At 40.8% G+C, this 144,179-nt stretch overlaps 5 protein-coding genes and 4 non-coding genes across 9 annotated transcripts in view; 8 read left to right on the forward strand and 1 right to left on the reverse strand.

Moving 5' to 3' along the window:
* The window catches only part of LOC140680170 (uncharacterized), a 28,890-nt gene extending 22,328 nt beyond the window's left edge, over positions 1–6,562 (forward strand). Inside the window, exons 5-6 of the mRNA XM_072916548.1 lie at positions 1,634–2,356; positions 6,375–6,562. Coding sequence (XP_072772649.1) covers positions 1,634–2,356; positions 6,375–6,562 — 911 coding nt within the window. The remainder of the gene's footprint in view (positions 1–1,633; positions 2,357–6,374) is intronic.
* Positions 1–31,006, forward strand: part of LOC133570603 (uncharacterized) — a 95,949-nt gene extending 64,943 nt beyond the window's left edge. The window contains exon 3 of the mRNA XM_061923286.2: positions 29,922–31,006. Coding sequence (XP_061779270.1) covers positions 29,922–30,319 — 398 coding nt within the window. The 3' untranslated portion in view covers positions 30,320–31,006. The remainder of the gene's footprint in view (positions 1–29,921) is intronic.
* Positions 31,007–36,658: 5,652 nt separating this feature from the next.
* Positions 36,659–36,777, reverse strand: LOC133571157 (5S ribosomal RNA). The gene has a single exon (XR_009810314.1). It is a non-coding gene; the product is annotated as a 5S ribosomal RNA (ribosomal RNA).
* Positions 36,778–40,488: 3,711 nt separating this feature from the next.
* On the forward strand, positions 40,489–63,775 carry LOC133570705 (uncharacterized). The gene is made up of 2 exons (XM_061923400.2): positions 40,489–40,711; positions 62,139–63,775. The coding sequence occupies exons 1-2, from the start codon at positions 40,489–40,491 to the stop codon at positions 63,566–63,568; spliced, it is 1,653 nt and encodes a 550-aa protein (XP_061779384.1). The 3' UTR covers positions 63,569–63,775.
* Positions 63,776–76,995: 13,220 nt separating this feature from the next.
* On the forward strand, positions 76,996–98,016 carry LOC140680188 (uncharacterized). Its single transcript, XM_072916576.1, has 4 exons — positions 76,996–77,460; positions 85,427–85,588; positions 89,313–90,184; positions 97,975–98,016. Exons 1-4 carry the CDS (start codon positions 77,274–77,276, stop codon positions 98,014–98,016), a joined length of 1,263 nt encoding a protein of 420 aa, XP_072772677.1. The 5' UTR covers positions 76,996–77,273.
* Positions 98,017–106,632: 8,616 nt separating this feature from the next.
* Positions 106,633–106,751, forward strand: LOC133571159 (5S ribosomal RNA). Its single transcript, XR_009810316.1, has one exon. It is a non-coding gene; the product is annotated as a 5S ribosomal RNA (ribosomal RNA).
* An 8,647-nt stretch (positions 106,752–115,398) lies between these two features.
* Positions 115,399–122,514, forward strand: LOC133570529 (uncharacterized). Its single transcript, XM_061923212.2, has 3 exons — positions 115,399–115,444; positions 117,356–117,616; positions 120,915–122,514. The coding sequence occupies exons 1-3, from the start codon at positions 115,399–115,401 to the stop codon at positions 122,132–122,134; spliced, it is 1,527 nt and encodes a 508-aa protein (XP_061779196.2). The 3' UTR covers positions 122,135–122,514.
* Positions 122,515–130,119: 7,605 nt separating this feature from the next.
* On the forward strand, positions 130,120–130,191 carry trnap-ugg (transfer RNA proline (anticodon UGG)). The gene has a single exon. It is a non-coding gene; the product is annotated as a tRNA-Pro (tRNA).
* A 3,155-nt stretch (positions 130,192–133,346) lies between these two features.
* On the forward strand, positions 133,347–133,418 carry trnap-ugg (transfer RNA proline (anticodon UGG)). The gene has a single exon. It is a non-coding gene; the product is annotated as a tRNA-Pro (tRNA).
* The last annotated feature ends 10,761 nt before the right edge of the window (positions 133,419–144,179 follow it).

A 144,179-nucleotide genomic window follows, 5' to 3' on the forward strand; every position in this document is an offset into this window, starting at 1 on the left:
TGAAAAAAACTGCGACTTATAGTCTGAAAAATGCGGTACTCTTTCAATTTCTATTCCGTCTATTTGTGTCTGACTTTCTCTTCTACTGTTACCAAATAGTCTTATTTTACTTTTACTGAGATTCAATGATAGTCTGTTTTTGTCAAAGCATCTTTTTAATGTGTTCATTTCTTCTGTTATTATTTGTATTATTTTCTGTGTGTTCTCTCCTGAACAGAAAGCAGTTGTGTCGTCCGCAAATAAAACTAACTTTAAGTCCTTTGTAACTTTACAAATGTAATTTATATAAAGATGAAACAATCTTGGTCCCAGTATTGATCCGTGAGGTACACCACAGGATATATTTAGTGTTGTAGAAGTGTGTTGGCCTAGCTTCACGTATTGCTTCCTGTTGGTTAAAAAGCTTCTTACCCAGTTCAAGACCAACCCTCTGATGCCATATCGTTCCAGTTTTGTTATTAAAATATCATGATTAATTGTGTCAAATGCTTTAGTTAAGTCCATGAATACTGCGGCCGCACATTCTTTACCATCTATTACAATGCTCATTTCCTCTGTTATTTGGATTAATGCTATCCATGTTGAGATATTAGCTGTGAATTCTGGTGTGTAGTTAGTAAACTTGTGTATGTCTCCATTCTAATAATTTGGTACGACTTTTGTAATTTTCATTTTGTCAGGGAATTTGCTGGTTAGAAATGATACGTTGCTGATATATGTCAGAGGTTCTGAAATGTCTTCTATAACCTTTTTTATGGTTACCATATCTATTCCATGACAGTCGGTTGAGGTCTTGGATTTACAATATTTTACAAATTTTGATTATTTCTTCTTTTGTCACGTTCTTAAGAAACATGGAATTGGGATTTCTGTCTATGAGCTCACTCAAGTCCTCAACTGATCCATCATCTGCATTTGGAAATCTTTGTTCCACATTGTTTCCAATATTTACAAAGTAATCATTAAAACGTTCAACTATTTGGTTTATATTGTCATTTTTTGTATTTCCATGTAGAAAGTACTGGGGGTAATCTTTCTTAGCAGCATTTTTAATGATGCTATTTAGGATGCCCCATGTTGCTCTCATGTTGTTTCTGTTCTTCTTTAATAATTGTCTGTAGTATTCCTTCTTACATGTTCCTAGTATACCAATTAGCTTGTTTTTATATTTCTTATACTTATTTATAGATGTCTGTGTTATTGATATTCCATGTAATGTATTTTTTTTGTGACAAGCATTTTTCAGTCCTTTTGTCATCCATGGTTGGTTGTTTTTCTTTTGCTTCTTACTAACTTCTTTCCATGGACAACATAAACATTGATATTATACATGTGGGCCAATATATATATATATATATATATATATATATATATATATATATATATATATATATATATAAATGCTGTTAAATGTAGCTTTGATGTGGCAAGCTACTTTTGCAGTGTAGCTTGTAGTGTAGCGTGCTACAATTGTCTGAGGATAGCTTAGCTACATTTAATTGAGAGTAACTTGTAGCTTAGCTTACTACATTGTCCAGGTAGCTTGCCCATCACTGTCTATTTGGCCTAGCTCACATGTCAATAGTTTGAATACTGCAAACTTCAATACAGTAACACCTCATTTGTTCTGCAGACGTCCAGCGGGTGTCAGCGGGGAGTCATGAAGAGGAGTGGCACACCAGTGTGGGACAGAAGGAGCTACAGGCCCCCTCCCACATTAAAGAGGAGCAGCTTCATGATGAAGATGAAGCTCAGTCCTTACAGCTTCATCACAGTCAAAGTGAGGAGAACAGAGGGGCGGAGCTTGTAAGTCAACACATCACAGAAGCTGATGGAGAGCATTGTGAAGATATCAAGTCAGAACCAGACAGCATCTTTGCTCCACTGTCAGACATGGACCACATGATGTCACACTCTTCTGATCACAGTGACCACATCCAAAAACCTTTGGAGAGTAAAAATGACTCTAAAGGTGATACGAGACATCACACTAACAACAAACACTTTGACTGCTCTGAATGTGGGAAATCATTTAGAAAGAAGAGTGATTTTACAAGACACATGAGAATACATACTGGAGAGAAACCTTTTATTTGTGCTGTTTGTAAGAAGAGTTTCTCCACAAAGCTTAACATGACCACACACATGAGAACACACACTGGAGAGAAACCTTTTGCTTGCTCAGTTTGTGCTAAAAGATTCAACACTAAGAAGGAAATGATATTACACATGAGAACACACACAGGTGAGAAACCTTTTACTTGCTCTGTTTGTAAGAAGAGTTTCCCCAGAAAGGAAAACTTGACCAGACACATGAGAACACACATTGGAGAGAAACCTTTTGCTTGCACAGCTTGTGCTAAAAGATTCAGAACTAAGAATGAAATGACCACACACATGAGAACACACACAGGTGAGAAACATTTTACTTGCTCTGTTTGTAAGAGGAGTTTCTCAAGAAAGGAAAACATGACCACACACATGAGAACACACACTGGAGAGAAACCGTTCAGTTGCACTGTGTGTGATAAGATGTTCAGGTTTAAGTATCAGGTCAGTAAACACAAGTGTGTAACAGTCATGGAAGCTGCAGGGATGTAAAAACACTTAAACAGTGATTGTGCTAAATGTAGTTTAAAAACACAGCATGTTTAATAAGAATGTATATTTGATGTTGTATGTAGTGCTTCTCATCTTCTAGTCTTATATGTTGGCCTGTACCGGTAATTACTTTTTAAGTTGTGTGCATGTATTGAATATTATATATGTAGCTACTATTTTATTCTATTTTCTCATTGTTAAACAGAGAACATCTTCTTATTTTTATTAGTTATTTTTTCATGCATATTTTCTATTTTATTTTATTGATGTTATTATCCAATTAAGAGTATGAATGAATAAAATGGTTAACAAAATGTGGACTCTGGTAGATTAGCAGCATTGTTACATCATGGATGTTAACTACTGCAAAACATCAACAAAGAAGAAAAATGCTGAAGTTAGCAACACATCACTGAACTTTAGAGCCATCGTGAGTGGAGTTGCTTGTTTTTATTGCTGCATTTGTACTTATTTCACCTCACATCTGGCACCGTGCAGTAAAAAATGGGATATTTATTTATTAAAGAACACAAACCGAGAGCAACAGGGAACTATGAAGAAAACAAAGCAAACTGCTGAAACCCAGCAAAACACTCACAGGAAATGTGGAGCAGATGGCGTCCACAAAGTACGTGCGTACTAGAGCTTGGCATCAAAAAGTATAGTCGATGGTCACCCGTGAACAAAGAATAATGTCCAGACAACGAAGGTAGCAAAAGGATCAATTTAAATAGTCTTGATTGCAAACAGAAAACAGGTGAGGGGAAATGCTCGGGGACAGAAGTGAAGCAGCCACAGGAAAACACCAACAAAACTAGAAGAGCCACCAAAATAAAAGCACAGGACAGGAAGTAAAATACTAACAAAAGGCAAACATAAGGCACGGCCTGGTGTAACCAGATGTGACAAATGGACTCTCAGAAATGAGCTGAGCCAAGATTGACACCCTGGATGATGAGGGATAAGCAATCTAGTGTCATGTCAGCACACTGTGACTGGAAGGCAGGATTGTTGTCTTTTATGTGGAGGCTACAGTCCGCATGAGAGAAGTGAGAACTACTTCTATCAATACAACTACTCTTACTTCATTTAGATACATTTTTTACTTACAAAATATATATTTTTTATTTTTTTATTGACATCCAGCATCAGACCTTCTTATCCATTACATCATGTTTGCATACATCATACATCTATTGTCTGCCCTAAAGGTCAAAATATTATTTTTGTTTATTTCCCAACGATGACACCCCTCGCCCCCATAAAAAGAGAAAAACAGCCAAAAAACAACACAAACTAAAGTAATAATAATATTATCAAATAAATAAATAAAAAACAATTATGATATTAATAAAAAATTTGAAGACTCGAAGACTTCTATGGAAATGCAAAAACCGAGACTCCGATATCCCTCGCCCGGACGCGGGTCACTGGGGCCCCCCTCTGGAGCCAGGCCCGGAGTTGGGGCACGATGCAAGCACCTGGTGGTCGGGCCTGTCCCCATGGGGCCCGGCCGGGCACAGCCCGAAGAGGCAACATGGGTCCCCCCTCCAATGGGCTCACCACCCATAGCAGGGGCCATAAAGGTCAGGTGTGTTGTGAGCTGGGCGGCAGCCAAAGGCAGGGCACTTGGCGGTCCGATCCTCGACTACATAAGCTGGCTCTTGGGAAGTGGAATGTCACTTCACTGTGGGGAAAAGAGCCTGAACTAGTACCCTAGGTGGAGAAGTTCCGGCTGGATATAGTCGGACTCACTTCGACGCACAGCAAGGGCTCTGGAACCAGTTCTCTCGAGAGGGGCTGGACTCTCTTCCACACTGGCGTTGCACGCAGTGAGAGGCAACGGGCTGGGGAAGCAATTCTTGTTGCCCCCCGGCTCAAAGCCTGCACGTTGGAGTTCAACCCAGTGGACGAGAGGGTAGCTTACCGCCGCTTTCGGGTGGGGGGACGGGTCCTGACTGTTTGTGCTTACGCACCAAACGGCAGTTCAAAGTATCCACCCTTTTTGGATACACTCGAGGGAGTACTGGAAAGTGCTCCCCCGGGTGATTCCCTTGTCCTACTGGGGGACTTCAATGCTCATGTTGGCAACGACAGTGAAACCTGGAAAGGCGTGATTGGGAAGAATGGCCGCCCGGATCTGAACTTGAGTGGTATTTTGTTATTGGACTTTTGTGCTCGTCACAGATTGTCCATAACAAACACCATGTTCAAACATAAGGGTGTCCATATGTGTACTTGGCACCAGGGCACCCTAGGCCGCAGTTCCATGATCGACTTTGTAGTTGTGTCATCGGATTTGCGGCCTCATGTTTTGGACACTCGGCTGAAGAGAGGGGCGGAGATTTCTACATATCACCACCTGGTGGGGAGCTGGCTGCGATGGTGGGGGAGGATGCCGCACAGACCTGGCAGGCCCAAACGCATTGTGAGGGTTTGCTGGGAACATCGAGCAGAGTCTCCTGTCAGAGAGAGTTTCAATTCCCACCTACGGAAGAACTTGGAAAATGTCACGAGGGAGGTGCTGGGCATTGAGTCCGAGTGGACCATGTTCCGCACCTCTATTGTCGAGGCGGCTGATTGGAGCTGTGGCCGTAAGGTAGTTGGTGCCTGTCGTGGCTGTAATCCTAGAACCTGTTGGTGGACACTGGCGGTAAGGGATACCGTCAAGCTGAAGAAAGAGTCCTATCGGGTTCTTTTGGCTCATAGGACTCCGGAGGCAGTGGACAGGTACCGACAGGCCAAGCGGTGTGCGGCTTCAGCGGTCGCGGAGGCAAAAACTCGGACATAGGAGGAGTTTGGGGAAGCGACTTCCGGACGGCTTCGAAGCGATTCTGGAACACCATCCGCCGCCTCAGGAAGGGGAAGCAGTGCACTGTCAACACCATGTATGGTGAGGATGGATGAGAACCGCCCGGAGTTCCTTAAAGGCCTACTGAAATGATTTTTTTTTTAATTTAAACGGGGATAGCAGATCCATTCTATGTGTCATACTTGATCATTTCGCGATATTTCCATATTTTTGCTGAAAGGATTTAGTAGAGAACATCGACGATAAAGTTCGCAACTTTTGGTCGCTGATAAAAAAGCCTTGCCTGTACCGGAAGTAGCGTGACGTCACAAGTTGAAAGTCTCCTCACATTTCCCCATTGTTTACAATGATGGCCGCCAGCAGCGAGAGCGATTCGGACCGAGAAAGCGACGATTTCCCCATTAATTTGAGCGAGGATGAAAGATTTGTGGATGAGGAAAGTGCGAGTGAAGGACGAGTGGGGAGTGGAAGCGATTCAGATAGGGAAGAAGCTGTGAGAGGGATAGAGCCATACCGCTTTGAACCCGACGCTGACGGTGACGGTCAGGAGGACGCTGCTGGTATTGATGCTGGAGTAGCACACGACATAGATCTTCTTCAGAATACAGAATAGTAAAATGTTATTTATTTATAGACTAGTTTTAGCTTGTGGCCTAGTCTTGCACTGTTACTGTTAGTGTTACAACTTACACCCCAGGCCTATCTATAGACTAAGTATCTATCTTTGACACAATGTCAAACCTAATTAATTACCCATTATCTCTATGGGCCACAGCTCCATATACCGGCAATACTAAAAATATGCATGTAGATTAATAAGATCCACAACAAGACAATGATAATATTAATTATTGCACATGTTTGCAGATTGCAGGTGTCAATAATATGAATTGATTTACAAATATTATGAATATTTCTATTTCCAGGTGTACATGTCACAACTGTGTGAACATGGAGACAGTGGCTGAGTGTGCCTGCTGTCATGAGCTCGAGGCAGTGGCCAGAACAATGGAGCAGGAAGGGGTGGAGACGTGCATCATAGACCACCCTGGCTTTCAATCTGTGTGTCTGGATGAATGGGTGCTGCAGACAGCGTATTACGCCTACAAACAGCAATATGGCGTGCTGCAGCAACAGCAAAATGAGTGAGGCACTAATAAGTTTAAATCATTCTTTATTCTATCAACCTTTGGAAGATAAGTCAGAATGAGCACTTTCTTATTCTTATTCTGTGAAATGTACTGTGCTACAATGTACATGACATTATATATCATAGAAGTATTACATACATGGACCGTAGATGTCAACAATATTTACAATTTACTGCAACAGTAAATGACAAATGAATAGAATGCATGACAATGTCTTTTGCATCTCAGAGAACAGTGAGTCACTGTGTATCCATGTCCGGATAATAACAGGTGCCATCATTTGCTATCAACTATTCTGTACTTGCAGGCGGAGACGACACATAGCATATCGACAGTTTGTACAAATGTACAATACTTTACATTAATGCCTATTGTAGTCTTTTGACAGTATTGACACTATTGACAGTAATGTCAGTAAATGTACGATACTTTATACTGCAGAATAACTTGACTAGAACTTGAAGCAATAATTATATGTAGACTATTTTATTGTTAATTTATTTCATTGTTCATGGAGTAGTCCAGTGGTTCTCAAATGGGGGTACGCGTACCCCTGGGGGTACTTGAAGGTATGCCAAGGGGTACGTGAGATTTTTTTTAAATATTCTAAAAATAGCAACAATTCAAAAATCCTTTATAAATATATTTATTGAATAATACTTCAACAAAATAAATGTTTAGAATTAAGTTCATGAATCCAGATGGATCTCTATTACAATCCCCAAAGAGGGCACTTTAAGTTGATGATTACTTCTATGTGTAGAAATCTTTATTTATAATTGAATCACTTGTTTTTTTTACAACAAGTTTTTAGGGTTTTTTTTGTTTTTTTTCCCAAATAGTTCAAGAAAGACCACTACAAATGAGCAATATTTTGCACTGTTATACAATTTAATGAATCAGAAACTGATGACATAGTGCTGTATTTTACTTCTTTATCTCTTCAACCAAAAATGCTTTGCTCAATTTAAGTGGACCCCGACTTAAACAAGTTGAAAAACTTATTGGGGTCAATTGTACGGCATATGTACTTCACTGTGCAACCTACTAATAAAAGTCTCAATCAATCAATCAAAAAAACATAGTAACAATGTTGTGTATTTACTGGCATTGTCCTCTAGAGGTCACTGATGTGTGCTCTTTTCCAGAGTCGTGTAGAGAGAGAGTTTGGCCAACCCGGGTTCAGAGTCGGTGTCTAACAAGGTGCCCTGTAGTCACCTGAGGGGATTTGACCAATTAGAGAGAGTATGGCCAGACAGTCTCCCAAATGATTGGTTAAAAACCCTTCACGTGACTACAGGGTGCCATGTTGGACACCAACTCCAAAACCCTGTTGGCTATACTCTCTCTATACTCTTTCTGCCCCTTTCTGGCCTCGGATGACACTCACTACGTCACATAAGGCAGTGTGAAAGTTACGTCCCTCGATAAAACATGTCTGTGTTGAAGTGAATGAATGAACTGGTATTGTGTTTTGCATATGGTGAATGTTTATATTCATGTTGGAGAAAGCAAAGCAGCAGGTTAACTAGTAGCTATTTCACTCTGGGCACATAACAACATAGGGCCCTTTAGTACTGACATTTGTGTGTGGATTGGATTAGTTCTGGCAGAAGAAGAGGCAACAAAGTTGGACCTTGGTCTGCAAATATGTCCACTAGATGTCACAATAGCAATTATTTGTATCTTTGTAGATGATGCTACATATGTAAAAGAAAAAGAAAAAATCAAAGAAAATGAGCAAAGTATATAAATAACATCATGTAAATTGATTTTGATGTTATTTTTTTAGATGTAGATTGAAAATGAACACCAATGAGTTGACTGATGAACATTATCACATCATTTATTCAGAAAGTATAAATAAGGACAAATAAAGGTAGAATATTATTAACAGCAACATTTAAGTGTAAAAAAACCAACAACATTATGATTTGTACATTTTCAGAATGTGCTTGTTCTATTTTTAAACAAAGAAAACAATCTGAAGTTGTCTTTATTTTGAAGTTATCGTGCCATGATTGTACCAGTCCGGCCCACTTGGGAGTAGATTTTTCTCCATGTGGCCCCCATCTAAAATGACTTTGACACCCCTGGACTAAATGTTTAGCTGGATGTAAACATCTAACATACATCTGTTGTTTTTCAGCCACTTACACACAAAGCCCACTTTTATGGTCAGGATGTACACTCCTGACCCAGCACACACACGCAGACAGGGGGTAGGAATATAAAACTGATGGTTTGGCTTCTCCAAGGGAGGAGTGCCTCATCTTTTGACCTGACCTCCTCCATGTCCTGCAACCCTGAATAATGACGCTCGCTTGTAATAACGCAACTTTTGGCTCAGTAAAGTTAAAGTTAAAGTACCAATGATTGTCACACACACACTCGGTGTAGTGAAATTTGTCCTTTGCATTTGACCCATCCCCTTGTTCACCCCCTGGGAGGTGAGGGGAGCAGTGAGCAGCAGCGGTGCTGCACCCGGGAATCATTTTTGGTGATTTAACCCCCAATTCCAACCCTTGATACTGACTGCCAAGCAGGGAGGAAATGGCTCCCATTTTTATAGTTTTTGGTATGACTCGGCCAGGGTTTGAAATCACGGCCTTCCAGTCTCAGGGCGGACACTCTAACCACTAGACCACATGACTTCTGTCACACTTCTGCTGTGTAAGAGTTATTAACTGGACTTAAATATGCTATATATGCTATATATTGTGTGTACCGTATATGTATGTGTATATATATATATATATATATATATATATATGTATGTGTGGGAAAAAAATCACAAGACTATTTCATCTCTACAGGCCTGTTTCATGAGGGGGGGTTCCCTCAATCATCAGGAGATTTTAATGGGAGCATTCACATACCATGGTTTGTATAGGGCACAGAGTGGGTGGGTACAGGCTGGCGTAGGGGCGTGGTGATTGGCTCATGTGTTACCTAGGAGGTGTTTCTGTCTGTGGCGGCATGCTGTTACAATTTCGCTGCGCTTGTTGAGGGATGACAGGTCTGGACGGTAAATAATAAACAGTTTCTCTTTCAAGCATAGGTTGCATCTTTTATTACCACTATTGTAAGGTGTGCTGGATGCAAGAATTTGCCATGTTATTGAATATTCAACATTATTGTCTTTGAGGTCCCAAATGTGTTTGCTGAGTTCTGTGGTATTCCGCAGGTTTTGGTTCCTGAAAGAAGCCTTGTGATTGTTCCATCTGGTTTTGAATTCTCCCTCGGTTAATCCTACATATGTGTCGGATGTGTTAATGTCCTTGCGTATTACCTTAGATTGGTAGACAACTGATGTTTGTAAGCACCCCCCGTTGAGAGGGCAATCAGGTTTCTTTCGACAGTTACAGCCTTTTTTGGTTTTGGAGTCGCTCTGTCCGGGGGCCGACGGCTCATTTGCAATTGTTTTGTTGTGGTTTGAGATGATTTGTCGTATATTGTTCATACAGCTGTAGCTCAATTTAATGTTGTTCTTGTTGAATACTTTTCTTAGGGTGTTGTCTTTGGGAAAGTGTTTGTCAATCAGATTGAGGAATTTGTGTCCAATGTTAGTTGAGACGTTTTTGCTGTATGGGGGGTTGTACCAGATGATGTCGTTTCGTTTTCTGTTCTTTTTTGGCTGGTTTCCTGGCGTGGGTTCATAGGTGAGGGTGAAATTGTATCCGCTTTCATCAAGGGCTTTTTGGTACGGGGGGGGGGGTTGCTTGGTCAAATTCAGCTTTACTAGATGACAGCATCGATAGCCTTTTATTAATTCCGGTAGGTATTCTTTTCGTGGTGGTGGGTGGGTGGTTGCTGTCATGGTGCACGTATTGGAGTGTTGTGTTGGGTTTCGTGAATGGTTGGTAGCTGTTATTTCTCAGGTTGAAAGTGACGTCAAGGAAGTTGACGGTTTGCTTGTTGGCTTCAATCGTGATCCGTAGGCCGATCTCTTTGAAAATTTGGCATATGCGCTTCTTGGTATTCTCGCTGCTCCTTGGCGAGGCGCGACACACTGCCAGTCCGTCATCACGGTAAATACCAAGGTTCAGATTGAGGCTAGCGAGCTGGGAGAGGAGGAAACTCCCAACGAGTTCACACGTTTCTGCTCCGTCAAAACTTCCCATAGTGACGTCAAATGTTGCATTGTTCTTTTTTTGCCATGGTGTACTGTTGTGGATGAGAATGGAGTTTTTTGCGTGGATGATGATGTTTCTTTCGTTGCCTGTGATTGAGTCGTAGTCTGAGGCGAAGTCTAGTGCTTGAGTCAGTAGGTCTTGCGTGATGGAAGGGTAAAATTCTTTGATATCAAAGGAGATGAAGTTGTGCTGTTGTTTGTCTTGGATGTTGTTGAACCATTTGATTACTGCTGCTGTATTTCTCCATTGGTTGAGTGGTGTTTTGTCCTTGATTTTTGTGTTGACTCTGTCCAGGATTATTTTGCTGATTTTTCCTATTTCAGATTTAGTTGGGTTTATTAGTCGGCATGTTGGGTTATTTGCGAAGTTGGGTTTGTGATCCTTCAATGTGATGAAGGCTTCCTTGTTGGCTGTGGCGTCCACCCTGTCCTCAACGTCCAGTTCAGCCGCGATCCTTTTATTTTCCAGGTGGATGTTCTGTAAGGTGTTGGGTTGCGCTTTTTTGTATGATTTGGTGATGCTTCTGTCCAGTAAGGTGTGATGTTCTGGTATGTCCATTCTGTAGAAGTTTGTGGTTTTATCGGCAGCTATGATGAGGTTGTTTAGAGGGAACCCCCCCTCATGAAACAGGCCTGTAGAGATGAAATAGTCTTGTGATTTTTTTCCCACACATACATATATTGCGCTCTACTACGGTATTGAGCACTATTTTTTGGATAACCTTATTAAGACATATATATATATATATATATATATATATATATATATATATATATATATATATATATATACATACAAAACCCAAAAGCAGTGAAATTGTCACGTTGTGTAAATGGTAAATAAAAAGAGAATACAAAGATTTGCAAATCTTTTTCAACTTATATTCAATTGAATAGACTGCAAAGACAAGACATTTAACGTTCGAACTGGAAAACATTATTTTTTGCAAATATTAGCTCATTTGGAATTTGATGCCTGCAACATGTTTCAAAAAAGCTGGCACAAGTGGCAAAAAAGAGTGAGAAAGTTGTGGAATGCTCATCAAAGACTTATTTGGAACATCCCACAGGTGAACAGGCTAATTGGGAACAGGTGGGTGCCATGATTGGGTATAAAAGCAGCTTCCATGAAATGCTCAGTCATTCACAAACAAGGACGGGGCGAGGGTCACCACTTTGTCAACAAATGCCTGAGCAAATTGTTTAAGAACAACATTTCTCAACCAGCTATTGCAAGGAATTTAGGGATTTCACCATCTACGCTCCGTAATATGGTAAATGGTAAATGGGTTGTACTTGTTTAGCGCTTTTCTACCTTTTTTTTAAGGAACTCAAAGCGCTTTGACACTATTTCCACATTTACCCATTCACACACACACACACTGATAGCGGGAGCTGCCATGCAAGGCGCTAACCAGGCCCATCAGGAGCAAGGGTGAAGTGTCTTGCTCAAGGACACAACGGACGTGACGAGGATGGTAGAAGGTGGGGATTGAACCAGTAACCCTCAGATTGCTGGCACGGCCACTCTCCCAACTTCGCCACGCCGTCCCCATATCATCAAAAGGTTCAGAGAATCTGGAGAAATCACTGCACGTAAGCCATGATATTACGCACCTTGGATCCCTCAGACGGTACTGCATCAAAAAGCCACATCAGTGTGTAAAGGATATCACCACATGGGCTCAGGAACACTTCAGAAACCCACTGTCAGTAACTACAGTTGGTCACTACATCTGTAAGTGCAAGTTAAAACCCTACTATGTAAAGCCAAAGCCATTTATCAACAACACCCAGAAACGCCACCGGCTTCACTGGGCCTGAGCTCATCTAAGATGGACTGATGCAAAGTGGAAAAGTCTTCTGTGGTCTGACGAGTCCACATTTCAAATTGTTTTTGGAAACTGTGGATGTCGTGTCCTCCGGACCAAAGAGGAAAAGAACCATCCGGATTGTTATAGGGTCAAAGTGTAAAAAGCAGCATGTGTGATGGTATGGGGGTGTATTAGTGCCCAAGACATGGGTAACTTACACATCTGTGAAGGCACCATTAATGCTGAAAGGTACATACAGGTTTTGGAGCAACATATGTTGCCACCCAAGCAACGTTATCATGGACGCCCCTGCTTATTTCAGCAAGACAATGCCAATCCAGGTGTTACAACAGTGTGGCTTCATAGTAAAAGAGTGCAGGTACTAGACTGGCCTGCCTGTAGTCCAGACATTGAAAATGTGTGGTGCAATATGAAGGCTAAAATATGAGAAGGGAGACTGTTGAACAACTTAAGCTGTACATCAAGCAAGAATGGGAAATCATTTCACTTCAAAAATGTGTCTCCTCAGTTCCCAAACCTTTACTGAGTGTTGTTTAAAGGAAAGGCCATGTAACACACTGGTAAAAACTTTTTTGCAATGTGTTGCTGCCATTAAGTTAATGATTACTTGCAAACAAATATATAAGTTTCTCAGTGTGATCATGAAATATCTTGTCTTTGCAGTCTATTCAATTGAATATAAGTTGAAAAGGATTTGTTGTATTCTCTTTTTATTTACCATTTACACAACGCGACAACTTCACTGCTTTTGGCTTTTGTATATATAAACATTTTTTTCAGTTTATTCTCATACATAACGTAATATTATTAAAATAGTTTGGTATTGATTTTTTCGTTATTATTATCTACCATTCTGTTTTAATATGCAAACAAACAGCAAGTTGTAATGATAGTGCACACTCTGCCACACTTTGTATTTATTTTGCTATGAAAAGCAGCATTTTAATGTTGAATCAAAATATGTTGCATGATAATTACGTGTCTGACATTTAAATTCAAGAAAACGGCCTGAAAATCAGTTGAACATTCAGTGAGTTATGCTGATTTTAATCACTGATAGACCTCTGTATCCATCCATCCATTTTATACCGCTTGTCCCTGTAGTGCAGTGGTCCCCAACCTTTTGTATTATTATTAATATTTATTTATTTAATTTTTGTCATAAAAAAACACAATCATGTGTGCTAACGGACTGTATCCCTGCAGACTGTATTGATATATATTGATATATAATGTAGGAACCACAATATTAATAACAGAAAGAAACAACCCTTTTACTCAGTGGCCAAGTGGTTAGAGTGTCCGCCCTGAGATGGGTAGGTTGTGAGTTCAAACCCCGGCCGAGTCATACCAAAGACTCTACAAATGGGAGCCATTACCTCCCTGCTTGGCACTCAGCATCAAGGGTTGGAATTGGGGGTTAAATAACCAAAAATTATTTCCGGGCGCAGCACCGCTGCTGCCCACTGCTCCCCTCACCTCCCAGGTGGTGAAGAAGAGGATGGGTCAAATGCAGAGGACACATTTCACCACACCTAGTGTGTGTGTGACAATCATTGCTACTTTAAATTAACTTGCGCGAATGAGTGTGAATGAGTGTGAATGGGGTAGGGAGGTTTTTTGGTTAAGTGTACTAATTGTAAGTGTATCTTGTGTTTTTTATGTTGATTTGATTTAAAAAAAAAAAAAAAAAATAAATAAATATATATATATATATATATATATATATATATATATATATATATATATATATATATATATATATATATATATATATATATATACACACAGGTAAAAGCCAGTAAATTAGAATATTTTGAAAAACTTGATTTATTTCAGTAATTGCATTCAAAAGGTGTAACTTGTACATTATATTTATTCATTGCACACAGACTGATGCATTCAAATGTTTATTTCATTTAATTTTGATGATTTGAAGTGGCAACAAATGAAAATCCAAAATTCCGTGTGTCACAAAATTAGAATATTACTTAAGGCTAATACAAAAAAGGGATTTTTAGAAATGTTGGCCAACTGAAAAGTATGAAAATGAAAAATATGAGCATGTACAATACTCAATACTTAGTTGGAGCTCCTTTTGCCTCAATTACTGCGTTAATGCGGCGTGGCATGGAGTCGATGAGTTTCTGGCACTGCTCAGGTGTTATGAGAGCCCAGGTTGCTCTGATAGTGGCCTTCAACTCTTCTGCGTTTTTGGGTCTGGCATTCTGCATCTTCCTTTTCACAATACCCCACAGATTTTCTATGGGGCTAAGGTCAGGGGAGTTGGCGGGCCAATTTAGAACAGAAATACCATGGTCGGTAAACCAGGCACGGGTAGATTTTGCGCTGTGTGCAGGCGCCAAGTCCTGTTGGAACTTGAAATCTCCATCTCCATAGAGCAGGTCAGCAGCAGGAAGCATGAAGTGCTCTAAAACTTGCTGGTAGACGGCTGCGTTGACCCTGGATCTCAGGAAACAGAGTGGACCGACACCAGCAGATGACATGGCACCCCAAACCATCACCCAACCATGCAAATTTTGCATTTCCTTTGGAAATCGAGGTCCCAGAGTCTGGAGGAAGACAGGAGAGGCACAGGATCCACGTTGCCTGAAGTCTAGTGTAAAGTTTCCACCATCAGTGATGGTTTGGGGTGCCATGTCATCTGCTGGTGTCGGTCCACTCTGTTTCCTGAGATCCAGGGTCAACGCAGCCGTCTACCAGCAAGTTTTAGAGCACTTCATGCTTCCTGCTGCTGACCTGCTCTATGGAGATGGAGATTTCAAGTTCCAACAGGACTTGGCGCCTGCACACAGCGCAAAATCTACCCGTGCCTGGTTTACGGACCATGGTATTTCTGTTCTAAATTGGCCCGCCAACTCCCCTGACCTTAGCCCCATAGAAAATCTGTGGGGTATTGTGAAAAGGAAGATGCAGAATGCCAGACCCAAAAACGCAGAAGAGTTGAAGGCCACTATCAGAGCAACCTGGGCTCTCATAACACCTGAGCAGTGCCAGAAACTCATCGACTCCATGCCACGCCGCATTAACGCAGTAATTGAGGCAAAAGGAGCTCCAACCAAGTATTGAGTATTGTACATGCTCATATTTTTCATTTTCATACTTTTCAGTTGGCCAACATTTCTAAAAATCCCTTTTTTGTATTAGCCTTAAGTAATATTCTAATTTTGTGACACACGGAATTTTGGATTTTCATTTGTTGCCACTTCAAATCATCAAAATTAAATGAAATAAACATTTGAATGCATCAGTCTGTGTGCAATGAATAAATATAATGTACAAGTTACACCTTTTGAATGCAATTACTGAAATAAATCAAGTTTTTCAAAATATTCTAATTTACTGGCTTTTACCTGTGTGTGTGTATATATATATATATATATATATATATATATATATATATATATATATATATATATATATATATATATACCGGGCCACACAAGAATTAAAAAAAAAAAAGTATATCTTTTTTTTAATTCTTGTGCGGCCCGGTACCAATCGATCCACGGACCGGTGGTTGGGGACCACTGCTGTAGTGCACTAAATACGCAGTCAATGATTCAAAAGGTGGCCGTGATGACGCATCGTTTCTTTGACTCTTCTGCGCATGACACATCTCGCGAGAGCAGAGTGGTACCGTCTTGTAACGTCAAGTGTGCGAACTGTCGTGAAAGCACATCGACGGAGAAAGACGTGAGAAGGACGCTAATAAGTCAGTCTTATTATTTGTTCTCCAGTTTGAAATATTTACGTCCTATAAAATACATCTTTGATTCTTTATTCAAGGATAAAATGATCTCGATGCGCTAGAAGCACTTTGCCGCTTCTCGTGCTCGTTTATTGTTAGTTAGCTTAGCTCGCTAGTTAGCTTAGCTTGTTAGCTGCTAACAGAAGTTATCAACACATCGCTAAGTAGAGATCAAGTGTGAGAGTAAAGTGTTGTGATTGTGTGAAAATGTCTACATTACACATGTTGAGAGCGTTGGTGGATCAGCGACTAACTGCTGCCGTTGAAGAAATATTTGTAGTGTTAGAAAGAACGATAGCAGAATACGAGGCGGAACTTTCTAGAACAAAAGAGGAGAACAATCGACCAATGGACGCTCTTTTCAAGAAACATCAAGTTGTGTTACACAGAACAGGTTTGTTGACTTCTTACTCTCACATCTTTACTAACTTTATATTGACTAATAACAAGAAAATGACATTTTAATGTATAATATAATCACAATGACCGCAAACATTTAAGTTTCTTGTTTGCAACTTGCTTAAACTAAAACTAAAAATCAATGACTAGCATGTTACTATTGGTATACACACATATACATGCCTCCAATTGTAACTTTTTAAGGTTAAGGCAAGTGTTGCCTTAAAGGAGGGCTCATATGTTAGGGCACCAAGGCAAACATTATGTTCTTTCAAGGCAGGGGCTCCACATATATATATATATATATATATATATATATGTATGTGTGGGAAAAAAATCACAAGACTACTTCATCTCTACAGGCCTGTTTCATGAGGGGGTTCCCTCAATCATCAGGAGAAATCTCCTGATGATTGAGAGAACCCCCTCATGAAACAGGCCTGTAGAGATGAAGTAGTCTTGTGATTTTTTTCCCACACATACATATATTGCGCTCTACTACGGTATCGAGCACTATTTTTTGGATAACCTTATTAAGACATATATATATATATATATATATATATATATATATATATGTATATATATATATATATATATATATATATATATATATATATATATATATATATACATCCATCCATCCATCCATTTTCTACCGCTTATTCCCATTGGGGTCGCGGGGGGCGCTAGAGCCTATCTCAGCTACAATCGGGCGGAAGGCGGGTCACACCCTGGACAAGTCGCCACCTCATCGCAGGGCCAACACAGATAGACAGACAACATTCACACACTAGGGCCAATTTAGTGTTGCCAATCAACCTATCCCCAGGAGGGGGTTCCCTCAATCATCAGGAGATTTCTCCTGATGATTGAGGGAACCCCCTCATGAAACAGGCCTGTAGAGATGAAGTAGTCTTGTGATTTTTTTCCCACACATACATATATTGCGCTCTACTACGGTATCGAGCACTATTTTTTGGATAACCTTATTAAGACATATATATATATATATATATATATATATATATATATATCCATCCATTTTCTACCGCTTATTCCCATTGGGGTCGCGGGGGGCGCTAGAGCCTATCTCAGCTACAATCGGGCGGAAGGCGGGTCACACCCTGGACAAGTCGCCACCTCATCGCAGGGCCAACACAGATAGACAGACAACATTCACACACTAGGGCCAATTTAGTGTTGCCAATCAACCTATCCCCAGGTGCATGTCTTTGGAGGTGGGAGGAAGCCGGAGTACCCGGAGGGAACACACGCAGTCACGGGGAGAACATGCAAACTCCACACAGAAAGATCACGAGCCCGGGATTGAACCCAAGACTACTCAGGACCTTCGTATTGTGAGGCAGATGCACTAACCCCTCTGCCACCGTGAAGCCCCATATATATATATATATATATATATATATATATATATATATATATATATATATATATATATATATATATATATATATATATAGTCGGTCTAGGGTGCATGTGCCTGACCTAAGTTCAGGGAACACCTGATGTCCTTCCAGACCCTGATGCAACTAGTGTATCTCTGGGAAAATCTTACAACAACTCGGCTGTTCTCGTTGTCGGTTAAACTTTGACACATGCTTCCAAAATGGCTGCGCCATGTTGTTTATACTGATTAATGTTAATTATGCAATGTCTTAAACAGTTGAAAATGTAAGAAAAAATTTGTTTTTATCAATTTATTTGAGGAAACAATTACGTTACAATTGTCCATTATAAGGATGTCACGGTATGAACATTGATCACGGTTATTGTGACCACAATTATCACGGTTATCATTATTATCGTGGTCATTTTAAATGTGCTCAACATTTTCAAAAACTACTTATACTGAAATCCTTTTACCAAGTTTTATTTTATTTTTTTTAAACACAAACTGGTCAAAATATATATATGTACCTCAAGTAGAAAGTTGAATGTGCATCTGAAAGCAACACAAGCATTATAAACAAAGTCATATGGCAGAAACAAAATAATAATATAAATATATACAAAGAAATGTGAACAATTTGTAAGATGGCACCTTGTGGATATAAGATGTAACTGCACTTTTTGTCCATATAAATACAAGTAGTGTTCATGTATAAGATCTAGTCTTACACCTAGGACTGCAGGTTTATGGGCAAAATAATAATTAAGATTATTTTCATCAATATTGATATCTTGATTATTAATCATGATTATTCATTGTTTGGTAAAACAGTGTTGGTGTGAACATCATGTCATTTGTAATATCTCATAAAAAGGCTGTAGTTTCTGGATCTATATATTTAAAGACAAATATTTGTGTTTTTGTTCATTAATAGTATCAGCACGTCAGAATTGTTAATACATGATGCCTTTATCTCTAGTTTTACATTTTCATAGAGAGAAGAATTGTATAAGTGATGTACATTTACATGTACTAATGTGTGTACATGTACATGCTGTATCAGGACAGATCCATTGAGAGTTTGAGCAGAAATATGTTGTATAGGAATTATTTATACACAATATAACATGAACAAAATGCTGTGTGACATGAATGGTTATTAAAGTAATTACTTTGTGAAATGAAAAAAAAACCCACAAGTAATGTAAAACAAACATGGTGTATAAAACATAAAGCAGTTTGAATAATGGAAATTAAGTCTAATAAACAAGCTTTGTTCTTCAACAACAACCATGTACTTCAGTACAACAGTTTGGCCAACAAAAATAAAGAGTGACACCTCTCACATCTAACACACAATCTTTGTGCCTCACGGACAACTCAGCCAGCGATCAATTGGATGAGATGACAAAACATTTGAGTTAGTATTGATGTTATTGGAACATTAACAAAGAAAGCAGTTAAATAAAGGAGGAGTGAGCATCCCAGTAAACAAACTACAGACTTTATAAAGAAGTTGTGACAAGGTTCCCCACACATCACCTGCTGCATGCTAACTCTCAGTCCCAGCAGCTGACGGAAGGACGCTAGCTTCAGGTTCAAAATGAAAGTGCAACATCAAATATTGTTCTCCTCCAACAGCATTGTGCTCTTAATCGCACACCGACACTCCATGGAAGTAGAAGCCATTGAAATGAAGTGAAATGAAGAGATCGGCTCCGTTAGCTCGGAGGGAACATTTTCAAAATAAAGTGCATGAAGTCACCGCCATGTCTCCCGAGCCGTACGACTCTAGTGAGCATGAGCAGACGCTGCGGCGCTTCAGTGTTCAGGAAGTAAGCAGTTGCGTAAAGTGCGTTGATAAATGACAGTTTTTCGGTCATTAAAAATGTAAACGTTTTACTAAACATCTGGAATTTCACCGCTGTGTATCATTATACCGTTTATTGTTACATCCATAGTCCATTAACAAGTAAAAAGTCAAGGGCGGTCACGGCATGTTCTTGCCTTAAATGCCGGTCAATTTTTTCGGGCATTACGGCAAGTCACAAGGGTGGTCACGGAAAATGCCGCGGTTGGAGTGGTTAAATTTGAGGCCTGCATATACAAACCCCGTTTCCATATGAGTTGGGAAATTGTGTTAAATGTAAATATAAACGAAATACAATGATTTGCAAATCAGTTTCAACCCATATTCAATTGAATATGCTACAAAGACAACATATTTGATGTTCAAACTCATAAAAAACATTTTTTTGAGAATAATCATTAACTTTAGAATTTGATGCCAGCAACACGTGACAAAGAAGTTGGGAAATGTGGCAATAAATACTGATAAAGTTGAGGAATGCTCATCAAACACTTATTTGGAACATCCCACAGGTGAGCAGGCAATTTGGGAACAGGTGGGTGCCATGATTGGGTATAAAAGTAGATTCCTTGAAATGTGCAGTCATTCACAAACAAGGATGGGGCGAGGGTCACCACTTTGTCAACAAATGCATGAGCAAATTGTTGAACAGTTTAAGAAAAACCTTTCTCAACCAGCTATTGCAAGGAATTTAGGGATTTCACCATCTACGGTCCGTAATATCATCAAAGGGTTCAGAGAATCTGGAGAAATCACTGCACGTAAGCAGCTAAGCCCGTGACCTTCCATCCCTCAGGCTGTATTGCATCAACAAGCGACATCAGTGTGTAAAGGATATCACCACATGGGCTCAAGAACACTTCAGAAACCCACTGTCAGTAACTACAGTTGGTCGCTACATCTGTAAGTTCAAGTTAAATCTCTCCTATGCAAGGCGAAAACCGTTGATCAACAACACCCAGCCGTTGGCTTCGCTGGGCCTGAGCTCATCTAAGATGGACTGATACAAAGTGGAAAAGTGATCTGTGGTCTGATGAGTCCACATTTCAAATTGTTTTTGGAAACTGTGGACGTCATGTCCTCAGGACCAAAGAGGAAAAGAACCATCCGGATTGTTATAGGCGCAAAGTGTAAAAGTCAGCATGTGTGATGGTATGGGGGTGTATTAGTGCCCAAGACATGGGTAACTTACACATCTGTGAAGGCACCATTAATACTGAAAGGTACATACAGGTTTTGGAGCAACATATGTTGCCATCCAAGCAACGTTACCATGGACGCCCCTGCTTATTTCAGCAAGACGTCCACGTGCTAAATCAACGTGGCTTCATAGTAAAAGAGTGTGGGTACTAGACTGGCCTGCCTGTAGTCCAGACCTGTCTCCCATTGAAAATGTGTGGCGCATTATGAAGCCTAAAATAGCACAACGGAGACCCCCGGACTGTTGAACAACTTAAGCTGTACATCAAGCAAGAATGGGAAAGAATTCCACCTGAGAAGCTTCAAAAATGTGTTTTCTCAGTTCCCAAACGTTTACTGAGTGTTGTTAAAAGGAAAGGCCATGTAACACAGTGGTGAACAAGCCCTTTCCCAACTAATTTGGCACGTGTTGCAGCCATGAAATTCTAAGTTAATTATTATTTGCAAAAAAAAAAAAGTTTATGAGTTTGAACATCAAATATGTTGTCTTTGTAGTGCATTCAATTGAATATGGGTTGAAAAGGATTTGCAAATCATTGTATTCCATTTATATTTACATCTAACACAATTTCCCAACTCATATGGAAACGGGGTTTGTATATATACATATATAAAGGGACAAGCTGTAGAAAATGGATGTGGCCGAGTGGTTAGAGTGTCCGCCCTGAGATCGGTAGGTTGTGAGTTCAAACCCCAGCCGAGTCATACCAAAGACTATAAAAAATGGGACCCATTACCTCCCTGCTTGGCACTCAGCATCAAGGGTTGGAATTGGGGGTTAAATCACCAAAAATGATTCCCGGGCGCGGCACCGCTGCTGACCACTGCTCCCCTCACCTTCCAGGGGGTGAACAAGGGGATGGGTCAAATGCAGAGGACAAATTTCACCACACCTAGTGTGTGTGTGACAATCATTGGTACTTTATATATATATATATATATATATATATATGTATATATATATATATATATATATATATATATATATATATATATATATATATATATATATATATTTATATATATATATATATATAATATATGTATATATATATAATGTTCTGCCATTGAACAGTCAGAGGCCAGGACTTCTTTAAAAGATTTGACAAAATTAATTTAGCCAAGGTCACAGGCAAAGTCATGCCCTGTCTACATTAAGCCGGGTAACTCCTTAAACGAACAATTATTCAGCTTAAGCCCAGTGTCAGCCACACTAACCCATCGTTTAAGGTTCCCCTCCTTGGATCATTTGTTACACGGTTAAGTGTGTCGTGTATTTCTTGAATATCCACAACCTCACCCCGTCATATTGTCATATCTTTGGAACTTTAAAAGTATTTGAAAACATGACGTCTTAGAAGGACATACTTTTTAATACTTTTTGGGGAGTTGCTGGTAGATGTGGAACATGTGCAAGTAAGACCTATGCTGACCCACAGCATGTAGCAAATAAAGTAGAAGAATTTAATACAGTTATTTCTGTCAGGAGCTGGAATGCAGCTTAGTGACGAGACCCCAAGGATGCAGAGACGGGAGGCAGACGCTGAGTAAAATAATATTATTTAATACAAACAAAAGGTGCACTCACATGAAGGGAAGAAAAGAACAAAAAACTCAACCACAAAAGGAGTGGGGGAAAACAAAAGAAGGAGAGTGCAGAATTAAATGCGCAAGAGACGGAACTCATTTTGTACCGCGAACTACACGCGTACGCGAAGCAATGATCCAACGCTGTCTAGTTGACAATCTGGACTGAAATATCATTCAATCAATCAATCAATGTTTGTTTATATAGCCCTAAATCACAAAAGTCTCAAAAGGCTGCACAAGCCACAACGACATCCTCGGTACAGAGCCCACATAAGGGACGTCGATGTGAATGACTATGAGAAACCTTGGAGAGGACCGCATACGTGGGTAACCCCCCTCTCTAGGGGAGACCGAAAGCAATTGATGTCGAGTGACATAATATTGTGAATGTACAGTCCTTATTGGATCTCACATAGTAGTGAGAGTCCAGTCCATAGTGGGGCCAGCAGGACACCATCCCGAGCGGAGACGGGTCAGCAGCGCAGAGATGTCGCCTACCGATGCACAGGCGAGCGGTCCAACCCGACTCCCAACTCTGGACAGCCAGCACTTCATCCATGGTCACTGGAACCGGAATAACCCGGCGAGGAGGCAGAGGAGAAAAGAAAAGAAACGGCAGATCAACTGGTCTAAAAAAGGGGGGCTACTTAAAGGCTAGATTATACAAATGAGTTTTAAGATGGGACTTAAATGCTTCTACTGAGGTAGCATCTCTAACTAATACCGGGAGGGCATTCCAGAGTACTGGAGCCCGAATGGAAAACGCTCTGTAGCCCGCAGACTTTTTTTGGGCTCTGGGAATCACTAATAAGCCGGAGTTCTTTGAACGCAGGTTTCTTGCCGGGACGTATGGTACAATACAGTCGGCAAGATAGGATGGAGCTAGACCGTGTAGTATTTTATACGTAAGTAGTAAAACCTTAAAGTTGCATCTTAAGTGCACAAGAAGCCAGTGCAGGTGAGCCAGTATATATATATATATATATATATATATATATATATATATATATATATATATATATATATATATATATATATATATATATATATATATATATATATATATGTATATATATATATATGTATATAAAGGTATATACAGTATAGGCGTAATATGATCAAACTTTCTTGTTCTTGTCAAGAGTCTGGCAGCCGCATTTTGTACCAACTGTAATCTTTTAATGCTAGACATAGGGAGACCCCAAAATAATACGTTACAGTAGTCGAGACGAGACGTAACGAACGCATGAATAATGATCTCAGCGTCGCTAGTGGACAAAATGGAACACATTTTAGCGATATTTCGGAGATAAAAGACGGCCGTTTTAGTAACACTCTTAATGTGTGACTCAAAGGAGAGAGTTGGGTGGAAGATAATACCCAGATTCTTTACCGAGTCGCCTTGTGTAATTGTTTGGTTGTCAAATGTTAAGGTATTTTGGTACCAAAATATTGGTATCGGGACAACACTAGTAAGAACAGAATTTGTCGGTTGATTCTTTGACTACCTTAGTAGTCATTTTTTTACTGGAGAGATTAGTCTCTGCAATGCAGCCAAGATAGGTAATCTCATTTTTGTTTGTTATAATATTGTCACCCACTTTGACTGTGAAGTTATCTACTTTTGTGAGGTTAGGAATTGAGCCAAAAACCTGTGTACTTGCAAGTACCAGGTTAGTCTTAATTTGCCAGTTTGTCATTGAAAGCCTTGCTAGTCTAGGTCTTAAGGATTGTAGCTTCGCTTGTTTTGTGGCCGTCAGCATTTGTTCTATGTTTTTTTACGGGTATAGAAAATAATGGAATGATCACTTAAGCCGCATACAGTAGTTCCACTTGTGGTGATCTTAGACTGGTCAGAAGTAACAACGAGGTCTATGAAGGTTTAAAAGGACTCACTCACCCTGGTAGTTTGCTTAATGAGCTAAATGAGACAATGTTGGTGGCACAGCTTAGTGAAGGTTTTAAGCAGTTTAAGCAGGGAAGCCCAGACTTCCCTCTCCCGAGGCGTTCCCAGGCCAGCCGGGAGACATAGTCTTCCCAACGTGTTCTTGTTTCTTCATCGTGGCCTCCTACCGGTCGGACGTGCCCTAAACACCTCCCTAGGGAGGCGCTCGGGTGGCATCCTGACCAGATGCCCGAACCACCTCATCTGGCTCCTCTCGATGTGGAGGAGCAGCGGCTTTACTTTGAGCTCCCCCCGGATGACAGAGCTTCTCACCCTATCTCTAAGGGAGAGCCCCGCCACCCGGCGGAGGAAACTCATTTCGGCCGCTTGTACCCGTGATCTTGTCCTTTCGGTCATAACCCAAAGCTCATGACCATAGGTGAGGATGGGAGCGTAGATCGACCGGTAAATTGAGAGCTTTGCCTTCCGGCTCAGCTCCTTCTTCACCACAACGGATCGATACAGCGTCCGCATTACTGAAGACGCCGCACCGATCCGCCTGTCGATCTCACAATCCACTCTTCCCTCACTCGTGAACAAGACTCCGAGGTACTTGAACTCCTCCACTTGGGGCAAGATCTCCTCCCCAACCCAGAGATGGCACTCCACCCTTTTCCGGGCGAGAACCATGGACTCGGACTTGGAGGTGCTGATTCTCATCCCAGTCGCTTCACACTCAGCTGCGAACCGATCCAGTGAGAGCTGAAGATTCTGGCTAGATGAAGCCATCAGGACCACATCATCTGCAAAAAGCAGAGACCTAATCCTGCAGCCACCAAACCGAATCCCCTCAACGCCTTGACTGCGCCTAGAAATTCTGTCCATAAAAGTTATGAACAGAATCGGTGACAAAGGGCAGCCTTGGCGGCGTTCAACCCTCACCGGAAACGTGTCTGACTTACTACCGGCAATGCGAACCAAGCTCTGACACTGATCATACAGGGAGCGGACCGCCACAATCAGACAGTCCGAAACCCCATACTCTCTGAGCACTCCCCACAGGACTTCCCGAGGTACACGGTCGAATGCCTTCTCCAAGTCCACAAAGCACATGTAGACTGGTTGGGCAAACTCCCATGCACCCTCAAGGACTCTGCCGAGAGTATAGCGCTGGTCCACAGTTCCACGACCAAGACGAAAACCACACTGTTCCTCCTGAATCCGAGGTTCGACTATCCGGCGTAGCCTCCTCTCCAGTACACCTGAATAGACCTTACCGGGAAAGCTAAGGAGTGTGATCCCACGATAGTTAGAACACACCCTCCGGTTCCCCTTTTTAAAGAGAGGAACCACCACCCCGGTCTGCCAATCCAAAGGTACTGCCCCCGATGTCCACGCGATGCTGCAGAGTCTTGTCAACCAAGACAGCCCCACAGCAACCAGAGCCTTAAGGAACTCCAGGCGGATCTCATCCACCCCTGGGGCCTTGCCACCGAGGAGCTTTTTAACTACCTCAGTAACCTCAGCCCCAGAAATAGGAGAGCCCACCACAGATTCCCCAGGCACTGCTTCCTCATAGGAAGACGTGTTGGTGGGATTGAGGAGGTCTTCGAAGTATTCCCTCCACCGATCCACAACTTCCGCAGTCGAGGTCAGCAGAACACCATCCGCACCATACACGGTGTTGGTAGTGCACTGCTTCCCCTTCCTGAGGCGGCGGATGGTGGTCCAGAATCTCTTCGAAGCCGTCCGGAAGTCGTTTTCCATGGCTTCCCCGAACTTCTCCCATGTCCGAGTTTTTGCCTCCGCGACCGCTGAAGTCGCACACCGCTTGGCCTGTCGATACCTGTCCGCTGCCTCAGGAGTCCCATGAGCCAAAAAAACCCGATAGGACTCCTTCTTCAGCTTGACGGCATCCCTCACCGCCGGTGTCCACCAACGGGTTCTAGGATTACCACCACGACAGGCACCAACTACCTTGCGGCCACAGCTCCAATCAGCCGCCTCGACAATAGAGGTGCGGAACATGGTCCACTCAGACTCAATGTCCAGCACCTCCCTCGTGACATGTTCAAAGTTCTTCCGGAGGTGGGAATTGAAACTCTCTCTGACAGAAGACTCTGCCAGACGTTCCCAGCAAACCCTCACAATGCGTTAGGGCCTGCCAGGTCTGTCCGGCATCCTCCCCCACCATCGCAGCCAACTCACCACCAAGTGGTGATCGGTAGAAAGCTCCGCCCCTCTCTTCACCCGAGTGTCCAAAACATGAGGCCGCAAATCCGATGACACAACTACAAAGTCGATCATAGAACTGCAGCCTAGGGTGTCCTGGTGCCAAGTGCACATATGGACACCCTTATGCTTGAACATGGTGTTCGTTATGGACAATCCGTGACGGGCACAAAAGTCCAATAACAAAACACCACTCGGGTTCAGATCCGGGCGGCCATTCTTCCCAATCACGCCTCTCCAGGTTTCACTGTTGTTGCCAATATGAGCGTTGAAGTCCCCCAGTAGAACGAGGGAATCACCCGGGGGAGCACCCTCAAGTACTCCCTCGAGTGAATCCAAAAAGGGTGGGTACTCTGAGCTGCTGTTTGGCGCGTAAGCGCAAACAACAGTCAGGACCCGTCCCCCCACCCGAAGGCGGAGGGAAGCTACCCTCTCGTCCACCGGGTTGAACTCCAACGTGCAGGCTCTGAGCCGGGGGGAAACAAGAATTGCCACCCCAGCCCGTCGCCTCTCACTGCTGGCAACGCTAGAGTGGAAGAGAGTCCAGCCCCTCTCGAGAGAACTGGTTCCGGAGCCCTTGCTGTGCGTCGAGGTGAGTCCGACTATATCCAACCGGAACTTCTCTACCTCGCGCACTAGCTCAGGCTCCTTCCCCCCCAGCGAGGTGACGTTCCACGTCCCAAGAGCTAGCTTCTGTAGCCGAGGATCGGACCGCCAAGTGCCCTGCCTTCGGCTTCCGCCCAGCTCACATTGCACCCGACCTCTATGGCCCCTGCTATGGGTGGTGAGCCCATTGGAGGGGGGACCCACGTTGCCTCTTCGGGCTGTGCCCGGCCGGGCCCCATGGGGACAGGCCCGGCCACCAGGCACTCGCCATCGTGCCCCAACTCCGGGCCTGGCTCCGGAGGGGGGCCCCGGTGACCCGCGTCCGGGCGAGGGAAATCTGAGTCTCGGTTCTTGCATTTCCATAGAAGTCCCAGTTCAGTTCTTACTTTGGGGACGACAAATTGCAGAACATTCATTGAACAAAGATTGTGACTTCCTTGTTTCTTTGTAAAAATACAAGACAGATAAGGTGGGGTGATACCCAGAATGGTTTTGTAGATGAACACATACCAGTTGATTGAGGCGTCTAGCACATAAAGATGTCCAGTTAACCATTGAGTATAACACACAATGGTGAGTAAGTTAACCATTGAGTATAACACACAATGGTGAGTAAGTTAACCATTGAGTATAACACACAATGGTGAGTAAGTTAACCATTGAGTATAACACACAATGGTGAGTAAGTTAACCATTGAGTATAACACACAATGGTGAGTAAGTTAACCATTGAGTATAACACACAATGGTGAATAAGTTGGTGATGAATGTCAGTGCCCCGTGGTACACACTATCCAGCTTGTGGAGACAACCAGCAGTAGCATTCATGTACAACACATCTCCATAGTCAATAACAGGTAAAAAGGTTGTTTCCACCAATTTCTGTTTCACAGTAAAATAAAAGCAAGACTTGTTTCTATAATAAAATCCCAGTAAAAGTTTCAGGGTTTTTTTTACAACATACTGAATGTGCTCTTTAAAACTCAAGTGATCATCAATTAAAAATCCTAAATATTTAAAAGAAGATACTTACATAATTTGTTGCCCATTTCTTGTTCAAATGTTCTCACACAGTGCTGCTCTTACAGTTTTTGATGTGGTAAAGAACATACACTTTGTTTTCTCTGCATTTAAAAGCAGTTGAAGATAGCAAAGTTGTTTTTGTACTCAAATGCATGTTGTAGATATTTAAAGGCCTCAGCAGGAGTGGGTGCTGTGCAGTATATGACAGTATCATCACCGTAGTAATGGAAAGTTGAGTTCGGAATATTCTGTCCAAAATTATTAATTATTAATTAATAATGGGCCCAACACAGAACCTTGAGGGACACCCTTTTTCACTTGCAGTACGCCAGAGAAGGAACCTTCTATCTGAACAGTTTGTTCTACTTGTGAGGTCATTTGCAAACCATCCAACTGCTTGCTGAGAAAAAACAATAGCTGAAAGACGTTTGATTAAAATGACATGATCAACAGTATCAAATGCCTTTGGAAAGTCAATAAAGAGGGACAGACAGCACTGCTTCTTGTCAAGAGCTTCAGTTACATCATTTTAAAAACTTCATAGCAGCAGTAACAGTACTGTGATTTCTGCCAAAACCTGACTGAAATGGTGACAGAATAAAGTTGGTGTCCAAAAAGTCTGTTATCTGTTCACTGATAAGGGATTCAAGCACTTTTGCCAGAACAGAGAGTTTAGAGATTGGTCTGTAATTATTTAGATTACTAGGGTCACCTCCTTTTAATAGGGGGATTACAAGGGCAGATTTCCAATCCAAGGGGATTTCATTTGAAATTAGAGTAAGGTTAAAAATGTGAGTCAGTGGTCCAGCTATAATTTCAGCTGCCAACTTTAGGAAGAGCGGCTCCAACTTATCTGAGCCAGCTGGCTTTCTAGGTTTAAGTTGTTTTAGAGCCCTCATGACCTCTGTTGTGGTAAAGGGCGTAAAGTTAAAAACCTGGGTATTTTCAACGGTTCTTTCCGGAGTTAGCGGAACTTCAGTACAGTTGTCAGAATTATAGAGAAAACCAGAGGAAATAAAATGATTATTATAATGACTACCCATTTCTCACGGATAAATCATGCAGGTAAGGTTGGATTTTATCATTCAACTTTGCGTCTTGCGAGGACGTCCATGTAAACAAACAAGGACTAGGACCCCACATCTGCCACCCGTGACTGCATATTCATTTAACTAACTATTATTCAATCATCACCATATTTCATGTTTGTCCTGTTGTTGATTAATAAAAGTCCACAACCATAAAAGACTTCCAGTAAGATGTGTAATAAGAGCTATAAATGATTTAGATATGATAGTTTTTATGCATATATTTGATTAGGCCAACCTCACATCATGTGGATGGTTGGCATAAGAGCTGCAAAGTAAAATACAGTAACACCTCATTTGTTCTGCAGACGTCCAGCGGGTGTCAGCGGGGAGTCATGGAGAGGAGTGGCACACCAGTGTGGGACAGAAGGAGCTACAGGCCCCCTCCCACATTAAAGAGGAGCAGCTTCATGATGAAGATGAAGCTCAGTCCTTACAGCTTCATCACAGTCAAAGTGAGGAGAACAGAGGGGCGGAGCTTGTAAGTCAACACATCACAGAAGCTGATGGAGAGCATTGTGAAGATATCAAGTCAGAACCAGACAGCATCTTTGCTCCACTGTCAGACATGGACCACATGATGTCACACTCTTCTGATCACAGTGACCACATCCAAAAACCTTTGGAGAGTAAAAATGACTCTAAAGGTGATACGAGACATCACACTAACGACAAACACTTTGACTGCTCTGAATGTGGGAAATAATTTAGAAAGAAGAGTCATTTTACAGTACACATGAGAACACATACTGGAGAGAAACCTTTTACTTGCTCTGTTTGTAAGAAGAGTTTCTCCACAAAACCTAACATGACCACACACATGAGAACACACACCCGAGAGAAACATTTTACTTGCACTGTTTGTGCTAAAAGATTAAACACTAACAAAGACATGACCACACACATGAGAATACATACTGGAGAGAAACCTTTTACTTGCTCTGTTTGTAAGAAGAGTTTCTCCAGAAAGCTTAACATGACCACACACATGAGAACACACACTGGAGAGAAACCTTTTGCTTGTTCAGCGTGTGCTAAAAGATTCAACACTAAGAAGGAGATTATATTACACATAAGAACACACACAGGTGAGAAACCTTTTGCTGGCTCTGTTTGTAAGAAGAGTTTCTTCTGTAAGCATAGCATGACCACACACATGAGAACACACACTGGAGAGAAACCTTTTGCTTGCTCAGCTTGTGCTAAAAGATGCAACACTAAGTATGACATGAAATCACACATGAGAACACACACTGGAGAGAAACCGTTTAGTTGCACTGTGTGTGATAAGATGTTCAGGTTTAAGAAGCAGGTCAGTAGACACAAGTGTGTAACAGTCATGGAAGCTGCAGGGATGTAAAAACACTTAAACAGTGATTGTGCTAAATGTAGTTTAAAAATACAGCATGTTTAATAAGAATGTATATTTGATGTTGTATGTAGTGCTTCTCATCTTCTAGTCTTATATGTTGTCCTATAGTTACTTTTTAAGTTGTGTGCATGCATTGAATATTATATATGTGGCTACTATTTTATTCTATTATCTCATCTTTGAAGAGAGGACATGTTATTAGTTTCATTTGGGGGTTTTTTCCACACATTTTTTCCATTGCATTTTATTGATGTTATTATCCAATTAAAAGTATGAATGAATAAAATGGTTAACAAAATGTGGACTCTGGTAGATTAGCAGCATTGTTACATCATGGATGTTAACTACTGCAAAACATCCACAAAGAAGAAAAATGCTGAAGTTAGCAACACATCACTGAACTTTAGAGCCATCGTGAGTGGAGTTGCTTGTTTTTATTGCTGCATTTGTACTTATTTCACCTCACATCTTCACTTTTAATCCTAAAGTCTTCTTCACATATATTGTTGTAGGGACGGCGTGGCGCAGTGGAAGAGTGGCCGTGCGCGACCCGAGGGTCCCTGGTTCAATCCCCACCTTGTACCAACCTCGTCATGTCCGTTGTGTCCTGAGCAAGACACTTCACCCTTGCTCCTGATGGGTGCTGGTTAGCGCCTTGCATGGCAGCTCCCTCCATCAGTGTGTGAATGTGTGTGTGAATGGGTAAATGTGGAAGTAGTGTCAAAGCGCTTTGAGTACCTTGAAGGTAGAAAAGCGCTATACAAGTACAACCCATTTATCATTGCTTATCATTCTAACATTTATGTTTCTGATGTGTGTGTGTAGTCTGTGGAAAGGGTTGTTGTCCCTTGTGGATCCAATTGTTCACTTGCACATATACATCTTCATCATCATCATCACCGGCCTAATACTGGACGAAACCTTAGCATTAATGTTTTAATATAAGTGTGACCTCATTATTCCTTGATAATAAGACTAAAATTACAGATTTAAGCACTGAGTGCTTTTTGTAGTACTCCAACTCGCCACACTGAGAAGTGGGGGCGATCATGAGCTAGCAGATGCATGTTGCTTGATTGAAACTTTTATTAGTAGATTGCACAGTGAAGTACATATTCCGTACAATTGACCACTAAATGGTAACACCCGAATACGTTTTTCAACTTGTTTAAGTCTAGGTCCACTTAAATCGATTTATGATACAGATATATACTATTTTCATAATACAGTCATCACACAAGATAATCATCACAGTATATAAATGTAATTTATGTGGGATATGGAGGGGGGGGGGGGGGGGGGGGTACGGGTTGGCATGTACTTCGGTATCAGGGAAGTGTAGTGGACACACGGTGCCGTTCAACTCAACCACCTGCTCCCTCCCCTCCAAGTAAGATTGCATCCAGCTCGATGAGGTTTTATCAAATCCGATTGCTCTGAGCTTATCCAACAGTATAGCGTGGTCAACAGTGTCAAAGGCCTTCTGAAGGTCCAGCATGACCATGCCGCAGTATTTGCCCGCGTCCACCTCATGTTTGATGTGGTCAGTCAGATAGAGAAGGCATGTGTCAGTGGTGTGGTTAGTTCTGAAGTCAGATAGAGAAGGCATGTGTCAGTGGAGTGGTTAGTTCTGAAGTCAGATAGAGAAGGTATGTGTCAGTGGTGTGGTTAGTTCTGAAGTCAGATAGAGAAGGCATGTGTCAGTGGAGTGGTTAGTTCTGAAGCCGGATTGGAATTTGTACATGAGTTTATTAGTGGCAAGGTAACTATCGACCTGTTCATGAATTATGTTTTCCATTACTTTGGAAATGGAACTGAGAATAGAAACAGGTCGGTAGTTGCCAGGTTTCAATTTGCTTCCTTTTTTAAAGAGGGGAGTTACTCTTGCTATCTTAAAATCTTTTGGTACTTGGCCTTGTGAAATTGAGAGGTTTATTATGTGTGTGATGACTGGGGCAATGATGGAGGCAGAGTCCCTGAGGAATCTGGAGGGGATTTTGTCAAGGCTGGTGGCCTTGTTTGGGTGGAGCGCGCTCAATTTTTTAAACACCATCAGCTGTGACCATTTCTAATTTGAAATCATTGTTGGATACTCCTAGCTTTCTGTAGAAGGCTTTAATGTGTTCTACACCAAAGCGACCAGAGTGGTGGGACAGCTTGTTGACAAGAGTTGCGGCTATGCTGGTGAAAAAGGTGTTAAGTCTGCTTACTACCTCCATTCTGTCTGTAATGAGGGAGTCCCCCTCTATGATGTTGATGTTGGTGAGTCTGGTTTTAAGTTTCTGGCTGCAACCAGGAAGCTGGTTGTTGAGAATTTTCCAGAGCTCACGTGGCTTATTTGTGTTTTCCTTTGTGTGATTGTCTTCCTTTGCTACGGCGGTCAAGTTGCTTTCACGGTGGATATTTGCCTCCGGAGCTCCAGCGGAAGCTCCCCCTCACTGTGCCCACACTGCTCTCTCATGCTGCGGGGAGATTGCAGGAGAGGTGCCGCTCTCAACACTACTTTATGCTTAGGGACCGTCAATAAATTACTATTGTCTTCGAAGATGTATATCTGCTACATCAAAACACTGATTCATCTAAAAGGAGGTCAAATAAATAGTCCTACCTCCTTAATAACGTGCTAACGTGCACGCCCATTATTTCCTACTTTTATCATTCATATCCAGTGAGTGTGAATGTTGTCTGTCTATCTGTGTTGGCCCTGTGATGAGGTGGCGACTTGTCCAGGGTGTACACCGCCTTCCACCCAATTGCAGCTGAGATAGGCTCCAGCGCCCCCGCGACCCCGAAGGGAATAAGCGGTAGAAAATGGATGGATGGATATCCAGTTTTATATAATATATAACCCTTTTTTTTTTTTTAAATAGGATTTTATTTAAAAAAAAACATTTGCATATTAAAAATCTTGGTTTCTTTTTAAAAGATTCCTAAGTCACTTAAAATACCAAATTCACTTAATATTTTAAGTGCTTTTCTCTAGTGTCATTCATGCCTTTTTGTTTTAAAATGTAAGTTTAATTGGAGGGACAAGCAGTAGAAAATGGATGAATGGATAGATTTTATAATACATTTGTGATATTGATAACCATGGTTACTTTTCAACCTCCCCCTACAACTACGAATGTCCAACATAAAACCGAATTAACTCTCAATTGGAGCTAATAAAAAATATATATACATTGATAATTATCTGTACAATATTTATCATGCACCCCAACTACTAACATAAAGCTGACATGCATGCTTTTTTTTTAAAGGAGCCATATGTATTAATGTGGCCAGAAATGGTACTGCAATCACAGTCAAAAATCTGTAGTCCCCTTCCTCTCTCCCTGACTGAGGTTGCCAGATACGCAGCCGAATCCAGCGCCATGGACTGGGCCACTCCAAGGAACTTCCGACTTCCACTGCCTCTTACTAAGGGTTGAAGTGCTGGGACCATAAATGCTGAATAGACAAGCATTTTGTCAATAACAAATCTCTAACCAACACAGAATTAGGCTATTTTCAGGAAGAAGTGCAATCATGCCTGCGTACAATATCACAACAAATAGCAACCATATGGTTGTTGTCAGTACTATCAGAAAACAAAGACTAGAACAAACTACAACCAACACTAGCAAAGGTTCTACTGGTGAAAATAAGCAGAGCATGCTTAGCAGCCTAATGTACGCCCAAAACTAAAGAGACATTTTACTAAGGTGTGTCTATAGAATACACCAATGAGGAATTATTTGATCATGTGATGTGTCTGTCTCCATACCTTTCACATTGCCATGATGACAGCCGTGCTAATGTTGGAACACATTTCCTCAGCCTATCAGCATGTTGAGAAGGAAATAGGCACAGACACTACCCATATCCACATTGGTTTTATTTATGGAAAATATATTTTACCTTGTCAGTTCAAATACACATGGACATACACGATAACAGGCATATATTTCCCCCGTTAGCTTATATGTGGATGTGTCATTGACCGGGCTAGCATGCTAAGCATTACACTAGGAGCTGAGCACCATCACACTAAGCATTGGTTGCAGGAACATACTAGCTTTGTTAGACAAGATCATAGACTGTATTGGACAATATAGTTTACATACCAAATGTCCATTTCCATTTATTACAAGTAATAAGAAAAGGTAAATGCCTGACTTACCTTTCAAGAAGGAAATTAGGAAGTTTGGCGTCAGATGAAAAAAATCTTCTCCGCCTTCAATTGTCTCCATCTTTCAAAGGCATCCCTGATACAAATCCTCATTTTGTTCCTGGCTTTGTCATGAATAAGTTGAAAATGGTAACAAGGCCTTTTAGATTGACTAAGGTCTGACATGTTTAGTAACTTTACCAGTGGCAGTAGCCAGACGAAGATGACGGTGTGTAACTGGCAACCTGGATGTGACACACTCACAGACTTTCTAATTGGTCAAACGGTAGAGGGCGGGACATGGAAATGAAAACAATAACAAGATTCCGGGGCTGTAAATCTAATTATGAAGTGAGCATATCCCAGCTGAACTACTGTTATCAGTTATAGAGGTATTGGAAAAGAACATGATTTATTAAAACCTTTTGACATATCGGGGCCATTTAATCATCACTTGACATGCAAATTCTACATATGACACCTTTAATATTGCTAAATTAACACAACACATCAGTTTAGGTAATCCCTGCATATTTACTGCTCCTGTTGTGTTCTAATTAAATTAAGTAATTCATTCATTCATTTATACAGCACACATTCTCATATTGTGTATTAATTATGATACATTGTTATATTGTTATATTGCTAGAACGTCTGTAGGGCCAAACTGTTACTGCATTCACTTCTTGTAGTTGTGTATCTTCACCTCACTAAACGTGAACAGGTGAATAATACTCTCCCCTCTTCTTATCAGCTGCAGAAAATTAAATATTGTTTGTACGTTCAAGTGTCAAAAAAGTATAAAATGTTGTTTTGAAAAGAAGTTCCTTTCTTGTGAGATAGCGGAATGTCATCATCATCCGTGATTGGTTAAATGTTGAAATATGCTAATGAGGCCGGAAGTAAACCAGCCGTCCTGTCATTGGCCAAATATTAAATGTGTTGAAGAAAGTTGGACAGAGGCGGATCTGATTGGCTTAGAAAGTTGGAGATGTTGGAATAAGGCACGCTGATTGGTTCATATCACCCCGGTGTTGAACATATTGACGGACTATCAGCGCTCAAAAGTCCGTGACTGGTCAATTTATAATATGACATGTGTTTTTGTAGCCGGGTAAGATGGCAAAAACAGCCCAAAGATGGATAAATATGAGTCATGTTAGGGTAAATTGAACTGAACGTGAAATAAAAACCATTAATTTTTTTGCGTGGCGCAGTGGTAGAGTGGCCGTGCGCAACCCGAGGGTCCCTGGTTCAATCCCCACCTAGTACCAACCTCGTCATGTCCGTTGTGTCCTGAGCAAGACACTTCACCCTTGCTCCTGATGGCTGCTGGTTAGCGCCTTGCATGGCAGCTCCCTCCATCAGTGTGTGAATGTGTGTGTGAATGGGTAAATGTGGAAGTAGTGTCAAAGCGCTTTGAGTACCTTGAAGGTAGAAAAGCGCTATACAAGTACAACCCATTTATCATTATCATTTTTTTGCAAGAAGTGAGAAACAGCGCCCTCTGGCGTGAGTGTAAAAGCTTACAGCACCTGGTATTCCCAGGCGGTCTCCCATCCAAGTACTAACCAGGCCCGACCCTGCTTAGCTTCCGAGATCGGACGAGATCGGGCGTGTTCAGGGTAGTATGGCCGTAAGCCGAAAGACGAGGTAAAAATAACCTTTTTAAATGAAACTCTTACAGACGGGGTGAGAGACAATTATTGTTTATCTTAGAGCCTGGCGCGCATGCGTACACTAATGTGCTTTTTCTGGCTGTGTGATTGTCTTCCTTTGCTACGGCGGTCAAGTTGCTTTCACGGTGGATATTTGCCTCCGGAGCTCCAGCGGAAGCTCCCCCTCACTGTGCCCACACTGCTCTCATGCACGTGTTTCACTGGGACAATAGTGAGTGGTGCACACTTCCTTCGCCCAGCCACAGAACAACAGAAAGTCCCATTTAAGAGTTGCTGGTGTAACAAGAAGAATATATTCCACTCCTCTCTTGTACATGCGGCTAATGAGGTAATATACATTATATATGTTTATAATATTCATCTGATATGTTGTTCGAAGCTAACGTGCTAGCGTTAGCCAGCTAGCAGGCCTTTGTAGCAAATGCGAGCGTCTGAGGAGTGTATTTTATATGTTCTCTATGACAATTATATTGACTTATTTAATACCTTAACTGTTTTTTTGCTGTATAGTACAGTCACGCTTAACATCATTAAATATTTGTTACTTGAAAGGAAAGAACGTCTCGTAATTTAAGTCTGGAATAAGTCACATGGTATAATAATAATAAAAAACATTTTATTCGGTATAGGGCAGGGCCGACATCCGGGCAACTGAGCTACATACGGGTTCTTCGAGCCATAGCAACCTGACTGGCGTTGAAAACAAACCGTCGCCATTACTCTTTAACCTGTCGACCTGCGCTGATTAAACCCGTCATTCTGCCTCCAAAATGCCAAAAAACTGTGTTGTTTTTGGTTGTGCAAACCCTAACTGGAAACAGGGAAAACAAAGGTCGTATTTTGTTCTGCCAAAGCGTGCTAAAAGCCCACAGGGACGAGACAAATGGCTCGCAGCTTTACACCGGGAAAACGAGGACGGTTCTCACTGGAGTCCCCCAAAATCCCGGGTCGTGTGTTCGGATCACTTCGTTTCTGGTAAATATAAGGAACAAAAATCCACCTTCTTAACCACAACTTGGCTATACCGTCCATGCTAATGTTGAACCCGTTGAATTTTTACTGAATAACGTTCGACAGCTGAAGTTGTTGTTGTTGCACAACAATAACATACGGTATAAAGGCTATTTCCAGTAATTCAGCAAATAATAAATCATAATACTGAACTGAATTTGAATGAGCTCTCTACAGATATAATAAATATACAGATACTGGTAGCCACCGTGTCATCCTTATTATCATTTATCAACATACCTTGGGTGATTTAACCATTTTTATGTGATTTATTCGTTATATAACAACCGAAGCTAACAACCAACCTGGTGCGCTTGTGAGGTAGACATAAAGATTTCCAAATTCCATGTCCGGCCATTGTGTAGGATTATCAGTCCACGCATCTGCTGGAAGGCGGTAAGGGCAGTCGTTTAATCCAACTACAGAACATTTTAACTCGTATCTTAACCTAGCCTCACTGGAAAGACTATTTACATAATCATATTCCATTTAGAACAGTTTAAAATGCCGTGAAACCTCGTTAAATGCCTTTTCTGTCAATGCTGTGTTCGCTGTGAGCTGGTTTGTTTTCAACGAATTCAATATGGCGACCGCGTTGCTAGGGGATTGGCAGGCGGAAGTGACGTAGGTCCGCCCTCGCCTATAGCACTTTTCAGTGCACTCAAAGACGCTTTACAGGATAACAATTTAAATTATTATTATTATGACAGTGTAATACAGTGTATTACACATACATTGCAGTAGTCTACTTTGTGTTGGTGCTAACTTTATTAGCAATAAATACAAATTATGTTGTTTGCACGCACTTCTATTACCTTGATGACATCCATCCATCCATTTTCCGACCGCTTGTCTTTTTTCGGGATTGGGGGGGGGGGTGCTGGAGCCTATCTCAGCTGCATTCGGGCGGACATATCATGAAAATTCAATCAACTGATGCTTGTTATTACGAATACACTATTTGCACGATTGTAAATGATTATATATTTAAGTAAATATTTAATGAAATAAATGTTAAATAATAAAAATGGCTTTAATATACTGTACACAAATTGAACATGCATCAATATTTTGTTTGTAATCGAATCATGTGGTACCCAAATATTCTCAAAAAAAAAAAAAAATATATATATATATATATATATATATATATATATATATATATATATATATATATATATATATATATATATATATATATATATACACTATCTTTCCAAAAGTATTTCGCCACCTGCCTTTACTCACATAAGAACTTTAAGTGCCATCCCATGGAATTGTCCAAAATGTTTTGGTATCCTGGAGCATTCAAAGTTCCTTTCACTGGAACTAAGGGGCCAAGCCCAACTCCTGAAAAACCAACCCCACACCATAATTCCTCCTCCACCAAATTCCACACTCGGCACAATGCAGTCCGAAATGTAGCGTTCTCCTGGCAACCTCCAAACCCAGACTGGTGGATCAGGTTGCCAGATGGAAAAGCGTGATTCATCAGTCCAGAGAAGGTGTCTCCACTGCTCTAGAGTCCAGTGGTGACATGCTTTACACCACTGCATCCCACGCTTTGCATTGGACTTTGTGATGTATGGCTTAGATGTAGCTGCTTGGCCATGGAAAGCCATTCCATGAAGCTCTCTGCGTTCTGTACGTGGGCTAATTGGAAGGTCACATGAAGTTTGGAGCTCTGTAGCAACTGACTGTGCAGAGAGTCTTTGCACTATGCTGACCTCTCTATCAGTTCACGTGGCCTACCACTTGGTGGCTGAGTTGCTGTTGTTCCCAAACTCTTCACTTTTCTTATAATAAAGCCGACAGTTGACTTTGGAATATTTAGGAGCGAGGACATTTCACGACTGGATTTGTTGCACAGGTGGCATCCTATGACAGTTCCACGCTGGAAATCACTGAGAGCGGCCCATTCTTTCACAAAATGTTTGTAGAAACAGTCTCCATGCCTAAGTGCTTGGTTTTATAAGTGATTAGCACACCTGATTGTCATCATTTGGATGAATGGCCAAATACTTTTGTCAATATAGTGTATACATATATATTCTCACGCCAGCACATTTCTTAAGGTGTGAGTGAGGTTCAACCAACATACTATCGCACGGCCACACTCGCTGGCACTTGTTACACGTGCTTCGCTACACTTCTGTTGTTTTTTTGTTGGGTTTAAGAATGTTGCTTTCGCAGAAGGAAGAACGAGGAGAGAATATTGTGCGTAAAAGTAAAGCCAACCGATCACAGCTCTGCAGTCCTGGTCACCGTTGACGTGAGTTCGGACTATTTTGGAGGTGCACGTGACACGTCAAGTTTGGCTGGTAAGTTGGTAGTGGGAGGAGCGAGTTGGCGTCACTCGATGCTGCAGCACAATGAAACTTGTATCTGTGCAGACTGACTTAATGCAATCATGACGGTATTAAAATCCCAGCAGGAGGTTTTCTATAAGTTGTTATTTTTTATCAATAATTTATGTAAATGCAAAAAACAAGATCAATTACACAATTCAAAATAATCAATAACTGATGATTATTCCATGTGTAGAAGAACATCACCAGAAAGTGGTGTCTGTCCACTTGGAAAATATTATATTTGATAGACTAAAAAATATTTGACACATCTGAGCTGAAGTTTGTTTGTGTTGTCTTGCGGGCGTCCAACAGATGAACACTCGTCAAGACGAACGTCCCCTTCAGCAGCAGGAGGATGCACATTCCCCCCACATTAAAGAAGAAGAGGAGGATCTCTGGGTTACTCAGGAGGAAGAGTTTCTTCCAGGGCAGGAGGAGACTGATCTCAGCAAGTTTCCACTGACTATTGTCTCTGTGAAGACTGAAGAGCATGAAGACAAAGCACCTGAGTCCTCACAGCTTCATCACAGTCCAAGTAAGCACATATTTTATTCTCAGGGCATTCAATCCATCACAACTGGACTGTTCACTTTGTCTTAGAAGACTAATCCAAGTAGGCTTCATCACTTCATGCTCATACACTTCAAGTCTTAAATCTAATCATTGGAATTTAGAGGGGAACTGGACATTTTTGGGGAATTTATTCTATCGTTCACAATCATTATAAAAGACATGAGGGTGGATATATAGAAATAAATAAATCACATTCTAACTAGGGCTGGGCGATATGGCCTTTTATTAATATGTGGATATGTTTAATCCATGTCACGATACACCATATATATGTGGATATGTTTAGGCAATGTCACGATACACCATATATATGTGGATATGTTTAGGCCATGTCACGATACACCATATATATGTGGATATGTTTAGGCCATGTCACGATACACCATATATATGTGGATATGTTTAGGCCATGTCACGATACACCATATATATGTGGATATGTTTAGGCCATGTCACCATACATCATATACTGTATATGTGGATATGTTTAGGCCATGTCACGATACACCATATACATGTGGATATGTTTAGTCCATGTCACGATACACCATATATATGTGGATATGTTTAGTCCATGTCACCATACACCATATATATGTGGATATGTTTAGTCCATGTCACGATACACCATATATATGTGGATATGTTTAGGCCATGTCACGATACACCATATATATGTGGATATGTTTAGTCCACGTCACGATACACCATATATATGTGGATATGTTTAGGCCACTTTACGATACACCATATATTTGGATATGTTTAGGCCACGTCACGATACACCATATATATGTGGATATGTTTAGGCCATGTCGCGATACACCATATATATGTGGATATGTTTAGTCCATGTCACGATACACCATATATATGTGGATATGTTTAGGCCATGTCACCATACACCATATATATGTGGATATGTTTAGTCCATGTCACGATACACCATATATATGTGGATATGTTTAGGCCATGTCACGATACACCATATATATGTGGATATGTTTAGGCCATGTCACCATACACCATATATATGTGGATATGTTTAGTCCATGTCACCATACACCATATATATGTGGATATGTTTAGGCCATGTCACGATACACCATATATATGTGGATATGTTTAGTCCATGTCACCACACACCATATATATGTGGATATGTTTAGTCCATGTCACGATACACCATATATATGTGGATATGTTTAGTTCATGTCACGATACACCATATATATGTGGATATGTTTAGGCCATGTCACGATACACCATATATATGTGGATATGTTTAGTCTACGTCACGATACACCATATATATGTGGATATGTTTAGGCCACTTTACGATACACCATATATTTGGATATGTTTAGGCCACGTCACGATACACCATATATATGTGGATATGTTTAGGCCATGTCGCGATACACCATATATATGTGGATATGTTTAGTCCATGTCACGATACACCATATATATGTGGATATGTTTAGTCCATGTCACGATACACCATATATATGTGGATATGTTTAGTCCATGTCACGATACACCATATATATGTGGATATGTTTAGGCCATGTCACGATACACCATATATATGTGGATATGTTTAGTCTACGTCACGATACACCATATATATGTGGATATGTTTAGGCCACGTCACGATACACCATATATATGTGGATATGTTTAGGCCATGTCGCGATACACCATATATATGTGGATATGTTTAGTCCATGTCACGATACACCATATATATGTGGATATGTTTAGTCCATGTCACGATACACCATATATATGTGGATATGTTTAGTCCATGTCACGATACACCATATATATGTGGATATGTTTAGTCCATGTCACGATACACCATATATATGTGGATATGTTTAGGCCATGTCACGATACACCATATATATGTGGATATGTTTAGGCCATGTCACCATACACCATATATATGTGGATATGTTTAGGCCATGTCACGATACACCATATACATGTGGATATGTTTAGGCCATGTCACGATACACCATATATATGTGGATATGTTTAGTCCATGTCACCACACACCATATATATGTGGATATGTTTAGTTCATGTCACGATACACCATATATATGTGGATATGTTTAGGCCATGTCACGATACACCATATATATGTGGATATGTTTAGTCTACGTCACAATGCACCATATATATGTGGATATGTTTAGGCCACTTTACGATACACCATATATTTGGATATGTTTAGGCCACGTCACGATACACCATATATATGTGGATATGTTTAGGCCATGTCACGATACACCATATATATGTGGATATGTTTAGTCCATGTCACGATACACCATATATATGTGGATATGTTTAGTCCATGTCACGATACACCATATATATGTGGATATGTTTAGTCCATGTCACGATACACCATATATATGTGGATATGTTTAGTCCATGTCACGATACACCATATATATGTGGATATGTTTAGGCCATGTCACGATATGTTTAGGCCATGTCACGATACACCATATATATGTGGATATGTTTAGTCCATGTCACGATACACCATATATATGTGGATATGTTTAGGCCATGTCACGATACACCATATATATGTGGATATGTTTAGGCCATGTCACCATATACTGTATATGTGGATATGTTTAGGCCATGTCACGATACACCATATACATGTGGATATGTTTAGGCCATGTCACGATACACCATATATATGTGGATATGTTTAGTCCATGTCACCATACACCATATATATGTGGATATGTTTAGTCCATGTCACGATACACCATATATATGTGGATATGTTTAGTTCATGTCACGATACACCATATATATGTGGATATGTTTAGTCCATGTCACGATACATCATATATATGTGGATATGTTTAGTCCATGTCACGATACACCATATATATGTGGATATGTTTAGTTCATGTCACGATACACCATATATATGTGGATATGTTTAGGCCATGTCACGATACACCATATATATGTGGATATGTTTAGTCCATGTCACGATACACCATATATATGTGGATATGTTTAGTTCATGTCACGATACACCATATATATGTGGATATGTTTAGTCCATGTCACGATACATCATATATATGTGGATATGTTTAGTTCATGTCACGATACACCATATATATGTGGATATGTTTAGGCCATGTCACGATACACCATATATATGTGGATATGTTTAGTCCACGTCACGATACACCATATATATGTGGATATGTTTAGGCCACTTTACGATACACCATATATTTGGATATGTTTAGGCCACGTCACGATACACCATATATATGTGGATATGTTTAGGCCATGTCGCGATACACCATATATATGTGGATATGTTTAGTCCATGTCACGATACACCATATATATGTGGATATGTTTAGGCCATGTCACCATACACCATATATATGTGGATATGTTAGGGCCATGTCATGATACACCATATATATGTGGATATGTTTAGGCCATGTCACGATACACCATATATATGTGGATATGTTTGGGCCATGTCACGATACACCATATATATGTGGATATGTTTGGGCCATGTCACGATACACCATATATATGTGGATATGTTTAGGCCATGTCACCATACACCATATATATGTGGATATGTTTAGGCCATGTCACCATACACCATATATATGTGGATATGTTTAGGCCATGTCACCATACACCATATATATGTGGATATGTTTGGGCCATGTCATGATACACCATATATATGTGGATATGTTTAGGCCATGTCACGATACACCATATATATGTGGATATGTTTGGGCCATGTCACGATACACCATATATATGTGGATATGTTTAGGCCATGTCACGATACACCATATATATGTGGATATGTTTAGTCCATGTCACGATACACCATATATATGTGGATATGTTTAGTCCACGTCACGATACACCATATATATGTGGATATGTTTAGGCCACTTTTGTCATGTCTGTGCGATCATGTCTTGTTTTAGTAATGTTCGATTTTATTTTTGGACTTTTTGTGCACTTTTGTTTTGTTTTGTCACCATAGTTACCCATTACTTTCACCTGTCATGTCACACACCTGTTTTGAGTCACGCACCTGTTGTTAATCATGTCTGTGTTATTTAAGCTTTTCATTTTCTGTTGTTCGTCCTGGTGTCATATCCTTTCTAACCCTGCTATCCTCTCGTTTCAAGCCCTGTTCACGGTCCCATGCCACAGTAAGTGTTTTGTTATTTCGTGTTCAGTTTCTGCCTTTGTGCAAGTTTTGTTTTCATTCGCCAAGTTTTTTTTACCTCCGCCATTGTGCGCGCTTTTCGTTTATTCCTTTTTTTGATAATAATAAATAAATCATGTACCCACCTTCAAGCCATGTCCGATCCAAATTCTCTTGCATCTTGGGAAAACAAAAATTCCACTGTCCAAGTCGTGACATTTTTACGATACGCCATATATTTGGATATGTTTAGGCCACGTCACCATACACCATATATATGTGGATATGTTTAGGCCACGTCACCATACACCATATATATGTGGATATGTTTAGTCCATGTCACCATACACCATATATATGTGGATATGTTTAGGCCATGTCACGATACACCATATATATGTGGATATGTTTAGGCCATGTCACGATACACCATATATATGTGGATATGTTTAGGCCATGTCACGATACACCATATATATGTGGATATGTTTGGGCCATGTCACGATACACCATATATATGTGGATATGTTTAGGCCATGTCACGATACACCATATATATGTGGATATGTTTAGTCCATGTCACGATACACCATATATATGTGGATATGTTTAGTCCACGTCACGATACACCATATATATGTGGATATGTTTAGGCCACTTTTGTCATGTCTGTGTGATCATGTTTTGTTTTAGTAATGTTCGATTTTATTTTTGGACTTTTTGTGCACTTTTGTTTTGTTTTGTCACCATAGTTACCCATTAGTTTCACCTGTCATGTCACACACCTGTTTTGAGTCACGCACCTGTTGTTAATCATGTCTGTGTTATTTAAGCTTTTCATTTTCTGTTGTTCGTCCTGGTGTCATATCCTTTCTAACCCTGCTATCCTCTCGTTTCAAGCCCTGTTCACGGTCCCATGCCACAGTAAGTGTTTTGTTATTTCGTGTTCAGTTTCTGCCTTTGTGCAAGTTTTGTTTTCATTCGCCAAGTTTTTTTTACCTCCGCCATTGTGCGCGCTTTTCGTTTATTCCTTTTTTTGATAATAATAAATAAATCATGTACCCACCTTCAAGCCATGTCCGATCCAAATTCTCTTGCATCTTGGGAAAACAAAAATTCCACTGTCCAAGTCGTGACATTTTTACGATACGCCATATATTTGGATATGTTTAGGCCACGTCACCATACACCATATATATGTGGATATGTTTAGGCCATGTCACCATACACCATATATATTTGGATATGTTTAGGCCACGTCACCATACACCATATATATGTGGATATGTTTAGGCTACGTCACGATACACCATATATATGTGGATATGTTTAGTCCATGTCACCATACACCATATATATGTGGATATGTTTAGTCCATGTCACCATACACCATATATATGTGGATATGTTTAGGCCATGTCACCATACACCATATATATGTGGATATGTTTAGTCCACGTCACGATACACCATATATATGTGGATATGTTTAGGCTACGTCACGATACACCATATATATGTGGATATGTTAAGGCCACGTCACGATACACCATATATATGTGGATATGTTTAGGCCATGTCACCATACACCATATATATGTGGGTATGTTTAGTCCATGTCACGATACACCATATATATGTGGATATGTTTAGGCCATGTCACGATACACCATATATATGTGGATATGTTTAGTTCATGTCACGATACATTATATATATGTGGATATGTTTAGTCCATGTCACGATACACCATATATATGTGGATATGTTTAGTCCATGTCACGATACACCATATATATGTGGATATGTTTAGTCCATGTCACGATACACCATATATATGTGGATATGTTTAGTCCATGTCACGATACACCATATATATGTGGATATGTTTAGGCCATGTCACGATACACCATATATATGTGGATATGTTTAGTTCATGTCACGATACATTATATATATGTGGATATGTTTAGTCCATGTCACGATACACCATATATATGTGGATATGTTTAGTCCATGTCACGATACACCATATATATGTGGATATGTTTAGGCCATGTCACCATACACCATATATATGTGGGTATGTTTAGTCCATGTCACGATGCACCATATATATGTGGATATGTTTAGTCCATGTCACCATACACCATATATATGTGGATATGTTTAGGCCATGTCACCATACACCATATATATGTGGATATGTTTAGTCCACGTCACGATACACCATATATATGTGGATATGTTTAGGCTACGTCACGATACACCATATATATGTGGATATGTTAAGGCCACGTCACGATACACCATATATATGTGGATATGTTTAGGCCATGTCACCATACACCATATATATGTGGGTATGTTTAGTCCATGTCACGATGCACCATATATATGTGGATATGTTTAGGCCATGTCACGATACACCATATATATGTGGATATGTTTAGTTCATGTCACGATACATTATATATACGTGGATATGTTTAGTCCATGTCACGATACACCATATATATGTGGATATGTTTAGTCCATGTCACGATACACCATATATATGTGGATATGTTTAGTCCATGTCACGATACACCATATATATGTGGATATGTTTAGTCCATGTCACGATACACCATATATATGTGGATATGTTTAGGCCATGTCACGATACACCATATATATGTGGATATGTTTAGTTCATGTCACGATACATTATATATATGTGGATATGTTTAGTCCATGTCACGATACACCATATATATGTGGATATGTTTAGTCCATGTCACGATACACCATATATATGTGGATATGTTTAGGCCATGTCACCATACACCATATATATGTGGGTATGTTTAGTCCATGTCACGATGCACCATATATATGTGGATATGTTTAGGCCATGTCACGATACACCATATATATGTGGATATGTTTAGTTCATGTCACGATACATTATATATATGTGGATATGTTTAGTCCATGTCACGATACACCATATATATGTGGATATGTTTAGTCCATGTCACGATACACCATATATATGTGGATATGTTTAGTCCATGTCATGATACACCATATATATGTGGATATGTTTAGTCCATGTCACGATACACCATATATATGTGGATATGTTTAGGCCATGTCATGATGCACCATATATATGTTGATATTTTTAGTCACGACACACTATATATATGTGGATATGTTTGGGGCGGCATGGCGTAGTGGGTAGAGCAACCGTGCCAGAAACCTGAGGGTTGCAGGTTCGCTCCCCGCCTCTTACCATCCAAAAAAAAAAAAATCGCTGCCGTTGTGTCCTTGGGCGGGACACTTCACCCTTTGCCCCCGGTGCCACTCACACCGGTGAACTGAATGATGAGTGATAGGTGGTGGTCGGAGGGGCCGTTGGCGCAAATTGCAGCCACGCTTCCGTCAGTCTACCCCAGGGCAGCTGTGGCTATGAAAGTAGCTTACCACCACCAGGTGTGAATGATTGATGGGTTCTACATGTAAAGCGACTTTGGTTACTTAGAAAAGCGCTATATAAATCCCAGTTATTATTATTATTATTATTATTATTATGTTTAGGCCATGTCACGATACACCATGTATACGTGGATATGTTTAGTTCAGGTCACGATACACCATATATATGTGGATATGTTTAGTCCATGTCACGATACACCATATATATGTGGATATGTTTAGTCCATGTCACGATACACCATATATATGTGGATATGTTTAGGCCATGTCACGATACACCATATATATGTGGATATGTTTAGTCCATGTCACCATACACCATATATATGTGGATATGTTTAGTCCATGTCACCATACACCATATATATGTGGATTTGTTTAGTCCATGTCACGATACACCATATATATGTGGATATGTTTAGTCCATGTCACGATACACCATATATATGTGGATATGTTTAGGCCATGTCACGATACACCATATATATGTGGATATGTTTAGTCCATGTCACCATACACCATATATATGTGGATATGTTTAGTCCATGTCACCATACACCATATATATGTGGATTTGTTTAGTCCATGTCACGATACACCATATATATGTGGATATGTTTAGTCCATGTCACCATACACCATATATATGTGGATATGTTTAGTCCATGTCACGATACACCATATATATGTGGATATGTTTAGGCCATGTCACGATACACCATATATATGTGGATATGTTTAGTCCATGTCACCATACACCATATATATGTGGATATGTTTAGTCCATGTCACCATACACCATATATATGTGGATTTGTTTAGTCCATGTCACGATACACCATATATATGTGGATATGTTTAGTCCATGTCACCATACACCATATATATGTGGATATGTTTAGTCCATGTCACGATACACCATATATATGTGGATTTGTTTAGTCCATGTCACGATACACCATATATATGTGGATATGTTTAGTCCATGTCACGATACACCATATATATGTGGATATGTTTAGGCCATGTCACGATGCACCATATATATGTGGATATGTTTAGTCCATGTCACGATACACCATATATATGTGGATATGTTTAGGCCATGTCACGATACACCATATATATGTGGATATGTTTAGTCCACGTCACGATACACCATATATATGTGGATATGTTTAGGCCATGTCACGATACACCATATATATGTGGATATGTTTAGGCCATGTCGCGATACACCATATATATGTGGATATGTTTAGTCCATGTCACGATACACCATATATATGTGGATATGTTTAGGCCACGTTACGATACACCATATATATGTGGATATGTTTAGGCCACGTCACGATACACCATATATATGTGGATATGTTTAGGCCATGTCACCATACACCATTTAATGTATATTTCGATATGTTTAGGCCATGTCACCATACACCATATACATGTGGATATGTTTAGTCCATGTCACGATACACCATATATATGTGGATATGTTTAGGCCATGTCACGATACACCATATATATGTGGATATGTTTAGTCCATGTCACGATACACCATATATATGTGGATATGTTTAGGCCACGTTACGATACACCATATATATGTGGATATGTTTAGGCCACGTCACGATACGCCATATATATGTGGATATGTTTAGGCCATGTCACCATACACCATTTAATGTATATGTGGATATGTTTAGGCCATGTCACCATACACCATATATATGTGGATATGTTTAGGCCATGTCACGATACACCATATATATGTGGATATGTTTAGGCCATGTCACGATACACCATATATATGTGGATATGTTTAGTCCACGTCACGATACACCATATATATGTGGATATGTTTAGGCCATGTCACGATACACCATATATATGTGGATATGTTTAGGCCATGTCGCGATACACCATATATATGTGGATATGTTTAGTCCATGTCACCATACACCATATATATGTGGATATGTTTAGTCCATGTCACCATACACCATATATATGTGGTTTTGTTTAGTCCATGTCACGATACACCATATATATGTGGATATGTTTAGTCCATGTCACGATACACCATATATATGTGGATATGTTTAGGCCATGTCACGATACACCATATATATGTGGATATGTTTAGTCCATGTCACCATACACCATATATATGTGGATATGTTTAGTCCATGTCACCATACACCATATATATGTGGATTTGTTTAGTCCATGTCACGATACACCATATATATGTGGATATGTTTAGTCCATGTCACCATACACCATATATATGTGGATATGTTTAGTCCATGTCACGATACACCATATATATGTGGATATGTTTAGGCCATGTCACGATACACCATATATATGTGGATATGTTTAGTCCATGTCACCATACACCATATATATGTGGATATGTTTAGTCCATGTCACCATACACCATATATATGTGGATTTGTTTAGTCCATGTCACGATACACCATATATGTGGATATGTTTAGTCCATGTCACCATACACCATATATATGTGGATATGTTTAGTCCATGTCACGATACACCATATATATGTGGATATGTTTAGGCCATGTCACGATACACCATATATATGTGGATATGTTTAGTCCATGTCACCATACACCATATATATGTGGATATGTTTAGTCCATGTCACCATACACCATATATATGTGGATTTGTTTAGTCCATGTCACGATACACCATATATATGTGGATATGTTTAGTCCATGTCACCATACACCATATATATGTGGATATGTTTAGTCCATGTCACGATACACCATATATATGTGGATTTGTTTAGTCCATGTCACGATACACCATATATATGTGGATATGTTTAGTCCATGTCACGATACACCATATATATGTGGATATGTTTAGGCCATGTCACGATGCACCATATATATGTGGATATGTTTAGTCCATGTCACGATACACCATATATATGTGGATATGTTTAGGCCATGTCACGATACACCATATATATGTGGATATGTTTAGTCCACGTCACGATACACCATATATATGTGGATATGTTTAGGCCATGTCACGATACACCATATATATGTGGATATGTTTAGGCCATGTCGCGATACACCATATATATGTGGATATGTTTAGTCCATGTCACGATACACCATATATATGTGGATATGTTTAGGCCACGTTACGATACACCATATATATGTGGATATGTTTAGGCCACGTCACGATACACCATATATATGTGGATATGTTTAGGCCATGTCACCATACACCATTTAATGTATATTTCGATATGTTTAGGCCATGTCACCATACACCATATACATGTGGATATGTTTAGTCCATGTCACGATACACCATATATATGTGGATATGTTTAGGCCATGTCACGATACACCATATATATGTGGATATGTTTAGTCCATGTCACGATACACCATATATATGTGGATATGTTTAGGCCACGTTACGATACACCATATATATGTGGATATGTTTAGGCCACGTCACGATACGCCATATATATGTGGATATGTTTAGGCCATGTCACCATACACCATTTAATGTATATGTGGATATGTTTAGGCCATGTCACCATACACCATATATATGTGGATATGTTTAGGCCATGTCACGATACACCATATATATGTGGATATGTTTAGGCCATGTCACGATACACCATATATATGTGGATATGTTTAGTCCACGTCACGATACACCATATATATGTGGATATGTTTAGGCCATGTCACGATACACCATATATATGTGGATATGTTTAGGCCATGTCGCGATACACCATATATATGTGGATATGTTTAGTCCATGTCACCATACACCATATATATGTGGATATGTTTAGTCCATGTCACCATACACCATATATATGTGGATTTGTTTAGTCCATGTCACGATACACCATATATATGTGGATATGTTTAGTCCATGTCACGATACACCATATATATGTGGATATGTTTAGGCCATGTCACGATACACCATATATATGTGGATATGTTTAGTCCATGTCACCATACACCATATATATGTGGATATGTTTAGTCCATGTCACCATACACCATATATATGTGGATTTGTTTAGTCCATGTCACGATACACCATATATATGTGGATATGTTTAGTCCATGTCACCATACACCATATATATGTGGATATGTTTAGTCCATGTCACGATACACCATATATATGTGGATATGTTTAGGCCATGTCACGATACACCATATATATGTGGATATGTTTAGTCCATGTCACCATACACCATATATATGTGGATATGTTTAGTCCATGTCACCATACACCATATATATGTGGATTTGTTTAGTCCATGTCACGATACACCATATATATGTGGATATGTTTAGTCCATGTCACCATACACCATATATATGTGGATATGTTTAGTCCATGTCACGATACACCATATATATGTGGATTTGTTTAGTCCATGTCACGATACACCATATATATGTGGATATGTTTAGTCCATGTCACGATACACCATATATATGTGGATATGTTTAGGCCATGTCACGATGCACCATATATATGTGGATATGTTTAGTCCATGTCACGATACACCATATATATGTGGATATGTTTAGGCCATGTCACGATACACCATATATATGTGGATATGTTTAGTCCACGTCACGATACACCATATATATGTGGATATGTTTAGGCCATGTCACGATACACCATATATATGTGGATATGTTTAGGCCACGTTACGATACACCATATATATGTGGATATGTTTAGGCCACGTCACGATACACCATATATATGTGGATATGTTTAGGCCATGTCACCATACACCATTTAATGTATATTTCGATATGTTTAGGCCATGTCACCATACACCATATACATGTGGATATGTTTAGTCCATGTCACGATACACCATATATATGTGGATATGTTTAGGCCATGTCACGATACACCATATATATGTGGATATGTTTAGTCCATGTCACGATACACCATATATATGTGGATATGTTTAGGCCACGTTACGATACACCATATATATGTGGATATGTTTAGGCCACGTCACGATACGCCATATATATGTGGATATGTTTAGGCCATGTCACCATACACCATTTAATGTATATGTGGATATGTTTAGGCCATGTCACCATACACCATATATATGTGGATATGTTTAGGCCATGTCACGATACACCATATATATGTGGATATGTTTAGGCCATGTCACGATACACCATATATATGTGGATATGTTTAGTCCACGTCACGATACACCATATATATGTGGATATGTTTAGGCCATGTCACGATACACCATATATATGTGGATATGTTTAGGCCATGTCGCGATACACCATATATATGTGGATATGTTTAGTCCATGTCACGATACACCATATATATGTGGATATGTTTAGGCCACGTTACGATACACCATATATATGTGGATATGTTTAGGCCACGTCACGATACACCATATATATGTGGATATGTTTAGGCCATGTCACCATACACCATTTAATGTATATTTCGATATGTTTAGGCCATGTCACCATACACCATATACATGTGGATATGTTTAGTCCATGTCACGATACACCATATATATGTGGATATGTTTAGGCCATGTCACGATACACCATATATATGTGGATATGTTTAGTCCATGTCACGATACACCATATATATGTGGATATGTTTAGGCCACGTTACGATACACCATATATATGTGGATATGTTTAGGCCACGTCACGATACGCCATATATATGTGGATATGTTTAGGCCATGTCACCATACACCATTTAATGTATATGTGGATATGTTTAGGCCATGTCACCATACACCATATATATGTGGATATGTTTAGGCCATGTCACGATACACCATATATATGTGGATATGTTTGGGCCATGTCACGATACACCATATATATGTGGATATGTTTGGGCCATGTCACGATACACCATATATATGTGGATATGTTTAGGCCACTTTACAATACGCCATATATTTGGATATGTTTAGGCCATGTCACGATACACCATATATATGTGGATATGTTTAGTCCACGTCACGATACACCATATATATGTGGATATGTTTAGGCCACTTTACGATACACTATATTTGGATATGTTTAGGCCACGTCACGATACACCATATATATGTGGATATGTTTAGGCCATGTCGCGATACACCATATATATGTGGATATGTTTAGTCCATGTCACGATACACCATATATATGTGGATATGTTCAGGCCACGTTACGATACACCATATATATGTGGATATGTTTAGGCCACGTCACGATACACCATATATATGTGGATATGTTTAGGCCATGTCACCATACACCATTTAATGTATATGTGGATATGTTTAGGCCATGTCACCATACACCATATATATGTGGATATGTTTAGGCCATGTCACGATACACCATATATATGTGGATATGTTTGGGCCATGTCATGATACACCATATACCGTATTTTCCGCACTATAAGGCGCACCGGATTATTAGCCGCACCTTCAATGAATTACATATTTCATAACTTTGTCCACCAATAAGCCGCCCCGGATTATAAGCCGCGCCTACGCTGCGCTAAAGGGAATGTCAAAAAAACAGTCAGATAGTTCAGTCAAACTTTAATAATATATTGAAAACCAGCGTTCTAACAACTCTGTCCCAAAATGTACGCAAATGTGCAATCACAAACATAGTAAAATTCAAAATGGTGTAGAGCAATAGCAACATAATGTTGCTCGAACGTTAATGTCACAACACACAAAATAAACATAGCGCTCACCTTCTGAAGTTATTCTTCATTCGTAAATCCTTCGAATTCTTCGTCTTCGGTGTCCGAATTGAAAAGTTGGGCGAATACGGGATCCAAAATGGCCGGTTCCGTCTCGTCGAAGTCACCGGAGTCAGTGTCACTGTTGTCCAGCAGTTCTGTGAATCCTGCCTTCCGGAAAGCTCGGACCACAGTTGTGACCGAAATATCTGCCCAGGCATTTACGATCCACTGGCAAATGTTGGCGTATGTCGTCCGGCGCTGTCTGCCCGTCTTAGTGAAGGTGTGTTCGCCTTCGGAGCTGTGTGAAAAAAGCCACCCGGCCTCTTCGCGTAAACTTCCCTTAACCACTCGCTCATCTTTTCTTCATCCATCCATCCCTTCGAGTTAGCTTTTATGATGACGCCGGCTGGAAAGGTCTCTTTTGGCAAGGTCTTCCTTTTGAATATCACCATGGGTGGAAGTTAGCATGGCAAGCTAGAACCACAGTGAAGGATGACTTCTCATTCCCTGTGGTGCGAATATTCACCGTACGTGCTCCCGTTCCACAGTGCGGTTCACAGGAATATCAGTTGCTGTGAAATACGGTAGTAATCCGTGTGCGGATGGAGAGATTGCGTCTTTTTATGAACCGGATCCTTGTCGCTTAGTAGGAGCCATTTTGTGGTCTTTACAGATGTAAACAGGAAATGAAACGTACGGTGATATCCGCGCGTTTTTTCTTCTTCTTCCGGGGGCGGGTGGTTGCTTACAGTAGAAGAAGAAGCGCTTCCTGTTCTATGGGGGCGGGTATATATATGTGGATATGTTTAGGCCATGTCACGATACACCATATATATGTGGATATGTTTAGTCCATGTCACGATACACCATGTATATGTGGATATGTTTAGTCCATGTCACGATACACCATATATATGTGGATATGTTTAGTCCACGTCACGATACACCATATATATGTGGATATGTTTAGGCCACTTTTGTCATGTCTGTGTGATCATGTTTTGTTTTAGTAATGTTCGATTTTATTTTTGGACTTTTTGTGCACTTTTGTTTTGTTTTGTCACCATAGTTACCCATTAGTTTCACCTGTCATGTCACACACCTGTTTTGAGTCACGCACCTGTTGTTAATCATGTCTGTGTTATTTAAGCTTTTCATTTTCTGTTGTTCGTCCTGGTGTCATATCCTTTCTAACCCTGCTATCCTCTCGTTTCAAGCCCTGTTCACGGTCCCATGCCACAGTAAGTGTTTTGTTATTTCGTGTTCAGTTTCTGCCTTTGTGCAAGTTTTGTTTTCATTCGGCAAGTTTTTTTTACCTCCGCCATTGTGCGCGCTTTTCGTTTATTCCTTTTTTTGATAATAATAAATAAATCATGTACCCACCTTCAAGCCATGTCCGATCCAAATTCTCTTGCATCTTGGGAAAACAAAAATTCCACTGTCCAAGTCGTGACATTTTTACGATACGCCATATATTTGGATATGTTTAGGCCACGTCACCATACACCATATATATGTGGATATGTTTAGGCCACGTCACCATACACCATATATATTTGGATATGTTTAGGCCACGTCACCATACACCATATATATGTGGATATGTTTAGGCTACGTCACGATACACCATATATATGTGGATATGTTAAGGCCACGTCACGATACACCATATATATGTGGATATGTTTAGTCCATGTCAGGATACACCATATATATGTGGATATGTTTAGGCCATGTCACGATGCACCATATATATGTTGATATGTTTAGTTACGATACACCATATATATATGGATATGTTTAGGCCATGTCACGACACACCATGTATATGTGGATATGTTTAGTTCAGGTCACGATACACCATATATATGTGGATATGTTTAGTCCATGTCACGATACACCATATATATGTGGATATGTTTAGGCCATGTCACGATACACCATATATATGTGGATATGTTTAGTCCATGTCACGATACACCATATATATGTGGATATGTTTAGTCCATGTCACGATACACCATATATATGTGGATATGTTTAGTCCATGTCACGATACACCATATATATGTGGATATGTTAAGGCCACGTCACCATACACCATATATATGTGGATATGTTTAGGCCATGTCACCATACACCATATATATTTGGATATGTTTAGGCCACGTCACCATACACCATATATATGTGGATATGTTTAGGCTACGTCACGATACACCATATATATGTGGATATGTTAAGGCCACGTCACGATACACCATATATATGTGGATATGTTTAGTCCATGTCACGATACACCATATATATGTGGATATGTTTAGGCCATGTCACGATGCACCATATATATGTTGATATGTTTAGTTATGATACACCATATATATGTGGATATGTTTAGGCCATGTCACGACACACCATGTATATGTGGATATGTTTAGTTCAGGTCACGATACACCATATATATGTGGATATGTTTAGTCCATGTCACGATACACCATATATATGTGGATATGTTTAGGCCATGTCACGATACACCATATATATGTGGATATGTTTAGTCCATGTCACCATACACCATATATATGTGGATATGTTTAGTCCATGTCACGATACACCATATATATGTGGATATGTTTAGTCCATGTCACGATACACCATATATATGTGGATATGTTTAGGCCATGTCACGATACACCATATATATGTGGATATGTTTAGGCCATGTCACGATACACCATATATATGTGGATATGTTTAGGCCATGTCACGATACACCATATATATGTGGATATGTTTAGGCCATGTCACGATACACCATATATATGTGGATATGTTTAGGCCATGTCACCATACACCATATACCGGTATATGTTTAGTCCATGTCACCATACACCATAGATATGTTTAGTCCATGTCACCATACACCATATATATGTGGATATGTTTAGTCCATGTCACCATACACCATATATATGTGGATATGTTTAGGCCATGTCATGATACACCATATATATGTGGATATGTTTAGGCCACATCACGATACACCATATATATGTGGATATGTTTAGGCCATGTCACGATACACCATATATATGTGGATATTTCCCCTTAGCCTTGAATGAACACTTGATGCATATAATCACAGCAGTATGATGATTCTATGTGTCTACATTAAAACATTCTTCTTCATACTGCATTAATATATGCTACTTTTAAACTTTCATGAAGAGAGGTAAATCACAACTAAGTCAATTTAGCAAAAGTGTATTTATTAAACAGTTATTAAGCAGTGGCACAAACATTCATGTCATTTCAAAACAGAAAGTGCAAGATTGTCAGAGACATTTTAAAACAAGCTATTAGTGCACTTTTGTGCATGATGTCACTAAGATGACATATCAAAACAACACTAAATTAAAGTGCACTTTTTGTACAGAACGCCACTACAATAGTTTAAAACAAATAAAGTGCACTTTTGTGCATGATGTCACACAAGATATTTCAATAAGTGTCAAATAAAAATGAGCTGCATAATAGGAAATCAAATAGTGTATGTCCTTCACTATGTGGTAGGTTCCTGCGGACGTTATCTCCTTCTGTTGTTGACTATTTGTTTCATACGGTGTTGATCTGGAGATGGTTGCTTGGATATTTTGTGGGTGGGGCACCGAACGGAGATGTTGACATGCAGAGTTTCAAGCACTCCTCATTCTCTAGCGGGTGACTTTTCAAATGATGCTACATTAGCGGTGCTGCTACTTTTTGTAGCAACGCTTTTGCCGCATACTTGTTCACCATCTACCCGCTTGAAGCCAAACCACTGCCAGATGCTGGACTCACTGCTGTTTGTCTTGGGAATAAATTATTCCTTCATTTGTTACCAGATTCGCACCTTCTTTCTCTTGTATTACCACTAGCACCACTGGTGAGCTACTTCCTCGCCTTGGTGCTGGTGAAAGATTATTCCAGATCATGAATTGTGCCTTTCACCTGGATAGTAGAAGGATGAGGACGTACTCTCTCAAGTTGGTATTATTTGACAGCCAATTTAGACCCGGCAATGGCAAACGACACGAAAAGACGCTTGGCTTCACCCCCCTTTTCCGTGCGAGGATTATGAATAATTTTTTATCTAAACGAGAATATAACCACATTCTGTCAGTCTGCGTCATAGTGACAAGAGACCTTGTATAGTAAGTACTGTTTTATTATATTTATTGGATCTTATGAAGTCTGCATTGTAGAGCTGCAGCTATCGAATATTTTATTAATCAAGTATTCTATAAAAAATCCCGATCGATTAATCGAGTAATTGATCAAATCATATTTTTGCTTAAAAAAAAGATATATGTTTTGTCCTGTCCAGCTTCTCAGGCAAATCATGGAGTTGATGTAGATGCCCATATCGGCTGTACAAATTTACTTTACAAAAGAGAAGTGTGGGATACTTCTCTTGTTGCCTTATTTGTATTTTGACTTTATTAAATGGATTTATCTTATTATTTGGTGCAGCCGCAGTTCCATTATTAACTTAGTAGTTGTGTCATCGGATTTGCGGCCTCATGTTTTGGACACTCGGGTGAAGAGAGGGGCGGAGCTTTCTACCAATCACCACCTGATGGTGAACTGGCTCCGATGGAGGGGGAGGATGCCAGACGGACCTGGCAGGCCCAAACGCATTGTGAGGGTCTGCTGGGAACGTTCAGCAGAATCTCCTGTCAGAGAGAGTTTCAATTTCCACCTCCGGAAGAACTTTGAACATGTCACGAGGGAGGCACTGGATATTGAGTCCGAGTGGACCATGTTCCGTGCCTCTATTGTCGGCTGATTGGAGCTGTGGTCTCAAGGTGGTTGGTGCCTGTTGTGGCGGTAATCCTAGAACCCGCTGGTGGACACCAGCAGTGAGGGATGCCGTCAAGCTGAAGAAAGAGTCCTATCGGGTCCTTTTGGCTCATAGGACTCCGGAGGCAGCGGACAGGTACTGACAGGCCAAGCGAAGTGCGGCTTCAGCAGTCGCGGAGGCAAAAACTCGGACATGGGAGGAGTTTGGGGAAGCCATGGAAAACGACCTCCGGACGGCTTCGAAGCGATTCTAGTCCACCATCCGCCGCCTCGGGGGGGGGGGGGGGGAGGAGCAGTGCACTGTCAACACCGTGTATGGTGAGGATGGTGTACTGCTGACCTCTAATGCGGCTGTTGTGGATCGGTGGAGGGAATACTTCGAAGACCTCCTCAATCCCACCAACACATCTTCCTATGAGGAAGCAGTGCCTGGGGAATCTGTGGTGGGCTCTCCTATTTCTGGGGCTGAGGTTGCCGAGGTAGTTAAAAAGCTCCTCAGTGGTGGATGAGATCCGCCCAGAGTTCCTTAAGGCTCTGGATGCTGTGGGGCTGTCTTGGTTGACAAGACTCTGCAACATCGCATGGACATCAGGGGCGGTACCTCTGGACTTATTGCCTGTAAACAATCACAAAATCATCAAAAAATATACAATACAAAATATCGATCAAACCACTGTATCAACCTTATACTGATATTATACTTGGTATTGTTACTGTCAATTTTTGTGTCGATCGAACCACATTTTTTTAAATTTAAGAGGGTTTGTGTGGGTCATTAAAAAGCATTAAAGGCATTGAATAGACTGTGCATAAATTAAGGCCTTAAATGGTATTAAAAAGCATTAAATACGATGTCCAGAGGCATTCAAATATTCATGTAATCGTAGGCCGGGACCGATATAAATGAAAATAAACCTAATAACTTCATTGTTGCTGTCATCAATACATTGCTTTGTCCGTGTGTTTCCTTCTTGGTCTCTGGATTTTAAACTGGACTAAGGTCTCACTCTGTGCATGGCTCTCAGCACCTGAGCATGTTAATTCCACAGCAGACTTACATGAACAAAGTAAGTTATTCACAACCTTTGGTTCGGCTACTTGCAATTCTCCTCTACACATTTTCCTAGTGTTGGCGACACTCACTTTAATGTTAGAGATATGCCTGTTTTATGATTCTTTAATTTTGGGCCTTTTAAATTTCAGCATGTCTTCGTCTATTTGTGTCAAGCAGGTGAAATTAGGTCTGAAAACCTTTGACAAGTGGACTTCATGTCCATTAGGTCTTTTCAAAGTGTAGAATACCATCCGCCCTAAACAGAATATTCTACTTTGAAAGTAAACTGGATCATTTATTTTGTGTTTATGCATGACTTCTTGTCCCACACAAGCAGATTTTAGCTCAATTGAACCGCCTTGTTGTGTCGACCACTAAATATAGAAGCCAGGCGGTGGAAACTGACACATTGACTTCAAAACAAAAAAATGGAACGAGTCTGTCGCCGTGGCGCCGCCGTTCCACATCTAGTGGAAATCCCCGGTTACACTTACAAACGTTGCTTAGCGAGATAAAAGAAGAAACCATACTTCGGGTTTATGGCACGTAGCAAAAGGAAATGCACTTTCAACCCACTGCACTCGCAGTGAGCGAACTCGACCACAAGGTAGCGCCATAGCAGAGACAACAATACAGAATACAGATTTACAATGTAAACGACCTAATCTTTTCTCCAACTTTATACATCATACCTCAGGCAGAAGGGAATTTATGACAATACAGATTTTAGGCCATATTGCCCACCCCTCGTAAAACGTTGTCTTCTCTTCCTGTGAATGATGTTGTAAACAGAAGTGTGTTGGTTTTCAGGCCAATTCATACATTAACTTGTTATTTTAAGTACATGTGAACTTACTAAATGCCTCATGTGACTGAGCAAATCTGGACATTTCTCATGCATGTTTGTCATTTTGTGTCCTGCAGACGTCTGTGAAGAACAACTTATGCCTGAAAAACAGGAGAATAGCTTCAGGATGTTGAAGGAGGATCCACCAAAGAGGAAGACCAGGCACCACGGACCCTCTGGCGTCTCCTTTTCCTCTTTGACACAGACCCTTCCCTGTAAAAAGGAAGAGGAAGACTCACTGACCCCCCACATTAAAGAGGAAGAGGGAGAACACAGCATCAGTCAGGAGGGAGATCATATTGAAGGACTGGTGGAGTTCCTAGTGACTGGTGTCCCTGTGAAGAGTGAAGATGATGAGGTCAAAGGTGAAAGTGAGGAGAAGAGAGAGGCGGAGCCTCCAAGCAGCAGCTCAACACAACACATGACAACAGAAGCTGATGGAGACCACTGTGGAGGATCACAAGCAGACAAGATCTTAGCTCCACTATCAGATAGTGAGGACACAACGTCACACTCTCCTGACACTGATGATGAAGACTCTAAAGATGATGCAACATGTCACACTGACAACACTCACTTCACATGTTCTCACTGTCACAAAACTTTTAATGACCGTTGCAATATGAAAAGACACATGAGAACACACACTGGTGAAAAACCTTTTTCTTGTTCAATCTGTGGTAAAGGTTTTACACAAAGTCAATATCTGAAAGTACACATGAGAGCGCACACTGGTGAAAAACCCTTTTCCTGTTCAAACTGTGGTAAAGGTTTTACACAAAGTCAATATTTGAAAGTACACATGAGAAGACACACTGGAGAAAAACCTTTTTTCTGTTCAACCTGTGGTAAAGGTTTTACACATAGTCAATATTTGAAAATACACATGAGAACACACACTGGTGAAAAACCTTTTATCTGTTCAATCTGTAGTAAAGGTTTTACACAAAGTCAAGATTTGAAAGTACACATGAGAACACACACTGGTGAAAAACCTTTTATCTGTTCAATCTGTAGTAAAGGTTTTACACAAAGTCAATATTTGAAAGTACACATGAGAACACACACTGGTGAAACACCCTTTTCCTGTTCAACCTGTGGTAAAGGTTTTACACAAAGTCAAAATTTGAAAACACACTTGAGAGTACACACTGGTGAAAAACCCTTTTCCTGTTCAACCTGTGGTAAAGGTTTTACACAAAGTCAAGATTTGAAAGTACACATGATAGCACACACTGGTGAAAAACCTTTTTCCTGTTCAACCTGTGGTAAAGGTTTTACACAAAGTCAATATTTGAAAGTACACATGAGAACACACACTGGTGAAAAAACTTTTTCTTGTTCAACCTGTGGTAAAGGTTTTACACTAAGTCAGCATTTGAAAAGACACATGAGAACACACCCAGGAGAGAAAGTGTTGAGTTGCAGTGTGTGTGGTGAAAGATTCTCTTATAACTACCAGTGTAAGAAACACAAGTGTGCTGGTGAGAACAGCAGCAGCAAATGAAACTGCAGGATTTGAAATAAACTGTCAAGACTTTAATGTTGACTTTCTGACAACATCAGCACATATAACATGTGTGACATTGTTGTTTGTGTAACTATCTTGTTAATATTCTCCTACATTTTTTTTTAACATTGATGTTCCAGGTAATCTTATTTTCAGTGAAGGTTTAGGATAGCCAAATATAAGCTTTGGCTTCAGCCTATTCTTTTTTCGGTCACGCTTTTTCTTTTCTTTTCCTTTTGTGTGTAAATGTGTATGATTTTTATAAATGTATAGTCTGTACTCTTAAACTGGTCACACACAATGGTTAATGGTTGACGGTTGATTATATGACCGAAATAAACGTATTTCATTAATTCATTCATTCATTCATTCATTTATAGATTAGATTGTTTGAAATATGGAAGTATTACATAAATATAATTCTTTTCACTTCACTTGGGTATAAAAATAACTTCCCAAAAAATGCTCAGTCGCTATTTACAGTATATTCTCTCTTTATCTTATTTACTTATTTACCCTACATATATCCAGCAGCCCCCTCACATTAAAGAGGAAGAGGAGGATCCAAAGTCCCCACCCCCCACACACACACATTAAAGAGGAAGAGGAGGAAGTGTGGATCACTCAGGAGGGAGAGTGTGTTGTAGGGCAGGAGGAGGATGTGTCAGCAAGTTTCCACTGACTGTTGTCTCTGTGAAGACTGAAGAGCATGAAGACAAAGCACCTGAGTCCTCACAGCTTCATCACAGTCCAAGTAAGCACATATCATTTTATTCTCAGGGCATTCAATCCATCACAACTGGACTGTTCACTTAGTCTTAGAAGACTCATCCAAGTAGGCTTCATCACTTCATGCTCATACACTTCAAGTCTTAAATCTAATCATTGGAATTTAGAGGGGAACTGCTCCTTTTTGGGGGAATGTTTTCTGTTGTTCACAATCATTATAAAAGACCTGACAATGGATATATATATTTTTTTAAATCACACTCTAACTCATAAATCTACAAACCCCGTTTCCATATGAGTTGGGAAATTGTGTTAGATGTAAATACAAACGGAATACAATGATTTGCAAATCCTTTTCAACCCATATTTAGTTGAATGCACTACAAAGACAAGATAATTGATGTTCAAACTCTACTTTTTTTTTTTTTTTTTTGCAAATAATAATTAACTTAGAAATTCATGGCTGCAACTCGTGCCAAAGTAGTTGGGAAAGGGCATGTTCACCACTGTGTTACATCACCTTTTCTTTTAACAACAGTCAATAAACGATTGGGAACTGAGGAAACTAATTGTTGAAGCTTTGAAAGTGGAATTGTTTTCTATTGTTTTATGTAGAGCTTCAGTCTTTCAACAGTCCGGGGTCTCCGCTGTCGTATTTTACGCTTCATAATGCGCCACACATTTTTTATGGGAGACAGGTCTGGACTGCAGGTGAACCAGGAAAGTACCCGCACTCTTTTTTTACGAAGCCATGCTGTTGTAACACGTGCTGAATGTGGCTTGGCATTGTCTTGCTGAAATAAGCAGGGGCGTCCATGAAAAAGACGGCGCTTAGATGGCAGCATATGTTGTTCCAAAACCTGTATGTACCTTTCAGCATTAATGGTGCCTTCACAGATGTGTAAGTTACCCATGTCTTGGGCACTAATGCACCCCCATACCATCACAGATGCTGGCTTTTGAACTTTGCGTTGATAACAGTCTGGGTGGTTCGCTTCCCCTTTGGTCCGGATGACACGATGTCGAATATTTCCAAAAACAATTTGAAATGTGGACCCGTCAGACCACAGAACACTTTTCCACTTTGCATGAGTCCATCTTAGATGATCTCGGGCCCAGAGAAGCCGGCGGCGTTTCTGGATGTTGTTGATAAATGGCTTTCGCTTTGCATAGTAGAGCTTTAACTTGCACTTACAGATGTAGCGACCAACTGTATTTAGTGACAGTGGTTTTCTGAAGTGTTCCTGAGCCCATGAGGTGATATCCTTTAGAGATTGATGTCGGTTTTTGATACAGTGCCGTCTGAGGGATCGAAGGTCACGGTCATTCAATGTTGGTTTCCGGCCATGTCGCTTACGTGCAGTGATTTCTCCAGATTCTCTGAACCTTTCGATGATATTATGGACCGTAGATGTGGAAATCCCTAAATTTCTTGCAATTGCACTTTGAGAAACGTTGTTCTTAAACTGTTTGACTATTTGCTCACGCAGTTGTGGACAAAGGCGTGTACCTCGCCCCATCCTTTCTTGTGAAAGACTGACCATTTTTTGGGAATTTGTTTTTATACCCAATCATGGCACCCACCTGTTCCCAATTAGCCTGCACACCTGTGGGATGTTCCAAATAAGTGTTTGATGAGCATTCCTCAACTTTATCAGTATTTATTGCCACCTTTCCCAACTTCTTTGTCACATGTTGCTGGCATCAAATTCTAAAGTTAATGATTATTTGCAAAAAAAAAAAAGAAGTTTATCAGTTTGAACATCAAATATGTTGTCTTTGTAGCATATTCAACTGAATATGGGTTGAAAATGATTTGCAAATCATTGTATTCCGTTTATATTTATATCTAACACAATTTTCCAAATCATATGGAAACGGGGTTTGTAAAAAAAAGTCCACTTGCAATGGAGCCAATGGGAGGTCCTCTATAACCATCCAAAAAGTGCCAACAATACTCCATTTGCATTTCGTGGTTTGAATACCAACCAAGTATTAATGATATTGTTATTATAAGTGCTAACGCAGACAAACTATTTATAGCTTGTGTGTCTATGTTGACATCACCGGCTGGTGAGCTCCTTCCTCGCCTCGGTGCTGGTGAAAGATTATTCCAGATCATGAATTATGCCTCTCACCTGGATAGTAGAAGGATGAAAATGTACTTTGACAAGTTGGTACCGTTTGACAGCCAATTTAGACCCGGCAATGGCGAACGACACAAAAAGATGCTTGGCTTCACCCCTCTCTTCTGTGCGACGATTATGAATCATTGTTTATCTAGATGGGAATATAACAAGATTATATCAGTCTGTGTCATAGTCACAGCAGACCTTGTACAGTAAGTGATGTTTTTTGTTTGTTTGTTGGCTCTCATGAATTCTGTAGTGTGTAATATTCAGTAATCTTGTTAAAAAAAAACGAACGTTGTGATGTGTTTTTGAAATTAATGCGCTAATGAGCAAAAATATGTAAATACATATATATACCTACACTTTCTAACAGTCGCTTCCGGATGCGTCATTTTGGGGCGGTCTTATTTACGTGGCTCACCTTCGACAGCGTCTTCTCCCTGTCATCTTTGTTGTAGCGGTGTAGCGTGCAAGGACGGGAGTGGAAGAAGTGTCAAAAGATGGAGCTAACTGTTTTAATGACATATAGTTTTTACTTCAATCAACAACGGAGCAGCATCTCCTCATCCGTGGCTCACTAGTGCAACAACAACATTGGAAATGTGTCCCGTGAAAAAGCGTCCGACCGGAAGTCTCTAATAACTAAAGTTCCTTGGGTGAATAATGTAAACTCACTACACCGGTATGTTTTAGAGCTTTACTGACATCATTTTACACTACTTTGTATTAGAAATAGCAACAGCAGAGGGTGAATCTCCCATCACAAGAAGATAGGGAAAAAGAAGAAGCTTATGGCATCGGCACGGACGTGCGCACATTTTCAGGACTTCTGCAGATCCCAAATACACATCAGCAGGTACCAGAAGGTAAGAAAAGTTGGTTTTGCATAATATTGCGAAACAAAATGCCAGATAATATGTCTGCTAATGGGTGCCATTTTGTGGTCCTTATACACACACCATAGTAATACTTGTATCTCTGACTACGGTAGCCGTAATGGTCCGACAATCCATCAAGCCGTGCGGCTTTTAAAGTCCTACTAAAACATTTTGACAGATTTTTGTGTGTGTAATGTTCTTTATTTTCAATGGAACTTAAAACGTTTTGTTGTTTAATGGCGTCATATTGCAGTTTACAGGTATCTCTTATGTGTGACTACCATCTACTGGTCACACTTATCATTACACCTTGTACTAAATAAAATTGCTTCGAGGTCGGTAAGCACAACCAGAATTATGCCGTACATTAGGCGCACCGGGCTATAAGGCGCACTGTCGAGTTTTGAGAAAATGAAAGTATTTTAAGTGCGCTTTATAGTCTGAAAAATACGGTACATTAACAAATTGAGCCTTTTGTCAGTCATTTTCAATCTTTGTTTCGGCTACTTGCAATTCTCCTCCACACGTTTTCCTGTGTACAGTAGTATTAGTAGTGTTAGTGTTCATGTTGGAGGTGGAACTAGTCATTTTAATACAACGCTGAATTTTAATGTACACATTGCTTTGAAACTGTAGGAGAATGATTTTTATTCAAGGCCTCGTATCAGCTGGTATTTGACACATACCCCCATATGGCTGCCGGGGGATATGCCTGTTGTATGATTCTTTCATTTTGGGCCTTTTAGAATCAGCATGTCTTCGTCTATTTGTGTCAAGAAGGTAAAATTAGGTCTGAAAACCTTTTGACAAGTGGACTTCATGTCCATTAGATATTTTCAAAGTGTAGAATGCCATCCACCTTAAACAGAATATTCTACTTTGAAAGGCTCCAGCGCCCCCCGCGACCCCAAAGGGAATAAGCGGTAGAAAAAATGGATGGATGGAAAGTAAACTGGATCATTTATTTTGTGTTTATGCATGACTTCTTGTCCCACACGAGCAGATTTTAGCTCAATTGAACCGCCTTGTTATGTCGACCACTAAATATAGAAGTCAGGCGGTGGAAACTGACATGTTGACTTCAAAACAAAAAAGGGAACGAGTCTGTCGCTGTGGCGCCGCCATTTCACATCCAGTGGAAATCCCCGGTTACACTTATAAACGTTGCTTGGCGAGATAAATGACGTAACCATACTTGGGGTTCAAGGCACGAAGCAAAAGGAAATACACTTTCAACCCACAGCACTCGCAGTGAGCAAACCTGACCACAAGATGGCGCCATAGCACAGACAACAATACAGAATACAGATTTACATTGTAAACAACCTCATATTTTTCCAACTTTATACATCAATAACTGACAATACAATCACAGGGGGCGCTGGAGCCTATCCCAGCTGCACTCGGGCAAAAGGGAATTTATGGCAATATAGATTTTAGGCCATTTTGCCCACCCCTTGTAAAAAGTGGTTTTCTTTTCCTGTGAATAATGTTGTAAACAGCAGTGTGTTTGTTTTCAGGCCAATTCATATACTAACTTGTTATTTTAAGTACATGTAAACCAGGGGTGTCAAACTCAAATACAGAGTGGGCCAAAATGTAAAAGTGAACAAAGCCGCGGGCCAAGGTTGAACAAATTAACCTTTTAATAGGGACCCAAACAAGTTTTGCATTAAATATTGAACAAGCAAGGCTTATATAACTTTATAGTGACATGCAAAATCCAGTTTCAAATAATAATAATAATAATTAAAAAAATATCAATGGCATATCAAATACAATTTAAATAAAAATGTAATGCCTCTTTTCTATTTGCAGCCGTCTGAGGTACATATATACATTAACTTTTTCCACAGGCTAATACATTTGAAAATACCAGTAAAATAATGAATAAACCAACCATTCAGGACTTTAAACCGCTCAGTTTGCAACACACTGATCCAATCTGATGTGCCAAAGCCAGATACCTGGCATCTTTTCTTGGATGCTAGTTCATTAATGTCGGGGATCAGGCTTTGAGCTGAGGCAACCCTCATTATCGAACAAAGGTGTTCATCAGTCATTATATCTCGTATTCCACAGTCTTGGGGGCGTGCCTTGCAGGCACTGCTTTTAACGTCCTCTACGAGCTGATGTCATGTCCGCTTTTCATCCCTTCGAACAACGTGCCCGCGCAGTCACAAGATGTGAGCGGCTTTAGTACGCACACACATGTAAATGCAAAGCATACTTCATCAACAGCGATACAGTTTACACAGAGTGGCTGTATAGCAACTTTAACATTGTTAGAAATATACGCCACACTGTGAATCCACACCAAACAAGAATGACGAACACATTTCGGGAGAACATCCGCACAGTAACACAACATAAACACAACAGAACAAATACCCAGAATCCCATGCAGCACTAACTCTTCCGGGACGCTACAATATAAACCCCCGCTACCTCCAAACCCCGCCAAACCCCCTTACACACACACATACACACACCTTGTAGCGTCAGGTTCCAGGTGTTGTGCCGGATAATGCACCCCCGGCGTAGAATGCACCCCCTGACGGGAGTGTTATATCAACTAAAGCCCACACTTAAAGTTTCCACGTGCTAGATTGAATGTATTTGAAAAAGTTATTTAATAAGAAGCCAAAAGTGCAAAAACAATAATGTTTGTGTTGGAGGAGTTGCGAATGAATGAAATATGAAATTTGTGCTGCAGTCGCTGCTGGGCCACAACATTAGGTACACCTGCAGACCGAGAAAATCTGGACATTTTTCAAGCATGTTTGTCATTTTGTGTCCTGCATACGTCTGTGAAGAACAACTTCTGCCTGAAAAACAGGAGAGTAGCTTCAGGATGTTGAAGGAGGATCCACCACAGAGGAAGACCAGGCACCACGGACCCTCTGGCTTCTCCTTTTCCTCTTTGACACAGACCCTTCCCTGTAAAAAGGAAGAGGAAGACTCACTGACCCCCCACATTAAAGAGGAAGAGGAGGAACACAGCATCAGTCAGGAGGGAGATCATATTGAAGGACTGGTGGAGTTCCCAGTGACTGGTGTCCCTGTGAAGAGTGAAGATCAAATCAAATCAAATCAACTTTATTTATAAAGCACATTTAAAATTTACCACAGGGGTAGCCAAAGTGCTGTACAATGAGCAGGTTAAAAGATAAAACGAGTATCGAGCAAACACAACACAACACAAACAGAACATGATAAAAAATAAATAATTAAAATAGAATTAATAAAAACATAAAAACATAAAAACAGGATCACAGCAGGTGTATTATGGGGCGCCATTGCAGGATGGATATCACTCAGTGTTAAAAGCCATGGAATAAAAATATGTTTTTAAGAGAGATTTAAAAACAGGAAGAGAGGAGGCTTGTCTAACACTCAGGGGTAGGTCGTTCCAGAGCTTGGGAGCAGCAACGGCGAAAGCTCTGTCACCTCTAAGCTTCAGCCTTGTGTCAGGGACCGTCAACAGCAGCTGATCGGCTGATCTTAAGGATCGGGTGGGGCAGTAAGGCTGAAGGAGGTCGGAGAGATAGGTTGGCGCGAGGTTGTTTAGACATTTAAAAACAAATAAAAGGAGTTTAAAATGTATTCGGTAACGCACAGGGAGCCAGTGAAGGGACGCTAAAATAGGGGTGATGTGCTCACGTCTGCGGGTCTGTGTTAGCAGACGAGCAGCAGAGTTCTGCACGAGCTGCAGGCGGGCGAGGGAGGCCTGGCTAATGCCAACATACAGGGCATTACAGTAATCTAGACGAGTCGAGATAAAAGCGTGGATTAATTTCTCAAGATCATGTCTTGATAGAAGCGGTTTCACTTTCGCTATTTGGCGTAATTGATAAAAGCTTTTTTGAACGACGCTGCTGATTTGTTTTTCGAATTTAAAATCTGAGTCAAACTTTACCCCCAGGTTTGTGACAGAGTCGCTGAGATACGGGGTCAGAGTGCCGAGGTCAACGTTGGGGGAGGGAGAGCGACTTGGACCGAACAACATAACTTCTGTTTTGTCTTCATTTAGGCTCAGGAAGTTAGCTGAAAGCCAGACTTTGATGTCGTGCAGGCAGTCAATAAGATGTTGAACCGTGTTATTTTGTGCCATGGGAAAATAAATCTGGCAATCATCGGCATAAAAATGAAATGCAATACTGTACTTCCTAAAAATAGAACCAAGGGGGAGAAGGTAAAGCGCAAATAAAATTGGGGCAAGGATTGAGCCCTGGGGGACCCCATGTGGTAAAGGAGCTGTGGACGACATAAAACTGTCTACTTTTACACAAAAACTCCTGTCGGTTAGGTACGACCGGAACCAGTTAAGGGCGGCGCCCTTAATGCCCACACAGTTCTCAAGACGAGTGATTAAGGTGGCGTGGTCGACTGTGTCGAACGCAGCAGACAGATCTAAAAGCACCAGGACAACATATTTACCAGAATCAGTGGACAGGAGGATATCGTTAAAAACTTTTAGAAGCGCTGACTCTGTGCTGTGGAGGGCTTTAAAACCGGACTGGAACAGCTCAGTGATACCATTATCCTCTAAGAAGGGCAGCAACTGACTGTAGACAACCTTCTCTAATATTTTGGAAATGTATGGAAGATTAGAGATAGGTCTGAAGTTAGAGAGGAGAGAGGGGTCGAGGCTGGGTTTTTTAAGTAGAGGTCGTACCACTGCATGTTTAAACTCTACTGGAACTATTCCAGAAGAGAGGCTACTATTGATAATGTTAAGGACACTTGATCCAATAGTAGCAAGTACCTCCTTAAACAGGCGAGGTGGGAGGGCATCTGCAGGAGAACCAGAGGGCTTCATATGACTAACTGTGTCACTTAAAAAAGAAAAGGACACCGGCTCAAACTGATGGAAAACAGAAGAGAAATGCAGGGGAACAGAAGGGTCATATGAAGGCTGAGATAGACTGGCTCTAGTTGACACAATTTTGTCAGTGAAAAAATGGAGACAATTTTCACAGAATTCAAAAGAAGCATCAAAACCAGATGATGAGGTCAAAGGTGAGAGTGAGGAGAAGAGAGAGGCGGAGCCTCCAAGCAGCAGCTCAACACAACACATGACAACAGAAGCTGATGGAGACCACTGTGGAGGATCACAAGCAGACAAGATCTTAGCTCCACTATCAGATAGTGAGGACACAACGTCACACTCTCCTGACACTGATGATGAAGACTCTAAAGATGATAAGACATGTCACACTGACAACACTCACTTCAAATGTTCTGACTGTGACAAAACCTTTAAATACCAATGTCATCTGAAATGACACATGAGAATACACACTGGAGAAAAAACTTTTTCCTGTTCAGTGTGTGGTTCAAGTTTTGCACAAAGTCGAGATTTGAAAAGTCACATGAGAAGACACACTGGAGAAAAAGTGTTGAGTTGCAGTGTGTGTGATGAAAGATTCTCTCATGAGTACCAACATAACAAACACAAGTGTGCTGGTGAGAACAGCAGCAGTAAAATAGAAAAGTGTTGCGCAGACCTCCACCAGGCCAAACCTCCCAGTAGTAAAGAATCCCTCAAAAGAAAGCAGAATCCAAATGATGATCAGGATCAACACCAAAATCTAATCACTTGTTCCTTATCCCATTTCTGACATGTCCTGACAGTTTCATTAACATCTGACTATACTTTTTTTTGTTTTGATTCCAACTAAATGACAATCATACAAACCCCAAATCACTTTTAGTTACTTTTCAATTACTTCAATAGCAAACATGTAAATATGTTTCTTAGTTACACATCCTGGAAAACAACATCCACACAACAGTTTATATTTATTATCCATTCTTACCAATATTTTTAATTGTGTACTAACACATCACTTTGTACTTCTGCTAACATTTAAGAAGTGATGATGATGATATGGTTCAGTGTGCCCTTTCACAGGCTTGCTGTGTCCAAAACAAGTCTCCACCATGGTGGTGCCAGCCGTCATACTACTTGTACAATATAATTATGCACACCTTTTGTAAGATAGACATTTCTGTTTGTACTAGCAGATTCAAACCAGCGCTGTATCCTTTGCATGTGACCTTGTAGAATAAAATGTCTGTTTTTTAGGACTAATGGTCTGATTCTTTGTGGTGTTTTAACAAAAATAAAAGTCTATTCTTTCAATTGGTGCCATGACCCAGATTGGCTGACACTGAGGACTCGAAATGTGTTATTTTGCAAGAAGATCTAGGCCCCTATTGTATACGGATTTATTGATAAAGACTTTTAGCACAGATGCCTCGAAGGGCTGCATGACCCACAAGAACATCACTGGTCTGATGTCATGTCTCACAACGGTCGTTAATGACTTGGAGATGGTCCTCCTTGTGAGTCATGAAGTGCATTGTCATCAGCGAAAGAGCCTTGAAAATGATTTTTTCTTGTGTCTTTGTCTTTGCAGCGAAACATCTCAGATCAAACACGGATCCGTCTTGTTATCTGAAGTAGACGCCAATGCCAAGGTTCTTGACAGCATGGGGGATGACTTACATGAAGAAGAGGTTGACGGTTGACACCATTACTGATCCCAAAGCTGCCAGTATAGTCCCCGTTTGAGAGGACCTGACCAATCATGTCATCGTGAGAGAGACTTATCATTATTGTGAACTTTTCTGGGCCACCCAATTTTGCCAACATAGACCAGAGTGCTTCACGATTCACTGTGTCAAAATCCTTGGTTAGTTCAACAAAGACCTACAGGTCCATCTGTTGCTCAATACACTTTTCTGAGAGTTGGCATATCGCAAATACCAGGTCAACAGTGCTTCTGCCCGGACAGAAACCACATTGTGATTCTCATGAATGCCATCTGTTAGTCTATTTTAGCAGGACACAAGCTTGAATCTTTCCATCAATAGAGAGAAGCGATATACCTCTGTAGTTACCACAGTCTGAATTTCTGTCATTTTTTAAACATAATATGACAATGGTGGCATCTCCAAGGTCAGGCTACGTATCTCCTTTGTCCCAAATGGTTAACAGGATGTCGTGAAATGCCTTGAAGGCTGTGGGTCCTAAGGCTTTGTACACTTCGGCAGGTATGCCATTCTGAACTGCTGCTTTACCACAGCGTGTCTGGTCCATGGCAGTTCTCACTTTCCCCCAGTAGGAGGGAGGTACAGGCACGCCTTAGTTGGCTTCTGTGGTATCTGTTGTAATGCCTCTTGGTCAACAGCAGGTGGTCTGTTGAGGAACTGACTAACGAGTTCTTCCCAACACCCACTGATCCAAGATTTGCTCTTTAATTTGGTGGATGCATCGACAGAGATAGGACATGCAGTGCCCCCTTTGGCTGGACCGAAGATGACTTTGAGACGGCTGAAGAGCATTTTGAAGTTGATAGAGTCTGCGTAATGCTGGATTTCCTCAGCTTTTGACTCCCACCAAATGTATTGCATAGAGCAAAGCTCTCTTTGGACTTTGGCTTGACAGTCTTTGAATCTGTCATGTTGGGATCCACGGGTCAATATAGGCTCTTCTTTTTTCATCAAATTGCGCCTGCACAGCCATGTTGTACTGATCAAACTAGTCTTGATTAATTCTCTGCTTCTTGCCAAACACAGCTTGTGCAGTTGCTGTTACTACGTCCCTGAACTGGGTCCATTTGTTTGGTGTACTGCCTGTAAGGGGTCCTTTTGAATCCAATTCTGGGTCCAAGCTGGTGGGAGAGGGAAGTTTGGCTGTATTAAATGATGCTTTAATGACCCATGCCTATACTTTTATGTGGTACTCATTGGGCTAAATCCAGAACCTTGGTTATTAGTTTTCCTGCCATCTTATGTGTCTTAAACAAAGTTCCTTGAATCCTTCAACTCCCCCAGCCGGATACTCACCAGAACCCCCTTAGTCCAGCACATCACCCTGGTCTTGCAGCAACTCCACTAGCTCCTCGTCAAAGACCGTAGCCAATTTAAGATCATTCTTACTTTCAAGATTATCCACAACCTCGCCCCGTCATATCTTCATATCTTTGGAACTTTAAAAGTATTTGAAAACGTGACATCTTTGAAGGACAAACTTTTAAATACTTTTTGGCAGTTGCTTGTAGATGTGCAACATGTAGAAGTAAGACCTATGCTGACCCGCATGTATCAAATAAAGTAGAGGAATATAATACAGTTATTTCTGTCAGGTGCTGGAATGCAGCTTAGCGACGTGACCCCAAGGATGCAGAGAAAATACTCACATGGAGGGGAGGAAAGAATAGAAAACTCAACCACAATAGGAGTGAAGGAAAACAAAAGAAGGCGAGTGCAGAAGTAAATGCACAAGAGACGGAACTAATTTTGTACCGGAAACATCACACGTACGCGAAGCAATGATCCGACGCTGTCTGGTTGACAATCTGGACTGAAATAGGAGACTGATTGTCAAGTGGGTACAGGTGTGTCCCGGTTGCATATCAGGCAGCTGGTGTGGAAGCCTGTGAACAGCACGAGGAAGTGAAAAACTCCAAATAAGGGCACAGGACATGAACTTATATACCACATACAGTTAACAAGCAAATTTAAGTCCAAAACAGTTACAAAGATGTAACAATTTCCTCACTTTTGGACGAAGATATCAACCGCTATTCTCTCTGGTCGGTGGAACCAATCAGATGTTAGGACCCGCCCACTGACTTTGATGGCTGAGTTTGAAAGATAAAATACATTTATGTATTTAAATCCATTTGTAATGAATTATCACATTTAAGTAATTATTTAAATATGTATTTATTTGTTTAGTTTTTGTCCCATTTGACCCTCCATATTTTTGGAACACCAAGACTTCCACAATATGGACTCATTTAGCCTTTTCAAATCAAGAGCACACTTATTCCAGAATGCTTATTCACTTTAATTGGAGCTATTTCTAGTTTCTTCTCTAAACTGACATTTTCTGTTGTATATTGTTCAATGTTGTAATGTTTGTATCGTCTCTAGAAAGGCACCTTATAAATAACATTGATTATTATTATTATTATTGGTATTATTCCTAAACAGAGGATTTGGTCCTTTCACATCATCTCCAACCTTTTTTTCTTCCTGAGAACTTTTTTTTTTTAAACTAAAATGGCGGCGATTTACTCATTTTTTGTCATGTTTATTTTCATAGCTTCTTTCAAGCCAAACAAAGGAAATAAGATTATTTTGCCAGAGCACATTTGTATCACTACTAGAGGTATTTTGTCAAAAATAAAGGATTTTGCGTTTTATTAATATGACCAGCAACATTTCAATGGTACTATATGTAGGACTTTACAATACTGTACTGCCATCTACTGGTGACTTTTGGCTACCACACGATAAATTGACGTGCAGGCGAGAGGCAGTAGCTTAGTTTCACTTTCACTATGCCTTTTACCTCATTGTCATCAGAATAAAACACGGGACCAAAATGTATCGTTTTATTGGTGAATAATATAACAATATATACATAATTTTAGTTATTGAAACAATTACTACAAAATAAAAAAAATAATCATTTTATTACAAACAACAATTTTAACAAAGTCAATAATGCAAAATAAATGTAGAAAATCAAAAAGTGATCACGCTCCTGATTTACTACAAAGCTTTGAGTCTTCTGCGCATGACACATCTCGCGAGAGCAGAGCAGTCAGAGACGAGAGCAGAACCGTCTTGTAACGTCAAGCGTGCCAACTGTCGTGAAAGCACATTGACGCAGAAAGAAGCCAGAAGGACGCTAATAAGTCAGTCTTATTATTTGTTCTCCAGTTTGAAATATTTACGTCGTATAAAATACATCTTTGAGTGTTTATTTTAAGGATAAAATCGTCTCGATGTGCTAGAAGCACTTTGCTGCTTCTCGTGCTCGTTTATTGTTAGTTAGCTTAGCTCGCTAGTTAGCTTAGCTTGTTAGCTGCTAACAGAAGTTATCAACACATCGCTAAGTAGAGATCAAGTGTGAGAGTAAAGTGTTGTGATTGTGTGAAAATGTCTACATTACACATGTTGAGAGCGTTGGTGGATCAGCGACTAACTGCTGCTGTTGAAGAAATATTTGTAGTGTTAGAAAGAACGATAGCAGAATACGAGGCGGAACTTTCTAGAACAAAGGAGGAGAACAATCGACTACTGGATGCTGTTTTCAAGAAACATCAAGTTGTGTTACACAGAACAGGTTTGTTGACTTCTTACTCTCACGTGTTTACTAACTTAATATATGATTAATAACACCTTTCTTCAATAGATGGTCAATCAGTGATCTAGTGGTTAGAGTGTCCGCCCTGAGATGGTTAGGTTGTGAGTTCAAACCCCGGCCGAGTCATACCAAAGACTATAAAAATGTGAGCCATTACCTCCCTGCTTGGCACTCAGCATTAAGGGTTGGAATTTGGGGTGAAATCACCAAAAATGATTCCCGGGCGCGGCCACCGCTGCTGCTCACTGCTCCCCTCACCTCCCAGGGGATGATCCAGGGTGATGGGTCAAATGCAGAGAATATTTTGCCACACCTACTGTGTGTGTGACAATCATTGGTACTTTAATTTCAACTTAATAGGAAGATGGTTTGTCTTGTGGAGATGATGCAATGCTTTCATTTAGATTCTTCATGAAAACGAGACAGTTTGAGGTTGATGTTCCTCTCAGTTTGTAACAATGTGTGATTGTTTTTGAAGGAGTTATGAGGAGTTTGCATAAGAAAGGCTACACTTTCATCACGGTACACATTCACTGCTCAGTGTTTCCCCCAGAAAATGTGTTAGTTAAGGTGGTGGGAGGGGGCGTCTCCCGGGATAGGCGGCCTGTCGCCACCATCACGTCTCCACCTCATCACTGCCACCACAGCCTGGGGGGGCAATAGACTACAGACTCTGAAAACATTGAACACATTGTTTATTAAAAAATAACCAAATAACAATATATTATAATAAATAAAAATATTAGAGAAATAAAGAAGCCTACAATTTTTGGTTGTGTTTTCCGCTCCATTTGCAGAATGGCGATATACGATATAAATCTCCATATTTTTTCCGTAAAGTACAAACAAAACACAAAACAATCCTAGTTACCTGAGATACTAAGTATGTCATTATTAGTAAGTCAATATTTTGACTTAGTAATTTGATGTTAGTTTGTCTAAATTGTCAGACGATGTCTTCTCTGATGTCTGCATCATGTCCAGAAGTCTCTTCTTTATCTGGACGTCGTCTTCTACTGCATTCAGCAACTTTGTCTCCATTGGAAGTTTTCCTTTTAGTCTGTCATGCTTGTGGCTGTCGAGTTTTGCCTAGTGAAAAAAAAAAAAATTATGAGGATTTTTACTAAATAATAAATGGGTTATACTTTTATAGCGCTTTTCTATCTTCAAGGTACTCAAAGCGCTTTGACAGTATTTCCACATTTACCCATTCACACACACATTCACACACTGATGGAGGGAGCTGCCATGCAAGGCGCTAACCAGCACCCATCAGGAGCAAGGGGTGAAGTGTCTTGCCAAAATGACATTCAATAGTCATGAATACATTATTTGGAATGAACCCACTTTAGCACAGGTGTAAGATAGTGACATGTTATTTACAACATGTCAAATGGCCGTCAACATCGTCAGGAAACAATGTGTGTCAATAAAACACTTTGAGGTATTTTAATTTTGACAGAAAAAAAAAATATTTAATGCAACTGCAGTTTTACTTAACTCAATATTATTTATTACAAGAAACTACGCAAAGCATTTTTAATACAAGCCTAATTAAATACATGTAAAACAGCTGAACTTTAATATATGCTTGCCATCTTGACTTCTGATTCCAAAGCAAGTATTTTTGTCACACTGTTGTCAAACAATGATCATATTCAAACAAATATGATTCCACATTGTTGAAAGTGGTCATCTGAGAGCATTTGGAATTGCAGTGCAGTTCATATAAAAATGTTTTGATGCCACATCTATCTGCCGTTTAACAATATTACTTACTAGCAATGAAGTTAGCGCCCACATACCTGAAGTAGAGCTCTTCTCTCTTTCACCACAGAAGATTGTGGATAGTTCCTATTGGAACCTTGCCGCTCTTGTACATCATTGGGCATATCTTTGTCTGTGACCAGGCTGTCAAGGGTGAATAGAGAATCCCAACTCCTGTGAGAGCTTGTGTCAATATCTGATGTTTCTATTCCAAATGGAATGGATGTAGTTGATGGAGAACCGCCCCAGGTCTGCTGGCATAGTTGGAAGTACAGCAAAACAACTCTAGCGTAACTACTTCTTCCACCTGCGTCCACTGCTTGTCTGTACTTTCCACAAATCACTTTCAGTTTAGTGTCGATAGTTGTTTTTGTCATGTCCTCTTTCCGATGAGGAAATTCCTCAGATGTCCCTCCAAGTCCGTACCGTTCCAAAATAGGGTAAGAATGTAACCAGACTTGGACTGGCAAGTTTACCAGTCAACACTATGTTGAGTTGTGTTAACTTTAAGCTCCAAGACGATGCTTAAAAGTAGCTCTACTTCTCTGTCAGTCCACATATATAATTCTTTGTTGCCGTGACCCGCCATTTTTTCTATATGCCGCCTCCAGAAATGACGTTTTGGATGTTTCTGATTGGCTAAAATGGTCTTAAGTCCTAGGCTACAGCGCCCCCAGTATTTTGGCATGTGTATGACACTCAGTGTATGCGTTTGCTTGGGGACAGTAATAGTTTCTTTAAATGCTCACGTGTGGCTGGAGATCCTGTTAAGATGTTAGTTTAGGCGGTGGCTCTTTGTTGTTAAGGCGGTCGCCTTAACAACAAAACGCTGCGGGAAACCCTGCTGCTACAAGAAAGCCTGAGATGGTTTCAGTTAAAATATTTTTTAACTCACATTACTATGTAGAAATTAGCATTTAAAATACAAATATACGGCAAGAAAATAAATGAAAATATAATTTACAATAAGCAAAAGGCGTTGTATAGTCCCAGTTACGAGTAGCCGGTACCTGTAATGTATTCTCTTTTTGATAGGGAGTTCCACATTTTCGTGGGATAGCAGGAAAATGATTTAAAAAATTTTTCGGAGAAATCTGGGTTGAATGTGATTTGTACAACTACCTCTGGGTAGTTGCAATACATGGTGATTTTAGTGGTATGGTGTATCTTGTACACCATATCAACTGCAAGAAGCTGTACTCTGAAATGGTTGGTGGAAATGTGAGCCCGAGATGGACGGTTGAGTAGAAGCCCAATCATTTTGTTTTGGCTGTCTGGAGTTTGTTTTTCAGGGCTTTTAAGGCATCACGGTACCAAACATGAACTCTGTAGTCAAAGTGGGGTTAAATGAGTGCTTGTGTTAGTCTTAAGTGTATTTCTACCCACCAGCGGGGTGATCCTACTATGTAAGAACTAGGGATGTACGGTATACCAGCATTCGTATAGTACCACGATACTAATGAATCCTATTTGGTACTATACCGCCTGTAAAATATACTACTTCTATGATTATATCAATACTTTTTGGCATCACAACATCTTCTTTTGTTTAAAAAAAATATATTATGTTTATAAAGTCAGTAAATATGTCACTGGACACATGAGGACTTTGAATATGACCAATGTATGATCCTGTAACTACTTGGTATCAGATTGATACTCAAATTTGTGGTATCATCCAAAACTAATGTGATGTATCAAACAACAGAAGATAAAGTGATTATTACATTTTAACAGAAGTGTAGATAGCACATGTTAAAACAGAAAATAAGCAGATATTAACAGTAAATGAAGAAGTAGATTAATAATACATTTTCTACCACTTGTCCTTAATAATGTAGACAAAATAGTAGGTAGATAAATGACACAATATGTTACTGCATACGTCAGCAGACTAAAATAGGAGCCTTTGTTTGTTTACTTACTACTAAAAGACAAGTTGTCTAGTATGTTCACTATTTTATTTAAGGACAAACTTTCAATAAGAAACTTATGTTTAATGTACCCTAAGATTTTTTTGTTAAAATGAAGCCATTAATGCACTTTTTGTGGTCCTTTCTATTTAGAAAAGTATCAAAAAGTACCGAAAAGTATCGAAATACATTTTGGTACAGGTCCCGGTACCAAAATATTGGTATCAGGACAACACTAGTAAGAACAGAATTCGTCAGTTGATTATTTGACTGCCTTAGTAGTAATTTTTTCACTGGAGAGATTAGTCTCTACGATGCAGCCAAAATAGGTACCGTATTTTCCGCACTGTAAGGCTGACCTAAAAACCTCCAATTTCCTTAAAAGCTAACAGTGCGCCCTATAATCCGGTGCGCTTTATATATGGACCAATATTGAGCCACAACAGGTCTCGCAACTACGGTAAGAAGCTGCTGACTTCATTTTCCCCCGTAGAAGAAGTAGTGTGCTACGGCTGCTTACCGTAGAAGAAGAAGCGCTTCTTTTTCTACGGGGGGAAATGAAGTCTGCGGCTGCTTACCGTAGAAGAAGAAGAAAAATGGCTCCTATTAAGAGACACACTTACGACACAGAGTTCAAACTCAAGGCGATCAGTCACGCAGTAGAACACGGGAATAGAGCAGCAGCGAGAGAATTTAACATAAACGAATCAATGGTGCGTAAGAGGAGTAAGCAACATGATGACCTGCGCCAAGTAAAGAAGACTAAACAGAGTTTCCGAGGGAACAAAGCGAGATGGCTACAGTTGGAGGACAAAGTCGAACAGTGAGTTGTTGAACAGAGAGCAGCAAGTAGAAGTGTCAGTACAATCACTATTTGTTTTGTTGACATTCCCTTTAGCGCAGCTTCATCTAATGGATGCATAACGTAACCCCAGCCTCTACTGTAGCGTCTATTCTATGCGCCTTATAATGCGGTGCGCCTTATATATGAACAACGTTTTAAAATAGGCAATTCATTGAAGGTGCGCCTTATAATCCGGTGCGCCTTATAGTGCGGAAAATACGGTAATCTCATTTTTGTTTGTTATAATATTGTCACCCACTTTGACTGTGAAGTTATCTACTTTTCTGAGGTTAGGAATTGACCCAAAAACCTGTGTACTTGCAAGTACCAGGCGAGTCTTAATGTGCCAGTTTGTCATTGATAGCCTTGCTAGTCTAGGTTTTAAGGATTGTAGCTTCACTTGTTTTGTGGTCATAAGCCTCAGTTCTATGTTCTTTATGGGTACAGAAAATGATGGAATGATCACTTAAGCCGCATACAGTAGTTCCACTTGTGGTGATCTTAGACTGGTCAGAAGTAACAACGAGGTCTATGAAGGTTTAAAAGGACTCACTCACCCTGGTAGTTTGCTTAATGAGCTAAATGAGACAATGTTGGTGACACAGCTTAGTGAAGGTTTTAAAAATGGGTGCATCCTTTCGGGACATATCTGTGTTCCAGTCCCCAAGAAGATGTAAACCTGTATCAACATCCATCGGGCCATCCATTTTCTACTGCTTGTCCCGTTCGGGGTGCTAGTGCCTATCTCAGTTGCATTCGGGCGGAAGGCGGGGTACACCCTGGACAAGTTGCCCCCTCATCACAGGGCCAACACAGATAGACAGACAACATTCACACACTAGGGACCATTTAGTGTTGCCAATCAGCCTATCCCCAGGTGTATGTCTTTGGAGGTGGGAGGGGCCTATCCTCAGGTGCATGTCTTTGGAGGTGGGAGGAAGCCGGAGTACCCGGAGGGAACCCAAGAAGTCACGGGTAGAACATGCAAACTCCACACAGAAAGATCCCGAGCCCAGGACCTTTGTATTGTGAGGCACACGCACTAACCCCTGTTCCACTGTGCTGCCCCCTGCATCAACATGTTTACACAAAACTCACACACTCACCAAAAAACATTTTATACTGTAATCAAATCTAATTATTTCACTTCCTGATTCTGACTTACATGCAACAATAAGTGAAAGTAAACATTTATTTTCAGTTACCAAAGTAGTCAACGCTTTAAATTAATTAAAAGAGCATAAAGGTGACTGGCTTTCCTTCAGCATGTCGTAGATGGTCTCCAATTCCTAAAGAGGAATTGTTGATGGAGATACCCCATAAAAACACCACATAGTAAAACATGTTTTGGTAAAAGTTCCTTTTGGCCCAGCCAACAAAATGACCACAAAGAAGTATTTTGCATGATGACAAAAACATACAATTTAAGTGATTTTGGAATTAGATTTTTTTATTTCCATGATATTGAAATGATGGTAATGACTATGTCATTACAAGATTGTGGTTAAGTTTAGAGATAAAGTTTAGGTGTCATAGACCGTATACACAATAAAATATTTACACATCAGTGAGTGTAAAGTTAAGAATGCCTCAATCAATGCTGCCTCGTACTTATAAAAACTTTTCAAATTGCCCCCCATCAAATTTCCAAGTCTGTTTTTGTTCTCACTGTGCCACTTTTGAATTCATTTTAGGTAAAAAGGAGGTATTTCCCGTGTTTTTATTGGTTGTTTTGCTACACGCTTTTAACGGAAGAACACAAATAATGTCATTGTGTTAACAGTGTCAGTCAAAACTACAAACCCTGTTTCCATATGAGTTGGGAAATTGTGTTAGATGTAAATATAAACGGAATACAATGATTTGCAAATCTTTTTCAACCCATATTCAGTTGAATATGCTACAAAGACAACATATTTGATGTTCAAACTCATAAACTTTATTTTTTTTTTGTGCAAATAATAATTAACTTAGAATTTCATGGCTGCAACACGTGCCAAAGTAGATGGGAAAGGGCATGTTCACCACTGTGTTACATGGCTTTTCCTTTTAACAACACTCAGTAAACGTTTGGGAACTGAGGAGACACATTTTTTAAGCTTCTCAGGTGGAATTCTTTCCTATTCTTGCTTGATGTACAGCTTAAGTTGTTCAACAGTCCGGGGGTCTCCGTTGTGCTATTTTAGGCTTCATAATGCGCCACACATTTTCAATGGGAGACAGGTCTGGACTACAGGCAGGCCAGTCTAGTACCCGCACTCTTACTATGAAGCCACGTTGATACAACACGTTGCTTGGCATTGTCTTGCTGAAATAAGCAGGGGCGTCCATGGTAACGTTGCTTGGATGGCAACATATGTTGCTCCAAAACCTGTATGTACCTTTCAGCATTAATGGCGCCTTCACAGATGTGTAAGTTACCCATGTCTTGGGCACTAATACACCCCCCTACCATCACAGATGCTGGCTTTTCAACTTTGCGCCTATAACAATCCGGATGGTTATTTTCCTCTTTGGTCTGGAGGACACGACGTCCACAGTTTCCAAAAACAATTTTAAATGTGGACTCGTCATACCACAGAACACTTTTCCACTTTGTATCAGTCCATCTTAGATGAGCTCAGGCCCAGCGAAGCCAACGATGTTTCTGGGTGTTGTTGATAAACGGTTTTCGCCTTGCATAGGAGAGTTTTAACTTGCACTTACAGATGTAGCGACCAACTGTAGTTACTGACAGTGGGTTTCTGAAGTGTTCCTGAGCCCATGTGGTGATATCCTTTACACACTGATGTCACTTGTTGATGCAGTACAGCCTGAGGGATCGAAGGTCACAGGCTTAGCTGCTTACGTGCAGTGATTTCTCCAGATTCTCTGAACACTTTGATGATATTACGGACCGTAGATGGTGAAATCCCTAAATTCCTTGCAATAGCTGGTAGAGAAAAGTTTTTCTTAAACTGTTCAACAATTTGCTCACGCATTTGTTGACAAAGTGGTGACCCTCGCCCCATCCTTGTTTGTGAATGACTGAGCATTTCATGGAATCTACTTTTATACCCAATCATGGCACCCACCTGTTCCCAATTTGCCTGTTCACCTGTGGGATGTTCCAAATAAGTGTTTGATGAGCATTCCTCAACTTTATCAGTATTCATTGCCACCTTTCACAACTTCTTTGTCACGTGTTGCTGCCATCAAATTCTAAAGTTAATGATTATTTGCAAAAAAATAAAAAATGTTTATCAGTTCGAACGTCAAATATGTTGTCTTTGTAGCATATTCAATTGAATATGGGTTGAAAATTATTTGCAAATCATTGTATTCCGTTTATATTTACATCTAACACAATTTCCCAACTCATATGGAAACGGGGTTTGTATTTCTATTCTCTCTTTATCTTATTTACTTATTTACCCAACAGACGTCCAGCAGCCCCCTCACATGAAAGAGGAAGATGAGGATCCACACAGGAAAGAGGAAGAGGAGGATGATGTCAGCAAGTTTCCACTGACTGTTGTCTCTGTGAAGACTGAAGAGCATGAAGACAAAGCACCTGAGTCCTCACAGCTTCATCACAGTCCAAGTAAGCACATATCATTTTATTCTCAGGGCATTCAATCCATCATAACTGGACTGTTCACTTTGTCTTAGAAGACTCATCCAAGTAGGCTTCATCACTTCATGCTCATACACTTCAAGTCTTAAATCTAATCATTGGAATTTGGAGGGGAACTGCACTTTTTGGGGGATTTTTTCTGTCGTTCACAATCATTATAAAATACATGATGGTGGATATATATTGTTTTAAAATCACATTGTAACTCATAAATGTAAATAAAAGTCCACTTGCAAAAGAGCCAAAGGGACGTCCTCTATAACCATCCAAAAAGGGCCAATAATACTCCATTTGCATTTTGTGGCTTGAATAGCAAGCAAGTATTACTGATATTGTTATTATAAGTGCTAACGCAGACAAACTATTTATAGCTTGTGTGTCTATGTTGACATCACCGACTGGCGAGCTCCTTCCTCACCTCGGTGCTGGTGAAAGATTATTCCAGATCATGAATCGTGCCTCTCACCTGGATAGTAGAAGGATGAGGACGTTCTCTGACAAGTTGGTAACATTTGACAGCCAATTTAGACCCGGCAATGGCGAACAACACAAAAAGACGCTTAGCTTCTCCCCCCTTTTCCGTGCGACGATTATGAATCATTTTTCATCTAAACGGGAATATAACTAGATTTTATCAGTCTGAATCATAGCGACAGCAGACCTTGTACAGTAAGTGCTGTTCTATTATGTTTGTTGGCTCTCATGAAGTCAGCAGTGTGTAATATTCAGAGATGTTGTTAAAAAAAAGCGAACCTCGTGTTGCGTTTTTGAAATGAATGCGCTAATGAGCAATCCAGCACCCCGCGCGACCCATAAAGGGACAAGGGGTAGAAAATGGATGGATGGATGGATGAGCAAAAATAGGTAAATATTACATATTTTAAAAATGCACCTGTTACTAAATGACATATATACCTACTGCATGTACATGAAACCTTAATGGAGGTGTTTGGATGTTTTTAAGTTCTTTATAGGCAGAATATTGTAAGCAGACTTTGGATCACATTTATTTACTATTTAGAATGCATAAAAAAGAAAAATATATGTGTAGTTGATTGTCAAAATAAATAAAAGTGTGGTTCCCTTTTAAGTGAAGTGAAGTATATATATTTAACGCTTTTCTCTAGTGACTTACATAGTGAAACCCATTATCTAAGTTACATTTAAACCAGTGTGGGTGGCACTGGGAGCAGGTGGGTAAAGTACCTTGCCCAAGGACACAACGGCAGTGACTAGGATCGAACCTGGAACCGTCGAGTTGCTCGCAAGGCCGCCCTACCAACCGAGCCACGCTGGCCTCAGAATGTATTAAATTCTATCAAAATCTCGTAAAAATCATAAATACATGCTAGAAATGTTTCAATAATTCCATTAACAATATTTTTTATTTAGGAACTTTCTAATGTAGCATGTTTCTATCTACACTTCTGTTAAAATGTAATAATCACTTATTCACTTGTTTTGTTAAAATGTAATAATCACTTATTCACTTGTTTTGTTAAAATGTAATAATCACTTATTCACTTGTTTTGTTAAAATGTAATAATCACTTATTCACTTGTTTTGTTAAAATGTAATAATCACTTGTTTTGTTGTTTGATACTTTAGTTTTGGCTGATACTACCAATGTAGGTATCAATCCAGTACCAAGTAGTTACAGGGACAGTATCGGTCATACCAATGTGGATACTGATATTTAAAATGTTTCAAGATCATTGAATGATTAAATTTTTGTTCGCAATCATAATCAGACAAAAACACAGGATGGTGGTGTTAGAATATCAATGTAATATTTAAATATGGCTCTGAATGAAATCATTTGGTTTGTGCCCTTAAAGTCTTCCTGTGACCATAAACTTATTTCCTGAGTTTGTAAACAATAACAAAATCAACAAATTATATATAATACAAATTATCGATCAAACCACTGTATCGACCTTATATTGATATTATACTTGGTATTGTTACTGTCGGTTTTTGTATCAATCGGTCCACATTTGTTTAAACTCAAGAGCTTTAGCAGGGTTTCTGTGTAATACTGGATGACATTAAATTATATATATATATATATATATATATATATATATATATATATATATATATATATATATATATATATATATATATATATATATATAATTTAATGTCATCCAGTATTACACAGAAACCCTGTAATACTGGATGACATTAAATTATATATATATATATATATATATATATATATATATATATATATATATATATATATATATATATATATATATATATATATATTAGAGATGTCCGATAATATCAGCCTGCCGATAAAAGCTTTAAAATGTAATATCGGAAAATATCGGTATCGTTTTTTTTATTATCGGTATCGTTTTTTTTATGTTTATTAAATCAACATAAAAAACACAAGATACACTTACAATTAGTGCACCAACCCAAAAAACCTCCCTCCCCATTTACACTCATTCACACAAAAGGGTTGTTTCTTTCTGTTATTAATATTCTGGTTCCTACATTATATATCAATATATATCAATACAGTCTGCAAGGGATACAGTCCGTAAGCACACATGATTGTGCGTGCTGCTGGTCCACAAATTAATCCCGCATAACAAACACCTCCCCCCTCCCGTCCATATAACCCACCAATACAAATCAAACACCTGCACAACACACTCAATCCCACAGCCCAAAGTACCGTTCACCTCCCCAAGGTTCATACAGCACATATATTTCCCCAAAGTTACGTACGTGACATGCACATAGCGGCACGCACGTACGGGCAAGCGATCAAATGTTTGGAAGCCGCAGCTGCGTATTCACAGTAGCGCGTCTCCAACTCAAAGTCCTCCTGGTAAGAGTCTATGTTGTCCCAGTTCTCCACAGGCCAATGTGTATCCAACTCAAAGTCCTCCTGGTAAGAGTCTCTGTTGTCCCAGTTCTCCACAGGCCAATGTGTATCCAACTCAAAGTCCTCCTGGTAAGAGTCTATGTTGTCCCAGTTCTCCACAAGCCAATGGTAAAGCTTGACTGTCATCGTTCGGGAATGTAAACAATGAAACACCGGCTACGACGTAGCTGCTACGTGTTTGTGTTGCTGCAGCCGGGCGCTAATACACCGCTTCCCACCTACAGCTTTCTTCTTTGCTGTCTCCATTGTTCATTAAACAAATTGCAAACGGTTCACCAACACAGATGTCCAGAATACTGTGGAATTTTGCGATGAAAACAGACGACTTAATAGCTGGCCACCTTGCTGTCCCAAAATGTCCGCTACAATCTGTGACGTCACGCGCAAACGTCATCATACCGAGACGTTTTCAGCAGGATATTTCGCAGGAAATTTAAAATTGCACTTTATAAGTTAACCCGGCCGTATTGGCATGTGTTGCAATGTTGAGATTTCATCATTGATGTATAAACTATCAGACTGCGTGGTCGGTAGTAGTGACTTTCAGTAGACCTGTAACTAATTAACTATTATTCAATCATCACCATATTTCATGTTTGTACTGTTGTTGGTTAATAAAAGTCCACAACCATAAAAGACTTCCAGTAAGATGTGTAATAAGAGCTATAAATGATTTAGATATGATAGTTTTTATGCATATATTTGATTAGGCCAACCTCACATCATGTGGATGGTTGGCATAAGAGCTGCAAAGTAAAATACAGTAACACCTCATTTGTTCTGCAGACGTCCAGCGGGTGTCAGCAGAGAGTCAAGAAGAGATTCCCTCCAAGCAGCAGGAGTGGAGCTCCAGTGTGGGACAGAAGGAGCTGGAGCCCCCACACATTAAAGAGGAAGAGGAGGAACTGTGGGAGCAGCTTCAAAGGTTGGTGGAGGCTAACGATGAAGATGAAGCTCAGTCCTCACAGCTTCATCACAGTCAAAGTGAGGAGAACAGAGGGGCGGAGCTTGTAAGTCAACACATCACAGAAGCTGATGGAGAGCATTGTGAAGATATCAAGTCAGAACCAGACAGCATCTTTGCTCCACTGTCAGACATGGACCACATGATGTCACACTCTTCTGATCACAGTGACCACATCCAAAAACCTTTGGAGAGTAAAAATGACTCTAATGGTGATACGAGACATCACACTAACAACAAACACTTTGACTGCTCTGAATGTGGGAAATCATTTAGACGGAAGAGTCATTTTACAAGACACATGAGAATACATACTGGAGAGAAACCTTTTACTTGCTCTGTTTGTAAGAAGAGTTTCTCCACAAAACATTACGTGACCACACACATGAGAATCCATACTGGAGAGAAACCTTTTACTTGCTCTGTTTGTAAGAAGAGTTTCTCCAGAAAGAAATACATGATCACACACATGAGAACACACACTGGAGAGAACCCTTTTGCTTGCTCAGCTTCTAATCACAGTGACCACATCCAAAAATCTTTGGAGAGTAAAAATGACTCTAAAGGTGATACGAGATATCACACTAACAACAAACACTTTGACTGCTCTGTATGTGGGAAATCATTTAGGCAGAAGAGTCATTGTATAAGGCACATGAGAATGCATACTGGAGAGAAACCTTTTACTTGCTCTGTTTGTAAGAAGAGTTACTCCAGAAAGTGTGACATGACCTTACACATGAGAACACACGCTGGAGAGAAACCTTTAGCTTGCTCAGCTTCTGATCACAGTGCCCACATCCAAAAACCTTTGGAGAGTTAAAATGACTCTAAAGGTGATACGAGACATCACACTAACAACAAACACGTTGACTGCTCTGAATGTGGGAAATCATTTAGACTGAAGAGTAATGTTACAAGACACATGAGAATACATACTGGAGAGAAACCTTTTACTTGCTCTGTTTGTAACAAGAGTTTCTCCACAAAACATTACGTAACCACACACATGAGAATACATACTTGAGAGAAACCGTTTAGTTGCTCTGTTTGTAAGAAGAGTTTCTTCACAAAGCTTAACATCACCTCACAGATGAGAACACACACTGGAGAGAAACCTTTTACTTGCTCTGTTTGTAAGAAGAGCTTCTTCACAAAGCTTAACATGACCACACACATGAGAACACATACAGGTGAGAAACCGTTTAGTTGCTCTGTTTGTAAGAAGAGTTTCTCCAGAAAGCAAGTCATGACCACACACATGAGAACACACACTGGAGAAAAACCGTTTGCTTGCTCAGCTTGTGCTAAAAGATTTAACTCTAAGAGGTAAATGATATTGCACATGATAACACACACTGGTGATAAACCTTTTACTTGCTCTGTTTGTAAGAAGAGTTTCTCCACAAAGCAACGCATGACCACACACATGAGAACACACACTGGAGAGAAACCGTTTAGTTGCACTGTGTGTGTTAAAAGGTTCAGGTCTAAGAAGCAGTTACGTAAACACAAGTGTGTAACAGTCATGGAAGCTGCAGGGATGTGAAAACACTTAAACAGTGATTGTGCTAAATGTAGTTTAAAAACACAGCATGTTTAATAAGAATGTATATTTGATGTTGTATGTAGTGCTTCTCATCTTCTAGTCTTATATGTTGTCCTGTAGATACTTTTTAAGTTGTGTGCATGTATTGAATATTATATATGTAGCTACTATTTTATTTTATTTTCTCATTGTTTAAAGAGATGGCATCTTATTTAAATGTGTTTTTTTTTGTGTCTTATAAAATCACACATTTTTTTGATTGCATTTTATTGATATTATTATCCAACTAAAAGTATGAATGAATAAAATGGTTAACAAAATGTGGACTCTGGTAGATTAGCAGCATTGTTACATCATGGATGTTAACTACTGCAAAACATCAACAAAGAAGAAAAATGCTGAAGTTAGCAACACATCACTGAACTTTAGAGCCATCGTGAGTGGAGTTGCTTGTTTTTATTGCTGCATTTGTACTTATTTCACCTCACATCTTCACTTTTAATCCTAAAGTCTTCTTCACATATATTGTTGTAGGCTTCTAACATTTATATTTCTGATGTGTGTGTGTAGTCTGTGGAAAGGGTTGTTGTCCCTTGTGGATCCAATTGTTCACTTGCACAGATACATCCTCATCCTCATCATCATCATCATCATCATCATCACCGGGCCACTACTGGACGAAACCTTAGCATTAATGTTTTAATATAAGTGTGACCTCATTATTCCTTGATAATAAGACTAAAAATACAGATTTAAGCACTGTATGAGAGTGCTTCTTGTAGTACTCCAACTCGCCACACTGAGGAGTGGGGGCGATCATGAGCTAGCAGATGCATGTTGCTATCATGTTTTATCAGCAAGGAAGAAAACATTTGTGTTTACTTTTTGTCAGATCCAAGTTTTAATGCTCTGCTGAATAAATGAATCACTATGGCTGCCAATATGGAGGATTATTTATATATTTAAAATCAAATACTTCTCTTAACAGCTAGAAAAATGACACCACAAAAATAGCGAAACAGCAGCAGGACTCAGTAAATATTTTATTAATTGACTAATTAATAAACTGTAAAGAGTAACATGACAGTGGATATTTCACAAGAGTTGACTAAAAAGTGTAAAATGGGAATGCTACATAAAATGCTTAACATAGACTGGTACTGATACTGTGTAATCATTTATTTGTCCTAACATTATTTTGGGATATAAATTGATGTCCCCCCAATGTTAAACTCATTTCTACGCTCACTGTGTGAAGACTGGAGGTTAATGTACTAATAAAGTAAAAAGATGTAGCACAAATGATGTGTATATATGTTAGCCAATAACAAGTCCGTCTGTAAGTGTCAGGCTTGGACGTAGGAAGGGACTCAGATGCAGAGAGGTGATTCCAAATAAAGCTTTTATTTTGAAAAAACTCTTTAAGCCTCCAGAGCCGAGTAAATTCTAATACTATGAAATAGAAAAATACTATCGACAAAATGTTCCAAAAGGGAAAAACCGAAAATCACTCCAAAAGGGAGGGAATACAAAAATAAGGACGATATAATTAGCACCGTATCTGTTATCAAAAAACTTTAACTCTAAACGCTCCAACAGGAGGAAGAAAATAAAGACTATAAAACTTAACTACTCTAATCAATGTAAACAAAAAATCACTCAACAAACTTTGAGGAAAAAATCTTTAAGGAAAAATTATAACTCACCACTGCGGTAAAAAAAGGTAGGATAACAAAAGTCGCTCTGAGGGAGGAAAAAAGTTAATTCAAAATTACAGCGTGGGATATTCTGGGAGCAAGGACGTAGACATGAGACAAGGCAAGGCATGGACATGAACAGGGACATGGAACGCAAGACAGGCACGAAAGCTCGAGACAATCTGGCACAGAACAAGGGGAGGCTTGGGTTTATAAAGAACATGAGGGTAATGGGAAACAGGTGGAAACAATCAAGGGTCCGGAATGACGTCAGACTGGTGACACAAGAGGAAGGACCCGTGATCTGAAACAAGAGGAGTTGCTTTTCAAAATAAAACATGTAAATCACAAGACAGAAAAAACCAAGACAAGACTTCCCTCACCGCGGTGTAACAGTAAGGCACACAAACACATTTATTCAACATCGTTATGATGTAACATGGAAGATGCTAACGTTAAGCTAACTAGCGAGGTGATGCTGTGAAGAGCTGCTCCGCAAAGTTGGCATACAACCAAAAATTACTTTAAAATGTTATTATTAATGTTCACTTTCAATGTATTTATTTGGAACATGTCAAAACTTTACAAGCACAACTTTTGCTCAAGTGATCAAGCGTCCAACATGAGTGGAAGAAGCAGAGCTTGTCTGGTCCCCCCCAGTGTAAAAACTAAATGCTTGTCTGGTCCCCCCCAGTGTAAAAAGAAAATGCTTGTCTGGTCCCCCCCAGTGTAAAAACTAAATGCTTGTCTGGTCCCCCCCAGTGTAAAAACAAACTAAATGCCACTCAATGATGTGTTGAGTTGAGTTGAGTGTATTTATTTATATGTCACATTTAAAACAAGCTCAGTTGGCCAAAGTGCTGTACAGACATAAGACATAAGGTGCACATAGTGTCACATTAAAGGCCTACTGAAATGAAATGTTCTTATTTAAACGGGGATAGCAGGTCCATTCTATTTGTCATACTTGATCATTTCGCGATATTGCCATATTTTTGCTGAAAGGATTTAGTAGAGAACAATGACGATGAAGTTCGCAACTTTTGGTCGCTGATAAAAAAGCCTTGCCTGTACCGGAAGTAGCAGACGAGTAGCGTGACGTCACAGGTTGTGGAGCTCCTCACATCTGCACATTGTTTACAATCATGGCCACCAGCAGCGTGAGCGATTCGGACCGAGAAAGCGACGATTGCCCCATTAATTTGAGCGAGGATGAAAGATTTGTAGATGAGGAAAGTGAGAGTGAAGGACTAGAGGGCAGTGAGAGCGATTCAGATAGGGAAGATGCTGTGAGAGGCGGGTGGGACCTGATATTCAGCTGGGAATGACTAAAACAGTAAATAAACACAATAATTATTTATACTCTATTAGCCACAACACAACCAGGCTTATATTTAATATGCCACAAATTAATCCCGCACAACAAACACCTCCCCCCTCCCGTCCATATAACCCGCCAATACAACTCAAACACCTGCACAACACACTCAATCCCACAGCCCAAAGTACCGTTCACCTCCCCAAAGTTCATACAGCACATGTATTTCCCCAAAGTTACGTACGTGACATGCTCATAGCGGCACGCACGCATAGGCAAGCGATCAAATATTTGGAAGCCGCAGCTGCGTACTCTTGGTAGCGCTTATCCAACTCAAAGTCCTCCTGGTAAGAGTCTATGTTGTCCCAGTTCTCCACAGGCCAATGTGTCTCCAACTCAAAGTCCTCCTGGTAAGAGTCTCTGTTGTCCCAGTTCTCCACAGGCCAATGTGTCTCCAACTCAAAGTCCTCCTGGTAAGAGTCTCTGTTGTCCCAGTTCTCCACAGGCCAATGTGTATCCAACTCAAAGTCCTCCTGGTAAGAGTCTCTGTTGTCCCAGTTCTCCACAGGCCAATGTGTATCCAACTCAAAGTCCTCCTGGTAAGAGTCTATGTTGTCCCAGTTCTCCACAGGCCAATGTGTCTCCAACTCAAAGTCCTCCTGGTAAGAGTCTCTGTTGTCCCAATTCTCCACAGGCCAATGTGTCTCCAACTCAAAGTCCTCCTGGTAAGAGTCTCTGTTGTCCCAGTTCTCCACAGACCAATGTGTATTCAACTCAAAGTCCTCCTGGTAAGAGTCTCTGTTGTCCCAGTTCTCCACAGGCCAATGTGTATCCAACTCAAAGTCCTCCTGGTAAGAGTCTCTGTTGTCCCAGTTCTCCACAGGCCAATGTGTCTCCAACTCAAAGTCCTCCTGGTAAGGGTCTCTGTTGTCCCAGTTCTCCACAGGCCAATGTGTCTCCAACTCAAAGTCCTCCTGGTAAGAGTCTATGTTGTCCCAGTTCTCCACAGGCCAATGTGTCTCCAACTCAAAGTCCTCCTGGTAAGAGTCTATGTTGTCCCAGTTCTCCACAGGCCAATGTGTATCCAACTCAAAGTCCTCCTGGTAAGAGTCTATGTTGTCCCAGTTCTCCACAGGCCAATGTGTCTCCAACTCAAAGTCCTCCTGGTAAGAGTCTCTGTTGTCCCAGTTCTCCACAGGCCAATGTGTCTCCAACTCAAAGTCCTCCTGGTAAGAGTCTCTGTTGTCCCAGTTCTCCACAGGCCAATGTGTCTCCAACTCAAAGTCCTCCTGGTAAGAGTCTCTGTTGTCCCAGTTCTCCACAGGCCAATGTGTCTCCAACTCAAAGTCCTCCTGGTAAGAGTCTCTGTTGTCCCAGTTCTCCACAGGCCAATGTGTATCCAACTCAAAGTCCTCCTGGTAAGAGTCTCTGTTGTCCCAGTTCTCCACAGGCCAATGTGTCTCCAACTCAAAGTCCTCCTGGTAAGTGTCTCTGTTGTCCCAGTTCTCCACAGGCCAATGTGTCTCCAACTCAAAGTCCTCCTGGTAAGAGTCTATGTTGTCCCAGTTCTCCACAGGCCAATGTGTCTCCAACTCAAAGTCCTCCTGGTAAGAGTCTATGTTGTCCCAGTTCTCCACAGGCCAATGTGTATCCAACTCAAAGTCCTCCTGGTAAGAGTCTATGTTGTCCCAGTTCTCCACAGGCCAATGTGTCTCCAACTCAAAGTCCTCCTGGTAAGAGTCTCTGTTGTCCCAGTTCTCCACAGGCCAATGTGTATCCAACTCAAAGTCATCCTGGTAAGAGTCTCTGTTGTCCTAGTTCTCCACAGGCCAATGTGTATCCAACTCAAAGTCCTCCTGGTAAGAGTCTATGTTGTCCCAGTTCTCCACAGGCCAATGTGTCTCCAACTCAAAGTCCTCCTGGTAAGGGTCTCTGTTGTCCCAGTTCTCCACAGGCCAATGTGTCTCCAACTCAAAGTCCTCCTGGTAAGAGTCTCTGTTGTCCCAGTTCTCCACAGGCCAATGTGTCTCCAACTCAAAGTCCTCCTGGTAAGAGTCTATGTTGTCCCAGTTCTCCACAGGCCAATGTGTATCCAACTCAAAGTCCTCCTGGTAAGAGTCTCTGTTGTCCCAGTTCTCCACAGGCCAATGTGTATCAAACTCAAGGTCCTCCTGGTAAGAGTCTCTGTTGTCCTAGTTCTCCACAGGCCAATGTGTATCCAACTCAAAGTCCTCCTGGTAAGAGTCTCTGTTGTCCCAGTTCTCCACAGGCCAATGTGTATCCAACTCAAGGTCCTCCTGGTAAGAGTCTCTGTTGTCCTAGTTCTCCACAGGCCAATGTGTATCCAACTCAAAGTCCTCCTGGTAAGAGTCTCTGTTGTCCCAGTTCTCCACAGGCCAATGTGTATCAAACTCAAGGTCCTCCTGGTAAGAGTCTCTGTTGTCCTAGTTCTCCACAGGCCAATGTGTATCCAACTCAAAGTCCTCCTGGTAAGAGTCTCTGTTGTCCCAGTTCTCCACAGGCCAATGTGTATCCAACTCAAGGTCCTCCTGGTAAGAGTCTCTGTTGTCCTAGTTCTCCACAGGCCAATGTGTATCCAACTCAAAGTCCTCCTGGTAAGAGTCTCTGTTGTCCCAGTTCTCCACAAGCCAATGGTAAAGCTTGACTGTCATCGTTCGGGAATGTAAACAATGAAACACCGGCTACAACGTAGCCGGTACGTGTTTGTGTTGCTGCAGTCGGGCGCTAATACACCGCTTCCCACCTACAGCTTTCTTCTTTGCTGTCTCCATTGTTCATTAAACAAATTGTAAAACATTCACAAACACAGATGTCCAGAATACTGTGGAATTTTGCGATGTAAACAGACGACTTAATAGCTGGCCACCATGCTGTCCCATACCGAGACGTTTTCAGCAGGATATTTCGCAGGAAATTTAAAATTGCACTTTATAAGTTAACCCGGCCGTATTGGCATGTGTTGCAATGTTAAGATTTCATCATTGATGTATAAACTATCAGACTGCGTGGTCGGTAGTAGTGGCTTTCAGTAGGCCTTTAACATGGTAACATAGAAGGATGAATACAATATAATAGTAAAATATACCTTAAATAGAACTGCAGAATATATCATCTAAAATACTAAAATGTAATAAATTAATAAAAAAGGATAAAACAAGAAATAAACAAAACAAGCAAGACATCCTGCCTAACTGGATATGAACGCCAGTAGGCCAAAAGGTGAACCAGGAAAAAGTGGCTAGAGAGTGATTTTGGCGGGTTTTTTTTTTTAGAGCCATAAATGTATAAAAATAGGAATTAACCAAAAAACGAAAATCTTATGCAGCTGTTTTGTCTTGTAAATGTGTTTACATTCATTCTGGAAACAGAATCTCTCTCACAAATGGACATTAATACATATACCTAACATTTGAGACAAGTATTTTAGCATTGGTATACTTTCATTTGAATTGAAACCATGAAACAAAGAAAATGAAAAAAAGGCTTCCAAATAAGTGAATAGCAAGCTGTACAATTGAACATACACATGGTACATTTTGCTAAACAATGATGTTTTATACATTCAACATTTCAGTAGATACTGTGTTATAAGAGGAAGTCAAAAATACAATCAAATAAAGAAAACCACAATGGCTGACATCAATCAAAATATGTAATAATAGGCCGTAAGGTGAAGCCGTGTTTGGTGTCATGTGGTTCTCATGTCTGGCCACTAAATCATTGTTGCTTCTTAAAAAAGATATTTTGCTTTTCAATGAGAAAAAAAAAGTTCTCCACTGGACATCCAGGCAATTTTTTAAATGAGTGTTTAAAGTCGGGACTATTTCTTGCTTGGCGTAACAATATATTCGTCTCAAGAGGTGACCTTTTTGTCACGTGCTTCACATTCCACCAATCAGGTAGCCGCACAGATCCAAGATGGCCATGTCAACAACGTCTAGCGATGAAGAGGAAAATACTCTAAAACAATAAAAAAGTTCTAAAAAAGAAGAACAAAATATGCTGCATGCATGTTACGTCTGTTAGGAATGAAGAGGTGAATGATGTCACTATCACAAGGTGGAATACTTACAGGAATTGTTTGAAACGCTGACTTTGCTGTGATGGAGAGTCTCATCAAGTAGTCCAGACATTCACATTCTGTATCCATGTGGAATTTAAAGATATTCCTGATGACAAATCCTGTATCCATGTTGAATTTAAAGATATTCCTGATGACAAATCCTGTATTAATGTTGAATTTAAAGATATTCCTGATGACAAATCCTGTATCCATGTTGAATTTAAAGATATTCCTGATGACAAATCCTGTATTAATGTTGAATTTAAAGATATTCCTGATGACAAATCCTGTATCCATGTTGAATGTAAAGATATTCCTGATGACAAATCCTGTATCCATGTGGAATTTAAAGATATTCCTGATGACAAATCCTGTATCCATGTTGAATTTAAAGATATTCCTGATGACAAATCCTGTATTAATGTTGAATTTAAAGATATTCCTGATGACAAATCCTGTATCCATGTTGAATTTAAAGATATTCCTTATGACAAATCCTGTATCCATGTTGAATTCAAAGATATTCCTGATGACAAATCCTGTATCCATGTGGAATTTAAAGATATTCCTGATGACAAATCCTGTATCCATGTGGAATTTAAAGATATTCCTGATGACAAATCCTGTATCCATGTGGAATTTAAAGATATTCCTGATGACAAATCCTGTATCCATGTTGAATTTAAAGATACGCACACACACACACACACACACACACACACACACACACACACACACACACACACACACACACACACACAAACCCCGTTTCCATATGAGTTGGGAAATGGTGTTAGATGTAAATATAAACGGAATACAATGATTTGCAAATCCTTTTCAAGCCATATTTGTCAGGTGTGGGTTTACGCTTGCTGCGCGGTTGTTCTCCCAAGATGCAAAACTGACGGCTCCGGACCAAGACGTGAAGTTAGGAATGATTTATTGAACATAAGTCATCCAACTTACAAAAACACAGGCAAAACAAGAAAAAGGCAAGCGTGCCTAAAAGACGGGAAGCTAAGACTTAGCATAGGCTGGGGAAGAAAGAAGCTAACACTTAGCATGGACTTGAAAGCACAAAACTTTACGCTGACAGCTTGCATGAAGCAAACAATGAAGCCACGACCAGTGACCGGAAAAGGCAGGCTTAAAATTGTAGTCTCTTGATTAGACCCAGGTGTGTCCCAAACATCAGAGGCAGGTGAAAATCTTAAGTAACCATGGTGACTAAACTCAGAAGGTGCACAAACAGGCACTAAAAGGAGTCCAAAACTAACAGAACATAACTAAACAAAACATGATCCGACCACAGATCATGACAATATGTCATTGAATGCACTACAAAGACAACATATTTGATGTTCAAACTCATAAACTTTTTTTTTTTTTGCAAATAATAATTAACTTAGAATTTCATGGCTGCAACACGTGCCAAAGTAGTTGGGAAAGGGCATGTTCACCACTGTGTTACATGGCCTTTCCTTTTAACAACACTCAGTAAACGTTTGGGAACTGAGGAGACACATTTTTGAAGCTTCTCAGGTGGAATTCTTTCCCATTCTTGCTTGATGTACAGCTTAAGTTGTTCAACAGTCCGGGGGTCTCCGTTGTGCTATTTTAGGCTTCATAATGCGCCACACATTTTCAATGGGAGACAGGTCTGGACTATACAGGCAGGCCAGTCTAGTACCCGCACTCTTTTACTATGAAGCCACGTTGATGTAACACGTGGCTTGGCATTGTCTTGCTGAAATAAGCAGGGGCGTCCATGGTAACATTGCTTGGATGGCAACATATGTTGCTCCAAAACCTGTATGTACCTTTCAGCATTAATGGCGCCTTCACAGATGTGTAAGTTACCCATGTCTTGGGCACTAATACACCCCCATACCATCACACATGCTGGCTTTTCAACTTTGCGCCTATAACAATCCGGATGGTTCTTTTCCTCTTTGGTCCAGAGGACACGACGTCCACAATTTCCAAAATCAATTTGAAATGTGGACTCGTCAGACCACAAAACACTTTTCCACTTTGTATCAGTTCATCTTAGATGAGCTCAGGCCCAGCGAAGCCGATGGCGTTTCTGGGTAATGTTGATAAACGGTTTTCGCCTTGCATAGGAGATTTTTAACTTGCATTTACAGATGTATCGACCAGCTGCAGTTACTGACAGTGGGTTTCTGAAGTGTTCCTGAGCCCGTGTGGTGATATCCTTTACACATTGATGTCGCTTGTTGATGCAGTACAGCCTGAGGGATCGAAGGTCACGGGTTTAGCGGCTTACGTGCAGTGATTTCTCCAGATTATATGAATCTTTTGATGATATTACGGAGCGTAGATGGTGAAATCCCTAAATTCCTTGCAATAGCTGGTTGAGAAAGGTTTTTCTTAAACTGTTTAACAATTTGCTCACACATTTGTTGACAAAGTGGTGACCCTCGCCCCAGCCTTGTTTGTGAATGACTGAGCATTTCATGGAATCTACTTTTATACCCAATCATGGCACCCACCTGTTCCCAATTTGCCTGTTCATTATATATATACAGGTAAAAGCCAGTAAATTAGAATATTTTGAAAAACTTGATTTATTTCAGTAATTGCATTCAAAAGGTGTAACTTGTACATTATATTTATTCATTGCACACAGACTGATGCATTCAAATGTTTATTTCATTTAATTTTGATGATTTGAAGTGGCAACAAATGAAAATCCAAAATTCCGTGTGTCACAAAATTAGAATATTACTTAAGGCTAATACAAAAAAGGGATTTTTAGAAATGTTGGCCAACTGAAAAGTATGAAAATGAAAAATATGAGCATGTACAATACTCAATACTTGGTTGGAGCTCCTTTTGCCTCAATTACTGCGTTAATGCGGCGTGGCATGGAGTCGATGAGTTTCTGGCACTGCTCAGGTGTTATGAGAGCCCAGGTTGCTCTGATAGTGGCCTTCAACTCTTCTGCGTTTTTGGGTCTGGCATTCTGCATCTTCCTTTTCACAATACCCCACAGATTTTCTATGGGGCTAAGGTCAGGGGAGTTGGCGGGCCAATTTAGAACAGAAATACCATGGTCCGTAAACCAGGCACGGGTAGATTTTGCGCTGTGTGCAGGCGCCAAGTCCTGTTGGAACTTGAAATCTCCATCTCCATAGAGCAGGTCAGCAGCAGGAAGCATGAAGTGCTCTAAAACTTGCTGGTAGACGGCTGCGTTGACCCTGGATCTCAGGAAACAAAGTGGACCGACACCAGCAGATGACATGGCACCCCAAACCATCACCCAACCATGCAAATTTTGCATTTCCTTTGGAAATCGAGGTCCCAGAGTCTGGAGGAAGACAGGAGAGGCACAGGATCCACGTTGCCTGAAGTCTAGTGTAAAGTTTCCACCATCAGTGATGGTTTGGGGTGCCATGTCATCTGCTGGTGTCGGTCCACTCTGTTTCCTGAGATCCAGGGTCAACGCAGCCGTCTACCAGCAACTTTTAGAGCACTTCATGCTTCCTGCTGCTGACCTGCTCTATGGAGATGGAGATTTCAAGTTCCAACAGGACTTGGCGCCTGCACACAGCGCAAAATCTACCCGTGCCTGGTTTACGGACCATGGTATTTCTGTTCTAAATTGGCCCGCCAACTCCCCTGACCTTAGCCCCATAGAAAATCTGTGGGGTATTGTGAAAAGGAAGATGCAGAATGCCAGACCCAAAAACGCAGAAGAGTTGAAGGCCACTATCAGAGCAACCTGGGCTCTCATAACACCTGAGCAGTGCCAGAAACTCATCGACTCCATGCCACGCCGCATTAACGCAGTAATTGAGGCAAAAGGAGCTCCAACCAAGTATTGAGTATTGTACATGCTCATATTTTTCATTTTCATACTTTTCAGTTGGCCAACATTTCTAAAAATCCCTTTTTTGTATTAGCCTTAAGTAATATTCTAATTTTGTGACACACGGAATTTTGGATTTTCATTTGTTGCCACTTCAAATCATCAAAATTAAATGAAATAAACATTTGAATGCATCAGTCTGTGTGCAATGAATAAATATAATGTACAAGTTACACCTTTTGAATGCAATTACTGAAATAAATCAATTTTTTCAAAATATTCTAATTTACTGGCTTTTACCTGTGTGTATATATATATATATATATATATATATATATATATATATATATATATATATATATATATATATATATATATATATATATATATAATATTTGAAATTGTCCAGTAAATAAGTTCAGCAAGCAGCCATGAACATAATGCAATTACTGCAGCATGATGCTTTAGGCAACCACATCCCTATAGAGAAGGACCTGTGGCACAGAAATAGCTGTTTTACTCCACAGGGCCTCCGCCCGTTTGCCACTACCAGCTTACGAGACTCTGACTATTTCTTTTCTTGCACTTACCAGTAAATTTCAAACAAAAATACAAATTCAAGGATCCCCATTGTTTATTCAAAAAGTTGTAGTGTGTTGAGCTCCAAGGACCACAATATATGTAAATAAGAATGGGTAAGACTATTTCATGCTACTGTGTAACACAAACTATTAACTTAGCAGATATTCCTTGAAGAAAGTGTGTGGATCTTCATTGAGGTAGATAACAAGGCTTCTCAGGATGCACTCCCTCCTGATGTCAATGTCGTCACACTAAAGCAGGGTGGAAAATCTAAACAGAATGTAGCTAAATATTGGTGCAACAGTGGCACAGGGAGGGGGGCAAGTTGACTAGAGGGTGTAAAGAAAACTAGATAAACGAGCACAGCTTCTGAAGACTAGAGTATAACATCTGTAACACATTTCTGAGCAGGGCACACAACCATAAAGGCCACAAACCAGCTTGTAGTTGCTTTGCACACCAAAAAAGTGGATGAATGAAAGGGAAACACTAAACTATTTTGCACAAAGCTTAGGCCACTTACTATATATAAATAAATCAATTCAATAAAACAGTTCTACCATTTCTACTTACCAAATCTATGTTTGCCAGAACTTCTTTGATTTGTTGCCCCTTCACTCCTCCTCTGCTTTTGAAGATGTGCATCAGCTTGAGTGAAAAGTGGTCCAGTTGTGACACAAACTTTGACTGCAGTGGCTTTGTAGTTGTCACGACTAGAACTATGGCGTGGTTTGTTCTCCCGAAGTGCAAGTGATTTGGACCAGACATGGCGTGAAGGTGAATAGATGATTTATTTTAACACTATATATCAAAAAGGAAGGTACAAAACTAGGCTATTGAAAACAAAACTTGCACATAGGCAGAAACTGTGAACAATTAAACAAAAACACTAACTGTGGCATTAATAAACAAAAAACTTACTTGGCATGGACTATGAAGTGCGCAGAGGTAAGCGTGTGACACGGGTATGAATCCGGATGTCGCCAGAAAGACAAACTGAAAACAATGAACTTAAATACTACAGACATGATTAGTGAAAACAGGTGCGTGACTCAAAACGTGAAACAGGTGCGTGACGTGACAGGTGAAAACTAATGGTTGCTATGGTGACAAAACAAACAAAAGTGCACAAAAAGTCCAAAAACAAAACCGAACATGACTAAAACAAAACATGATCACACAGACATGACAGTAGTGATCCACAAGAACTCCTCATTAATCTGAAAAATATTCAATAAAATGTATTTAGAAAAATTTGCCATTTTCTTACAGTTAAATACATAAAAATAAAAGTTAACTTACTTCACTCTGCTGGAACAGGGCAGGCCAGCGGTTTTTGAATCCCTCTATCATGGGCCTCTGTTCAACGACCTCTCGTCGTCTGTGGGAGAAGGTTTTTTTTCCATTTTTGCTTTTATCACCACTTCATTGTCACACTTTTTTATTTCTGACAACAAAGCCATTCTCTCACTTTCCAAGCTTTCTGTGGTTTGGCCTTTTGGGTGCAGTGGTATGTAGTAAACTTCAGCCTTTGTCGCTTTCTTGAAGTTGGCTACAGCTTTGCCTTGGCCTTATTCCACTGGGCATCTGGTATGTACTCAACTGGCTCTAAAACAGAAAAGTGAGATGTATAGGACTGTTTACGTTTATATGCAGTAGCAAGGGGGCCGTCCTTTGCGATAGCTACGCCTAATTGATTAGATTGGCATAGGACAGTGGACAGCTCATCAGTTAGTGACTCTTGAACTTGTAGTTTATGATGCTGAAATACATCCCAAACTAAAACTTTTGTGACAGGCCAAGATGCTGTACTTAAGACCTCATCAATAACTGACTTTAGAATATGAACAATATTTTATAACTTCAATAAAATACAAGCAATTTCCTGTTCAATAGATATTTGCAGGTTCAATTGTTGCATCATCACAACTAAGTGTTTCAAATTCATGATCTGTATCGACAGACTCTATTGGCCCAGCTTCAGATTTGTCTGACATTAGCTTTAAAATCTATCAATGCATGTTGGTTGTGTTTCCTGTTTTTGTGTGTGTTAAATGTACTGTATACATTTGTTTTAAATGAGCAAGCTAAAAATATACATGGAACCGTTTCATTACGCCTCAGATGTCGATTTATGTGTTGAAAATAATCTCTTTTTGTCGTTAGGTCTTTGCATGTGGGAGTTTGCTGTTTACCATGAACTTTGTATGTATGATTTAGTAGCTCACTAAAACTGCATGGGCAATGTGTATATGGACATGGATAGTGATAACTGCCCCTTAAATGCCCGTGAGTCTGCCTAAAATGCTGCAACAACAAATACCTGCTTGCTAGTTCCAAACTGCATTTTTTACACTGCCACAATTATGATACATTGTTATATTGTTATATTGCAGTAACAGCCAAACTGGTGTTGAACATATTGACGGACTATCCGTGACTGGTGAAATTGTAAAATGACATGTGTTTTTGTAAAACTGAAAGTGAAATAAAAACCATTGTTTTCTTTTGCAAGAAGTGAGAAACAGCGCCCTCTGGTGTGAGTGTAAAAGCTTACAGCACCTGTAAGAGACCACCTATTCCCAGGCGGTCTCCCATTCAAGTACTAACCAGGCCCGACCCTGCTTGGCTTCCGAGATCGGGCGTGTTCAGGGTAGTATGGCCGTAAGCCGAAAGACGAGGTAAAACCAACCTTTTTAAATGGAACTCTTACAGACGGGATGGGAGACAATTATTATTTGTCTTAGAGCCTGGCGCGCATGCGTACACTAATGTGCTTTTTGTGGGTGTGTGAGGTGCAGCTCTCCATCCATTTCTACCGCTTGTCTCTTTTGGGGTCGCAGGGGTGCTGGAGCCTATCCCAGCTGCATTCAGATGCCACCTCATCACAGCTCTCAACACTGCTTTATGCTTAGGGACCGTCAATAAATCACCATTGCCTTGAAAAATGTATTCTTCTACATCAAAACACTGACTCATCTAAAAGAAGGTAAATAATTAGTCATACCTCCTTATTGTGCATGCCCATTATTTCATAATTTTAACATTATATCCATGTTTAATATAACAAAATAAGGATATTTTCCCAATAGTCTCCATGTCATACAATTTAGTAACCTAATTCCACTTATTAGTCATGCTAACCTTTTAGTGTAACACACACCCTTTTATTTTAAAATAGGGTTTTATTTAAAAAAAAAAGTGTTTTAATAAAGATCATGTGCATGATATGTCTTATACAGATAATTATCAACATTTTTATTAGCTCCAAATGAGAGTCAAGTTGGTTTTATGTTGGATAGTCGTAGTTGTTGCGGGAGCTAAAAATGAAACCATGGTTTTCAATATTACAAATTTATATAAAATCCAATTAAACTTACATTTTAAAACAAAAAGGTGTGAAACACATTAGAGAAAACATTTCAAATATCAAGTGAATTTGGGATTTTAGGTCATATGACCAGGAATCTATTGAAAAGAAACATTTATTTTTAATATCAAAATGTTTTTGATCCTATTTTAAAATAAAAGGACTAATATACCTCGGATAAGCGGAAGAAGATGGATGGATGGATGGATGGAATATAAAGTTGAATTTGGTTACTAAGTTGCATGATGACATGGAGACTTTTAAAACAAATAATTATTGTTTACATTAAAAAAATGTTTAAAATATAAAATCAGGAACGATATTAAAAATGTAGAACTATTTATTTGACCTCCTTTTAGATGAATCAGTGTTTTGATGTAGCAGATATACATCTTCGAAGACAATAGTAATTTATTGACGGTCCCTAAGCATAAAGTAGTGTTGAGAGCGGCACCTCTCCTGCAATCTCCCCGCAGCATGAGAGAGCAGTGTGGGCACAGTGAGGGGGAGCTTCCGCTGGAGCTCCGGAGGCAAATATCCACCGTGAAAGCAACTTGACCGCCGTAGCAAAGGAAGACAATCACACAGACAGAAAATGCACATTAGTGTACGCATGCGCGCCAGGCTCTTAGATAATTACCGGTAGTCATTTTCTCCCATCCCGTCTGTAAGAGTTCCATTTAAAAACGTTGGTTTTACCTCGTCTTTCGGCTTACGGCCATACTACCCTGAACACGCCCGATCTCGTCCGATCTCGGAAGCTAAGCAGGGTCGGGCCTGGTTAGTACTTGGATGGGAGACCGCCTGGGAATACCAGGTGCTGTAAGCTTTTACACTCACGCCAGAGGGCGCTACAAAGTGCTGAGACTACAGCTGTTGTGATTCATGTATTGCTTTAATTGCAACTATTCCAAAATAACGGAATATATTCGGTTATTATAATACAATTCCACTTAATATTTACAACTACAGTTGAAAGTACAAACCTTTACAACAGGATTTCAAACACAAATACCAACTAGAGCAATATTTAGATTGATTTAAAAATAATGGTGTGGTCTTTTGCAGTCAGTCAACCTCGCCCACGCCTCCTACCACTCCGTCCTGCATGAAGCTGAGGAGCCACGACTCGTCTCGCTCTGATCAGCCAACTTATCATTTAAAGGGGTCATATAAGCTACTGTTTATTTACCAAAATAAGTTGTATGTCTTTGTTTTGAAAATGTAAACGTTTATTTTTATTTTCAGAATGTTGAAATAGTTGTACCGGGGGTGGGGGGGAAGAGCTGGTTACTTGTTTCTCTCGCGAGAACTGGAAAAGAGCTGGTTTGTACTTGTTTCTCTCGCGAGATCTGGAAAAGAGCTGGTTAATTGTTTCTCTCGCGAGATCTGACAAGACTGCGCACGAAGCAAACAGGGCGAGGATAAAGCAAGATGGCGTCTGACGGTGAAGACGTTATTGCAGTCGTCACAGTTCAGTGTTCTTAATCTGTGCGTCCATGTACACACATATGTCCTTTATTACACTCTATTAAATAGAGTCATAATAACTGTTTGTATATTAGTCCGAGCGCACTTTGATGCTTCTCCAGCTAGCTTAGCTTGCTAGTTAGCTTAGCTTGTTAGCTGCTAACAAAGAGAGATGAAAACACATCGCTAAGCAGAGATCAAGTGTGAGTGTAAAGTGTTGTGATTGTGTGAAAATGTGCGAAAGAACCATAGCAGAGTACGAGGAGGAACTTTGTCCAACAAAAGAGGAGAAGGAGCGACAACATGAAAAACATCAAGTTGTGTTACACACAACAGGTTTGTTTACTTCTTACTCTCACATCTTTACTAACTTTATATTTATTATGAACACTTTTCTTCAATAGATTGTCTATAGGAAGATGAATTGTCATGTGAGGATGTTCAGACACACAATATTTATGAGAGGTTGATGTTCCTCTCAGTTTGTAACAAAGTGTATCAACATGTTTACACAAAACTCACACAGTCACCGGGGGAATATTCCAGAGAGCAGGTTAAGTGCAAACTCCTGAGTATGTAAAGCTCCAGAGTTTGACCTCCAAAAATAAGAGAGGTAAGACAGAGTCAGTTACCATGGTAACTAATGCTGTAAACCTAGCCTGCTAGCTGGCAGGTTTGTCAAGTTATTTATGTGTGTAAAAGCTATACTGACCTGTTATTTCCTTCATATTGGTGCAGCCATTAACCTACTACAACACCTGCTACATCCACCTACTCAGTGGCCTAGTGGTTAGAGTGTCCACCCTGAGATCAGTAGCTTGTGTCATACCAAAGACTATAAAAATGGGACCCATTACCTCCCTGCTTGGCACTCAGCATCAAGAGTTGGAATTGGGGGTTAAATCACCGTAAAATTGATTCCCGGGCGTGGCCACCGCTGCTGCTCACTCCTCCCCTCACCTCCCAGGGGGTGATCAAGGTTAATGGGTCAAATGCAGAGAACAATCTGGCCACACCTAGTGTGTGTGTGACAATCATTGGTACTTTAACTTTTTAAAGTGGCAGTGATTGTGGAAAAAACAAAGCCTGATCTAAAGATGACATCTTGATCTCATACCATCTCAAACCAATTGGCCGTTCATTATTAAGTGAAATGTCTTTAAAAGTCGCTTAAATTTGTCTTTAACCAAGCAACACTATTTTATCCAGTTACTCGATTAATCGAAAACATTTCCAGTAGAACACTTGATTAATGACATTTTCAATAGCCACAGCCCTATATTTCATGTACAATTTAATATTTAGCATGTAGGAGTTAAAATGTGTTTTGTTTGTGTCCTGTAGACATCCATCAGCTGATTGGACACCAAGAAGAATGTCTCCCTCATCTGCAGGGGGACAGTTTCACTTCAGAGGATCCACAGCCCTCACACATGAAAGAGGAAGAGGAGGGAGAGTGTCCTGTAGAGCAGGAGGAGGATGATGTCAGCAAGTTTCCACTGACTGTTGTCTCTGTGAAGACTGAAGAGCATGAAGACAAAGCACCTGAGTCCTCACAGCTTCATCACAGTCCAAGTAAGCACAACATCCACATATCATCTAATACAATGTTTGTGACACATGTTCATCCGGGGGCCACATTTATGACTAAAGATGGAGATATACTTGCTTTTTTACACCACCATTTAAAAATGAATGCTCATCAATCATCAACAGTGTAATTGCTGGGGTGTAACCATGTGACCTAGAGGCCGTCCTCCTTACCTCACGTGGTCAAATGAAGGCAAACATTCAATATGGCTACTGTTTATTTACCTTTAGCAGCACACATGTCAGCATATTTCAAAGGTTTAGTGGTGAAGATTAGGGATGTATACCAAGTACCGTATTTTCCGCACTATTAGCCGCACCTAAAAACCACAAATTTACTCAAAAGCTGACAGTGCGGCTTTTAACCCGGTGCGCTTTATATATGGATTAATATTACGATTCATTTTCATAAAGTTTCGATCTCGCAACTTCGGTAAACAGCCGCCATCTTTTTTCCCGGTAGAACAGGAAGCGCTTCTTCTTCTACGCAAGCAACCGCCAAGGTAAGCACCCGCCCCCATAGAACAGGAAGCGCTTCTTCTTCTACTGTAAGCAACCACCCGCCCGCGTAGAAGAAGAAAAAGCGCGCGGATATCACCGTACGTTTCATTTCCTTTGTGTGTTTACATCTGTAAAGACCACAAAATGGCTCCTACTAAGCGTCAGGGATCCGGTTCATGAAAAGACGCAATCTCTCCATCCGCACACGGATTACCGGTACTATTTCACAGCAACTGATATTCCTGTGAACCGCACTGGATACAACGGGAGCACGTACGGTGAATATTCGCACCACAGGGAATGAGAAGTCATCCTTCACTGTGGTTCTAGCTTGCCATGCTAATGGCCAGAAAATCCCATGGTGATATTCAAAAGGAAGACCTTGCCAAAAGAGACCTTTCCAGCCGGCGTCATCATAAAAGCTAACTCGAAGGGATGGATGAAGAAAAGATGAGCGAGTGGTTAAGGTAAGTTTAAGTTTACGCGAAGAGGCCGGGTGGCTTTTTTCACGCAGCTCTGTCCATGTTGATATACGTATGTTTGTGATTGCACATTTGCGTACATTTTGGGAGTGAACAGAGTTGTTAGAACGCTGGTTTTTAATATATTATTAAAGTTTGACTGACCTATCTGACTGTTTTTTTGACATTCCTTTAGCGCAGTTAGATGCGGCTTAGAACACCGGGCGGCTTATAGGTGGACAAAGTTTTGAAATATGCCGTTCATTGAAGGCGCGGCTTTTAATCCAGGGCGCCTTATGGTGCGGAAAATACGGTACCATTTTTTTTAGTACTGGTTCCTAATTATGTCGTCCATGAGGACTGTGAAGATTCTGGACTAACGACACAACTATTTGTATTTTTAATTCTAGCTGACTGACGTAACTATGACACGTTGTCACATTGAGTTCAGCTGCCGCTGCTACACATTAAAATCAGCTTTGAATAATGACAAATAAGGAAGCAACAACATGCAAAAGTTTAATGTGTGTGTTATTGACAAGAAGATGACATAACTGCATTTCACCTTGCACTGCACACTTAGTTGACTTCTTTAACACTTCAAATAAAAAGCTGTTTTTTTTTTTCTTGTTTTTTTTTCTTTATTTAACCTGGTAAAAATCCCATTGAGATCAAATATCTCTTTTCTAAGGGAGACCTGGCCAAGAGGGCAGCAGCAAGGTTACATTAAAACAGTAAACAACACGTAAAACATTAAATGTACAACATTAAAACTTGCTGACATAACACATGTGCATACAGACAAGGTAGACTGCAATCCTTTCACAGAAGCTTTAAACTCATTCAATGTAACAAGGGTTTGAAGTTGAATATTGGATTGTAGGTTATTCCAAGCCTCCACTGCTGAAAACCTAAATGCTTTCTTGCCCAGTTCAGTTCTTACTTTGGGGACGACAAATTGCAGAACATTCATTGAACGAAGATTGTGACTTCCTTGTTTCTTTGTTAAAAGACAAGACAGATAAGATGGGGTGATACCCAGAATGGTTTTGTAGATGAACACATACCAATGATTGAGGCGTCGAGCACATAAAGATGTCCAGTTAACCATTGAGTATAACACACAATGGTGAGTAAGTTAACCATTGAGTATAACACACAATGGTGAGTAAGTTAACCATTGAGTATAACACACAATGGTGAGTAAGTTAACCATTGAGTATAACACACAATGGTGAGTAAGTTAACCATTGAGTATAACACACAATGGTGAGTAAGTTGGTGATGAATCTCAGTGCCCCGTGGTACACACTATCCAGCTTGTGGAGACAACCAGCAGTAGCATTCATGTACAACACATCTCCATAGTCAATAACAGGTAAAAAGGTTGTTTCCACCAATTTCTGTTTCACAGTAAAAGAAAAGCAAGACTTGTTTCTATAATAAAATCCCAGTAAAAGTTTCAGTTTTTTTTTACAACATACTGAATGTGCTCCTTAAAACTCAAGTGGTCATCAATTACAAATCTTGAATATTTAAAAGCACACACTAACACAATGTGTTGCCCATTTCTTGTTCAAATGTTCTCACACAGTGCTGATCTTACAGTTTTTGATGTGGTAAAGAACATACACTTTGTTTTCTCTGCATTTAAAAGCAGTTGAAGATAGCAAAGTTGTTCTTGTACTCTGTCAAATGCATGTTGTAGATATTTAAAGGCCTCAGCAGGAGTGGGTGCTGTGCAGTATATGACAGTATCATCAGCGTAGGAATGGAAAGTTGAGTTCGGAATATTCTGTCCAACATTATTAATTATTATTTAATAATGGGCCCAACACAGAACCTTGAGGGACACCCTTTTCCACTTGCAGTACGTCCGAGAAGGAACCTTCTATCTGAACAGCCTGAGCTCTGCTTGTGAGGTCATTTGCAAACCATCCAACTGCTTGCTGAGAAAAACCAATAGCTGAAAGACGTTTGATTAAAATGACATGATCAACAGTATCAAATGCCTTTGAAAAAGTCAACGAAGAGGGACAGACAGCACTGCTTTTTGTCAAGAGCTTCAGTTACATCATTTATAAACTTCAAAGCATTCAGTAACAGTACTGGGATTTCTGCCAAAACCTGACTGAAATGGTGACAGAATAAAGTTGGTGTCCAAAAAGTCTTTTATCTGTTCACTGATAAGGGATTCAAGCACTTTTGCCAGAACAGAGGGTTAAGAGATTGGTCTGTAATCATTTAGATTACTAGGGTCACCTCCTTTTAATAGGGGGATTACAAGGGCAGATTTCCAATCCAAGAGGATTTCATTTGAAATTAGAGTAAGGTTAAAAATGTGAGTCAGTGGTCCAGCTATAATTTCACCTGCCAACTTTAGGAAGAGCGGCTCCAACTTATCTGAGCCAGCTGGCTTTCTAGGTTTAAGTTGTTTTCGAGCCCTCATGACCTCTGTTGTGGTAAAGGGCGTACAGTTAAAAACCTGGGTATTTTCAACGGTTCTTTCCGGAGTTAGCGGAACTTCAGTAGAGTTGTCAGAATTATAGAGAAAACCAGTGCAAATAAAATGATTATTATAATGACTACCCACTTCTCTTCTGTCACTTACTCTGACACCATCAACAAGTATACTAGGTGGGAGATTGACTGAATTACAGCAGGCTGACAAAGATTTGATGATTTTCCAAAACTTCTTTGGGTGTTTGTGGTTTTCATTTGTTGTGGAGAAATACAGTTCTGATTTGCCTTTCCAAAGGAGAGAGGTACATTGATTTCTTAATTGTCTAAAATTCAACCACTCTGCTTCTAACCCTGACTTGCGTGCCCTGGCCCAAGCAGCATTACGCTCATGCAATACATCTGACAGGTCCGATGTAAACCACTGATTGTCACGTCCTTTAACCCTTCATTTTCTAAAAGGGGCATGTTTGTTCACTATACTCAAGAAGTTTTCGTGAAAATATTTGCAAGCCAGTTCAACATTATCAAAAAGAGCAATTCTATCCCAATTAAAAAGATGCAAGTCGTGTAAAAATGCTTGCGTCTCAAATAATTTCATATTATGTTTTTTAAGAAGACGAGGCTTGTTTTTAGGGATCCTTGTGTCTCGCACTACTGCAATCACACAATGATCACTCACATCATTAGGGAAAACACCAGATGCAACAAATTTAAAGGGCATATTTGTTAGAATTCAGTCAATGAGTGTAGCTTTTTGAGGGCATTTAGGATTAGGTCTTGTAGCTGAGTTAATTAATTGTGTTACATTTAGAGATTCACACTGTGCTTTCAAAGAGTCAGACACAGATGTGAGCCAGTCCCAGTTCAAATCACTATTTCCTTGTATTTCAGTTGAGACAGAAGCTTCACAAGAGTAGATAGGGAATTACTAGGGGCAGATGGAGGCCTATAACACCCCACTACCATAATGTGGTGATTTCTAGCTAATTCAATTTCAAGTGCTAACAGTTCAAGTTCTTTACTTACTGATTCAGAGAGCACTAATTTAACATCAAGCCTCTGCTTAATATATATGGCCACTCCACCACCTTTTCTTTGTCGGTCAGTTCGATAGACATTATAGCCATGAATGTAAATATCTTTATCAAGCACAGATTGTTTAAGCCAAGTTTCAGATAAGACTACAATATCAGCATTTGTTGAGTTTATCCAGATCTTTATCATATCCAGTTTAGGTAGTAAACTCCGAACATTGATATGAATAATCCCAAGACCATATCTAGTTTTAAAATCCGCAGGTGTAAAACATTGTGTAGGTGTATCAGGGCCTGGATTAGTCTCAACATTTCCTGAGAGCAATAACAATAATATAACTAAAGATTTGCGTTTAAAGTTACAATCTTTTGAGTCGGTCTTTAATCTGTGAAAGTAAGTGCTCACAATAGGGGAGGATGCAGTAATGTTGACGTGATCTCTCAAAACAAGGAAACAATAAGAATGAATGGACTCTACCATAGTATGCAGCCATTTTGTTTTGTCCAAAGTCACAGAAATCTTCAACTGAGATAAGGCCGAGGTTATTTTGTCGCTGCCACTATGATGAAATGTCAAATTATCAAATATGTCAAACTGTGCATCTTGAAGTAGCATAGCTCGTGAGTGGGGTGACCAGACCCATTTGGGACACCAGTAAAACCACACAAAAGTATAAAACACAATATAATAATTTGTGACATAGTGAGAGGAGAAGTTACTTGTTTTACTATTTTTGAAGATGTTAGCAGACAGGGCTGAAGACCAGCAACCAAGGCCGATGGGTGGAAGCCCGTAGACGAAGCCAATGGCTGGAGGCAAACAGCAGGTCGATCGAAGGCTAGTAGGCAGGTCGATGGTGGAAGGCTGGTAGGCTGGTCGATGGTGGAAGTCTAGTAGGCAGATCGACGGTGGAAGGTTAGCAGGCAGGTCGATGGTGGAAGGCTGGTAGACAGGCCGATGGTGGAAGGCTAGCAGGCAGGCCGATGGTGGAAGGCTGGTAGGCAGGTCGATGGTGGAAGTCTAGTAGGCAGGTCGATGGTGGAAGGCTAGCAGGCAGGTCAAAGGTGGAAGGCTAGTAGGCAAGCCGATGGTGGAAGGCTAGTAGACAGGTCGATGGTGGAAGGCTAGTAGGCAGGTCGATGGTGGAAGGCTAGTGGCGCGGTTGGTAGAGTGGCCGTGCCTGAGGGTTCCTGGTTCAATCCCCACCTTCTACCAACCTAGTCACGTCTGTTGTGTCCTTGAGCAGGACACTTCACCCTTGCTCCTGATGGGTCATGGTAAGCGCCTTGCATGGCAGACCTCGCCATCAGTGTGTGAATGTGTGTGTGAATGGGTGAATGTGGAAATAGTGTCAAAGAGTATAACCCATTTACCATTTACAAGGCTAGCAAGCAGGCCGATTGTGGAAGGCTGGCAGGCAGGCCGATGATGGAAGGCTAGCAGCAGTCAGGCCGATAGTGGAAGGCTAGCAGCAGTCAGGCCGATGGTGGAAGGCTGGCAGGCAGGCCGATGGTGGAAGGCTAGCAGCAGTCAGGCCGATGGTGGAAGGGTGGCAGGCAGGCCGATGGTGGAAGGCTAGCAGGCAGGCCGATGGTGGAAGGCTAGCAGGCAGGCCGATGGTGGAAGGCTAGCAGGCAGGCCGATGGTGGAAGGCTAGCAGGCAGGCCAATGGTGGAAGGCTAGCAGCAGTCAGGCCGATGGTGGAAGGCTAGCAGCAGTCAGGCTATTGGTGGAAGGCTAGCAGCAGTTAGGCCTATGGTGGAAGGCAAGCAGTAGTCAGGCCGATGGTGGAAGGCTAGCAGCAGGCAGGCCGATGGTGGAAGGCTAGCAGCAGTCAGGCCGATGGTGGAAGGCTAGCAGCAGTCAAGCCGATGGTGGAAGGCTAGCAGTAGTCAGGCCGATGGTGGAAGGCAAGCAGCAGTCAGGCTGATGGTGGAAGGATAGCAGGCAGGCCGAATGGTGCTAGCTGTCTGCTACTGCTACCTGAACAGGTGGATTATAGGTAGGCCAAAGTCTATGGAAATCCAGTGACATTTGATGAGAAACTATCCACCAGAAATCCCACTCTGCAGAGAATTTGTTTATCTTGCAGAGTACCACTCATTCACACTAAAATGAATTAAAATCTCATACATAAAAAACACAAAAACTCAGACCTCAGGTAAGAACACACTGAACACAGAATAGACATGGCTGCCATCTTTGATTCCTATTCATGCTGTGCGAGTAAACCAAGCACAAGTTGCAACTTAGCAGAAACCAGGAAGTGTTAACCTAACTTGTTATCTTCCACTGCAAGTTGTCTCGCAGCAGCAGTTTCTGTCTTCCAGTCCGCTAAAACAGCCAAGGACGGACTTCAAGTACCTTAACGAAAATAAGACGACAACACGCAGACAAAGTAGAGCCAGGGCGAAATCTCCAGCTCAAGCACATCTGCATTCTGAATAATCACGTATTGTGATACTGGGGTTGCTTGCGTAATATGTGTCCCCTCACCCTAGAAGCAGCCTCAGTGATGTTAACTAGGGAACTCCTGAATAAATAGAGGAGCGCGTGGGACTGCCCCTCAGAGCGTTGTGGGAGACTGTAACTGAATGTGCAGCCCCAAATGTTTCTTCTCATGAGCAAAATTGAACTCTGTCTCTGCCTGATTCCTTGCTTCTTGTCTCGTTTAATAGATAGTTCCGTGTTTGAACCTGACGTATTTGTATTCAGTCAAGTGACTTCTTCCTGGAAGTAAAAAACGTATTGATCAATCAAGCCAAGATGGTTGTTGTGCAGCTAGCAACTCTCTAAATACACAAAGGGCCTAGATCAGGGGCGTGAAACATACGGCCCACGGGCCGGATCAGGCCCTCCAACAGGTTTTATCCAGCCCACGGGATGAGTTTGCTAAGTACAAAAATAAGTCGACATTTTTGAATGAAAGAAACTGTTGTTCTAAATGTGTCCTCTAGAGTTCGCAATAGCAATTCTTTGTATCTTTGCAGACGATGTGACATATGTAAAACACAACTAAAACACATTATGTTAGCGCACCAGTTGGGGAAAATGAGCAAACTACATCAATAATATCCTGTAATTTGATTTTTATATTATTTATTTATCTTGATAGATTGAAAATGAACACCAATGAGTTGACTGGTGAACATTATCACAATTGATTCTGAAAGTGTAAAAAAGGACAACTAAAGATAGAGTACTATTGTATGTAAAAAAAAAAACAACATTTTGATTTGTACATTTTCAGAATGTGTTTGTTCTATTTTTAAACAAAGAAAACAATCTGCAGTTGTCTTTATTTTTACGTTATCTTGCCATAATTTTAGCAGTCCGGCCAACTTGGAGTAGATCTTTCTCCATGTGGCCCCCCATCTAAAATTAGTTTAAACACCCCTGGCCTAGATGTTCCTGCGAAAAGCAGATACGAGAAAAAAATCTAATTATGAAACGGAATAGATCCCTAAAGATTTGTTGAGTAATATCAAGGATTATCCGTCGGTGGCGTTCCCAGACATGTGGAACTATTTTGAGTTCCAGACGTCATTCTACACCACAAATTGTGGTTAAGTTTAGAGATAAAGTTTAGGTATCATAGACCGTATACAGAATAAAATATTTACACACTTTATATCAGTGAGTGTAAAGTTAAGAATGCCTCAATCAATGCTGCCTTGTACTTATAAAAAAAACTTGCTCCTCATCAAATTTCCAAGTCTGTTTTTGTACTCACTTTTGAATGAATTTCAGTGGCTGGGACAAAAGGAAGTATTTCCCGTGTTTTTATTGGTTGTTTTGCTACACACTTTTAATACAACACACGAAAGAACACAAATAATGTCATTGTGTTAACAGTGTCAGTCCAAAACTATTTCTATTCTCTCTTTATCTTATTTACTTATTTACCCAACAGACGTTCAACAGCCCCTTCACATTAAAGAGGAAGAGGATTATCCACAGCCCACCTACATTAAAGAGGAAGAGGATGATCCACAGCCTACCTACATTAAAGAGGAAGAGGAGGATCCACACATGAAAGAGGAAGAGGAGGGAGAGTGTGTTGTAGGGCAGGAGGAGGATGATGTCAGCAAGTTTCCACTGACTGTTGTCTCTGTGAAGACTGAAGAGCATGAAGACAAAGCACCTGAGTCCTCACAGCTTCATCACAGTCCAAGTAAGCACATATCATTTTATTCTCAGGGCATTCAATCCATCACAACTGGACTGTTCACTTTGTCTTAGAAGACTCATCCAAGTAGGCTTCATCACTTCATGCTCATACACTTCAAGTCTTAAATCTAATCATTGGAATTTAGAGGGGAACTGCACTTTTTTGGGGAATTTTTCTATCGTTCACAATCATTATAAAAGACATGATGGTGGATATATTAAAAAAATAAAATAAAAATCGTATTCTAACTAGGGCTGGGCGATATGGCCTTTTATTAATATGTGGATATGTTTAGGCCATGTCACGATACACCATATATATGTGGATATTTTGCCTTAGCCTTGAATGAACACTTAATGTATATAATCACAGCAGTATGATGATTCTATGTGTCTACATTAAAACATTCTTCTTCATACTGCATTAATATATGCTACTTTTAAACTTTCATGCAGAGAGGGAAATCACAACTAAGTCAATTTAGCAAAAGTGTATTTATTAAACAGTTATTAAGCAGTGGCACAAACATTCATGTCATTTCAAAACAGAAAGTTCAAGATTGTCAGAGACAATTTAAAGCAAGCTATTAGTGCACTTTTGTGCATGATGTCACTAAGATGACATATCATAACAACACTAAATTAAAGTGCACTTTTTGTACAGAATGCCACTACAATAGTTAAAAACAAATAAAGTGCACTTTTGTGCATGATGTCACACAAGATATTTCAATAAGTGTCAAATAAAAATGAGCTGCATAATAGGAAATCAAATAGTGTATGTTCTTTCGCTATGTGGTAGGTTCCTGCGGACGTTTTCTCGTTCTGTTGTTGACTATTTGTTTCATACGGTGTTGATGTGGAAATGGTTGCTTGGGCATTTTGTGGGTGTGGCACTGAACGGAGATGTTGACATGCAGAGTTTCAAGCACTCTTCATTCTCTAGCGGGTGACTTTTCAAATGATGCTACATTAGCAGTGCTGCTACTTTTTGTAGCAACGCTTTTGCAGCATACTTGTTCACCATCTACCCGCTTGAAGCCAAACCACCGCCAGACGATGGACCCCCTGCTGTTTGTCTTGGGAATGAATTATTCCTTCATTTGTGACCAGATTGGCACCTTCTTTCTCTCGTATTACCACTAGCACCACAGCTAACGTTACCATGCCGCTACCTGTCTGCTCCGTGAGAGCGTATGACGTTGCACACGTGACAGTATGTGACGTATGTAAGAAGGTGCGCTTGTTTTATGTCTCTGTGAGAAGGAGAGACAAGAAAGAGTGAGAAGAGCCTGTAGTGTAATGCCTGCAGCTAAAAGCAACTGTGTGAGAACGTATACTCCAATATCACCATATAGTCAATTTCTATATCGCACAGAGACAAACCCACGATATATCCAGTATATTCCATACATCACCCAGCCCTAATTCTAACTCATAAATGTAAATAAAAGTCCACTTGCAATGGAGCCAATGGGAGGTCCTCTATAACCATCTAAAATACACCAACAATACTCCATTTGCATTTTGTGGCTTGAATGTCCACCAAGTGTTAGTTGAGTTGAGTTGTGTTGACTTTGAGTTTATTTGGAACATACAAGCATACAACATGATACATCACACATGCATGCATACAACATGATACATCACACATGCATGCATACAACATGATGCATCACACATGCATGCATACAACATGATACATCACACATGCATGTATACAACATGATACATCACACATGCATGCATACAACATGATGCATCACTATTTCCAATTTGTCTTTTCAACATGTTGGAAAAGGAGTAGGAAGAAGCAGAGCTTTTTTAATTCTACCCCTTTTCTTTTACATAACAGTTGATAAAACTTTAGTTCACTTCCTGTTCTCAATGTGTTCACAATATACTCCATAAGTAATCACAATGAAAATAAATAAATAATAATGAGTGAAGTAAGTTATATTTCATATGGTGAGATGAGTAAGATGATGTAGAAAATGAATGATGGATGAAATAAATTGAGAATGTTTATCTTCTTCTTTGTACTTTGTAAACACTTTAAGTGTGAAGAGTTTCTTGAAGTGGATCATATTAGTACATTGTTTGATTGCTTTGCTTCATCCATTCCATCATTTAATTCCACATACTGATATACTGAAGGTCTTAAGTGTTGTACGTGCATACAAATGTTTTAAATTACATTTTTCTCTAAGATTATGTTTCTCCTCTTTTGTTGAGAATTGTTGTACATTCTTGGCTAGCAGGTTATAGTTTGCTTTGTGTATCATTTTAGCTGTTTGCAAATTCACTATGTGGTGGAATTTCAGTATTTTTGATTCAATAAATAAAGTGTTTGTATGTTGTCTATATCCAACATGGTGTATTATTATAACTGATCTTTTTGTAACACAGTTAATGAATGAAGTGTACTTTTGTAGTTATTTCCCATATTTCTACACAATAAGTCAGATATGTAACACTAGTGAGCAGTAGAGAATATGAAGTCATTTTTGGTCTAGAACATGTTTTGCTTTATTCATTATTGACGTGTTTCTTGCTACTTTATGTTGTATATTTTTTACATGAGATTTCCAGTTCAATTTATCATCAATTATTATACCTAGACATTTTGAATCATTGAAACGTTCAACGATTTGGTTCATATTGTCATTTTTTGTATTTCCATGTATAAAATACAGGTTGTAATCTTTCTTAGCAGCATTTTTAATGATGCTATTTAGGATGCCCCATCTTGCTCTCATGTTGTTTCTGTTCTTCTTTAATAATTGTCTGTAGTATTCCTTCTTACATGTTCCTAGTATACCAATTAGCTTGTTTTTATATTTATTATACTTATTTTCTGCCTCTATAGATGTCTGTGTTATTAATATTCCATATCATGTCTTTTTTTTGTGACAAGCATTTTTCAGTCCTTTTGTCATCCATGGTTGGTTGTTTTTATTTTGCTTCTTACTAACTTCTTTCCATGGACAACATAAACATTGATATTATACATGTGGGCCAATATATATATATATATATATATATATATATATATATATATATATATATATATATATATATATATATTTGATGTGGCAAGCTACTTTTGCAGTGTAGCTTGTAGTGTAGCGTGCTACAATTCTCTGAGGATAGCTTAGCTCCATTTAATTGAGAGCAACTTGTAGCTTAGCTTACTACATTGTCCAGGTAGCTTGCCCATCACTGTCTATTTGGCCTAGCTCACATGTCAATAGTTTGAATACTGCAAACTTCAATACAGTAACACCTCATTTGTTCTGCAGACGTCCAGCGGGTGTCAGCGGGGAGTCATGAAGAGGAGTGGCACACCAGTGTGGGACAGAAGGAGCTACAGGCCCCCTCCCACATTAAAGAGGAGCAGCTTCATGATGAAGATGAAGCTCAGTCCTTACAGCTTCATCACAGTCAAAGTGAGGAGAACAGAGGGGCGGAGCTTGTAAGTCAACACATCACAGAAGCTGATGGAGAGCATTGTGAAGATATCAAGTCAGAACCAGACAGCATCTTTGCTCCACTGTCAGACATGGACCACATGATGTCACACTCTTCTGATCACAGTGACCACATCCAAAAACCTTTGGAGAGTAAAAATGACTCTAAAGGTGATACGAGACATCACACTAACAACAAACACTTTGACTGCTCTGAATGTGGGAAATTATTTAGAAAGAAGAGTCATTTTACACAACACATGAGAACACATACTGGAGAGAAACCTTTTACTTGCGCTGTTTGTAAGAAGAGTTTCTCCAGAAAGGAACAAATGACCATACACATGAGAACACACACTGGAGAGAAACCTTTTACTTGCTCTGTTTGTGCTAAAAGATTCAACACTAAGAATGACATGATATTACACATGAGAACTCACACAGGTGAGAAACCTTTTACTTGCTCTGTTTGTAAGAAGAGTTTCTCCACAAAGCGTAACATGACCAGACACATGAGAGCACACAATGGAGAGAAACCTTTTGCTTGCTCAGCTTGTGCTAAAAGATTCAACTTTAAGAGGACAATTATATTACACATGAGAACACACACAGGTGAGACACCTTTTACTTGCTCTGTTTGTAAGAAGAGTTTCTCCAGAAAGGGTGACATGACCACACACTTGAGAACACACACTGGAGAGAAACCTTTTGCTTGCTCAGCTTGTGCTAAAAGATTCAACACTAGGAAGAAAATTAAATTACACATGAGAACACACACTGGAGAGAAACCTTTTACTTGCTCTGTTTGTAAGAAGAGTTTCTCCAGAAAGGAACATATGACCACACACATGAGAATACACACTGGAGAGAAACCTTTTACTTGCTCTGTTTGTAAGAAGAGTTTCTCCAGAAAGCAAATCATGACCACACACATGAGAACACACACTGGAGAGAAACCTTTTGCTTGCTCAGCTTGTGCTAAAAGATTCAACACTAAGAAGAAAATTATATTACACATGAGAACACACACTGGGGAGAAACCTTTTGCTTGATTAGTGTTAAAATAATTATGTATATATTATCACACTAAATTTAGTATCCTTAAAGTCTGTTGCTTTAGTTATTAGTTATTGTGCTCAAGATAGACTTTTCTATTTGTGCAAGGACAAAAACTTCTTGTCTGAGGGGTGGCCTCAGCCACAGATGTTATCTTTGTTTTAGCCCGCTAAACGCCAAGGAGTTCAAGGACCTCAACGAAGATAAGACGACAACGCGCAGACGAAGCAGAGACTTTAAGTACCTCAATGAAGATAAGATGACAACACGCAGACGAAGCGGAGACAAGGCGAAATTACAAGGCCCCCACCACATTCTGTCACGTATTGTGCGTCCTGGACCTGCTTTGCATAGTATATGTGACCACTCCTTTTAGAGGCGGCCTCAGTGATGATGACTGTGGAACTCTTGAATAAATAGAGGGACGCGGGAGCTGAACCTTAGAGCGTAGGGCGAGACTGTGACTAAGTGTGCAGCTCCATGGGTTCTCCTCATGAGCTAAATTGAACTCTGTCTCTGCTTGATTCCTTGCTTCTTGTCTGAAGAATATATGTCATCAGTGTTTGAACCTGACACTCAGCTTGTGCTAAAGGATTCAACACTAAAAAGGATCTTATATTACACATGAGAACACACATAGGTGAGAAACCTTTTACTTGCTCTGTTTGTAAGAAGAGTTTCTCCAGAAAGCAAATCATGACCAGACACATGAGAACACACACTGGAGAGAAACCTTTTGCTTGCTCAGCTTGTGCTAAAAGATTCAACAATCAATCAATCAATCAATGTTTATTTATATAGCCCTAAATCACAAGTGTCTCAAAGGGCTGCACAAGCCACAACGACATCCTCGGTATAGCCCACATAAGGGCAAGGAAAAACTCACCCCAGTGGGACGTCGATGTGAATGACTATGAGAAACCTTGGAGAGGACCGCATATGTGGGTAACCCCCCCCCCCCCCTCTAGGGAGACCGAATGCAATGGATGTCGAGTGGGTCTAACATAATATTGTGAGAGTCCAGTCCATAGTGGATCCAGCATAACAGTAAGAGTCCAGTCCACAGTGGGGTCAGCAGGAAACCATCCCGAGCGGAGACGGGTCAGCAGCGCAGAGATGTTCCCAACCGATATACAGGAACGAATGATAAAGGAACTTATATTACACATGAGAATATACACAGGTGAGAAACCTTTTACTTGCTCTGTTTGTAAGAAGAGTTTCACCAGAAAGCGTGACATGACCACACACATGAGAACACACACTGGAGAGAAAAAGTTTAGTTGCACTGTGTGTGATAAGATGTTCAGGTTTAAGTATCAGGCCAGTAGACACAAGTGTGTAACAGTCATGGAAGCTGCAGGGATTTAAAAACACTTAAAGGGGAACATTATCACAATTTCAGAAGGGTTAAAACAATTAAAAATCAGTTCCCAGTGGCTTATTTTATTTTTCGAATTTTTTTTTCAAAATTTTACCCATCACGCAATATCCCTAAAAAAAAGCTTCAAAGTGCCTGATTTTAACCATCGTTATATACACCCGTCCATTTTCCTGTGACGTCACATAGTGATGCCAACACAAACAAACATGGTGCATAGAACAGCAAGCTATAGCGACATTAGCTCGGATTCAGACTCGGATTTCAGCGGCTTAAGCGATTCAACAGATTACGCATGTATTGAAACGGATGGTTGTAGTGTGGAGGCAGGTAGCGAAAACCAAATTGAAGAAGAAACTGAAGCTATTGAGCCATATCGGTTTGAACCGTATGCAAGCGAAACCGAGGAAAACGACACGACAGCCAGCGACACGGGAGAAAGCGAGGACGAATTCGGCGATCGCCTTCTAACCAACGATTGGTATGTGTTTGTTTGGCATTAAAGGAAACTAACAACTATGAACTAGGTTTACAGCATATGAAATACATTTGGCAACAACATGCACTTTGAGAGTGCAGACAGCCCATTTCAGGCGCGCTAAGAACATATATTTTTCCACAATTTCAGCACTCAGGTTAACCATACCTAAATAGACACAAAATACTGCATTACACAAGACTACCCGAATGTACTCGAATGATTGAAAAAAATAAATGTTTTTAAGCTAAATTATTGGTAAACACAGTTTATGTATAATCATTTACGTAAAACCGCGAGTAATGAATAAAGTTTTCATCAATTAATATATTCTGTAGACATACCCTCATCCACTCTCTTTTCCTGAAAGCTGATCTGTCCAGTTTTGGAGTTGATGTCAGCAGGCCAGGGAAGCTAGGGTCGATATTCTTCTCTTGATCATCTTCGGTGGCATAAGGGACGGTGTGAGCCAAGACATCCAGGGGGTTTAGCTCGCTCGTCTGCGGGAACAAACTGCCGCCATTGCTTGCCGTGCTACCGAGGTCCTTTGTCCCTGAATTGCTCACACACTCCGGCAGATTCAATGGGGGTCTGGCGGCAGATTTCTTTGACTTTATGGTTGGAAATGCATCTGCTTTGAGTGTCGCAGGATATCCACACATTCTTGCCATCTCTGTTGTAGCATAGCTTTCGTCGGTAAAGTGTGCGGAACAAACGACTGACCATTTTGTCGGCTTTCCCCACACCCTCGTATTTTGAACAAATTTCGTCCAATTTCTTGCCACTTTCGCATCTTTGGGCCACTGGTGCAACTTGAATCCGTCCCTGTTCGTGTTGTTACACCCTCCGACAACACACCGACGAAAGTGAGAAAATGGCGAATTGCTTCCGATGTGCCGTCACGTTGTGATGTCATCGCTCCGAGAGCGAATAATAGAAAGGCGTTTAATTCGCTAAAATTCACCCATTTAGAGTTCAGAAATCGGTAAAAAAAATATATGGTATTTTTTCTGCAACATCAAGGTATATATTGACGCTTACATAGGTCTGGTGATAATGTTCCCCTTTAAATTAGTGGTAAGAGTGCAGTATACTAACCCAGTTTCAGAATGATTTCCCTGTTAAAATCTCACAATTCATGAGATTTTTATCTAAAATGATATTTTTCGGGGCTTGTTGGTCTAGTGCAGGGGTCGGCAACGTTTACCAGTCAAAGAGCCATTTTGACCAATTTCACATCCATCCATCTTCTTCCGCTTATCCGAGGTCGGGTCGCGGGGGCAGCAGCCTAAGCAGGGAAGCCCAGACTTCCCTCTCCCCAGCCACTTCGTCCAGCTCTTCCTGTGGGACCCCGAGGCGTTCCCAGGCCAGCCGGGAGACATAGTCTTCCCAATGTGTCCTGGGTCTTCCCCGCGGCCTCCTACCGGTCGGACATGCCCTAAACACCTCCCTAGGGAGGCGTTCGGGTGGCATCCTGACCAGATGCCCGAACCACCTCATCTGGCTCCTCTCGATGTGGAGGAGCAGCGGCTTTACTTTGAGTTCCTCCCGGATGGTAAAGCTTCTCACCCTATCTCTAAGGGAGAGCCCCGCCACCCGGCGGAAGAAACTCATTTCGGCCGCTTGTACCCGTGATCTTGTCCTTTCGGTCATAACCCAAAGCTCATGACCATAGGTGAGGATGGGAACGTAGATCGACCGGTAAATTGAGAGCTTTGCCTTCCGGCTCAGCTCCTTCTTCACCACAACGGATCGATACAGCGTCCGCATTACTGAAGACGCCACACCAATCCGCCTGTCGATCTCACGATCCACTCTTCCCTAACTCGTGAACAAGACTCCGAGGTACTTGAACTCCTCCACTTGGGGCAAGATCTCCTCCCCAACCCGGAGATGGCACTCCACCCTTTTCCGGGCGAGAACCATGGACTCGGACTTGGAGGTGCTGATTCTCATCCCAGTCGCTTCACACTCAGCTGCGAACCGATCCAGTGAGAGCTGAAGATCCTGGCCAGATGAAGCCATCAGGACCACATCATCTGCAAAAAGCAGAGACCTAATCCTGCAGCCGCCAAACCAGATCCCCTCAACGCCTTGACTGCGCCTAGAAATTCTGTCCATAAAAGTTATGAACAGAATCGGTGACAATGGGCAGCCTTGGCGGAGTCCAACCCTCACTGGAAACGTGTCCGACTTACTACCGGCAATGCGGACCAAGCTCTGGCACTGATCATACAGGGAGCGGACTGCCACAATCAGACACTCCGATACCCCATACTCTCCGAGCACTCCCCACAGGACTTCCAGAGGGACACGGTCGAATGCCTTCTCCAAGTCCACAAAACACATGTAGACTGGTTGGGCAAACTCCCATGCACCCTCAAGGACCCTGCCGAGAGTATAGAGCTGGTCCACAGTTCCACGACCAGGACGAAAACCACACTGTTCCTCCTGAATCCGAGGTTCGACTATCCGGCGTAGCCTCCTCTCCAGAACACCTGAATAGACCTTACCGGGAAGGCTGAGGAGTGTTATCCCACGATAGTTAGAACGCACCCTCCGGTTCCCCTTCTTAAAGAGAGGAACCACCACCCCGGTCTGCCAATCCAGTGGTACCGCCCCCGATGTCCACGCGATGCTGCAGAGTCTTGTCAACCAAGACAGCCCCACAGCATCCAGAGCCTTAAGGAACTCCGGGCAGATCTCATCTACCCCCGGGGCCTTGCCACTGAGGAGCTTTTTAACTACCTCAGCAACCTCAGCCCCAGAAATAGGAGAGCCCACCACAGACTCCCCAGGCACTGCTTCCTCATAGGAAGACGTGTTGGTGGGATTGAGGAGGTCTTCGAAGTATTCCCTCCACCGATCCACAACATCCGCAGTCGAGGTCAGCAGAACACCATCCTGGCCATACACGGTGTTGATAGTGCACTGCTTCCCCTTCCTGAGGCGGCGGATGGTGGTCCAGAATTGCTTCGAAGCCGTCCGGAAGTCGTTTTCCATGGCCTCACCGAACTCCTCCCATGTCCGAGTTTTTGCCTCTGCGACCGCTGAAGCCGCACACCGCTTGGCCTGTCGGTACTTGTCTGCTGCCTCAGGAGTCCTATGAGCCAAAAGAACCCGATAGGACTCCTTCTTCAGCTTGACGGCATCCCTCACCGCCGGTGTCCACCAACGGGTTCTAGGATTACCGCCACGACAAGTACCAACTACCTTGCGGCCACAGCTCCAATCAGCCGCCTCGAAAATAGAGGCGCGGAACATGGTCCATTCGGACTCAATGTCCAGCACCTCCCTCGTGACATGTTCAAAGTTCTTCCGGAGGTGGGAATTGAAACTCTCTCTGACAGGAGACTCTGCCAGACGTTCCCAGCAAACCCTCACAATGCGTTTGGGCCTGCCAGGTCTGTCCGGCATCCTCCCCCACCATCGCAGCCAACTCACCACCAGGTGGTGATCGGTAGAAAGCTCCGCCCCTCTCTTCACCCGAGTGTCCAAAACATGAGGCCGCAAATCCGATGACACAACTACAAAGTCGATCATGGAACTGCGGCCTAGGGTGTCCTGGTGCCAAGTACACATATGGACACCCTTATGTTTGAACATGGTGTTTGTTATGGACAATCTGTGACGGGCACAAAAGTCCAATAACAAAACACCGCTTGGGTTCAGATCCGGGCAGCCATTCTTCCCAATCACGCCTCTCCAGGTTTCACTGTCGCTGCCAACATGAGCATTGAAGTCCCCCAGTAGAACGAGGGAATCACCCGGGGGAGCACTCTCAAGTACTCCCTCGAGTGAATCCAAAAAGGGTGGGTATTCTGAGCTGCGGTTTGGCGCGTAAGCGCAAACCACAGTCAGGACCCGTTCCCCCACCCGAAGGCGGAGGGAAGCTACCCTCTCGTCCACCGGGTTGAACTCCAACGTACAGGCTCTGAGCCGGGGGGAAACAAGAATTGCCACCCCAGCCCGTCGCCTCTCACTGCCGGCAACGCCAGAGTGGAAGAGAGTCCAGCCCCTTCGAGAGAACTGGTTCCAGAGCCCTTCCTGTGCGTCGAAGTGAGTCCGACTATATCTAGCCGGAACTTCTCCACCTCGCGCACTAGCTCAGGCTCCTTCCCCCCCAGCGAGGTGACGTTCCACGTCCCAAGAGGTAGCTTCTGTAGCCGAGGATCGGACCGCCAAGTGCCCTGCCATCAGCTGCCGCCCAGCTCACATCGCACCCGACCTCTATGACCCCTGCTATGGGTGGTGAGCCCATTGGAGGGGGGACCCACGTTGCCTCTTCGGGCTGTGCCCGGCTGGGCCCCATGGGGACAGGCCCGGCCACCAGGCGCTCGCCATCGAGCCCCACCTCCGGGCCTGGCTCCAGAGGGGGGCCCCGGTGACCCACGTCCGGGCAAGGGAAATCTGGGTTCCATGTTTGTTTTCTTCATAGAGGTCTTCGAGCTTCGAGACCAGTTTCACAAATTACAGAAAACAATGGGAGCCGCAAATTTTTTTTGAAATTTTAAATGAAATAACACTGCATACAAAGTTTTTTTTTTGCTTTGTGCTATGTATAAACCAGGGGTCTCAGACATGCTGCCCACACCTTAATATGGAATTTGAAAGCTGGTGCGGCCCGCGGGTTTTAAATGAATGGCGCTTGTCAGCGTCATGCGTGCCGTGATGGTACAGCATATAGCACCCACTACAACCGGCGTGCCTGATCAGCCACACGTTGTATGAGGGGAGGGGGGGGGGGGGGGGTTTGATGTGTGAGGGAGCAGGGTTGGGGTCGGGGCGGGGTTTGGTGGTAGCAGGGGTGTATAATGTAGCCCGGAAGAGTCAGGGCTGCATGGGATTCTGGGTGTTTGTTCTGTTGTGTTTATGTTGTGGTGCAGATGTTCTCCCGAAATGTGTTTGTCATTCTTGTTTGGTGTGGGTTCAAAGTGTGGCGCATTATTAGTAAGAGTGTTAAAGTTGTTTTATATGGTCACCGTCAGTGTAACCTGTGTGGTTGTTGACCAAGTATGATTGCTGTCACGTACGTGTGCAAGCAGAAGATGTATATTGTATCAATCAATCAATCAATCAATCTTTATTTATATAGCCCTAAATCACAAGTGTCTCAAAGGGCTGCACAAGCCACAACGACATCCTCGGTACAAAGCCCACATACGGGCAAGGAAAAACTCACCCCAGTGGGACGTCGATGTGAATGACTATGAGAAACCTTGGAGAGGACCGCATATGTGGGTAACCCCTCCCCCCTAGGGGAGACCGAAAGCAATGGATGTCGAGTGGGTCTGACATAATATTGTGAGAGTCCAGTCCATAGTGGATCCAACATAATAGTAAGAGTCCAGTATAACAAGTGGTTGGGCTGGCACGCTGTTAATACAGATTGTAGAGGGCGCTAAATGTTGTACCATCATGGCACGCCCTTATTATAGCTGTAAGGGTGAAAGTCGGTGAATCTTAATCCCGGGAGTTTTCTGCGAGAGGCACTGAAATCCGGAAGTCTCACGGGAAAATTGGGGGGTTCAGCAAGTAAGCTGCTGAGCCGCATCAGAGTGATCAAAGAGCCGCATGCGGCTCCGGAGCCGCGGGTTGCCGACCCCTGGTCTAGTGGTATGATTCTTGCTTAGGGTGCGAAAGGTCCCAGGTTCAATTCCTGGACAAGCCCTTAACAGTGATTTAAAACTCTTTGCTTAATTTTTCAAACTGCACACAATGAAGGGATCAATGAAAATGTATAAAATCAAATACAGTGGTAGCTCAATTTTCGAGCTCTAATTGTTTTAGGACAGAGGATGTAACCCTTAGTTCTTTTTTGCAGGAAAATAGCCATACCTTTAAATTAGTGGTAAAAGTGTAATATACTAACCTAGTTTTAGATTGTTCCCAATCAACATGTCACATTTATTGAGATTCTTGCAAAATCACAAGCCAGAACTTGTTGGTCTAGTCGTATGATTCTCGCCTGAGGTCTGGGTTTCAATTACTGAACAAGCTCTTGTTCATTTATGCATGAAAACTGTAGTGAATCAAAATTTGTGTTAATAAAAGTGCAGTTACAGGTTGTCTCCCCAGATAAAATATAAACTTTTTTGAGAATTTGGTAACATTTGCCATGGGGCTTGTTGGTCTAGTGGTATGATTCTCGCTTTGGGTGCGAGAGGTCCCGGGTTCAATTCCTGGACAAGCCCTTAACAGTGATTTTGAAGTCTTAGCTACATTTTCCAAATTGCACACACTAAAGGGATCAATGAAAATGTATAAAATCAAATACAGTGGTAGCTCAATTTACAAGCTCTAATTGTTTTAGGACAGAGCTTGTAACCCTTAGTTCTTTTTTGCAGGAAAATAGCCATACCTTTAAATTAGTGGTAAAAGTGCAATATACTAACCTAGTTTTAGATTGTTCCTGTGAAGATGTCTCTGTCTGGGGTTCTTCTGGGACCCCAGGAAAGGGCACAACACTTTGGGTCGGCGTTTTACAATTATTTTAATTATATTCTCATACAAGTCTCTGTCGGCTTTTCAGCTCTCCTCCTCCTCACAATGTCTCTCTTTTCGGGCTTTTCAGCACTCTTCCGTGGCTTTTCATCTGCTTTCCAGGTCCCTCCGCCTCATGGTCTCCGACGCTGCTTAATAAAGGAACAGGTGATTAGATAACTCGTTCCAGCTGAGTCATCCACTCACCTGTCTGCTGCTTCATGGCCGGCCTCCGCACACACCCCGCCCGCAGGGAACGCACGAACCACGCCCCTCTCCACATGCCTCCACCGCCAGATTTGAGGCCGGGCAGCCGTCCGGCCGCGCTCACTCCCCCCACCCCCTATAGCGGGCCGAGAGAAAAAATTGGCCACGGCCATCTGCGCGCCCGGCCTGTGGACCACCCGGAAGTTATAGGGCTGTAATGCCAGATACCACCGGGTGATCCGTGCGTTGGCGTCCTTCATGCGGTGGAGCCACTGGAGAGGTTTGTGGTCTGAGCAGAGACTGAAGGCACGCCCCAACAGGTCGTAGCGGAGGGCCCCGACCGCCCACCGGATGGCAAGGCACTCCCTCTCCACCGTGCTGTACCTTGCCTCCCGGTCCGAAAGTTTCCGGCTGATATACAGCACGGGGCGGTCGACGTCCCCCACCCGCTGAGACAGCACCGCCCCCAGTCCCCGGCCCGACGCGTCCGCCTGCAGACAGAAAGGGATGTCAAAATTAGGCATGTGCAGCACCGGCTCCTCGCAGAGTGCTGTTTTTACCTTCTCAAACCCCCGCTGGCACTGCTCCGTCCACTGGACCAGTTCTGGAGCACCCTTTCGGGTGAGGTCATTCAGTGGGCCGGTTAAGTCCGCAAACCGGGGAATGAACCGCCGGTAATAGCCCGCCAGTCCCAAAAACTGCCTCACCTCTTTTTTTGTCTTGGGGGATGGACAGGCCGCGATTGCCGCTGTTTTGTCTACCTGCGGCCGCACCTGTCCCCCTCCCAAGTGGTACCCCAGATACTGTACCTCCCTCAGGCCAACCGCGCACTTCGCCGGGTTGGCGGTGAGTCCCGCCCACCTCAGGGACTCGAGCACCGCCCCCACCCGCCGCACGTGTTGTTCCCAGCTGCTACTCTGGATGATGACATCATCCAGGTAGGCAGCCGCGTAGGCAGCCGCGTATGCAGCGTGGGGGCGCAGCACTCGGTCCATGAGACGCTGGAACGTGGCGGGCGCACCGAACAAGCCAAACGGAAGTGTCACAAATTGGTACAAACCGTACGGAGTGCAAAAGGCCGTTTTTTCTCGGGACTCTGGTGACAAGGGAATCTGCCAGTAGCCCTTGGTCAAATCCAGTGTCGTGAAAAATTGAGCAGTGCCTAGCCGATCCAGGAGCTCGTCGACCCGAGACATTGGGTACGCGTCAAACCGTGATTGTTCATTCACCCTGCGGTAATCCACACAGAACCGCACAGTCCCATCCTTCTTCCCAACCAGAACAATGGGACTGCACCACGCGCTGTGGGATTCTTCTATCACCCCCAACTCAAGCATAGTTTTTAATTTCTCCCGAACTACTTTGCGCTTGTGTTCGGGAAGCCGATATTGCCGAGACCGCACCGTAACCCCCGGGCTGGTCTCAATATGATGTCGGATGAGATCCGTGCGACCGGGCCGCGAGGAGAACACATCAGAGAAGCGCCGCTGTAACTCAGCCACATCTGCCCTCTGCGCTGATGTGAGCTGGTCGTCACAGGACAGCCGGGGGGCCGGGCCAGAGCGCGGGATCTCCGGCCCCAACTCCTCCTCCTCCCCCACTACTGTCACCATGGAAACAGGCTCCGCCTCTTTCCATGCCTTCAGCAGGTTCAAATGGTAGATCTGAGTGTCTCCGCGTCGGTCCGAGCGCCGAACCTCATAATCGACATCACCCACTTGCCGTGCGACCTCAAAGGGTCCCTGCCACTTTGCAAGTAATTTGGAGTTTGAGGTTGGAAGCAATACAAGTACTTTTTCTCCCGGTGTGAATTTGCGTATATGTCGGAAAATAGCCATACCTTTAAATTAGTGGTAAAAGTGTAATATACTAACCTAGTTTTAGATTGTTCCCTATCAACATGTCACATTTATTGAGATTCTTGCAAAATGACAAGTCAGAACTTGTTGGTCTAGTCGTATGATTCTCGCCTGAGGTTTGGGGTTCAATTACTGAAAAAGCTCTTGTTCATTTATGCATGAAAATTGTAGTGAATCAAAATTTGTGTTAATAAAAGTGCAGTTACAGGTTGTTTCCCCAGATAAAATATAAACTTTTTTGAGAATTTGGTAACATTTGCCATAGGTCTAGTGGTATGATTCTCGCTTTGGGTGCGAGAGGTCCCGGGTTCAATTCCTGGACAAGCCCTTAACAGTGATTTTGAAGTCTTAGCTACATTTTCCAAACTGCACACACTAAAGGGATCAATGAAAATGTATAAAATCAAATACAGTGGTAGCTCAATTTACAAGCTCTAATTGTTTTAGGACAGAGCTTGTAACCCTTAGTTCTTTTTTGCAGGAAAATAGCCATACCTTTAAATTAGTGGTAAAAGTGCAATATACTAACCCAGTTTGAGAATGATTTCCCTGTTAAAATCTCACAATTCATAAGACTTTTTGTTGAAACATGTTTTTGCGGTGCATGTTGGTCGAGTTGTATGATTCTTGCTTAGGGTGCAAGAGGTTCAGAGCTTGTAACCTTTAGTTCTTTTTTGCAGGAAAATAGCCATACCTTTAAATTAGTGGTAAAAGTGCAATATACTAACCCAGTTTCAGAATGATTTCCCTGTTAAAATCTCACAAGTCATGAACATTTTTGATGAAACTAGATTTTTCGAGGCTTGTTGGTCTAGTGGTATGATTCTCGCTTTGGGTGCGAGAGGTACCGGGTTCAATTCCTGGACAAGCCTTTAACAGTGATTTTAAACTCTTAGCTTAATTTTCCAAACTGCACACACTCAAGGGATCCATGAAAATTATAAAATGAAATACAGAGGTAGCTCAATTTATAAGCTCTAATTGTTTTAGGACAGAGCTTGTACCCACACAGCAAAAAGACTCCGCGGCGGATCCCCCGCGGAGGTATCGCTCTTTCCGGAACGGACCCGCGAAACGGACCCGTATCGACGTCCACTTGCTCTCAGGAATAGATCCGCAACGGAGGCATGGCGCCGAGCTGCCGTGGCGGATCTACTCCGCATCCATGATCAAAACCTAACCTAGCAACGGACTCATAAAAACCCTGGTCCGTTTTGGACCCGTTTATCTTATTTTCAAAATCCCTTCTGTTCTTGCTGTAGGATAAAATAGGAAACTAAAAATTTCACTAAGCCCTACCACAGCAATATAGGCTTACATATGCATTGCCTTGTATTTTTAAACTAACAACATTGTCAATAGGCAGAAACAGAAAATGGTCAATTCACTCTATAAAGTAAATATATAATATTTAAATATATATAAATAGTAAATATAGTAAACATACATATTTAATCTGTTAGGCTACAACTTCAACGAAATGCTGCTCCATGCACAGCTAACATATCAGAAAATGAATAACTGGTGAATGACAAGAAGTTCAATAAAAGATTGTTTAATTGATACATTTCTATTCCTCCTGAGGAGGTGGAGGCGGGACTCGTCTCCTGGTTGCCCGATCCGCCACCAGGTTGAACCACCTGATGGTGTGTTTGGTGACCTCAGCCTCCGTGGCTGACCTTGTCACCACATTTTTTCTCACAGCACCTGTAATCAAACAAGATTACAAGACAGATATGTTTATGTTTATGGTATGTAGCATCCAAAGCCAAGTATGCTTACATAATACAAAATATCCCATCCATCCATCTTCTTCCGCTTATCCGAGGTCGGGTCACAGGGGCAGCAGCCTCAGCAGGGAAGCCCAGACTTCCCTCTCCCCAGCCACTTCGTCCAGCTCCTCCTGGGGGATCCCGAGGCGTTCCCAGGCCAGCCGGGAGAGATAGTCTTCCCAACGTGTCCTGTGTCTTCCCCGTGGCCTCCTACCGGTCGGACGTGCCCGAAACACCTCCCTAGGGAGGCGTTCGGGTGGCATCCTGACCAGATGCCCGAACCACCTCATCTGGCTCTAGGTATTAAGGAGATTACATTTGAAAAAGAAACAATCCAAAATGTTCAAACAATATCATTATTTGGTTCCTTGATCAGAGTACTGTATGTGGATAAATCTGTGTGGTTTTGTCATGTTTGTTTGATTCTGTTGGATGACGGCAGCGGGGGGCATAAATAAATATCCATAACCCAACTTTGGGAAGTTGACATTGTTTTCTTATTATATTTGTACTATCATTCTATGTTTGTATTCGTGTAGGCCAGGGGTGTCCAAAGTACAACCCGGGGGCCATTTGCGGCCCGCAGGTCATTTTTTAACGGCCCCACGGCACATTTTGAAAATACGATTGAAAAAAATAAATAACATTAAAAGTGGTATTTAAGAGCAAACAGGTGAAATGTAACAAGAAAATGTAGCAATGGTTACTCTAATCACACAAAGCTGCCAGGTAGGCTGTTTCTTTCTTTAAAAAATAATAATGAATGCGAAGAAACGCAATAAAGGAAGTCGACAAACATCAGTTGAAGCGTTACGTTAATCTGACCAAGAGAATAAGTTTGGGAGCAGCTACAGGTATGATGGTTGCTACGATTTTTAAGGCTGCCCCCACTTTTAACTTTGAATGTATGTAATATTACTTTGAATTATATACTTACTGAAAAGCAAGGTCTTTGTTGCCATTCTGCTAAAGGCCTTTTTGTTGTTGACACCCTTCCAATTGATCTGATCTGAAACGTCATCTGTGAACATCCTGCCCAGGATGTTCCAGGTCACCCGCTTCACATCCTGGCCTCCAATGGTGGCCAAAGAAGAAATCTAAAAGGCAAAGACATCTCTTTAAACAAACAGATAAACATTTTTCAGCTTAAGTTGCATTTAAAATGTTTTTGTTCATGTTGAAAGCGTCCAGAAATGTAAAAAAAACAGAACCTGTTCTCTTGGCTCATGGACCTATGCTACCTTTACACACGATGTCAAACCAGGCAGATTGTGGCTCACTGACATAATCTTGCCACTGGGAAAAGGCGGTTCAGGACAGGCCTGGTTGTCAGGGCTGATTCAATAGAATATTTGCATAATCACGGACAATCAATAAACCTAATGGCACCATTCATATTAAGTAAGAAACCTCACCACTCTTTATCGAGCTGGGCCATTTGATGGTTCATTCAAAATTGCCTCCACTGCCTCCAACTGTTCCAGTGGAAACTGGATATTGGCCGGCATTTCAACTTCATGGTCAAACTGCTGGTTAAGAAGTTGACCTTCGGTCTTGGGTGTGTTTACTAGTTTCCAGCAGGCTAAGGATCTGGACCTCAGCCACTGTTGACAAACAGCAGTATAAAATGTATCATGTTTCAGTGTTTATCCTCATTACTCATAATCCTGACATTAGCTACTGACCTTAGTTAATGACAAAAGTTATTGACAAAGTTTGAAGAAAATATGTGATTGGTTGTGAATTTGAATTGTTTCCAAAATCTGTGGCACAGAATGACCATCCGTTATTTGTCAGTTATTGCTCACCAGAGCAGGAAATGTTGTGGGCCAATCTTCCCCCTCGCCATGTTGGCCTGTAGGCCAGGCTGGATCCAGGCTCCTTCCTATTACTGTAGAAACATGACAAAAACAAGACAGAACACACTTACACTGGCTACCTGTTCCTTTTTTCTGGCAGCTCAACCTTATTCTCTGCCTCAGATTGCAGGTCTGAGGTGTTGCAGCCGTTTCGATATTGTTGCATTATTTTAATGTGTCTTTATAGTTGTATAAAATTGAATATGTTAAAATTAACATGAGTTTCAAATTAGCTGTACAGCTGAACAGAATATTATTATTATTGATGATGATGTATCAGGTCTCTCTCTTACAAGAGACCTGGTCAGAACATAGACAGAATAGGTTATTCCAAGCAGAAAGAGAAGCAACTATGACGTTGTTTTTAAACAAGAAATTTATGAATTTGCATACCACAATGATGAAGCCTTTGTTGAACGTCTACACGTGTCCTTTGTCTTAAGGTTGATAAAGAGACAGGCACAGTCTTTCTATTCATGTTTGCGCTAAAAGACAAGAAAATACAGTAAAGTTTATCATTGATCATTGTTTCTAATGTTATATTTAAATAAATGCATAGTTAAATGGTGGTGTTGTCTGTTTCATTGCTACAAACTAGACAAGATATAGGGCAACGTTAAATTGTGGGTGCACTTCTTGATTCGGCCCCCTCAATAGGCCAAGAGCTGCTAGAAAAATGTGTAAGCAACATTACATTTTAACAAACCAGAAAGTATCTTACTTGATTAAGCGAACGCAGCAGGAGCAGTTGTAGGCAAAAATCCAGGCAGTAGATGATGCTGCAAAACACACAAAATAGAAGATGGGGCCAAGTTCCATACAGTCGCATAAGAAATTGTGAACAGGCGCAAAATACATTAGTTGTCTGAACTGATGTAAACAGTGATTCAAATAATTTCTAATTCATTCATTTTAATTATAAAGATTGCAGACAGACTCTTTACATTATGCATTATATATGTAACAGTCACTGTTCTGCGTTGTGTCTTTTATAGTGATGCACACACAGGAGTTGAGTCGTGGAGGATTTATTCACCTTTTCTTTTTTTGAATGGAAACAAAAACAGGGCGTCACACACAGTCCACAGCAGCAGCGGAGTTTTTGGCCCGTGCGCAAACTCACCAGACCAGAAACAGCTACCATTAAGCTAATCCACGTGGTTAGCTTTGTGCTAGCGGCAGCATTTAGCATATAAAAGTCTGTTTTTTACAACAATTTAACACCCTAAGCTCGGAATTTAACCCACATGCTTATCAACAAGTCACAAGACAGTGTGCATTCTTATAGAATACTTTAAGAGCGACAACCAAAAAGTTTATAAAAAAATAAAAGGAGATGAGACATAAAAAACGTGACTTACCAGTTCCGAGCGTCGCATCAAGAAAACTACACAGCAAAGAAACTTTACTTAACTACCATAACATATTCTGCCGAAATTGCTATACATAGTTTTCACGCCCGACTGATTTCCCATGATGCTCCGCGCGATCCGCCATTTTGAAAGGCAAGCGCACCGGTACAACATCAGCAAATTCATATATACGAACCCGTTCACAAACGTATGCATAATGGCCGAGAAACCAGCAAAAAAGAAGTATAAAGAAGGCTTGGACAACCAGACGTTGGAAAGATACAACCAGAAGACACAATGCATAGGCGTTGACCCGTACGAAGTGCCGAAACAAAGTTTCACGTATGACCACAAATGCCTCCCGGCCATAACGTACATAGACATTTTGAACTACCTCGTCAATTACACCAGTGCCTATACAATGGAGGAATTGAGGGCATTCAAGTCTCTGGAGGCGTACAACCAGTTTATTAACGGATGGGTCAGCGACGTTAAAAGCATGACTGCAAACGAGAAAGTGCTTGTAGTGGGCAGGGTATGTATATATAACGTACATTAAAACCATGTGTTTAGCGAGGACACGTCGGACTTACGAATTACCAAACAAAAGTGCATCTCTAATGTATCTAACTTATGACAAGGTTGATACCTAAATATTTTATCCATTGAGATCTACAACTCATTTCGTGTACAAGCAACCTGGGCTGAGATGGGCGCTATATATCCTGGGGGGGGGGGGGGGGGCTTTCGCTTTCGTGGTCCATCCCATAAAGGGCTTCGAGAATAGCAAATTGACAAAAAAATAAACAATACATCGTTCTAAAATGTTTAATAAACAGATTGAGACGTAATCCTACCTGTTACAAAGTGATCAGAACATATTTTGGAATGTTGAGATGGCTCCTCTTTCCTGTTGATGCTTGCCAACCACAAGCGTCGTCTCTCCTCGCTGATTTTCCTTGTCTGTTCTCCTTCGTTGTGTCTAATTTTAGGAATACTGAAAAATCCTCGCTGCACTGATCCATCCCGTCGATTTGTACATCCATTCACCCAACAGGAAATAACCATTATGCGCCTTTCACCAGTGTTTGCTCGAAGCTATTGTCAATAATCGTGAAGCGTGTCAACTAGGCCAGGTGTGTTTTGTTTGCCTCCCAAGATGGCGGATGACCCGGGATAACCCGGATGTGTGACGTCACGTAAACACCATGTATTCCATTTTAAATAAAATAGCTTTTTTTCCCCACAGAATATAAAGTTAGCCACAAACACGTCCGTACTGCAGCAGTCAACAGGCTGGCGTCGCGTGCTTCTCTGACGTGACGAGACTCCCACGTTGACGACGGTTAGTCATATACTTGAGTAAAAAACTCTTTTCCCTCCCTAACGAGGACGGACGCTGCCATCTTCGCCCATTTCTGTTTTCCCTCTCTCTCCTTGTCCCGCCCCTCCTCTCCTGTCATTCGCCAGTCCACCAGCCTGCAAGTCATTGATTGGCTGAGCCTATGGCCAAGGTCCTGGCTGTGATTGGATGAAAACATTGCTATTCCATTTTAAACAAAATAGCCTTTTTTTTACAGAATATAAAGTTTTACTGCTAGTCCTAATATCAAACAACGTCATTACAATCATACATAAATGATGATGGAAACACAAAGGCCGATCTTTACTGTGAATCTAGCAATAAATCAATAAATCTATACTTACGTTCGTGTTCCAGCAAAGAAAGTCCACAAATGATCGATCTTGGCTCATGCGCGTACACACCAGTAGGCGCGTCCACGTCCGCGGGTGCAGACATTGGTCGCTCAGTATCCGTGTAGGCGGAGCCTATACTCTAGGCGGCGCGCGCCGGTTTAGTTTGCCGCGTCCGCGTACGCGAATCAGACACGGGTCCGCTCAGGATCCGCTGTCTGACCGTACAATTTTCAGAGGCGGAGCGGATCCTCTAGGCGGAGCCAAAACGAATGTGACAGTAACGCGGGTTGGGCGACTTGAAGGCGGATCCGCATAGGAGTCTTCTGCTGTGTGGGTAGTAGTTAAGTTGACTTATGGTAGGAGTACAGGTTGAGTTATGGTAGTAGTTAAGTTGACTTATGGTAGTAGTACAGGTTGAGTTATGGTAGTAGTTAAGTTGACTTATGGTAGTAGTACAGGTTGAGTTATGGTAGTAGTTAAGTTGACTTATGGTAGGAGTACAGGTTGAGTTATGGTAGTAGTTAAGTTGACTTATGGTAGGAGTACAGGTTGAGTTATGGTAGTAGTTGACTTATGGTAGTAGTACAGGTTGAGTTATGGTAGTAGTTAAGTTGATTTATGGTAGGAGTACAGGTTGAGTTATGGTAGTAGTTAAGTTGACTTATGGTAGGAGTACAGGTTGAGTTATGGTAGTAGTTAAGTTGACTTATGATAGTAGTACAGGTTGAGTTATGGTAGTAGTTAAGTTGACTTATGGTAGGAGTACAGGTTGAGTTATGGTAGTAGTTAAGTTGACTTATGGTAGTAGTACAGGTTGAGTTATGGTAGTAGTTAAGTTGACTTATGGTAGTAGTACAGGTTGAGTAATGGTAGTAGTTAAGTTGACTTATGGTTGGAGTACAGGTTGAGTTATGGTAGTAGTTAAGTTGACTTATGGTAGGAGTACAGGTTGAGTTATGGTAGTAGTTAAGTTGACTTATGGTAGTAGTACAGGTTGAGTTATGGTAGTAGTTAAGTTGACTTATGGTAGGAGTACAGGTTGAGTTATGGTAGTAGTTGACTTATGGTAGTAGTACAGGTTGAGTTATGGTAGTAGTTAAGTTGATTTATGGTAGGAGTACAGGTTGAGTTATGGTAGTAGTTAAGTTGACTTATGGTAGTAGTACAGGTTGAGTTATGGTAGTAGTTAAGTTGACTTATGGTTGGAGTACAGGTTGAGTTATTGTAGTAGTTAAGTTGACTTATGGTAGTAGTACAGGTTGAGTTATGGTAGTAGTTAAGTTGACTTATGGTAGGAGTACAGGTTGAGTTATGGTAATAGTTGACTTATGGTAGGAGTACAGGTTGAGTTATGGTAGTAGTTAAGTTGACTTATGGTAGTAGTACAGGTTGAGCTATGGTAGTAGTTAAGTTGACTTATGGTAGGAGTACAGGTTGAGTTATGGTAATAGTTAAGTTGACTTATGGTAGGAGTACAGGTTGAGTTATGGTAGTAGTTAAGTTGACTTATGGTAGTAGTACAGGTTGAGTTATGGTAGTAGTTAAGTTGACTTATGGTAGGAGTACAGGTTGAGTTATGGTAGTAGTTGACTTGTGGTAGTAGTACAGGTTGAGTTATGGTAGTAGTTAAGTTGACTTATGGTAGGAGTACAGGTTGAGTTATGGTAGTAGTTAAGTTGACTTATGGTAGTAGTACAGGTTGAGTTATGGTAGTAGTTAAGTTGACTTATGGTAGGAGTACAGGTTGAGTTATGGTAGTAGTTAAGTTGACTTATGGTAGTAGTACAGGTTGAGTTATGTAGTAGTTAAGTTGACTAATGATATTAGTACAGGTTGAGTTATGGTAGTAGTTAAGTTGACTTATGGTAGTAGTACAGGTTGAGTTATGGTAGTAGTTAAGTTGACTTATGGTTGGAGTACAGGTTGAGTTATGGTAGTAGTTAAGTTGACTTATGGTAGTAGTACAGGTTGAGCTATGGTAGTAGTTAAGTTGACTTATGGTAGGAGTACAGGTTGAGTTATGGTAATAGTTAAGTTGACTTATGGTAGGAGTACAGGTTGAGTTATGGTAGTAGTTAAGTTGACTTATGGTAGTAGTACAGGTTGAGTTATGGTAGTAGTTAAGTTGACTTATGGTAGGAGTACAGGTTGAGTTATGGTAGTAGTTGACTTATGGTAGTAGTACAGGTTGAGTTATGGTAGTAGTTAAGTTGACTTATGGTAGTAGTACAGGTTGAGTTATGGTAGTATTTAAGTTGACTTATGGTAGTAGTACAGGTTGAGTTATGGTAGTAGTTAAATTGACTTATGGTAGGAGTACAGGTTGAGTTATGGTAGTAGTTAAGTTGACTTATGGTAGTAGTACAGGTTGAGTTATGGTAGTAGTTAAGTTGACTTATGGTAGTAGTACAGGATGAGTTATGGTAGTAGTTAAGTTGACTTATGGTAGTAGTACAGGTTGAGTTATGGTAGTAGTTAAGTTGACTTATGGTAGTAGTACAGGTTGAGTTATGGTAGTAGTTAAATTGACTTATGGTAGTAGTACAGGTTGAGTTATGGTAGTAGTTAAGTTGACTTATGTAGTAGTACAGAATGAGTTATGGTAGTAGTTAAGTTGACTTATGATAGTAGTACAGGTTGAGTTATGGTAGTAGTTAAGTTGACTTATGGTAGTAGTACAGGTTGAGTTATGGTAGCAGTTAAGTTGACTTATGGTAGTAGTACAGGTTGAGTTATGGTAGTAGTTAAGTTGACTTATGGTAGTAGTACAGGTTGAGTTATGGTAGTAGTTAAGTTGACTTATGGTAGTAGTACAGGTTGAGTTATGGTAGTAGTTAAGTTGACTTATGTAGTAGTACAGAATGAGTTATGGTAGTAGTTAAGTTGACTTATGGTAGTAGTACAGGTTGAGTTATGGTAGTAGTTAAGTTGACTTATGGTAGTAGTACAGGTTGAGTTATGGTAGTAGTTAAGTTGACTTATGGTAGTAGTACAGGTTGAGTTATGGTAGTAGTTAAATTGACTTATGGTAGTAGTACAGGTTGAGTTATGGTAGTAGTTAAGTTGACTTATGTAGTAGTACAGAATGACTTATGGTAGTAGTTAAGTTGACTTATGATAGTAGTACAGGTTGAGTTATGGTAGTAGTACAGGTTGAGTTATGGTAGTTGTTAAGTTGACTTATGGTAGGAGTACAGGTTGAGTTATGGTAGTAGTTAAGTTGACTTATGGTAGTAGTACAGGTTGAGTTATGGTAGTAGTTAAGTTGACTTATGGTAGTAGTACAGGTTGAGTTATGGTAGTAGTTAAGTTGACTTATGGTAGTAGTACAGCTTGAGTTATGGTAGTAGTTCAGTTGACTTATGATAGTAGTACAGGTTGAGTTATGGTAGTAGTTAAGTTGACTTATGGTAGTAGTACAGGTTGAGTTATGGTAGTAGTTAAATTGACTTATGGTAGTAGTACAGGTTGAGTTATGGTAGTAGTTAAATTGACTTATGGTAGTAGTACAGGTTGAGTTATGGTAGTAGTTAAGTTGACTTATGTAGTAGTACAGAATGAGTTATGGTAGTAGTTAAGTTGACTTATGATAGTAGTACAGGTTGAGTTATGGTAGTAGTTCAGTTGACTTATGGTAGTAGTACAGGTTGAGTTATGGTAGTAGTTAAGTTGACTTATGGTAGTAGTACAGGTTGAGTTATGGTAGTAGTTAAGTTGACTTATGGTAGTGGTTAAGTTGACTTATGGTAGTAGTACAGGTTGACTTATGGTAGTAGTTAAGTTGACTTATGGTAGTAGTTAAGTTGACTTATGGTAGTAGTACAGGTTGAGTTATGGTAGTAGTTAAGTTGACTTATGGTAGTAGTACAGGTTGACTTATGGTAGTAGTACAGGTTGAGTTATGGTAGTAGTTAAGTTGACTTATGGTAGTAGTACAGGTTGAGTTATGGTAGTAGTTAAGTTGACTTATGATAGTAGTAGAGGTTGAGTTATGGTAGTTGTACAGCCTTTACCTTTAAGCTGATAGTGAGGGCGACTGTGTTGACTAGTTTGAGGCGTGCAAATGATAGAATGTGTTAATATGTTTGGATATGACAATCTCTTTATGTGAAGCTATGAAAAGGAAATGAAATGTAGGCTATAGAACATCATGTATGAATGGAACATTGTCACCACACGCACGGCCAAAAACTGTTTGTGTCCTCCATGCAATCGCCCCGAGTGCTCCCACCTGAACCCAATTAAATGACGTTACCATGGCAACCGCACCATAGCAACGGTCCCATCCCTGTCAACACTTCCTGTTTCTCAGGAGGAAGTGGGCGGAGCAATCTGCCGAAAAGGAATGTCAGCATGAACAGAGGCCAGCAATCAATTAGAGAAAACAAAATAAAAACAATATGAACAAATAAGGAAATTTGTCTCCTACAGTATGCAAAGTAAATGTCTGTGGGATGATGTACAATACTGGCTTGTGCCTGACACTCCAAACTTTGATTGATATTGATATTGTTTTGGGGATGTTTAAAAAGAAAACATACATTAAAAATGTTTAAAACCCAATAATGGGAATTTTTGTTTTATCCACGAATGTAAGTTTGTAAAAATACAAAATAAACATCCTTCCACAAACAATTCAGCCTTTTTCTCTCACTTTTATATTGCATAAAGGTCTGGGGACATACATATAAAACAATCATCATATTACAAAAGAGAGTAATAAAGATCATTAATAAAATGGATTATAGAGACCCAACAAATAATTCATAAAGTCACACATTTTAAAATGGTATAAAAGACAAGTGTTCAAATGATGTATAAAGTAAATAATAATATGCTTCCTGAAGTGGTCCAGAAGATGTTTCACATGTGAACCAGTACATATGTATATCATATAAAAGGTGATCATCTATGGGATCATTAACAATTAGAAATACAAATATGTAATACTT

The sequence above is a fragment of the Nerophis lumbriciformis genome, linkage group LG28, assembly GCF_033978685.3.
Source record: "Nerophis lumbriciformis linkage group LG28, RoL_Nlum_v2.1, whole genome shotgun sequence".
NCBI classification, from domain to species: domain Eukaryota; kingdom Metazoa; phylum Chordata; class Actinopteri; order Syngnathiformes; family Syngnathidae; genus Nerophis; species Nerophis lumbriciformis.

Coding starts and splice junctions, on each gene's coding strand:
- LOC133570705 (XM_061923400.2), top strand. CDS start 40,489: ATGAACACTCGTCAAGACGAACGTCCCCTTCAGCAGCAGGAGGATGCA. Junction 40,712..62,138: donor ACAGCTTCATCACAGTCCAA/GTAAGCACATAT, acceptor TGTGTCCTGCAG/ACGTCTGTGAAGAACAACTT.
- LOC140680188 (XM_072916576.1), top strand. CDS start 77,274: ATGTCTACATTACACATGTTGAGAGCGTTGGTGGATCAGCGACTAACT. Junction 77,461..85,426: donor AGTTGTGTTACACAGAACAG/GTTTGTTGACTT, acceptor TTTACCCAACAG/ACGTCCAGCAGCCCCCTCAC. Junction 90,185..97,974: donor AGAAACCTTTTACTTGCTCT/GTTTGTAAGAAG, acceptor TCCACCAATCAG/GTAGCCGCACAGATCCAAGA.
- LOC133570529 (XM_061923212.2), top strand. CDS start 115,399: ATGGTGCTAGCTGTCTGCTACTGCTACCTGAACAGGTGGATTATAG. Junction 115,445..117,355: donor CCTGAACAGGTGGATTATAG/GTAGGCCAAAGT, acceptor TTTACCCAACAG/ACGTTCAACAGCCCCTTCAC. Junction 117,617..120,914: donor ACAGCTTCATCACAGTCCAA/GTAAGCACATAT, acceptor TTTGTTCTGCAG/ACGTCCAGCGGGTGTCAGCG.